Source organism: Tursiops truncatus, chromosome X, assembly GCF_011762595.2.
Source record: "Tursiops truncatus isolate mTurTru1 chromosome X, mTurTru1.mat.Y, whole genome shotgun sequence".
In the NCBI taxonomy this organism is placed as follows: Eukaryota; Metazoa; Chordata; class Mammalia; order Artiodactyla; family Delphinidae; genus Tursiops; species Tursiops truncatus.
The window spans coordinates 33,471,264-33,596,298 of NC_047055.1; the positions used below are offsets into that span (position 1 = coordinate 33,471,264).

The 125,035-nt window shown below is 42.0% G+C and overlaps 1 protein-coding gene across 3 annotated transcripts; it reads left to right on the plus strand.

The window, feature by feature from the left end:
* Positions 1–42,528: 42,528 nt before the first annotated feature.
* On the plus strand, positions 42,529–102,948 carry AMOT (angiomotin). 3 transcript variants are annotated; one of them, XM_019949585.3, is made up of 14 exons: positions 42,529–42,956; positions 51,065–51,142; positions 57,532–57,680; positions 59,555–60,488; positions 66,702–67,212; positions 72,018–72,162; positions 72,990–73,082; positions 75,609–75,754; positions 89,370–89,519; positions 90,252–90,442; positions 97,919–98,041; positions 99,042–99,274; positions 100,409–101,098; positions 101,448–102,948. In XM_019949585.3, the coding sequence occupies exons 4-14, from the start codon at positions 59,617–59,619 to the stop codon at positions 101,543–101,545; spliced, it is 3,252 nt and encodes a 1,083-aa protein (XP_019805144.1). In that variant the 5' UTR covers positions 42,529–42,956; positions 51,065–51,142; positions 57,532–57,680; positions 59,555–59,616; the 3' UTR covers positions 101,546–102,948. The 3 variants fall into 3 exon arrangements, with proteins under 3 accessions (XP_019805144.1, XP_033705400.1, XP_019805145.1); XM_019949586.3 differs by lacking the exon at positions 42,529–42,956 and adding an exon at positions 50,628–50,730; XM_033849509.2 differs by lacking the exon at positions 57,532–57,680.
* The last annotated feature ends 22,087 nt before the right edge of the window (positions 102,949–125,035 follow it).

The window sequence follows — 125,035 nt, forward strand, 5'->3', positions numbered from 1 at the left end:
GTGTTCTGGTTGCTAAATATTTTGAATATCTCTCCTAGCAACAGAATGTCATAGCATAGAGAATTATATATTTTTTACTTCAAACACGTTTTCATAGAGTGTTTAGGACACGGGCCCTTGCTTCTGAGTAACAGTGACTGGGTTTATCAGAGTTTGGAGGTGGTCAGGGATCAAGTAAAGAAATGAAACCATGAGGGAAAAAACAGGCAGGCAGTGGGGGTGAAATTATTGTATCATGCCTGGGTATTATAAATGGAGATTAGAAGGTAGAGTTATAGTTTTCCAGAGGTGAAAGTGTCAGGGGCACAGGAACTCAGAATTTGATTACTATTTATAGGACACGACCAAGGGAGGGCAGATATCGCTTCAAAATCTTGTTTTCATTTCCTTTGGGTATATACCCAGAAGTGGAATCCCTGAATCGTATGGTAGATCTATTTTTAATGTTCTGAGGAAGCTCCATATTGTTTTCCATGGTGGCGGGGCCAAGTTACATTCCCACCAACAGTGTAAAGGCTTCCCTCTTCTCCACAGCCTCACCTGCACCTGTTGTCTCCTGTCTTCTTGATGATAGCCATTCTAACAGGTGTGAGGTGATATCTCACTGTGGTTTTGAGTTGCATTTCCCTGATAATTAGTGGTATTGAGCATCTTTTCAAGAACCTGTTGGATATTTTGATGTCCTTTTTGGAAAAGCAACTACTTAGTTCTTCTTCCCATTTTTTAATCGGATTATTGTATGTCCATCAACAGATGAGTGCATGAAAAAGATGTAAATATATGCAGTAGAATATTATTAAGCCATGATAAAGGATATGCTGCCATCTGTGACAACACTGATGGACCTTGAGCACATTACGCTAAGTGAGATAAGTCATACAGAGAGAGACAAGTACCGTATAATATCACTTACATGTGAAATCTAAAAATTTAAACCCCTAAAAAACAGAGTATAATGGTGGTTACCAGGGGATGGGGGGTGGTGGGGGATAAGATTGATGTTGTTTAAGAATACATACTTGCAATGAGTAGTGAATAAGCCATAGAGATCTAAGGCACAGCATAATGAATACAGACAACAATACTGAACTATAATTATGTAATGTAATAAATATTGCTACAATGGCAATCATATTACAATATATAAATGTATCAAAGTAACCTGTTGTATGCTTTCAATTTACACAGTTATATGTCAAATTTATTCAATCAAAAAAGAACAAGGGAGGTCAGAAGTACAGGCTAAACCTGTCCCCAGTAGAAAGTTCAGCTTTCTACTGTCCCCAGTAGAAAGTTCAGCTTTCTACTGTCCCCAGTAGAAAGTTCAACTTGATGTATTGCCCCATCAGCCTACTTCTCTTCTTGAGCCTTACATCTCAAATCTAGACTGCCAGATAAATAGAAAGTTTCAGCTTGTACCCTTCAGAGGCTACTAAATTTCCTCTTCCAGGAAGCAAGTTGATGTTTCCTATGAGGTGTGTGTGTTGGGGGGGAAGGGAAGGCACTCTGGTTAGCATTGTCTCTTTGCACACTCAGTGAAGTCACGTGTGCCAAGATATTCTATTTTACGATGAAATAGAGCTTTAAAATGCTAGGCAGACTCATGCAGTGTCCTTGACCATTGGTAGATCGCAAACATATGCCATTTTAATACCTTTCATCTTACTAACTTCACCTGAGATCAGTATATTGTGTAAAATTCTCAAAGTACTAAGGAATCATATTTCCACCCTGAGTTCAGAAATGTACATATCAAAATCCTAATAAACAGCTCTCAGTGCTTACAACCCCAGTTGCACCATCTGATTCAATATTGCTTGATGATTTCTTAAATAATATTCTGTGGAATGACCTTGTATATGGAGGACATAGTGAAACTTTGGACTAGATTCAATTTGACATTTGTAATGGCCCAGAAAAAGCATCTAGACAGTGAAACAGCATTGCTAAATGTCTCCTAAATCAAAAAGGCAGTTACCAATATTAATCCTGCTCAAAATATGCAAACAGAGAGTTCTGACCAACTGAGTCAACATAACATAGGTGGCAGCTGTCCCCCAAAATCTACAAGTCATTTCAGATATGCTAACCTTCATTCTGGCTCTGGAGAATTATATTAACACTGTGCTTACTGACTCAAGGTTATAGAGTGCAGATTCTCAAAGAGGATGGACCATTCCTGGAGTTTGCCATTCAAAATCCATTTTTAAAATGTCTTAGCAGTATCACATAATCTCACATTCCCTTACTCCAGGTAAGCATTTATGCTTCAAGATGACAAAAGACAGAAGTTGGAGCATATTCAGAGAGTTCACAGCAAGACACCTCTGATTACTGCAATGCTTGCAGCGGACATGAGTGTAAGATGGCGTGCCTCTAACTTGTTAAGATACTTTCCACAGCTAGGTTTCAAATAACCAGTCTCCAAGGCTATTGACCCTTCAGGAGTAAAATAATAATAGAGTCAACGTGGCTGGAAGCTTCCCCAGATATATGTAGTGTGGCTCTTCCAGAGAGATGCTTGCACCTGTAACAGTAAGGGGGTGGTACAGAAACCTCTAGGAAGTGAGTAGGAAAACACTCATATCCTGAGAAGTGCTGGTTATAGGAGGTGATAACAAATTTCCTAAAGTGTCCTCCAGAAAACTGGGAGATTAAAGGAAGTCCATGCTATAGACACCGTTTGTATATATTTACTTATCACCCACCTCCTTCTGCCAAGGATGTGAAGTCATAAGCATGTATAAGAGAAGGAGAAAAAACACAAATAGTGTAAAGAAACAGGGAAAATGGAAAAATAATAAAAACCAAGGGGAAGATCAGCCACCAGAAAAGTATACCTACAGTCATATGTAGTTACTGAAAGTGAGCTTCAAATTTGGTTTTAAGCTACCTACTGGCTAAAGTGAAGAAGGAAACTTGGTCAGTTATAAAACTCACAGGATATAACTATCTGATTGCAGCCTTTGCATCTATGAGCTTGAAGGTTAAAATCGTATCTTTACACGAATAAAATGTGGTAGCATCTGAGCTTCAGGAATTCATACCCAAAGGGTTAAAATAATAATGTCCATCCTAAATGTACTGAACACAAAGGACAAATACATTAAAAAGAAATTCAAAATCCATGAAAAATAAGCTTGATAGTTGATGAATGAATTCTTAAAAATCAAAGCATCTTGCCTTAAAAAAGCAAAACACCTTGAAACTCTCAGCAATCGAAGTTCAGATTTTAAACCACACATTGAAGTTTTCAAAGAATTCCACTGCTGCCAAAGAACAGAAGGTAAGGGAAAAATCACGAGGAGCTGCAAGGGGAAAAAATGAGCTTTTGTTATAAACTGACCAATACAAAAGCTACACACCAACCCAGAATGGAAAGAGGAACCAACTATTAAATTTGATCCAGACCGAAAATGGCAGGATTCACAAAAATCGCTCCAAAGGAAAGAGAAGTAAAAGGAAAGAGGTCCTGAGGATGAACTATAGATGTTAAAAGCCATTGAACTCTCTATTACACTTCCTGAAAACCCTCCGAAGCCACAAAGAAAAGAAAGTCATATTTCTCATGTGGCTGCTACAGCTGCAGAAGTAGAAACAACTAGGAATTCTTGTAACAACCTCTTGTAATAAACATCCTCCTCCACCCTTGTACTCCTCCTCCCCATTCCACACTCATACCCCCTTGCTGTTGTCGGGTTGCATATTTTAGAAGCCTAGTATAATTTATTTGCATGATAGAGGAGATGGGGAATACATGATTGAGCGGTTCTTAGCTGTAGTAGGGTTCAATTACTGAAATCAGCTTAGCTATTATAAAAATCCCAAAACTCTAAGGAAAATGGACCAAATCAAGTTGAAATATCTGGCTCAGATTCAGTCCTGTTGCTCCTATGCAGGCATAGAGTAAACCCTTTTCTTCTGAAACAAACAAACAAAATGATGAGGCCAAAAAGTGAAAGCACAAAAACAAAACAAAACAAAAGTTACCAAAAAACTGTTTAACAAAAGGCTGATTACACTCAAACCCTGGAATCCGTAGGGCTACAAATGTGATATGACATTTGCAAGGTGTGTGGCTATGAAACAGTAATTTACACACTTGAATTATTTTCATGAAAACACTAAACCATCTCTCTGCTAGATTTAAAATGGTATCGTCTTCGTGTTTAGAAAGTACATGAAATAAAATTAATTACGCTCTGCCAAGGTGGCTATTGACAATAACAAAATTCTTAGAACCCGACATGATGGTACGCCATTTTTTTTTAAAGTGTTGCTTGGTTCTTAAAAGACTTATCTAAATTTCTTCAAGCTTTAGCATTAGTGACTTAAACTAAATTATTACGAGTGTACAAAATTTTTTAGGAAATAATGTCAGAACCCAAGGAATACATGAAACCCTTAACCAAAGGCTAAGGCCAATTGGCCTACTCCTTCACCCCATAGATGAGAGGTGGAATGTTCTGTAGAGTTGTTTTCAATCTTTCCTGTTCAAATCCCTAGGCCCACCCATCTTCTCCAACACCAAGGATACTTAAACCACCTGAAGTGATATCTCTTATGTTCCCTCTTTTCTATCTTCACATCTCACCTTTGCCACATTTTCCTAAATCACAGTATTTGTATATGGCAACCCATCCTCTCTTCCTCCCACTAGAGGATGAGGTGCCTCAAATGTACTCTCTTCTTTCATCTTATTTCTCCATCCATCCTTATTCCATCATTCATGCCTTCTCCTGGGGCCGATTCAATCTCTTTCTCTTTCATCTCTCCACCTAAAAACATGCCCCGTTCCCCCATCACCTCCACATTTTTTTAAAAGGCCCTTTGTTTACCCTGTGACTTCTTTCAGTTACCATCCTAATCTCCAACCTGTGTTATAACCATTTTCTCAATTGGCACCTCTCATCTTCTCATCATCCAATTTACTCTTTACCTTTTGCAACCTGATTTCTGTCATGAAAACTCCATGGCAATTCCTCCTTTGGATGTCCCTTTCACTGACTCATTTAACAAGTATACATTGACCACCTACCATGAGCCAGGCAGTATGCTGGGGAAATGAATGTAAACATCAATAAAACTCAGTACTTGCTATCAAAAAGCAATCTAACAAAAATGAATAGAATTCTCAACCTAATCATCCTTGATTTCTCTGCAGAAGTATTTGAAACTCTTGACTATCCTTCTAAAAAATATCTCTTCCCTTGAGTTTTGTGGAGGTATTCCAGCTGTACTTCTATTGGCTTTGCTAGCTCCTTCTCTGATTCCATAAATGTGAGTTTCTTCCAAGGTTGAGGCCTGAGGTCCTTTTCTCTTTCTACACTTTCCCCCAAGGTATTCTCTTTCCTCTTTTAGGTTCAGCTCTCACCTCTGTACAGCTTTTTCCTTAGTCTATTTCTCAACAATTCAATTACTACCCTAAGACACCATTGTATATTTAAAACAAATTGCTGGATGGCACTACAGAATATTTGACCAGCACATTAAACTCAGTCTGCCAAAAACAGACCCACATCTTTCCTGAAAAACCAGCAGGTCTTCTTTGAGACTTCCATCTATCTGCTGATAAAATCTTTAAGATAATAATAACGGAAAAATAATAACAGAAAACATTTATTGAGTGCTTTCTGTGTGCCAAGCACTATTACAAAATGATTTACATTTAACATCATAATACCTCATAATAACCCTACAGAATAGATACTGTTATCATAATTTTACAGAGAAGGAAACTGAGAGATTAGAGATTAAATAACTTGCACTAAGTTAATAGCAAATAACAGAGGTAGGCAGACTACAAGCTCAAACACAGGCTAAACTACTAAGGACCGGTAATCCAAGCAGCAGGAATTTGGATTTTTAAAAAAATTAATGCTCTGAAATAATTAATTTTCAAACAGTCCATTTTGTTGAATGCCAAGGACATCATGACCTAGCAGCTGGGGTTACAAGAAGTTGACTGGAGAAAGGAAGGTTATGATACTGTTTTCTTTCTTTAATGGGTACCAGTGAGGCATTCAAACATCTCCTTTATTGTACTATATAATTGCCTCTGAGTTCATCCGTTCATTCATTTATTTACTACACATTTGTTAAGTAGCTTCGTTGAGCCTAAATTAAACTAGAATTTGAAGTCAATTTGCAATTTTCCATGAAAACATGGAGAAACAAACAAATGAGGAGGTGGGAGACTCTTTTATGAACAGGGTGCTTTTGAATTTACATGACCAATAAATACTTTGGCATGGTAACTCAGTGACTCTGCTTGTACTCTTTGATCATAAGGGCATTAAAGACTCCCTTTTTATGTCAATACAAGTAGTGACATACGAGCCTAACAAGAAATGTCTTCATATTTTGCCCTTTTCATACAAGGAGGAGAAGAAATACATTGAGATTTATCAAATCTATGTATATATCCCACACCCATTCTGTACTTACAAAAGCCCCAAGGGAATGGATCAGAAAGAACAAACATATCTTGACTCAGCTAAGGTGCACAATGATGATAATAATTTATATTTACATTGACACTGCAAACTTCAAAGTATGCTCACAAAGGGACATCATCTCATTTTATATAAAAGGAAATCCAAAGTCTGCCTTCAGCAAAATAATAATCTCTAGTAAGTCTATCTTTTAGGCATCTGTCCAGGCCCCCCAAGTTACACCTTCAAACTCTACCCTCACACCCTTCAGTTATGTTCTTCTCATTCGACGTATGCTTTGGATTTTTTTTTCTGTCCCTATGGACAATCACCCAATTCAGAAGAATAGGTCTTTAAGAGAGAACCTGTTTCAATAATTCATTCATTCAACAAACATTTATCAAATTCCTATTTTGTGCCAGGCACTATGCTAGATGTTGGAAATAAAATTGTTTGCAGAAACATACAGTACTTTCCTTACTTGGCGCTTGCTCTACCACCAACACAGAACACTACAAATTGGCCAGTGAACTGGCTCCACTTTATTGGTTCTTATCAGATTTGTCCCTTCCAACTCTGGTTTCTGTTTGTTTTTGCTCAGACTTGGAGACAATTTCTTGACTTGGGTATCAGAGCTTGGCTCATCAGCAGCTCTACTTTTACACTACATCCAGTCTTGATATCCTGTATCCTGTCTATAATATTCATAGAATCTGCCAATCTGGCTTTGCTATTTCTACCTCAGCAGTAAAAGTTCAACTGCCCTGCAAACCCATTATTGAAACTAAGATAGGATCCCTGCCTCCTTTCTTTGAATTCCTCCTCTTACATCTCTCTTTTGCTTTATTATCCTCTCATCCATATTGGTCTCGTTTTCCCCTTCCATCCTTCTTGCCTCACCCTCTTTGTCCTCTGGCTTGAACCCTTTAAAACCCTGATAATCTCCCAAGTCACGCTATAAAAAGGCCTGAAAACCCATAACACATTTCTTAATGGACTGTGTATATTTTTCAGACTTCCTGGAACCCAAGGCTAACATAGCTATGATGGAATCCAGCTTGCCCAACCAAAGAAACCTAATTCAGTGAAGTCATCAGTCTCTCAAAGCCAACTGGTCTTCTCTGGAATGTAGGAATCTTCTTCTGTGATCAGCTTTCCTAAAAACATCATCATTTGGATCATTTGCTCTTCATGGTCACCATTGTAGTTGGGCAAATATCCAAGCTTCCTGAATTTGTAGAAGTAAGGCTTTGGATTCTGGCCCTCTCCAAGAGGTTTTGAAAACCTTCAAAATTTCATGGCATAGGAAGATGCCCTTATTGCCTCTCTGAAATGTTGGGGACCCTAGTGCTCAAACATCTCTTGGAAACAGTGTAATGTAGTAGAATGAATACAGATTGGATGGCAGAAAATCTGGGTTCTCCTCCTAGCTATGCCACTGATTTACTTAGAGACTTTGGACAAGTCCTTTGCTTCAGGCTTCTGGTAACTCACATGCAGAATGTAGAGGCCATTCGAGGTCATACTATGGTTGTTTCCAGCTCATCATGTCCACAAATCTATTTCTGCAGCCTCTGTAATCAATAAGAATTTCTGTAACCATTTTATTCCATTTGAAAAGCCACATGATGGTTATGTTTCCTAGACCGTTGCGGCTGTGCTGGGTAGAGATACATAAAAACAAACAGACAAAACAAAACAGGATAAAATGCTGGCTGCAGGTGCTTCTGTTTTTCACTCAGACACAACTGAATTCCAGAATAGCAGAGTTCCCAGTGGTCAGTGTCATGGAAACGGCCGCTTGGGAGTGTTAAAAGAATACCAGTAAACTGAAAGCACCGTTGCTGGTTGACGAGCTAGAAGTGGAAAGGCCTCTGCACAGATGAGTTTCTTCTTTTAACTGATCCACCCCTGTAGCAGGAACCAAACTGCAACTCCCTTAGACATTTAAATGATGTTCATATTTTAGCTCTTGAACATTAGCTCTGTGAATACCTAAAATGAGGCTAAGTGAAAACTGGATAAACATTTGCCCGACATTGTCATTGGCCTTTCTCTAATGTCAAAGATGGATTTGCATAATTATGCGGAAAGCTAAGAAACTGTACACATCAGGAGGTTTCCTGGCTAGTGTTAGGTTTTAGTCATGCTCCAGTGTGACGCTCAAGAGGAAGAAAATCTCCTTTCAGGAATGAATAGATAGGGACTTCCCTGGTGGTCCAGTGGTCAAGACTCTGTGCTCCCAATGCAGGAGGCCCAGGTTCAATCCCTGGTCAGGGAACTAGATCCCACGTGCCGCAACTAAGATCCAGTGCAGCCAAATAAATAAATAAATATTTTTTAAAAAGATAAATTTACTTAAAAAAAGAAATGAACAGAGTGCACACTTTCTAAGACAGCGTAGTAACAGCTTAACAATTTAACTTGCATACTGATTTCCAAGGTATAATTAAGATAGGCCCGATAAACAACTGATCGACCGAACAACCTTTTGCTTGGTATCAAAGGGGCTTCAGAGGGGAGAGTACAAGCAATGTTACATCGTAAACCTCTTCTCGATTAAAATTCTTTCAAGCTGGCCAGATGCCTGATAGAAGCAAACTTCTGAAGACTTCCATTGTAACAGGTGTGTGTAATTGTGCAATCCTGTCTTTCCAAGGTCACGGCAACCATAAAATGTCTCTTTTGCAAGTGTCTACAAGGGGAAAATGCCGAGGTAGGTGAGGCCTCTTTAGTTCCCAAATTTCACCCCTTCCCTGGGTGAAGTAACCTCAGGCTCTCTTTCCCCAAATGCTTTTTCATGATCCAACCCCCGCTCTCACAAAAGGATTTACAGCCTCGTAGTCTAGAGGATCACTCCTTTTATACTGTCAGGAGATCATTTTTTTTTAACTTTCAATTGTAAATAACAGTTCTGTTTTTTATAATCTTGAATAAGACACAAGTACTTGAAATACATTAATAAGGAAAATTTATTAGAAGAGTAAAATTCTTAAGGTCCTGGAAGGAAGCGCCAACTAAAAGGGAACAGGCAGATTTTTGGTCAACTAGTGGACAGACACATTTCTAAGGGCAGCAGACTCACTTGGCACCTGGGAAATCATAGCATCTGGGTAAGCAGTAAGATCAGCTTTCCAAAGGAATATTTTCATGCAGACCTAACAATATGTTGCACATTGAGATTTCACAGGTTACAAAGTCTTATGTGCTCTTTATGTAACACAATCTATATTTTTCATTATCCCATTGACTAACAGGATTTCTATGATACGTGGGTTTCACTATGGAATCGATAAATATCTAGGATTATTTCATGGGGAAAAGCAAAGGTGACAAGTAACCCTTTTTCATTCACTCGCACTACTTATTAGGTTCAAAATGTGATTGTTTCTTTGTTTGGTTATCCTGCTTATATGGCATATTGAGCAGAATCTTTATATGCAGTTCTGCCCTGACCACATTATCCCATCCTGTGCACAAAAAACTTTTACCAGACTTCAAATGCCGCAGAGCACACCTTCTAGCTTATTTCTGGTTTGAACTGGAGGTTGCAGCTTGTGCAATTTGCTAAACGGCAATTCACCTTGGAACAACTTCATAAACAGAGTAGGCAGATAGATTGATTCAGAATTTCTGATTTTTTAAAGGGCAAGAAGGCACATGTCTAGCTTCTCGAAGGCACAAAGGTAGCAGCAGAAACAAAAGCCACATCCATTTTTTAGCAGATTATTATAATTAAAACATTGCACTTTCACCACACTTTATGATTTACAGAGCCCTTTTATGACCATTCTCTCTTTTGATATTCACGCCAACCCTGTGGAACAGGTGTTCATTAATATAGCCTTTTGAAAGATGAAGAAATTCAGGCACAAAAGGGTTCAGTGACTTACCCAAGGTTGCACTGTGAGTTGGTATGCATAAGAATGAGTTGCCTTTTGTGCAAGGTAAATGAGGAATGGAGGTATCTGAAGAACTCATAATTCTATCTCCTAAGAGTCCTGATTGTGAAGAACATCTCACAGCAGTGTGTGCCATGCTCATCTTTATTTCGACTCGTGTTTTCAGTATGTTAAACATTGTGCAGAAGCAGCAGACAGGCAGGTCGCTCAGTGAAACTGGCATGATGCAGATGTGACAGCTCATGTTCAATAATGAGCTAGTGCTCAACATTATGTGTGAAATAATCCATGTGCAGTGTGACCTAAACACCACGAAACATCCTGATTAAGGTGTGACTTCGTTTGGACTTCATGATTGTTTATTTACCGAGAAACTTGGTAAATTAAAATCTACCCCTCAAGCATGTCAGGAAGTAATTTTCTTATGGCTTGATTTTTATTAACCATCAGCCAACCCACCTAACAAATGTCAAACATTAGCCTGTTGTTGAATACTCACTCTGAGAGACACATGTCAAAACCGAGATACTCTGTGAGATCTTTGGGGACTAATTTCCAACACCTAAAATAGCCATGTTCCCCAGGCTCTCTGGAGTCTCACAACAAATGCCAGTTAACGAAAATACAGGGATACCTCTTGCTCCTCTTCCTGATGAATTTTTTTCTAAAAAGGAAAAAAAATGAAATGGAGGTTCTAGCATATTCTACAAATGCAAGCTTTTAAAAATAAGAAATGGGAAGTTTGCAGCACTTGTAGCAAACTCCTCTTTCCTTAGAGATGTTTTGAAGGTAACGTGATATTCTGTATTTTAAAGGCTATTTCTACAAGAGAAAATGAGGTTTATTTACCAAATTTTATTGTTGAAAGTTACTAAACCTGCCAGCTGAAATGCGTTTATGTGAAAAGCTGCACTTTGAGGAAGGTAATTACTACTTGTATATGTTTCCATTGCCACTGCTCATTCTCATTTTCATAGATTAAAAAGAACGGATTTAGGGCTTCCCTGATGGCGCAGTGGTTGAGAATCTGCCTGCCAATGAAGGGGACACGGGTTTGAGACCTGGTCTGGGAGGATCCCACATGCCACGGGGCAACTGGGGCCGTGAGCCACAATTACTGAGCCTGCGCGTCTGGAGCCTGTGCTCTGCAACAGCAGAGGCCGTGACAGTGAGAGGCCCGTGCACCATGATGAAGAGTGGCCCCCGCTCGCCGCAACTAGAGAAAGCCCTTGCACAGAAACGAAGACCCAACACAGCCAAAAATAAATAAATTTATAAAAAAAAAAAGAACGGGTTTAAATAATGCAATGCTTATTAGTGTATGAATATGGACCTAAGTGCTCCTTTTTGACTCTCAGAAGTAATTGGTAATGTCTTCTATGCAAGTGGGTTAAGGAATGTGCTACATATGCAATTATAACTAAAAACTTTCATTTGGAAAACTGCAACCTTATCTTCATTGTCTTTTAGCAGCACAATAGCTGCCTGTCACTCTGCACTTTCCTTAGAAGATCTGTTATAAGAATATGTTCAGAACTGTAAAAACAAGTATACCCAGTATACTGAATTATAGCCGAGTCAAACAGTGCCCTGTAGCCCTGTAATCCCTCACATACTCAGGTTGCATCGAACAAAGCCAAAAGGATAGTTGAAACATAAAAGCAAAATGGTTATTTGGCATGAAGTAGACCTTGAGATAACCCCCAGTTTTGTTTCGTTTTGTTTCTTTTGGGTTCAGTTTCCTTTTCAACTGGACATACCGATTCAGGAAGTGGCATAGCCTGAATGTTCTAGAAGTTTCTCAGAAATCTTTTCAGTGACTTTTTCTAAGACTCAACGAAAAACGTTTCCGCCTAACACTGCAAATTTCTCTTTCCTACCAGCTTAGAAAATGCCTGTCACATTTCAAAACATGTGCTAGAAATTGATGAGATTTTAGTTAAATTTGCTTGAAGACTATAAACACTCATTTTAAAAACACTAAGCTCATTTTCTATATATGATTGCTCAACTTGTAAAAGTGAAAAAGTCTCAAATAAGCAGATTTCTTTTTGGTTGCATGTTGCCAAATATTAGTTAGGCTAATTGTGCTTGTTTGTTTGGTTGGTTGGATTTTTATCCAGAATGACTAATCACAAGTGCAATTTCATAGACCCCCATATACATGAATTTCAAAATAGCTTTGCTACGTATGCTTTATACTCCATGAAGCCAGTTTTCAGTATATTTGTTTTATGTTATACTGACATCTATGGACTCCATAAAAGAAATTCAGCTATTTAGAAAAATTATGTTGGCTACTTACAAGCAACTTAAAATGTGACTCAACTATGTAGAATAAGGGTCTCCACGTCCACTGTGAGTAAGCAACTGGTTGATCTTTGAACCTCATCACTTAGATCGAAATCTTTACAAATCTCTTCTACCTACCTGCACTACCTACCTACAATCAAAACTTAAGGGAGGGGCTTCCCTGGTGGCGCAGTGGTTGAGAATCTGCCTGCTAATGCAGGGGACAGGGGTTCGAGCCCTGGTCTGGGAAGATCCCACATGCCGCGGAGCAACTAGGCCCTTGAGCCACAACTACTGAGCCTGCGCGTCTCGAGCCTGTGCTCCGCAACAAGAAAGGCCGTGATAGTGAGAGGCCCACGCACCGTGATGCAACTAGAGAAAGCCCTTGCACAGAAATGAAGACCCAACACAGCAAAAATAAATAAATTAATTAATAAACTCCTACCCCCAACATCTTAAAAAAATAAATAAATAAAAAATGAAAACAGCACTAAATTAAACAAAAAACAACTTAAAGGAGAAGCACTGAGTCTCCATTAGTAAAGAATTAGCATCTCTTCTTTAATTAAGAGTGATCCTTATTAGTGAGACAATAAGGGGGATGCTGTCAGTGCATATAAATTTGTTTATTATATCCTTACAATAATATCCATTGCTGTACTTATTAACACTGCACTAAATACTAGGGATAAAATAATGACTAAACAGACACTGGCCCTGACATCAAGGAACTCACAGTCTTAATGGAGGAGACAGAGAAACAAAACAGGCAATTTATAATAGAATATGATAAGTACTATGATAGGATGAATTTGTCAGCATAGGCTAAATACTGTAACAAACCTCAAGGTATCAGTGGCTTAACTCAGTAAAGTACTTTTGTTCATTCAAGTCAAAGTCCAATGTGATCAGGAAGAAGCAGAGGGGCCTCTACTCCAACCAGTCATTCAGGGACCTAGATTCCTTCAATCTTATAACACCGTCATCTTCAACACATGGTCTCTAAGATCATCACGGAGGGAAAAGAGAGTGTGGAGAAAACACATCCACTCTTACCACTTCTGCCCAGAAAAAACATCACTTCTGCCCACACTGCATGGGGGAGAACCAGTCAGGTGTCTCCATTTAGACAAAGGAAGACTGGGAAAGATAGTTCAGCTGTGTCCCTAAGAAAAGTAAACAAGCTTGGTGAACAAATATTGATAAGTAAATGTAACTAGTGGCAACTTGGTAATGTTAGCTAGAGGTAACTAGAGATAACTAGATGAAAACAAGAAACTAAGAAAAAAAAGCCCTCTCAAATCTAATGTCTTATTTCTTACTAGAATAAGTGAGAACTATAGAAAACTAGAAAAAATAGAGGAGAAAATTAGCCAATAACTAGATAACCAGAATAACTGGAGTAAGCCAAGAGGCTCAGAATGATACATTTCTTGCTGGAATAACTATTGGTAACTAGAAGTAACTAGTGTTGATTAGCAATAACTAGAGTAACTAGAGTAAACCAAGAGGCTCAAAAACTCATTCCTCTCCAATCTACCTTTTTATTTCTTGTTAGAACAATGAGTGAGAACTTTAGAAAACTAGAGCCAAATAGAAACATTATATAATTAGTTAACTAGTAACAAGCTAACTAATAGCTACATACTACAGACAACCAGAATAACTAGAGTGAGCCAAAGGGATCAGAAATATACATTCCACTCAATTCTAATTTCTCATTTGAATAACTATGGGTTACTAGATACAACCAGAGTAATTAGGTAAATAGTTAACTAGAGATAGCTAGAATAACTAGAGGACACAAAAAAACCTGAAAATCACATTTCTCTCAACTTTAACTTCTTATCTTCGTGTTCTGAGTATTGCCCATGTCTGAATTTCCTCATTATCGTAATATGTTCTCTATTAGGATGCATCACTGTTTCATTGTAAACACTATTTGCTCCTACTTCACACTGCCCTGATGTTGAAGAGCAATTTCTTGACTAGATGGCTACTTCCAAAATGTCTGCTCGATTACCAGTGGAGTCTAATACTGCTGGATTGGTACTCAGTGGTAAAGTCGGGTATGGAGTGGGGTCCTGTTTACACAAAAGGAGAAGGAGTTGCGGGAACACAAAATATATCTGAGGTATGGAGAGAGCCAGGCAACCAGATAGACGATGGAAGTTATGAGAAAGTACATTTGCAAACGACATAAACCCAAATCAAAGTCACTTGAAGAGAAAAAGAAAATTATTGGCTCATATAACTGGGGAATCTTAGATAGATCTAGACTATCTGGACCAGACACTCAAATGATGCCATCAGGGATATCTCTGTCCATCTTTTGTCTTTGTTTCCATTTGTTTGTTGGCCTCATTCTCCTCTAATGAGGTAGGTTTTTCCTTATGGCAGGGATGATAACTGCTTGTAGCTCCTTTCTTCTTCTAGATTTATGACTTAAAAAGCGAGACCAGGGCTTCCCTGGTGGCGCAGTGGTTGACAGTCCGCCTGCCGATGCAGGGGACACGGGTTTGTGCCCCGGTCCGGGAGGATCCCACATGCCGCGGAGCGGCTGGGCCCGTGAGCCATGGCCGCTGAACCTGCGTGTCCGGAGCCTGTGCTCCACAACCGGAGAGGCCACAACAGTGAGAGGCCCACGTACAGCAAAAAAAAAAAAAAAAAAAAGCGAGACCATTTTTCTCTAGCTCAAAATTGAAAACCTCGAGGAAGGATTCGAAATGACTAAGCGTGGTCACATGCTCAACCCAGAACAATCGGTATGGTTAGAGGAATTGAGTTTTGTTTGGAAGGGCCTGGATCAGAAGCTAACCTTGGGGCCAGTGAGATAGGGCACTACGCTTAGCAGCTCCCTCACAAAAGTCACATGATTGGAGAGGAGGAGGAACAGTTCCTCAAAGGGACAGAAAAACCCAGATAAAACCACTACAGCGTCCAATCACTTAAAATCTAATTTTCTGAGCAAAAGAGTCCAGATTCAGACCTCTGTTCAGATGCTCTCCAGGAATTTGATACAGATTGGGACTGTTTGTCCTAGGATGTTGCTTGCTGAAGAATATTTGTGCTGTTACAATCTTTGTCAGTTAGTCATGTCTAATGAAGACAGCAGTGGGCATGGTTTGGAAGATACAAAGGTGAAAACCACATCTGGTATAGAATAGAGTATTCTTGATAGATACGTAATCTATGAAATATGTAATCTTTCGAGAAGTCCAGTGAAGGTAGTAAGGCAACCTTACTACCTAGTATATTTTGCTATGACAGGTATAGAAATGGAGTCATTGCTCAAAGATCTGGGGATAATGTACAGGAGAGAAGTGTAATGTAATCAGTAAGGTGTCAAAGATGAACCCTCCAGATCCAGGAGATGAATTCAGGTTGTAGTTGGAGTTTTAATAGTCAAGGAAAGACAGGGAGCAGGATATTTGCCTAAGGGTGCATGTATTTGTGGATATTTTTGAGAGAATCCAGTTTCAAAACAATGAATGGCATCACAGCTCCAAAGTTGTGATACATCCATGTTCAAACCCAGAATTATGAAGGACCATGAACAAAATGGTATTGGATATATTAATTTATACAACGCATATAAAGTGCTTAGTACAATGAGCCCATATTAAGTATTCAGTCAATGGTTCTATTATTATTATTACTATGTGCATGGCATTATGCCAGGTATTTTATATACATTATGTGGCAATAGCCCTATTGAGATAGGTATTGCTATTCTATTTTAAATAATTGGTTAAGATAACAGAAGTGTTCATTTTCAGAGTTGGTATTTAAATCTAGTTTATCCAACTCCAAGGTTTGCGTTCTTACCATTATGCCATAGATTTCCCATGGAATGCTGGTGATCTACCATGAAACCTGAAAAGAATAGGCAATTTATGGTATATTTTTGATACTTAGAGAATGATGTGGACCTTGGTAGGTAGTATCTTCATTCCTTATAGGATGAGAAACCTGATGCTTAGAGGGTTGAATTGACATTTCCGGAGTTTTTTAAGTAGAATTCATGCTGTCATTAAGTCTGTCCTGAATGAGGTATTCTAGTCACTCAAGCAAGGACATTAGGGTAGATCACATTTTTGCTAAAGTAGACTGATAATCCCATGCTGTTCTAGTCCATGACGAAATACAATGTTCATAAATTTCTGGGAGACTTCAGAACTGTTACACAGAGGAAAGTGAGCTGGTAGTCACATTGACTGTATTCAGTTGGAAGGTGGTTTTCTCTTCATCCTCCTTCCAAATTTGTATCAATTTGTATGCCTTTCAGAGACCTAGGTAAGAGAAAATGTAGCCTAGGAAGTCATGGATTATTGACAGTTACAGTTATGGAATTGGAGCGGGAAGTAGGAAGTGGTAGGCTGCCTCTGTGTAAGAGGTTTAAAGAACTTGAACTTACGGATTTGAAATTTAGTTAAACGTTTTGGAAGAAATCATCACCCTAGGCATTTTGGAGGTAGTCTAATCAAATTTGAAGTTTAGGACATCTCCTTGACTTTTTGCTTATTGAGCTCAGTTCTGAATCCTGTATATCTAGGATGCTGCCTCAGGGCAGCCTTTGTCAATTCCTGAATGGTTGATATAGCCTAGCTGAGATGCTACCTAATTACTGTGCTTCTGGGCTCCATAGAATACTAGTGTCACACCAAATGTATATTCATGTCGCTAAGGAGAAAAGAAAAAAAAAGTATGGTGGTCGAAATGTTTGGAAAATAGTGGTTTAAAAGTTTGACAGATCTATTATTTATTACAGGACTTCCCAGAGGTCTTAATAAGCTCATATGTGCTATCACTCTTTAGGAGAAGCATCTAGTATGAACTGTTTTCCAAATGTATTTGACTAGGGTTTTTTTTTTGTTTGTTTCTTTTTGATAACTATATATTAACATCTTAGAAAAACCAGTATGTTTCCATGAAATACACTTAAAAGAATGCTAGTCTAGGCTAGTGTAGCAATAGGTATGACATATATTAATTGATATCTATACTGGAGGACCAAGACACTGTCAGAAGCTTCTGGCAGCCAAGCTAAAAGTTCTTAAGTCAACCCAGAGAAAGCTTGATAAGAACATCAGCCCCACCAGGGAGCATGTCTGACAAGTCTTTCAAGCTCAGGAACCAGTGAGTCTGAGAAGGGTCCTGTGAACTCCAGGCCCACCTGGGCAAATAACCTCCTCCTGCCTTGCTCTGCCCCGTTCAGTGTTGAAGGCTGGGCTTCCTTGGCTCCCAGAGTATATTCTAGTGCTCTTACTGGCACAGAAGTTCTTCTCTACATTCTAGTCTTTATGGCACTAACACTGACTGCTTGTCTAGTTCCTGTCAGACCCCTCTCCCTAGGGACTGAAGATGATGAAATGATAAAGTACGATGAGTAAATGAAATCACATATGTCTTAAGAGGCAACTTAAATTACATACGTAAAGCATTCAACATAGTGTCACATGGCATACATTCGGCAAATGTTAGTTCCCAAATGGGCATGGAAAATCTCTTTAACAAAATCTACCAGCCATTCCATGCTTTTCCTTTTCATTTTGCACATTATGGTGTTATTTGGAATTTTTTTAAACACAAACATGCATTTCCCTTATTTTAAAATAACTAAATAAGCCAGTTAGGAAAGGACCAAGATTTTATGATTCCACTTATATGAGGTCCCTAGAGTAGTCAAATTCACAGACAGAAAGTAAAATGGTGGTTTCCAGGGGCTGGGGGGAGAAGGGGAATGGGGAGTTAGTGTTTAATGGGTAAGGAGTTTCAGTTTGAGAAGATAAAAGATTTCTGGAGATCAATGGTGTTGACAGTTGCACCACCACGGAAATGTACTTAATGTCACTGAACTGTATACTTAAAAATGGTTAAGATTTTGTATTACATGTATTTTACCACAATTTAAAATTTTTTTCATTAAAATTAAAAAAAATTAAAACAGCTAAATGAAAATGTTTCTCTCCCCTCCTCTTGTCCTTCTTAAAAGGCCTCTGTCTCCCTTTATCTCCCATTCAATCTATTTTCCATATTGTCACTAGAATGGTGAATCTGACCACAACACTCCCCATTAACCACTATAGGATAAAATGCAGTTTTCAGCCTGACATGTAAGGCTCTTCACCTGAAGCCCCTGCCTACTCCCATCTCCTAACGCTGCCCTATTTTGTATCTCTGGTCAAACCATACCAGGTTGCTCTTACTTTCCCAAACATGGGGAAAAGTCACATGACTTCTTGTCTCTGCTTAAAATGCCTTCTCAGAGTCCCTTACCTGCCTGATGAACACCTCATCCTTCAAGACTAGCCTTAGTGTTTGCCCTGTAGAGCTTTCTTTGAAAACCTTCCCCACTCCTCAGGCCAAGCAGAACACTGCCTCTTTTGTCCCACCACCCTACCTAGTATAGCCCTCTATCACTGCAGGTAGCACGCTGCATGGCAATGGTTTGTTTATTGGTCTGTGTCCCTTACTAGACTGGGGGAACCTCAAGGGCTCATTCATGTTTGTATCCCCAGGGTTTAGATTGAAGTGGAAAGCTACCTAGGAATTGATTAATGCATTGTTGAGTGAGTGAATGAATATAGAGAAGGGGAAGCACAGATCTGTTCATTTTTATCCCTGTTTCAACCACTACTATCAATAAAAGTCCTATATGTACATGTATAACTGATTCACTTTGCTATACACATAAAAAAAGTTTAATTAAAAAAATAAAAGTCCTAAAAAAAAATTCTTAAACAGACTGTGTTGTCAGGGCAGCAGGCAGTCCAATACCTGATGATGGAAAAGAAAGGGGGTAGTGAGCCTCAATTGCCTAAAAGTCTCTGCCTTCCTTTTTCTTTCCTGCCGCTAAGGAAATCATATCAGTCTTGGAGCCAAGGATGTTTCCCCTTCACTTGGCCTGACTGATAAAGGATTCAGAGTTGGGGTCGGAGGCAGCACTAGATGGGGGGGGGGGTGGTCACTGAAGAAAAGGTAAATTTATTCTGGTCTTCTCATGTTGGAACTGAACTTTTTTTTCCATAGAAATGTTATTATATATGATATACACACTACTTTACTTCAAGCACATTATGGGTTAAGTAGCTTCGGGTAGACTGGTTTGGGAATATGGCCATAATTTATAACGTTGTTCATATGGGAAAATTGTTTCTGAGTTCAAAAAAACAAACCTTTGGAACTTAACTTTGGGACTTCCTGAATTCTTTTTGGAAGTACAGTGAGTGTATCAATGGGAATCTAGAGATATATGAAAATGAAGAGTCTTAATCAGGGAGAAAATGATCATGGCCAAATTAAACTGTAACATTATAGGTATTGTGATTAGATTATACCAATCTTATTCTGTAGTTCTCAAATTACCCATTATTGCAACTAGTATTATATTCAATAACAAAGTAATTGAAATAAAGTTGAAAAATGCAAGTTTCCATTTTAACCCAGTCTCATAAAGGTCCTCCATCCAACATAGCCTATGTGTGTCATGCACAATGCCTACGACTTTGCTTCAGGACACAAGCAAGCCTGTAAAAGTGATGTACCCTCTCTCAAGCACTTTTACAGCAAAATGTCAGACCATGAGAATGACTCACTGACTTAAAGTTTGTCATCAGGTTAAATTATTCCCTGAAATAAAAGTCTTCTGTAGGGACCCTCTGTGTGTAAACAGATGCATTTGAAAACCCATATGACCTAAATGGTTATTTCTGGCCATTCCCCTGCCCACATCCAAATGTTTGTGATGTATTACTACGCAGTTGAAGGCTGCAAGGCAACATGCATGATTTGAGAGGAAACTGTTCATTTACTGACACTACACAGAAAAGTTGAGGCTTTCTTCTTTATACAAAAATAGAAGCAGGAATCTAAAACTGCTTTTAAAAATCACCATTTTCCTGTTAGAAAAAACAATCATGGATATCTGTCAAATACTAATGACAGTCTGTCAATCACACCCTAACCCTGCCCCTCCCTGTTTTCAAGAGCTTGTCTTCTTATTGTAAAACTAGCTTTTAACTCTTTCCAAAGCAACAGAATTATATTGCTGCTTATGTGTGACTGAAATGTGTGACAGGTTGTTTGGATTGTAATTCCAAGGCCCCAGTTATGACCCTACCAATGAGCACACTCTCCTCATTCAATAGAGCCTTGTGTCTACATAATGTCAAACAAATGGTAGGGCACTGAACAAATAATAAGCTGATTCAGTAACCTGGGGAGCGTCTCAGGTCATGCCTACACTGTAGGTTGGCAACTTGAAATTATTCTGAGAGGCACAGTCAAGCCTGCCCCACGGCAACACTGTGAAGTTGGGGAATTGTCTGGGCCACCCTCCCACGTTTCGTCTTGATAAACCATCCTGAACACGTAGAACACATTCATTCACTAAATACTTAAAATGAATGAACCTTAAGGAAAAACTCATGTCGTTCTGAAATGGACTAAAGTCACCCATGCAGTATTTTCTTAAATGTTCCCCCCGGGGACATCTTAGGCTAAGGCAAATTAAGGGGATTGCTCCAGTTGTCTAGTGACTCAGGGCACAGCTGGATTGAGAGGCAGTGATACATTAAGGGTGGGGTCTGTGGAGGGTAGAAGATGTAGGCAATGGGCTGAAGTGTTCAGGGAAGGCGACAGAGAAGATATGGGCCATGGACCCTGCTATTTAAGAGGTAAACTTCTCCTGTCTACCTCTACTTTAATTTATGAATTCATCTTTTCATCCTTCCTGCCAATCTCAAAACCACAGTGCACCAATCACTGTTCAAGCTCAGTCTTCCTGCCTTTCATGTGATCATTTCAAGCACTTATTGTCACATTTGGTATGGACAGCTCTACTGACTAATAGAGCCAGCACTGTGGCTTGTCTATACAACTGGATTATAATCTACCCGAAGAGAGGGACCTTGACTTCTACTTCTCGGGATAGCTATAGAATGCTGGGCATCTCTTCGCTCCCTGCTCCAGCTAGATGTTTTAACTTGCTCTTCTTCTCTTACTTACATGCACAGGACCTTCTGACTGTTAAAAACAACAATAGAGACATGATTCTGCCTTCCCTCAACTTTTATCACCAAACTGTTTTTCTTCTTACTCTATTATTTTCCCTAGGTGATACCATCACTCTCAGGATTTCAACGATCAACTATGAAGATGGTTTCTAAGTGGCGGTCTCCAGCTGTGATTTTGCCTCAGAATCCCAGTTCTACCTCTCAAAAGTGACTGATGACTTTGATAACTTACTGCCATCTCATACTTGGCCGAGGAACAAAATCCCCTCCTTCCTCCCAAGCTGACTTTTTCCTCCTTGATTTCTGCTAATGGAGCATGAGTCTCCAGACTACTCTATTAAGTTCATTTCAACAAATATTAATTGGATGCTTACCACGAAGAAGACACTGAGCCCAGAAATCGTGCTGGCACCTTTAAATCTTCCTTCTTTTTCTCTGTCTTCAGTCTATCCGGAAGCTAAGTAAGCTTTTCCTTTGAAATGTCGTCCATATCCAAACCTTCTCTTTTCTCTTTGTCACGCACTTTAGCAGCCCAGAACTCATGATCTTAAGCTTGCCTTATAATAGCCTTCTATCTGGTCTCCTTGCTCCTATCTCTCCTTCCTCCATTACAGTGTTCCCAAACTTTGCTGCATATTAGGAATACCTGGAGATCTATTTAAAAATCCTAAGGCCCAGGCTACATCCCATACCATTAAATCAGAATTTCGGGGTTAGGATTGAGGCATCAGTATTTTGTAAAGCCCCCAGTTAAGTTTACTGTACATCCAAGGTTGCGAACCAATGCTTATTCCATTCTACTCACTACTGCCAGGACTTATATAATGCAAGCACTGCTCTCATTATGTAATTTACTGGCTCAAAACCTTTAATAAGCCTCCAATCACCAACTTCAAGGCTCCTTAAAATCTGACCCAATTCTATCCCATGAAACCTAGGCCCTCCCACCTCCATGACCATATGCTGAAATGCCTTTCTTCTGCCTATCCAAATCTTACTCATCCTTCAAGCTCCAGTTCATCCAAGAAGCTTTCCCTAAGGAATTCAGACCATAGTGATTATCTACCCTTGGGGCACCTGTAGCACTTTTGGCCTATGTAGTCATTACCTAAGCATTGCCTTGTATTATAATAATTTCTGTTTCCATGTCTCATTTTCCTAATTAGTTTCTAAGTCCTGGGGACATAGTCTATATCTATCATACATTCCCCACTGTACTTAGTTCAGTGCTATGAATATTGTAGGCATTCAATAAATATGTTGATTGGTTTATGTCCATCCCATCATAAAGGATGTTTCAATCAACCTGTAACTAACTTTATATGTTTGTGCCATGTTGCAATATTAGAAAATTAATCAGTATGTTTAACCTCTATTCTTGTCAGTAGACTGACAGAAAACAGGACAGCATTACTTTCAGGTGGCAGTACTTGTCTTGAATACCTCCTGGGTATAGCTAAGGCATGTAGTTATAGATATACTATATATATAATAAACCCAAGGGAGGCTATTAACAATTCAACATTTCCTGTTCGTGTGGGAAGGCTAATTCCATTTATCAAACAAGGACAGAAACATTGTTCCTTTAGACTGATCCTCCCTTTCTGGCTCCTCAGGGCTCAAGGCTATAATCACTTGCAGCCAGAGAAGGGAGAAAACCCTCCCAATGACATTCTGACCACTGGGTCAGAAAGTCAGGCTGAAAATAGTTAAAGATGTCTATATTCAGAAATGTTGAAATCGGCCGTTTGTAATTGGAGGTAGTTGTAGCATAGTGTAAAAAGCACTAGACCTGGGGTCAGAGAAGCTGACTTCAAATCCCAGCTCTGTCACATAATTGTCCTGAACTTTAAGCAAATCACTGGGACTCTATTGATCTTAGTTTCTTCATCAGTAAAATGGGATTAGAAATAAATAGCATAGTGTATGGGGGAATCATTAAATAAGATAATATATGTAACTGTTCCTAGCACATAGTAGGCACTCAATAATGTTAGCATCTTTGAATTATAAACCTAAAATATGTTATTTGTTTATTTAGCATAAAATGCAAATATTTTAACAAAGGGGAGCCATCCAGTTCCCCATACATTATGTTCTATACATTAAAAAATAGCTTTTTATTTAGAAATAATTTCAAACTTAGAAAAGTTGCAAGAATAAAATGGCACAGGGAATTCCCTGGCGGTCCAGTTGTTAGGACACTGAACTTTCTCTGATGTGGCCGGGGTTCGATCCTTGGTCAGGGAACTAAGATCCTGCAAGCCACGCTGCACAGTCAAAAAAAAAAAAAAAGGCACAAAGAATATCCACATATCCTTCATCCAGATGCACCTATTGTTAGCATTTTACCGCATTTTATTTTATCTACCTATCTATCTAATGTAACTATATTCCTGAAACATTTGAGAGGAAGTTGCATGCATCGTGACCCTTTGCCCCTAAATGCTTTGGTGTATATTTCCTAGGTATAAGGATATTCTCTTACACACCATGGTACAGTTAACAACTTCAGTGATATTAACATTGGTACAATATTTTATCCAATCGACCATCTGTTTTCTAGTTTTGTCAATTGGCCCAATAATGTCCTCTGTAGCATACTGTCCCCCTCACATACAGGACCCAGTCTAGGTGCAGTATTTAAATTAGCTGTCATGTGTTTCTGGCCTCATTTAATCTGGACTATTTCCACAGCTGTTCTTTATCTTTTATGACACCGGATGCTCCATAAATCTTAAAATGTAAACAGGGTTCTTTCACAAAACATAGTAGTTAAAAACATAGGCTCTGAAGCCAGACTGGCTAAAATAGAGTCTGAGGTCTGCCAACAATTAACTGTGCAACCTTAAGCAAGTACTTAATGTCTCTGTGTCTCAGCTTCCTCATATGAAAAATAGGGTTGAGTATGGTACTTCATAAGGTTTTTGTGAGGATTAAATGAGTTGATACACATATAACACTTAGAATAGCACCTAATACATGGCACCTAGTACATGGTAAGTGCTCGATAATGTCAGGTACATCAATATTTCTATAACTCCAATGTCAAATCAAATGTACAAAAATTTACTGAGCATCTCTTACAAGTAAGGTCTTTTTCTAAGGCCAGGTAACATTTATCTCATCAGTTACAGAACAGCAGAATGTTGGGCTTCAAAAGGCTTTAAAGAGAATTGGTTCTTTTGTTTTAAATAAATTTCTTTATTTTATTTATTTATTTTTGGCTGCGTTGGGTCTTTGTCGCTGCGTGTGGGCGCGGGCTTTCTCTAGTTGCGGCGAGCGGGAGGTACTCTTGGCTACAGTGCGTGGGCTTCTCATTGCGATGGTTTCTCTTGTTGCAGAGCATGGGCTCTAGGCGCCTGGGCTTCAGTAGTTACGGCACATGGGCTCAGTAGTTGTGGCGCACGGACTTAGTTGCTCTGCAGCATGTGGGATCTTCCCAGACCAGGGCTCGAACACATGTCCCCTGCATTGGCAGGCAGGTTCTTAACCACTGCGCCACCAGGGAAGCCCAAAGATCACTGGTTCTTAAGGTTTCTCTGTATCACAGACACTTGAGAATCTGGTAAATTTTGTGGAACTGCCCCCCCAAACAACAACAACAACGCTGTAGTGGGTTGAATGGTGGCTCCCTAAAAGATATATTCATGTCCTAATCTCCAGAACCTGTGAATGTGACCTGATTTTGAAAAAGAGTCTTTGTAGATACAATTAAATTAAGGATTTTGAGATAAGGAATTTATCCTGGATTATACACGTGAGCCCTAAATCCATTGACAAGTATCCTTATAAGAAATGCACAGAGGAGACAGAAGAGGAGGAAGCAGTGTGAAGATGGAGGCAGAGATGTGGCCAGAATGGAAGCGGCAAGGAACAGAATCTCCCCTAGAGCCTTTGGAGGGAGCACGGCCCTGTTGACACCTTGATTTTGGATTTCTGGCCTCCAGAACTGTGAGAGAATAAACTTCTGTTATTTTAAGTCACCAAGTTTGTGGTAATTTGTTACATCAGCCACAGGAGACTAGTAGAAACGCATATATTCACTCACAGTCTTGTAGATTTTAGTTAGTCCGTGAACCCCCGATTGAGAAACCCTGCTCTTATCCTCCTTTCTCATTTACTGATCGGGAACCAGGGACTCGGGTAAGCCCCAAGCTAGGTATTCAACTAGGAGGAGGGAGGGCTGATTACAGCAACCCGAAGGCCCTGATATGAGATAGGATATGGAAGAATATATGGGACAGCCATGCTAACCAGGCCTGGCAAATCAAAGGGTAGGACAGGAACTTTTTCTGTGTATTTCATCAGCATCTCGATACTTCCTGCTTCCTCAAGAGCCCTCCTTTCCCCACCCCAATATTTGCAAACCAGAGAAAATAAACACATTGTCACACTGAAAGAATTTGAACAAAGAACACTTAAAAAAAAAAGTAAGCAAACCTAACACAATGGGGATGGACGTACCATTTGTCCAAGTGAATTAAGATATTAAAAATGTGGCCATTCAAAAAAGATTGTACCTATATTTTTCCCCTTAAAAAAATCTTTGGGAGAGGAAGTGAGAGCTTCACTGTAGTAGAGATCAAGCCTGAAGCTAGATTCAGAGAAAGATTGTGCTCTCCAAACTTAATAACCAGGAAATGCAATCAGGAACCTGGGTTCATTTGGGCCCTGTTGTGACATGAATTATGTTCCCAAAAAGATATGTTGAAATCCTGACCCCAAGTACTTGTGAATATGACCTTAGAAATAGGGTCTTTGCAGATATAATCAAGTTAAGATGAGGTCATTAGGGTGGGTCCTAATCCAACATGACTGGTATTTTTATAAGGAGAGGAGAAGAGACAGAGAGGAAAATACTGTGTAGAGACACAGTGACACACAGAAGGAAGATGGCCATGTGAACACAAAGGCAGAGATTGGAGTTGTGCTGCCAGACGTGAAAGAATGCCAGAAGCTAGAAGAGGCAAGAAAAGATCCTCCCCTAGAAGCTTCAGAGGGAGTATGGCCCTGTCAACACCTTGATTTTGGACTTCTGGTCTCCAGAACTGTGAGAAAATAAATTTCTGTTCTTTTAAGCCATTTAATTTGTGGCACTTTGCTTCAGTAGCCTTAGGAAACTAAAGCACACCCTTATTTGGGTATCCATGAGACATTTACTGAATTTACTCTGTGCCAGGCACTATGCTAGGAACCGGGGAAAGACAAAGATAAGACAGGTTCTATTCTTGCTTTAAAGCAGACTTGTCTTCTGTGATGGATTAGGACATTTCCAGGGCCCCACAGGTGTTTTCCCTACCCTGTGACCTGGCAAACACATATTTTTTTGTCTTATTTGCTCATATATAGAGGGTATATAGTTGCTCTAAAGACTAGATTTCTCCTGGCATTTCTGACGATTCCATTTATCCAATGACACATTCACATAGCTCTCTGTCCCTCTGAAGTGGCCATGGGAGGAAAGTAGGGAAGTGGAAAGGGGGAAGCTTCTAGGATAGCTTTACATTTGGTTTTCTGCCCATATCTTTCCCAATGAATCCATATTCCCAATGATCTATCTCCTGCTCTAAAATGAGGAACTTCTCACACATTTTATGAAACACTATGCAGGGACCACACTGTGGCACTGTTTCATTCCCAAAATTTAATAAAATACACAGTTCATTTAGTGCACACTATGAGGCCTTCACCTCAGGGTTTATGGTGCAAATCTAAGGCCAATTAAATGTCACCCTCAGTAATAGAGCCCAAGCCAGACCTTGCTGCCTCCATGGCAAGCCTTTGACAAACTGAAGAAATAGGCAGTATTTGTCTTTATTTCACTCCCATATACATAGTTAGGGACCCCCATTTTTTTATCATGCTCCACCTTCTCCCCTCTGCCTACCCCCAGGAAGGTGCCCTTACTTGTGTCCCTGTCATGTTCTTGCTTTGCCTGGCTTTGGTAATTTTGCCCACTAAGGTACTAACTGATAACAAGTGTCAGGTTGAGTTATGACCCCCTCAGAGAAGTATTTTATTTTTAAACAGGGCTATCTTAGAGATCAAAACGCACTCAAAACCAAAAGGAATATAGCTCTAATGATGCATTGACATGCGGTGGATGAATCCTTTGGGGCAGGGGTTCTGGAACCTCTCATATTCATGTATTCAGTTCCAACTGACATGTATTGAGCATGTGTTCTTTGCCTGATCGGACCAGGTATTTTCTTTCACTCACTCAGCTCACTGTATTCTTCACAACAACTTTGTGAAGTAGATACTGACATCTTAATTTTAAGGAAGAGGAAACTGCAGGACAGAGGATTGAAGTGACTTCTCATGGTCAGACAGCAGGAATGTATAAAAGTTAGAACTAGTTCCCAATGTCTCTCTGACTCCCAGTCCAATACTCTTTCTTCTATACCCCACTGCCTCATTAAACATGTTATAAATTGAAAGAATACCTCCTTATGTTCAAGACTCTGCCTCGAGCCTTATGGGATGAGGCAGAAACGAGTAGAGCATGTCTATGCCCTTCAAATCATATCATGTAGTCAGTGCCTCAAGGCCAGTCCTGGCATCCCTTGAATATCTCAAGGATTGTCTTACACAGGTCTAAGGAACTCTCATTCTAGAGAATCACTCAGGGGTGGGGGAGAAGGAGGAGGTCGTTGATGATGCATTCATTCAGATGCTTTCTTGTCACCAGAATCTGAAAGTCTTCTTCCTTCTATAGCCTCCTGCTAAATCTCCCAGGAAGTCAGCTGGCTCTCCTAACGAGGCTGCACTCTTTCTCTGCTGTAACAGAAATTCCTAGATTGCCAAGGCTTGCCCTCTCCAATGATGGGAAGTTTCTATGGACCGTTCAGTATGATTTTTTTCTCTGCTCATAGCATCCCCTAATACTCCACATACCAACATTCCCCCCATATTTTCAATCCTCTGTCACCATCATGATTTCCCTGCTCTACCTATCAAAACTGCTCTCCAGAGGGATCAGGTATTGAACCTTTACATATCACTGTGAATATGGTCAAATTCATTTATTCGTCCATTCCAATAATAAATACTTTGAAGGATGTACTATGTGAAGACATCATTGATAGAAAAAATTCATGGACATTTTCCTTCAAGAAACTCATTTTCTAGAGGGAAAGACAAACAGACCATTACAATAGAGTTGAATGTCATTATTTTATATTCAAACTATAATCAGAATACTGCAGAGGCCACAGAGGAACATCTAACACACACTAGGAGAATTGAGGGAGCGTTTCCCAGGGAGGCAATAATTTCTGGAGAGAGAGAGAATGAGAGAGAGAGAGAGAGAGAGAGAGAGAGAGAGAGAGAGAGAGAGAGAGATTTTTGTAGGTCTCCTATGATTCTGTCTTGGGTAATTAGGCAATAAGGTAGATGGTGGTGTCATTCAAGGAGATGGGTAATATAGGAAGAAGCAAATGAGAATTATGTGTAGGGATGGAGGCAGATGATATGTTTGGATTTACACATGTTAATTTTGAGATGCCTATGAGACATTCAGGGGATTTCAGCATGCAGTTTGATACCTGGGTCTTATAAGAGATATGACAGATGGTATTGATTCTGGAATCAGTCAACATGTCCCCTTGTTGTTCTGTGAGATCATAAAAAGTCTGACTTCTGAAGGCTCAGTAGCAGGTGGAAGAGACATTGTTAAGGGGGGAAAAACTTGCAGGTATCTTTGAAATACTTTTATGATCTTGGCCACCGGTTGGCCTTGTGCACCCTGCCCCACCGCCGGCCCAACTGAATCTGCTCTTGTCCCAGGACAGGTGGATAGGTGTGTGGACTTTGGTTGTGAAATGTGATGCACGCAGTAATTAATGTATTCTTCAAAGGGTGGTAAATGATCCAAGAAAATCAAACTTGGTACCTGTCAGTCTTGGTCCCTCACTAAATAGCATTTATGCATCAAGGAGAACTTGACAGAATGAATAAGAGGTTGTATACTCCTGCTTTTGGCCTTTATTGTTCTTAATGCTCTGTAAAGTCTTCCTGACCCCAGTTTACAGACCTTCTAAACCATTCTGTACCATAACCAGGTTACTCTTCATAAAATACCATTTTCATTAGTCTCCCAAACCTCCAAAAGAACAAGTTCCAATTGTTCTAGTTGTCATTCAAGTTCCTGAAAAATCTGGTCCAACCTTACACATCTGAACTGAAGTATTCCTAGCCTCTACACAAACTGACAACTCACTTGTACTGAAAACAAACCAGAGTTTTTCAAACTGTAAACTCTTCTAATGCAAGAGTTAAATAGTTATTCCATGAGCTTGAAATGCCCTCTACTAACTTCTCTACGTAGCTACAGTCATTCAAGGAATCTTCATTGAACACATACAATATACCTTCTTTGCCATTCAAAGTTCATACAGCTCTCTCCCTCCTCTTCCTTGCTATATTATATAGCAAGCATGGTTACAGCAACCACATATTCAGGATAAAATGACAGTTTGACAAATAAATTTGTGTTATAAGACAATCAGGTGAGATTATCTAAAATTGAGGATATTCATTCATCTGAATTATATCAGAGAACCCTTTACATATTTATCTTAGCATTTTATCTTTCTAGCTACACTGGAGTTTCTGGAGGCTGAGTCCAAGTTTAGACTTCTTTGTACGCCACATGGCACCAATCACATGCTAGGTATCTAATAGTTGTTCATTGTTCGGTAAGTATTTGTGTTTGGACTAAGTACTGATGTTCTTTGTTTGAGTCTGGCAACATTCTTTAGGTGTGGCCCACCCTCAATAACTAGGAAGGTAGTGCACAAGGAAAACCAATGAAAGGAAGATTAACTTCGGCAGAAAAATACATTTTAACAGAGGAGATTAGCCCTTCTGCTGAGTAAGCTGAGCCTTAGTAAACTGATCCTGTCTTCTTCCAAAGAGCAATGGAAATAAATCACCTTGTGGGTGAAACAGAGTTAGTCTCCATAGCAGGGGGATTTTAAGTGTCTCCATAGTTTAGTCCTCCACAGAAATCTCCCCATATTAACATCTGCTCCGTCTTCAAATTACCTTGGGCATTTTTCTAAGATTCTGTGCAAATGAGCAAAGAGCTCTCACTTTCCAAAATGTCCACCAAAGTCAAAGGAATATTAATTAGAGGCAGAAGGGGAGGGAGCAGGGAGCTGGCCTCACCAAAGGAAGTTCATTTATTCCCTGGGAAAGAAATGAAATGTGAGTTCAGGAGGTAGAAGAGAAACCTTTTAAACTCTTCATGGCCAGGCTAGAAATTGAATGGAAGAGAGAGATGAGATGGTTAAATGTGGCAATAAATAAGTCAGAAATTTCCTGTAGCCTTGGAAGAGAAGGTGATAGGGTCAAAACTGCTTCAAACTCTGTTTTTGGATATTGAGGAAAAGTCTAAGAGTCAGCAAACTTTTTTGTAAAGGGCCAGCTAGTAAATATTTTAGGCTTTGCAAGCTATAGACCTATAGTCTTGGTTGCAGTGCATTCTCCTTTGTTTCTTTTAACAACTCTTTAAAAATGCTTTTAAAAGAATTCTTAGCAGCAGTTTGTCCACCCTTGCTCTAGAAGGTGGTGTGTGTGTAAATTTCAATTCCATTTTAGCTTGAAGAATGCTTATGGTGAAGAGGATTCTGAATGAGGGAAAGACTAAACTCAAAGCTAACTACCCAGTGATCCTCAGACCCTAAATAGGGCAACACTCCCAGCACGAAGAACTAGCTGGAGGAGGGAACCAGATTTGAGTGAATCTAACGGTCTGTGCAAAAGCTGTTCAAAGTGGAAAAAAAATCGGTGAGTGTGATTTGAGCAGGACACTGAGCATCTGGCCAAATGAAAGCTGGGGAACTCCCCCAGGAGCTTTCAGAGCAGGCCCAAACGTAGTCTGGAAGCTGGGGTCAAGGAGAGGCAAACGCTCAGGGTGTTTTTTGACCACAAAGCAGGGGAAGTCCTGGGCTTTGTAATTACCAAGCAGCTGAGACTGCACTTTGGGAATAAGTAAAATCTCTGCAAAATGTAACTCACCTGCCTGGGATCAGTCTAAAATACCTTATGGGGTAGACCCTGATGGATATAAAGAAATTATGCCTGAAAAATTGGAGTCTGGGACCCTGGGAGTTCTGGTGCAGGAGAGGAAGAGGTTAGAAATGTTCCCTTCCCATTCCCCCACAGGAACCACTTTTCACTAGGGAGGACAAAGCAGGCCTGAAGGTAGAAAGTACAGAGTATCTAAGGAACACCTGACAAATATGCTTCTGAGAAACCAAGGGAGGGGCTCCCCCCAGATGCTGACTGAAAAGACCTGAGGGCAACAAGTCTTAAGCTGAGATCAACTTGTCAAGAAGATAGGAAGAACAATGCTTCCCCCACCCAGCTATAGCCTGGGGCTAGAGCATTTAAGACTAAATAAATGTTCGGTGCCTAATTGCCAGGAGGAAGGGTTAGTGTGGGTGGTAACCACAGTAACCACAGGTGTCCTGAAAATAACCATATATTTCAGTTTCCAAGGTGTTTTCCCCACCACTGTTTGATCTGAAGTTCACAACAAGCCAGTGTGGTCCTAAAACATGACAGAGATTATTCTCCCAAGTTTTACAGATGAGGAAATTGAGGCTCAAAAGGGTTGAGCTACTTGCCCAAGTTCTCACAGCTTGTAAATAGCAGTGCCACACTCAAATCTCTCAAGAGTTCATATCCAGTGCTACTTACACTACTGCCAGTGTTCTTAGTGACAAAACACCGAGGTGGGAAATGGCCGGCAAAGAAGTACATCCACGGGGAGAGGTGACCCACTTGGGAGCTGGAGAGGCTGGGGACAGAAATGAAGTTAGAAGGTCAGGATGGTAGGGATTTCCCTGGTGGTGCAGTGGCTAAGAATCCGCCTACCAATGCACGGTTCGAGCCCTGGTCTAGGAAGATCCCACATGCCGCGGAGCAACTAAGCCCAGGTGCCACGACTACGGAGCCCGCATGCCACAACTACTGAAGCCCACGTGCCTAGAACCTGTGCTCCGCAACAAGAGAAGCCACCGCAGTAAGAAGCCCGCACACCGCAACAAAGAGTAGCCCCCACTCGCCACAACTAGAGAAAGCCCACGTGCAGCAACGAAGACCTAACGCAGCCAAAAGTAAATAATTTATATATATATAAAAAAAAAGGTCAGGATGGTAGAGCTGTGAAAAAACTTCAGGCTTTCAGAAGGCTGGGAATTGAAAAAGTTTTTACTTTGAAATAGTTCTGAATCCAGATTCTGCATTCCAAGGAAACAGGGAGATGAGTTTTTAAAATATTGAGGGTATTCTGGGAAAGCCACCAAGATAGGGTTGGAACGGCTTCAGGGTTTTTTTTACCTGGGGCAGAGGGGTACACCGGAGCAATGACTTTGCCTGCTCGGTTCATCACAGATGCTGAGAAAAATAGCTTTGATTTTGGTTTTAAACACAAAGTGAGATGGGGAATTGGAAAGGATTATAAATGACTCATTTACACAAAAAACCTGTGTCATGAAATATGTTTCCTTGACCCGACAAATATTTCCTAGGTACCCACTATGGGCCAGATACAGCATGTGCTAGGTGTTGTGGATACAGCAGTGATTAAGACACTGTCCATGACCTTGGGGGAACCTAAAGTCTAGTTGGGAATCGAGAGAATAAATAGCTACAAGACAGTATGAAAAGTAATCTGATAGAGAGAGGAACTAGGAAGGGAACTGGAGCCTACGGAAAGAGGGAGGGAGCTAGGGACGAGGTGCCCTTAGCCCACAGCACACCCTGACTCAATGCCTGTCCCACTCCCGAGGGAGGGGAGTGGTAATTGAAACGTTGGAAACCCTATAGTACATGAAACATGACACCTTGTGAAATGAACTACATAAACTGTGAAACAAAAGTTGTGGTTCTATTGTTCTGCAATGAGGTAAAAATTGAAAAAAAAATTTTTTTATCCAACTAGAAACGAACCATGAAAAAGTATGAGCAGCCTTCCCTTCTTTCCCACCCCTCTGACACTATGCTTCTAGAAAGGGGGCTATGGGAGTAGAGGCATGGGACATCAAACTTCTGTAAAATGTTTGGTTGGTTAATGTCGCCTGGGGAGGAGCATGCCAGGAGTGGGTGGAGGGGGAATATCATGATCCCAGATTTATGCTCTTTGATCTGGAGATAACGAAGAGGAAAGTTTATCCAAATGGAGGTTAAACCTATGGCTTAGGGTCACCCTGGGTTAAATTTTGCCACAGAGGGAACTGCTACTAAATAGTAGGAAAAAATATTGCCACTTAGGATGGAAAAACTCATACAAGCCACCTGTTATTACTAATTACATGAATCTCAAGTACTTTGTTCAAGCCATCTATTATCTCTTACGTAGAAATTACCTGGATTCACCTGAGTTTATTTCCTTGTTTCTTTTTAACAACCCTTTGTATAGACATTTGAGTTTGTATAGAAATTACCTGGCTTCACAGATGTTGATTGCTTTACTAAAAATATAATAATAATAACTACTATTACAACTATTATTATTTATTGAGTACCTACCATGTTCCGGGACTGTGTGGACAACACTCTGAATCCTCACAGATCTTTAAATATCTACTCACCGTTCCCACATCCCTCCAAAATGTAAGCTCTTTAAGGGCAGGGATTTTGCCTGTTTTGTTCACCAATGCATTCCAAGTGGTTAGAACAGTGTTGAGCACATAGTGGATACGATACTCAATACATATTTGTCCAACCAACAAATTATAATTCAGACTTGAGAGGTCAAGTGATTTATCCAAGGTCATATAGCCACTTGAATGTGGGGATCTTAACCCAGTTTGGCCTGAATGAAAAACTGCTTTGTTTCCCCCACTATACTAGGCTGCCTTTTGGTAAAACTATTCCTGGTTTACGGTTCTGATGGGAATACAGGAAGCGACACCATCCATAAAGTCATCTGGAACAATCTTCTTGTCATCAAAGGCCTTCAGCCAGCCAGTCACACTCAAATGAATCTACTCCCTAGCGCTCATACTTACACTGTCTTCCCTCTGATCTCACAGCACTCATTTGCTAGCCACCAAATAAATATACTACCTTGTGCTTAAACAGTTCACACCCACATTTCCTTGCCATACTTCAAAACTCCCCGTTATACACCAAGATCAAGGAACTGGGAGGCAGGAGGATACGGATGACACTTCTGACATAGCTTCCCACTCCAGCATTCGGCCAACTTGTCAGCATCTGACAACTGTCAGCAGTCAAGAGTTGCAAGGAACCCTAAAGGTCATCTAGTTCAATGTGCCCACCTAGTACAGGAAGAACTCTAACAAATGACCAACTCAGGCCAGCCCATGTGTATCCCTAAGGAAGTAAGCAAGAGGGTGCCAGGCCATACACAAAGCTATAGGATATGCCTGAAGCTTCTTCCTGGACCAATGATTTTCCAGACTGGAAGACAAAATTAAATAATTTACCTATTGAATAATTTAAGTATTATTTGTATACTAAAACCACTTCTGATATAGTTTATCACATAGAATATGCAATTCACATGAATGTTTAAACAGGAGACTAGGGTAGAGGTTACTGCTTAGGGAATATTTCCCTGAAGAAGTGACATTTAAGTTGAGGCCTGAGAAATAAGATTGAGTCAGCGAGGTGAAGAATGGAGTGGAGAGAGGTATGTGTAGGGTCCTTGTCAGAAAGAATAGTATGGGCAAGTGTTCTAAGGCAGGGAAAAGTGTGAGATTCAAAGAGCTGGAGGCCTGAGTGTTTCAGGCCCACACTCCACAACAAGAATACTCTATTATCCCAGAATCTCCTGCAACACCTCCTAGGAATCCCTGTTTCGTTCATATCCTTCCAAAACACTGTGAAAATCTTGGGAGAGGGGAGAAGCTCCAATTGCCTGGAACTGAGATGTCTGTAACTGCTCCAGCGGCACCCCAAATTCCTTAGCCAAAACCAGGAAACCAGGAACACATCGCTGTTAATGCTTAAGGATTTTCAACACTCTTGCTAAAACCATTCACTAGTAACTGCTTGGTATAAAAGTAAACTCTAGTCAGCCATTGCACAAAATATTAGCTAATATTTGCATATGGCTGTCATTTTATCCTCATCGCTCCCCCAGTGAAATAGGTGCTGTTATTACTCTTTTACAAATGAGGAAACAGGCTCCAAATGGGCCCAAAGTCACATAGCTAGTGAGTGACAGAACAAAGACTGTGACACTAGGTCCATTTGGTGCTAAAACCCATATGCTTAGTACGACACTGCCCCACTGAGCAGGGTTAGTAGGGAAGAGTGATTACCAGAGCCTTAATCCCTGTAGGCCACTAAGCGAACCCATTGTCCTAACTCCTGGAATTCCCTAAGAAGATTGAACAGAGGGGCATAAAGAAACGGTGTTAAGTGACTACTAAAAGCCAGGAATCATGGTAAGGCCCCTAAATATGTTATTTCATTTAATCCTTACAGCAACCCCATCACGGTGGAGAAATTATTATCCCTACTTTACAGATGAGGGAGCCGCAGCCCAGCATGGTTAAGTAATTTACCTCATTGGTGAGTATTTGAGCTGTGACCGAAATCCAGGCTTGAGTGACTCCAAAAGCCTACACCTTTTCCATCAGAGCACACCAAAGATGGCTTAATATTTAACCCTTCCCAGGTTACATATTTGCACTTTAACAGGGGTTTTTCCTGTGCGAATCTCACGGGACCGTGGCGAACGTGAATAGAAGGCTAATTGGGGGCTGCAAGGTGAGCCTGCCTTAAATCACACCGGAATGGCATTGACCTACCCTCTCCGCGTAGTTACTGAAGTGGGGCAGCATGCCAGAGAAGATAAATCTCTACTCCAGTCACAGCCTTCTTCTCCAACTGGGATAACAACTCTCAGACACTCTGGCAACTACAGGAACAGAGAAAGCGCCGAATCAATCAAGAGTTTATTTGCAAAGTGTAATGTCAGAGGATGAACTTCCTTTAAATCCTGCTAACTTTGTACAGTTAAACAGCTTACTGGCTCAGGAATGTGATTTGCCTCTGACTTGCTTTCAGTGATTTATTCTTTATCATTGACTAAATCGTCTTCTTCCTCTCATCCCACCACCTTTTAGAGCGCAGACTTTGATGTGTGTTCCTCGGTCTCCCTACCTCCCTCTTGCACCAGCTAACCTAGGACTTTGCAAACAAACCCTACTGAGAAGTATGGACAGTCTGGGCCTTTCCAGAAACTCAAGCTGCTGAAGGAGATATGATATTTAGTTAAGCTGAAGTGAAGCCCTGCATAAATCATAAAGAGGCGAACCCAGGTTACTCAAACAGGACCCTAGGAGGTGCTTGGGGAATAGACTTGCAGGCAGCTTTATTTTTCTACAGCCGATTTACTTCCAAAATGCTGGGGCCCACAAGTACCCCAGGAGTAACTTGGCTCCCAAATGCTGGAGCAGGTCTTGGCCTTGGAGCACAGTTCTGGTGTTGTTTCCTGAATTCCCACATTGCTGTTTTCCACGCATGGATCAGGCTTCAAACTTCCTGTGTCTGGACTGTGTGTGTGCGCACGTTTGTGTGTGTGTTTATATGCTTGGGAAGGGTGGAAGGGGGGAGGAGGGGAACCCAAAAGGAAGAGAATTTAACTCAATGCTTGTATTGCATATGTATCCCTTTGATCCTTTCCTGTTCAGATAAAGCTGCTATTTTCTAATCAGCTGGCTTCTGTATGTGCAACGGCTAGTATCCTTGTGAATAAATAAGAGACTGACTTTAAGAGGTGTCCCGGAGAAGGCTGCTTTTCAGTGTTTGTCGAATATATTTGAAGGGTATTTTTTTTTCTGGAGTTGGGGGGAAGAGGGAGAGTTATGTGGACCCATAAATCCTTAGGATTTATTTTCCCTGGTGTATGTGCTTGCCTCTGCTTTTGTTTCTAAATACATTTAAATGATTGAGTTGTTCACCAGGCAATTAGAGGAAGATGTGCTCATTTCACACTCCCAGTTGACTTGGTGGGTGGGGAAGAATGTCATTCAATACAAAGCACTATGGTTTTGTGGTCTTTCCTTCTAGAAGAATCTAGCCAAGGATCAAGGAATCAACTATAAACCATGTTCTCCTTTGTACTTTTCCTGTACATTGGGGAAAATATTGCATGCAAAGGGCAGATTTTTTAATTAAAATATTTATTAGTTGCCGAAATAAAAAACCAGGAGGTTTTACACTAAAACATTTGACTTCTGGTTTCTCTTGAAAAATCAGAAGTCCTGGCTACATTGGGCCTGCATTTCCTGTGGTGTTGACCAAGCTGCCCCCTTTAGAGGGGTCCTGCCTTCTTAGCAGCCTCCATAATTGGCCTTGTCTCTTGACACTGAGCCTGAGGGTTGGTATCTTAAACTTTTTTTTATTTTGGTAAAATATACATAACAGAAAATTTACCATGTTAACCATTTGTAAGTATACAATTCAGTGGCATTAAATACATTCAAAATGTTGTACAACCGTCATCACTATCTTGTTCCAGAATTTTTTCATCATCACAAACAGAAACTGTGCTCATTATACAATAACTCCCCATTCGTCCCTCCCCTCAGGCCCTGATAACCACTGTGCTACTTTCTGTGTCTGTGAACGTGCCCATTCTAAGTAACTCAGATAAGTGGAATCACACAATATATTCTAAGTAACTCAGATAAGTGGAATCACACAATATTTTGTGTCTGGCTTCTTTCACTTAGCATAATATTTTTAAGGAAGACCTTGATTTTTTAATTGCCTTTTTTTAGCGCATAGACGTTGAATTTTATTGCATTTTTTGGCCACACCCCTCGGCTTGAGGGATCTTACTTCCCCAACCAGGGATTGAACCCAGGCCACGGCAGTGAAAGCACTGAGTCCTAACCACTCCTGCTTTTTATTGCATTTTAAAGGAGGAGTTGCATTTCACTGAAAAAAGAAAAAAGTCAAATAGGACAGATAGTTTGGGATGAAGATTCTTGACTTCTTTAAATGATCATTACATCCATTATCGATATGTGGAGGTTCTTAATGTACTTAGGTAACCCTGCATCTTTACACAGGTGTTTTACAGTTAGTGGTTAATTCTCCTGGTATCCCCCAGAGGCTTCTCTATATTTTACAGTCAGGATATGAAGACACAGGGATGCTCTGGGGATTAGTTAAATGTGTGTGGCATACTTCGCTGTATAAACTCACTCTCTGGAACTAGTTTTCGCTCCCTGCTCTCAACTTCCACAGCTTTTACTGTCAATCCCATTCATTTAGCACTTAGCATATGCTTGTTAGTTGTCTTTTTCTGTATATACCCTTGAAGGCAGGAGCCAAGTCTCATCGCTCTTTGTTTTTTCAGTCTTGTCCATAATAGCAGCTCCATCAATGTTTGCTGATGTTGGCCCCCCTCCCCCTTCCTTTTAAGTAGAGCTGGCAAAGCATAGCTTTACATTCAGACTCAGTTTAAACAAACTGAAGGGTTTTCAGGGGAAAAACAGAAGGAAGTCTTGCGTGGCAGGGGAGAAGGAACACCTAAGACGCTTAGAAGACCTGGGCAAAGACGAGGTATTAAAAAACCTGTTATTAGCCACAGGCTAAGAAAGTGACTCACACGGGGCCTGATCCACCATGAAATTCAGTGCTGTGCCCTGCTCTACCCCAACAAAATTCAAAATTGGAGGAGATCAATAATGCCCAAGGCAGGATTTGAGGAGGGGGGTATTAAAAGAATTAAGTGTTTTAGGGGTTTCCATTGTATGAAGGCCCCACTAGCTGTGGGGAAGGCAGGTTTGGAAAAGTCTTGGGAGGGCAACTTCAAGGCTGGGGACAGGCATTCTGCAAACAGGGCCACCAGACCTTTGCTACCAGGGTTTGTTTCCCAGCATCTTCTGTAATGGCCTGAATCACCTCTCAATAGGGGAATGAGTAAAAGAATTTTGGCACATGTATGCATTGGAACACAGAACTATCATGAAAAAGAATGAGGCAAAGGAAGTTATCCTGAGATGGAAGGATATTTAAGAGACATTGCTGAGTAAAGAAATGCAAAGTGTGTGCGTGTATGCAGATAATGTATTTTGAAGATTATACACATGCATGGAGAGAAAGGGACCATGAGAACAGAGTGGTGGAGAGGAACTCTTTATGGTCCTACTTTCAGTACTGTTTTCAGTTTACCATGTGCATATTTTTAGTTTTTAAATATTTATTTCTTTATATATTTTTGGCTGTGTTGGGTCTTTGCTGTGCGTGGGCTTTCTCTAGTTGCGGCAAGCGGGGGCTAGTCTTCATTGCGGTGTGCGGGCTTCTCATTGCGTGGCTTCTCTTGTTGAAGAGCACGGGCTCTAGGTGCGCGGGCTTCAGTAGTTGTGGCACGTGGGCTCAGTAGTTGTGGTTCACGGGCTCTAGAGTGCAGGCTCAGTAGTTACGGCGCACGGGCTTAGTTGCTCTGCAGCATGTGGGATCTTCCTGGACCAGGGATTGAACCTGTATCCCCTGCATTGGCAGGCAGATTCTTATCCACTGCACCACCAGGGAAGCCCACGTATTTTATTTTTCCCACTTTAATAGCAGTGTTAATTTTAGCAAGTATCCTATTGCCATTCTGATCAGTAGTCGTCTGCAGCATATACCCATCCTATCCAGCTCTGCTGTCCATCCCTCCAAACAAAGCTGGAATAATCTTCCTTTGTTTCACAGACTAGGTGTCTCCATGTCTTTAACACTCAAAATCTCACTTTCTCCAGGAAAAATCACCCAAATAACTTCATCTCACACATAAACTGAATCATATCAAGAATCCATTGTTGCCCATGCTCTGGCTTCTGAATTCTTGCAGCAGCTCTAGCAGAGCTCTCTGCACATTGAGGCTACCCCACTACTTTTCCTGTACCTGGTTTTATTCTGGGACCCTGTTCACAGTGAGATGGTATTTCCTCTGAGCACATTTCCTCTTGCATGCTTTGGTCCACAGCCCCTCAGAAGCTCCCGGTAGGCAGGCTTGAATTGGGTGTCATTTTCTCATTGGCATGAGTTCCTTATAATAGTTCTGCATTGTCAAGGCCTTACATACAGACCCGCTTCCTCCTTGTAGTGTTTTCTAGGAAATACGGATCTGTAGAGAATGGTGGTTTCCATGGTAAATGTTCCCTCATATTTGTTTTCTTAAGTTCTCTTCAGAGATACACAGTATGATTTCCTCTTTCAGTACCAGCACCACAATAGACTTAGGTCGTGGCACCACTGCAGAACAGTTTAAAGAAGAAATCTCACCTATCCTGGATAGAAAAGGAGTAATTTATTATTCTAACTTCAGGGAGCCACAAAGTGTAGGAAAAGAGTTGACTTTTAAAAATAAAGCCACAAAACCTACACACCTTGGCTATAAATGCTTAAAACAGATGAGCAGAATATTTGATTCCCAAACACATGTGAGAATCTCCACCATGTGACAGACACAAGTAGGAACACATACACGTGTGGAGTGCTTTGTGGTTTACAGAGTTTTCACACACAATTCATTTTATTTTCATATACCAGTGCCAGTAAGTTAATAGGATATGTTTTATAGCCTTTATTTACAGATAGGAAAATGAAGCCTCAGAGAAGTTAAGGGACTTAACGAAAATCGCACAACTAGCTGGTAAGTGCTTGAGTCTGAAACGAGTTCTTCCTTTAGTTCCAAATTCCATCTTATCCTGCTATTTCTTTGTGCTTTCGTTTCCCGGTTGTAAAATGGTTGATTTTCAGTGTCCCAGGAGGCTGCTCTCAACCCTCTGTGTTCTTCAAGCAATATCAATTTTTTCGCAGCCGGGAAATGTGAACACCACATTGACACTTCTCATACTTTCCCCCCCTCTTGGCCTAATGAATTAAGGGGGGAGAAAAGTTACCTGTTCCCAGAGGGCCGGGCAGTGCCATAAAGGTGTACTAGAGCCGGCCGACACACTGCCGCATTCTCTTAGGAGACTGAGAAACCAAGCGTCTCATCTTTCTTTTCTCAGCAGTAGCTGGGGGAGAACCGAGAGCTAGACAATGGCCTCTTGTTTAGTTTTATTAATTTTGAGGGCGGGTGGAACAAAAGAATCGGATCGACGACGCAAGTAACCAATCGCACAGGAACCCTAGGCCAGGATTCGCCAACCGATAGCTGCCAAAGAATGGTGGGCGGGATTTACTCCTTGGGCCGGCTCCGCCCAGGCCGGCCCTCAGTCCGCCCCAGAGGCGGAGGCTTGGCAGAGCTCCGCCCACGCCACCCCTGCCGCCAGCGCGGCCTGCCAACTGGAGGGGGGCCGGGACGCAGGGTGGCGCGGGGGAGGAAGGGGGTGGCTAGAGGGAGTGGAGGAAGAAAGGAGGGTGTCTCGCCGAGTTGCGACCTGGGTGGGGGCCTGCTGGTCATAGGAAGCAAGAGGGGAAGGAAAACCAAGGATCGCTGCTCCTTCCTGAATTATTTTAAGCAACCTTTGCAAGAAGCTGCTTTTCAGCATTTCTATTATTTGTTTTTCTTCCTCCCGCTGTGGGGCGGGGAGCTGCACTAGCTCTCCCACGCGACTCCGCTCCGCTGTTGCCGTACACTATTATTGGAGTCTTTGCAAAACCCTTTCGTTCCTCCCAGCCAGTCCTTGCTTAGACTCTCAGGGCTACTGTAACCGAGTCATGCCACTTTAGTGGGAGGACCAGAGTGAGGGCCCCCCACCCCAACTTTCGCCGGAGTGGCCGGACCCCGCCGATCAATTGTTTGAACTTCCCCGCCCCCTAGCCCCGCCTCTCTTCCGCCCCCCACCCCCCCACCCCGCCCCGAGGGTACAGGCCGACTCCCTCCCTTCTTTCCCCGCCCTCTACTCCGCCCCACTCCCTAATCCACCGCCCCCCGGCTCCTGGGCGGTCCTAGCCGCTCACCGCAAGAAGAAAAGCCACCCGTTCGTCCCCCTTCCCCTACCTCCAATCCTTTGCCCAGGAGCTGCCTTCATCGCAGTCACGCCCCTTCCTTCCGAGGAGCTTTCTGGCTGCCTAAGCTGGTAGACCCCCTGATTTATTCCTCCATCTCCGCTCCCTTTCGCCTCATCTTCTCTTAGTTCTCACAGCCCCCTCCACCCCCACCTCCAGTCTGTCTCGCCTCGGACCATCCGCTGCTCCACCCTCCGGCCCGGTATCCTGCCTGTGCACTGCCACCAAGGAGAGCCCGGACGGAGCAGCGAGGAGGGAAGCAGCCGGGAGTTGGGGCTTCCCTCCTGCCTATCCCTGGCCTCTGGCCCGGGACCGAAGCCACTTGAGCGAGCAGAGTCGTCACCTTGTCTTCGTTGCCTTCAGGGGTAGGAGACGCGTGGTTACTTTTCGCGGGGAACTGGGGCAGGAATCCATGGTGGCATGAACTTGATCGTAACCTCCGCGTGAGTGAGTCAATCTAGATGCGTGTGGGGATGCCTGTGTTCTACTTTGCTGGCCGAGAGTTTTCCGGGATGTGCAGCAAGTTAAATAGGTTAAAGAGTCTGCGCACTTTCCGCGTCCTACAGAGATGCTAATGGGTACCACTACTAGATGGTACTTTTACTTTCTTGCCTCCTGGGGTCCTTGTAGGTCTCTAGGTCATTAAGCACAAAAGGAATTAAAGACCAAAGGAAACTTGAGCTACGTTTAGCTCATCTGGAATGTACGCGCTTATCTCAGATTGTTAGATGCGTTACTCCTAATGCTTGGGGTTGGGGTGGGGGCTCACACTCCCCTCCGCCAGGGGCTGTGAATTCTTGAAGCCTTAGCCTGGAGTGATCTGCAGTGCGACACTCTTTTAGGTATATGTGTGTGTGTGGTCGTGAGGAGAGGGTTGCCCCTTATTTGCTTTATGGATGTTAGTAACTAGTTTTGCCTGATCATGCAGGTGTGTTGAGGGTCCCAAGCCTGGGTCACTGTACGTAGGTACTTCAACAGCAAGATGGACTTATCAGTATATGCAAATGAAGAGAAGGAAAAGTGAGAGGGAAAGTACAGTCTCTGTAGACTGAGCAATCCCTGGTAAATTGCCACTAATAATAATATAATATCAATAGTAATTTGCAGCAAGGGACTAAATACAATTAAATGAGAGAGGAAAGGGCAGTTTGTGAAAAACGGCATTTCCAATCTCTAGCATGTATTTTAGAATTTTCTGACACCTTGTGTATCAAGTATCTAATTTAGTTTTCCTTCATCCTCCCTGTCCTCCCCCATCCCCATGAAGAGTGGAAGTCGGGAGGCAGATTAAATCTTTTAAACATGTAACCCTCTTCTCCCATTCAGAGAGGAAGATAATTAGTCACCATAATCTTCAATAATGGAGGGCTAAGTGTATGTAAGTCTCCTTGAACTAGGCTTTGTGAAAAGTCCTTTCTTAGGACAGTCTTTGTGAAGCTTTCCCAGTTAGACCTTTCAGCACCCTCATTTACTAGCTAAGAACAGTTTGAAATACCATTTTGGCTGTGGGATAAATCTTCACCCATCTCCCACCTACCTCCAATTGAGCAAGTGTGGCAAACTTATAAGAATGGTGGTGTTCAAAAACCAGTTACAAAGATGTCCCCAACACATTGCTTATTTGGGAACAAATTATTTACTTATATTTTTACCTAAGTTCATTAGTTGGTTTTAATGGGGGAAGAGAAAGCAGGAAGGAGAGAAGGAACGCTACAGGGTGACAATTTTAAAGGCTATCATATTTCAGATCAGCTGGAAAGGAAAAGTTGGCCTGACCAAACTATATTTTATAACTGGCCTGGGACATTTTAATAGCCAGGTGGTTGTAGAGTAGTTGCATCTATTTACAGATGATAACTCAGGTTCCAGCTATTCTGTATGGGTTTATCCGGTGTCATTTACAGACACTTTCTGGCACTACATCATACTTCATTTTAAGATACTTCTTTCTTTGGAAAAGTCTATGGCTCCGTAAAATTGAAAGTGCTTTTTCTTACTTCATAGTCTAGATATGAAGTAAACCTCTGACCATGCTTATATGTAGAGTAACTTTTACGTGAAAGTTGTGGATCTGTTTACCTATTTAAAAGATTTTAGAAGGGAATTTAAAAATTCACATTCAATACTGTTTTGGATTTGGAAATTGAAATCTCATTTCTGGTTTATGAAGTAGGATTTATTAGACTAATGCATTAGTAAGGCGTTTTGTGGAGTTGCTTTTTCTGAAGTTTTGTAAAGAACGAATCAGTCTCTTTCTAGAATGCCTTAAGAACAGTTTATTCAAAAAGCAGAGGGATGGATGCTATGACCTTGAGGTCCCACTGAGTGCCAGAATTCTAAGTGGGTACATCTGCTTCTGTGCCTCTCCTAAGAGCCCTCTCCCAGGGCCTGTGCCTTCTTTAAAAGGGTGTCTTTGTAATTAAGCAGCCCTTCTCCCCCATCCCCCTTTCTTCCTCTGATCCAACTTTTTAAGGGCTTTTTTCCATTTGGAGACAAGAGGAGTTTCTCACATTCTTCTACTTTCCTCTTAAGGTTTCTTTTCCTTTCTCCCCCCAAAAGCGCCCCAAAGTTCTCAGGATGGTTAGAAATTTTGTTTTGTTGGGGTGAGGGGGTGTTACCAATGAGGAAGTGTTGAGGATATATTCCTTCTTGAGAAATGTTTGTGACCAGGTAGCCTCCTCCATGGAGACTGAGCATTTGGAATGCATGAGAACAGTCTATTCTTAGGGACTGTCTGGAAGAAATTGTCCTTTGCACCCATTAAGCCCAGCTTAAACCCACTGAAAGGAGTGGAGAGAGGTGTGTGTGGTCGTGGCTGAGCCTTTTAGGATGGTAAATGGGTAAATGTTCCCAAATCTCCTATTACATCACCTCTTTCCCCCATGGATTGAGTGGGTTTGGAGATCTGCTTGACAAGTTAATTAGCTTGGGACTAAACCAATTTGTTTAGAATTGTGCTCCATTGATTTCCTGTCCCCAGGAATTTTCGTTGGTGGTTTACTATGATGTGTTGTCTTTAGTCTTGCTTACTTCTTCGTTTCTTGCTGCCTTTTGTGGACTTTGGTCCAAAATCTAGGGTCCCACCCCCAAGTCAAAGGTTAGAATTTGGTCTCAGGAACTAAGGGGGCATTAAACAAGCTGCCCATACTGCTTTACTCTCCTCCGTGGTGGGCTTCTGACCCCTTTTAAAACAGAGAAAGGAGGGATGTCTCCCCTTCCACACACAACACACAAAATCTGAACTAGAAAAAAGGAAAAAGCAGGAAAATAGGAGGTCATTTGCTTTATAAAAGAATCCACTACAGTTTTCTTTGAAAGAAATAGCTTTCCTAGTTAGTGCCTTTGAACTAGTGCCTTGATATATAAAAATTCACTATAACTGAGACTGCTCAGAAACATATTTATTGCATAAAGGAAGGCATTAGAATTTTGTTGTAATGATTACTTCTTGAATTAAGTGAGGCCGTTATTTGGCCTTTGAAATCTTTTAGTTACATGGCATGGAGTTAATTGTCTAAATCATTCTGGCTTGTAATAATGCTGGCCACGTTTAGCCCCAGCCTACATCTACTTGTAGAAGAGAGCTAGTATGATTTTCTGGAAATATATCAGACTTCATGGATTTTGGTACGTCTAAGGATGGGACTCTATCCCATATAGGTAAAAGATTTAAATTCTAGTTGTTGTATTTGAATAACCCAAGGATCCAGAAAATTTTTTCTGGGATTCTGTTCATGTATCTAGCAAGGCTGTCGAAAATAATAGCAACGGATGCCATTTTTAATCAAAGAATCCACAATAAGCTTTCCTAGTGAGCCTATTGGTGAGAGGGGCTTGGCTCTGGGCCCAACTCTAAATCAGTTTACCACCCTTAGCAAGTTTCCTCCTCTGTAAATTGTGGGAGGTTGGACAGGGTGATTTTGAGAACCAGTTATCAAAAGCTTATGGTTCTCTTCTTAGGCCTCCATTTCTGGTGTGAATGTGAATGATTCCTACTAGAATGAGGTGTAACGGTTGTTAGAAGTGCAATCATGTAGTCACCTGGATGTAAAAAAAAACCCACAAAAAACAAAAAAAAACTCTAAGGAGATATCAATAATCAATATATCAATACAAATGCATTGTATTTTGTATTTTAACAACATATCAAATTAAAAAGCTAAGACCCTGCCCAAAACTTCATCAAGAATCCCATCATCCTAACAGATTACCTGTGTTCATTTTATCTAGTTCCTTTCAAGTCCTTGTTTCTGTACTTGTATGAATTTTACAGAGTGAAGGTCATAGAAATGTACAATGCTGCTTTTAAATTTTAAAAAGAGCTCACCTAAGACTTAGCTTTGTAAACCTATGTAGAGGAATGAAGTCAGAACCTGACTGAGTACATATGAGGAATCACACACGCTTGTTCCTCCAATGCCAGAAGAAACTAACAGATTTAGTAAGTAATCCCTAAACCATTTCTGTAATTTAGGGTGTTCATGTATGTAGCAAGGCTTTTAATGCTACTCCCTTGACCTCATTACCCTTCCTCCACTCTTTTTAAGCAGAAAGAGAACTAGGATTCACTGTTTACTTTGTCTAAATCATTAGCAATGATTCTTAAATCACTGTATCATGATATCCCATCAAGAGAGTACAAATTTGGGTAGACTATGAAATCTCCCGAATGAGAAAGGAAAAGCGGGAAAGCACAAAAATTTTTAATAGCTTTGAAAATAATATGTTTAAATTAGAATAAATAATAGTAAGGAAACTAAGGGCTTTAGATAATTAAATAAAAGACATGTAGGTGTAGCAGGATGACCCACACATAAGAGGTTCTTCGTTTGAGGCTTTACCATATAATGAAAGTTCAGTTACACGGTCCTTTAATTTTCCTTTGATAATGAAGGTATAGTATACATATGATCTCCAATTTTGGATGGACTCACTCCTGGAAACCAATGGCTCTTCATAAATTAGATTAAATTTCATTAGCCAGAATAGGAAAGTAAAGTATGGGTTTTAGTACTTAGAAAGTATCAAGTTAAGCACAGGAACATTTTTTATGATATGTGTACATGGGGAAAATGCAGATGGATATATTTGCTAACATCTCCTAAGGTGTTTTTTGAAAATCTACTTTTTTTAAACTGTATAGGCTGCCCTTGACATTTGTTAAGTCACTTTCACTATTGTCCCAACTCCATGAAATATCATTAGACTGCATGACTTGAAGCCAGGCTCTGGGTTTCTCTGCCCAACCCTTTCTGACTTGCCACGTGACCAAGGGTAAATGAATTAGATGCTCTGAGCTTCAGTTACCCTTCTGGGAAGCAAGGATATTAATATTTCACAGAGGTGTTTAGGCATGCTTCATATTAGGCACATGCTTTGAGGTCATTGGATGAAAGGTGTCTGCACGATGGCGGAGCAGGCTTATTATAGGGTTCTGAGCAGGTGTTCACTTTAATGAGCTTTGCTCTCTTATACAGTGCCCTTTGGTGCCTCAAATCCCTTACTGACTATAATTGATTGTCCCAACATTTGTATTATTGACCCTCTTGGCTTTTATAAAAAATTAAGCATTGTCATTCTGTGTGGTAAGTTGAAGTTCTAATAAGAGGACTCTAGCATCTGCTGGGGTGATGAAAAATAGCTTCAAAAAGAGACATTAGTTGGTATGTGCCATAGAGATCAGTGAGTTCTTCAAAGCTCTTCCAAAAGATTAAAAAGAGTAAAAAAAAAAAATTCTGCATGTATCTCTGTGTGTGTGTGTGTGTGTGTGTGTGTGTGTGTGTGTGTGTGGGTTTTAAGGGGGAAGGTTTTGAGTAACATTTGCTTGTGACACATACTGATGATAGCCAGTAACTGAAACCCAGCCATTGTAGTGTTTTATACACAGCTGGTTTTTATTAATGATGGAATATTTATGCTTGCTGTACAATTCGTGGCTCATTTCCATGTGTATGTCAGAACTTAAATACCCCCCAAAGCAACATTAAGATAACATTAAGTATAAATGTGGCCAAGCTAGAAAGGGTGGATTGGGGGAGTCCTCTTTATTCTTTTTGGTGTTGCTTCAGATCACAATAACTGCCCCCCAACTTTAGGCATTGATGCTGATCTTCTTTTTTTTCCTTTATATATCCCATAGCAAACTTCACATTTTGATCCTTTTGATATGGACAAATGATCCCCCCCCTTTCATAATGCAGATGAAACTGATGTATGTGTTTTTTAAGAGCATATTTTCCCTGCACATGCTTCTCATTATCCGAGAGGCCTGGACTCAATCAGTAAAGGAGCAGAGAAACCACATAATTGAAAGGAGAATGACGGTGGTGCATACTTGGAATATTTGTGGGAAGGAGATTGCTGACATCAGAAAATGTAGTGGCCTGAGTGTTAACAGCATTGAAGAGAAATAAGCTTTCCGTGTTTCTGTGCATTGAGAATTATTTTTAAGGGGATAAAAATATGGGCCAGGTTTGACATCCTTTTATGAAGTTGCCCTGGAAATTTTGATGAAGGTTGTTATAGAATGGTTCAATTAAAACCTTCCCCATTAGGAAGCTAATTAGTACATCACTTACTCATTTTGGTTGTTTTCAAGGGGCATGGATTTGCATTGAATTAACGACATTCTTTTCCATGTGATAGCAAACTAAGATAAAAATCACAGATGGGGAAAATTATTTAGATTGCCTATTTTGAAGAAATCTAATCTCCTCTTTATTACATTTAGGTTTTCAGTTCAGATTTTTCTTTCACTCTGTTTATATACAGTGATCACATTTTAGTTTAGTAGCTAGTTTTACTTTCTGGATCATGGGCTGTAAACCAAAGCTTGTTAATTTGAGTTTCCCATATGAATTGAAGAAATATGACAAATGACAATAAACCATTCTATTAAAATAACATTTGGGCTTTTTTTCCTCCAATTAGTTTCTCTTTGGGGTGTGTGTGTGTGTGTGTGTGTGTGTGTTTGGTGGAGGCAAATTGCTTTTCTAAAAAATAAATTTATTTATTATTAATTAATTAATTAATTAATTTTGGCTGCGTTGGGTCTTTGTTGCTGCTGGTGGGCTTCCTCTAGTTGCAGCGAGTGGGGGCTACTCTTCGTTGTGGTGCACAGGCTTCTCACTGCGGTGGCTTCTCTTGCTGCAGAGCATGGGCTCTAGGTGTGCGGGCTTCAGTAGTTGTGGCTCACGGGCTTTGTTGCTCCGTGGCATGTGGGATCTTCCGGGACCAGGGATCGAACCCTTGTCCCCTGCATGGGCAGGGGGATTCTTAACCACTGAGCCACCAGGGAAGCCCCTGCTTTCTTTTTAAAACAAAAATTTTTGGAGCTAAGAAAAATTTGATGACCACCCCCCCCCCCCTTTACCCCCTAGAACATTCTGTCTGCCTCGGGCTCTCAGTTAGGCTTCCATTAGGACAACGTGATGACTTTTCTGTCCTGGTACTTTTTGTGACTACACTGAGTAGTTCTCCCTTGGCAGCCTGAAGGAGAGTGGTTATGATGGGAACTGGAGTGCAGGATTTCTAGCATGTTCTTTCTACTGTACTCCATCTCATTTTAGGGAAATGAATACTTGCTCCTGAGGGTTCAAGGCCATTTGCAATAGAATAAGTGCTCTGTAGCTAAATATGTAATATGGGTCTGCTGTAGTCTTCCTTTCTCCCATGACTAGTAAGGGACAGTCATTCTGTACATATATTCCCTAATGTTATGCCTGCGGCATATGTCTGCACTAGGTCTGGAGAGTAAGTGGGGGTGTTGGCTGAGTTATCTAATTTGTAGTTTAACTGATTTCACCCTACCCCTTCCTGAGAAGTCAGGGTCTAGATTTAGTTTTGCAGTGGCAACTCAGTCAAGACAGGCTCCTGGGGCTTGCAAGTCAGAGGGAGGAGGGGCAGCTGCCTTTGGGGAGTGACTCAGGCCCTTTGGTATGAAGATATGAAATTCTGGCTTCTGTCCATGCACCTGCTGGATGCCACACCTGCAATCAGCACCTGAGCCCCACGCAGACACAAAAACCAGACTGAAGGCAGATGGAGCTCCCTTCAAAAGGGGTACAACAAAACGGGGAGCTCCCAATTATGTTAGTGGAGCACGACTGTGAACGATTACATCCAGCCGTTCTAGTGTTGGTATGGGGAAATGTCTTAGATATTTTCTTACAGGTGCAGTGCACTGGCTTGCTCGAGAGAGAGAGACTGTTGGAGTCCCTAGGGAATTTGCTTTCCTAATGAATATCTCCTGTGAACTGTCCTCTTAATAATTGGAGAGTCAGCTCTGTAGAAGTTTGTGTCTAGTAACCCAGCACAGGGCAGCAAGTCACAAGACCTGGGTTCTGATCCTGGCCTCACCAGTAAGCCACAGTGAAACCTTGGTCAAATTAATTATCATGAGCTATCTGTCCTGGACTTAAGCTTCTCCGGTTGTAAAATGGAATTAATCACATCGGCCTTTATTTCCTCACAGAGCTGCAGAGAAGGACAAATAAGATAACAGAAGTGAAAGAGCTCTTGTCTCCTTAGAAGAAAGGCTGAGAAACTTAAGGTAAGAGTATTATTGTTATTGCTATTCTGTGTCTTTCATTCCTTTTCTTCTCTTTCTGTTGCCTCTAGCAAAGTCTTTGGAAAGTTATAGGCAATTATTCAACATGCTTTATGTACCAGTTGATATTTTAGGTGTTGGGAATGATACAGAGGAAAATCATGCACCCAGTCCATGCCCTCTAAGATTGCAACTTCCATTTCTGGCTCAGCCTATTATAATGATTTCTACCTGGGTACTTAGAAGCATAAAAGACAAGAATTAACTTCATTTTTTCTCTCTGCATTGTAACTGGGGACTTCTGTCCCTGGAGCGGTGTACTACAAGGTCTAGATTGAAGGTATGTGGGGGAAAAACCGTGCAGTGTAAATAAAGGAATTTCTCTCTCACTCCCACATTAGCAAAGTACCTGACCCTTGAATGATCACTGTTTTTTCAGGCGTCTATCCTGAGCTTCATCCTTGGTTCTGTTCTGCTCCTACTCTATATGATCCAGCCCACTCTTTGACCTTAGCTGTTATCCATATGCTAATAACTCCCAAAGATGTATATCAACCTATCTTTGACTCCTCCCTTTTCAGCTTCCCCAACATTGGTTATCAGATTCTATGTCTCCTACTCAGTTCATGAGCTTTTTCCTCTAGGAAGTTTTGTTCAGGTGGCCCAGAGTTTTTTTGCAGGGTCCTCTGCATTGCCTGAGCTATCTGCTCGTACCTCTGGTTTCCCATTGGATTGTGACCCCTCTGCTTGACTGGGAGCTCCTTGAGGACAGGACCCTGTTTTATTTCTCTTTTTTATCCATCCTAGGGCCTATACAGTACTTGGCTATAGTAAGTGCTCAATAAAGTTTGTGGAAAATATGGTGATAAATGTTGTGATAGAGATGTGTGTCCAAAGTCCAGTAGGAAGACTGAGAAGAGAGAATTAAATTTCCATATTGAGCAGAGCTGGGGGCAGGGGGAAGATGGAGAAGGACTAGGGAAAAGTCTTCAAGGAGAAGGTGGAGAGCGGAACTGCCCTCTTCTGAGAGTTCTGACAAAGCAGCCCAGGAAAGAAATGCTTGTTGTGTCTGCTCTTGCTAAGCCAGGGGCATCTCTGGCCAGTTGCCTCCCCTGCCTTAGGACTGGATGACTTTTATGGTTGGATCTGCAAATAAACCTCTGTCTATAACACACTGACCATGTAAGACAGGTGCCACTTAGTCATATAATATTAAACAAGGCTGACCTTAAATGTGCCTCTTTAACCGTGGTTGAAAATAGAGGTACACACACAGGCTCATGGGTCATGTATGCTTAGTTCTATACAGCAAAATACCCTTTAAAATATATTGAAGATTGGTTCTGAAAATTAACAGATTGAAGTCTCAGAATGTAGCACATTGGGTCACTAGAACTGAATGTCTTTGAGCTGACTGTCAGATCTTTCCAAGGGCAAAAATGAAACATGATATCAGCCATTACAGGCCATGAACCTGTTCTCACCCACCTGATGCTTCTACTAATTAGCTTCTTGGCTGGGTGGCAATTTGGGGCAAGTGCATGCAAGCTGGATTCACAGGGGAGCCCACATTCCACTCTGCCATTTCGCAAGCCACTGGGATACTACACTGCTCCTCTTGGCTTCTTTCCCTCCCAGGAGTCCTGCTCTGCCCTGGTGGAAAAATGGGAGCAGGAGAACTTTTCATTAAGTGGAGAGATTTCATGGGGCTCTGGCGTTTTGTTAGTTTTATTTATTTATTTTTTTAGTGGGTTGTCTGAAAACATTCATGTTACTTGACCCATTAATTTCACTTCCGGGATACTATCATTAGGAAACAATCCAAAATATTGAAAAAAAGGCTAAATCACAAAGATGTTTTTGTAACATGATTTAGACTAGCAGAAAATGAAAAGCAATTTAAATCTCTTAATAATTGGAGAATGGGTCGGTGAATCTTGATACACTGGTTTAATGGACTGTTACACACAATGTCTGTTAAGAAGTCTATGCCACAGCATGGAGAAAGTGCTGATGACTAAGTGAAATGTAGGACCCAAAATGATATGTACATTAATATTCCACTGCTTTGTAAAAATACAAAAACACATAGGAAAAAACTAAAGGAAATATTCTACAATGCTTGGGTTGAGGTGCTGGGATTATGAGTGGGTTTTTTTCTCTTTGTTCTCAATATTTGCATGTTGTGCTTATATTACTTGTAGAATAAAGTAAAAATAAAAGTGGGTAGTATGCCAGTGAAGACAGGAGATTGGTAAAGCAGGCAGCTCGTAGATATATTCTTAAACTTTTCTGGGTTTATGCTCAATCTGATTTCATGGACTGTTTATACTTTTTCTGAGGCAAGAAGAAATAGGACATTATGGTGTGATCTGTTCCTCCCTTGGAATGGGTGTGCGTGGAGGGAGGTGGAGGGGTGGTGGCAACAGGATTCTCCTTGTTACTCAGTGTTTCACTGCTCCTGTACACTTTAGGGTTAATCACCTTTGTTGCCTATTACCATGTTCAAGCTAATTGTTTTAGAGTTCAGAAGAGTAAAACTACCAAATTGACCACGCCTTGAGTTATCATCTGTGAAACAGATAACTGACACTGGTCCAAGATTTGGAAATGCCAAGGACTTACTGTGGTTCTTAAAATAATTTTCCAACCTAATCTAGATAGAAGTAGAGGTAGGAGCAAAGAGGTGGGGCCAACTCAAAGCCTGTTCTTAAGCTAGCGCTGAACTTAAATAACAACAAGTGCCAAGTTGGTATGATGTTGACAAGACCTAGAACAGGGTCCTGGAAACATTGATCAGTGGAGATTCCTTTTGCTTTCCAACCTACCTGCATATCGTAGCCTAGAGAGGAGAGATTTTGCAGGGTCCTTCTGCCATACTTCTGGCTAAACGCCTTCCTCTTACATTTTGAATTTTCCCTCCTGCCTTTAACATTTTACTTACAGTGGAATTGGAAAATTGAAGGTAGCATTAAGCCAGGTTTATAATCTGTTAAAACCAGAGTCAATTCAATTTAATTAATATTTATTAAGCATCTTCTATGTACGAGCTAATATGCTAGATAATATATTGTAGTGGAAGTGCTATTACCCTAGAAGTAATAAAACCTGCACTCTGGTCCTGGCTCTGACCACTTTTAAGCTCTAGCAGCTTCATCTATAGAAAGAGAGGGTTGAAGCACTAGATGGTCTCCCGAGAGTCTTTCTACTTCTAGCCTTCACTTATCTAAGGACACCTGCACAAAAGACTGAGCTGCAAATAAAGGGTTTAAAAGAAAAAACCCTTACTTCATAAAATTGCTGTACCCTTCTAGAAAAAGACCCCTTTGAAAAAATAATATTCATAGATAATATTTATTGAGCCTTTACTATGTACCAGGCTCTGAGCTTAGCACTTTACATAGATTACTTCCCTTAATCTTTATAACAACCCTTTGAGGTATGAGCACCGTTAGCCCTATTTTGCAGATGATGAAATTGAGACTTAGGGAGATCAAGAGACATGTATGAAGTCAGTTAGTAAGTCATAGATACAGGATTCGGTCTTGGGCAGTGTGACTCTAGACCCAGGCTTTTAACCATGGTATTTATACTGCCTGCCCATTACCCAGTGAAAGTTTAGGGATAACCTGCAAAGGGACCATTGTTTCTTACCTCCCAAAGGAAGCAATTAGTATCTTGCATTGCAAGACTCTTGGGAAAGCAGTTCTCTAGGACACTTCAGGCCACAATATGGACCAACATGAGAGGACATGAGAGAATTCAGTGGGCTGTTTTGCATCTTTGTGTGGGAGGTTGTATGTGAGTGTGGGTGTGTGTGGGTGTGTGTGGGTGTGTGTGGGTGGGTAGAGGCTGTGTGTGTGTTTTATGCACAAATACGTGCACGTAGGTATAGGGAAAACTTTGAACTGGCTTCTTTCCATTTAGCTGGAAGTAAAATGGTATGAAACAAGTTGACCAAGATTTAGCAGAGAAACAGGTTTCCTAGACTTAGATTCTTTATCCTGGTTGGTGGAGTGAGGGGTGGGGGCAGAATAGGAGGAGGAGGTAGAAGGGATAGAAAGAAGATCTTATAGGCAGATTTCAAAATTAATTGAAGGGTAGGAATTCGGTCTGCCCTGCCCACCTTGTAATGTTGATTTTCTGGGTCTTGGCTTGGGAAATATCTGGGCTCTCGCTAATGTGTTTCATTTTGGCTCGGCCCCTCAGGTATACTGGGAGTGGCCGATGACTGCAAATGGAGTAAGAATTTAGCTTGGCCTCGCTGCCCTGTTGTTGTTACAAAAGAGTTGAATATATAGATTCCAATTGCATTTTTAAAGAGAGAACCATGGATATCCTTTTTTCCCCTATCAAGTATCCTCAGGGACAGTCTGTTTGTCCAGGGGAAACAAGGTTATTTTATTGATTGAAGATGATGTCAGACCCCTGGCAGTGGCATGATTAAAGCTGTGGGCAGATTAAAGGTTGCAGAGTTCATAACTATTTTAATTCTTGCGCATGAGACAAGGAATCTTTTCCTTTCCTTTCTCTAATAAATAAATGGAGTAGTGTTCCCCTTCTTATGTGACTCTTCTCATGTAGATGAACATAAGTTCTTTAAGGAAAAAAAATCAGTAAACTGGGGAGGAATCAGCAAAGCTTTTTTCTTAGACGGATTTCTTTTCCTCTTTTAAACAGAAACAAAAAAGGCCAGGGGGCGGGGTGGTGGGGAGGGACAATCTGTGTCCGGTTGACATAAAGTGGTTTGGGTTTTGAAAAGGATATGGAGGAGAGGGGACAAAATTAAAGGAAGAGAGTAAGATTTGGGATATGTAAAGTTTTCTTGGTGAGGAGCTGGGTGCCAGGAGCAAGCCAGTCAAAATCAGCATGAAGAATCTAAATAGTACTGGAAAAGAATTGTAGTGGTTTCTCACCAGGGGCTCAAGTTTAAAAGCCTTGGGCTGTTTTCTGCGTGTTTCAGTTGAAGAAAAAAAAAAGACAACTGTTTTGTTCAAAATTGGACAATAGAAGCACAGCGGTTATTTACCATAGCTCTGTTAATAGCCCAGCTTTGATTCCAATTAGAAGTTGTTCCTCTGTTTTGAAATTAGGGGAGACACCCAAAAATAATTACCTTGCATATTGGAGGTGATTTTGCTTTTGCTTGTGATTATACGTTGGACCGAAACAAGATGAAAAGACAAATTTCCATGTTTGTTCACTGTATATCTGTTCATTTTATTTTTGGCAACATTGCAAGGAAATAATGTTAAATTAATCACTGTGTTGTTTTGTGGATTTTTTTTTTAAACTTGGATGTTTTGGACATGCTCCCAAAATACAGGGATGCTTGTGTGCTTCCTTTGCATTGCTTTGCTCCTCAAATGGTGTCCCTGGTGTGGATTAAAGGCTTTCCTTTAAGTGATATGAGTGAGTCATGGCTAGGCCAGGGAAGAAAATAGGAATGTAGAACATGTGCCTCTCACCTAAACACAAACCCTTCAGTTTCATAACCATTTTGGTTGGACCTGCAGGGCTTTTCTGAGGGTCAAAGGAGTAATTCGAAATGAGGACTATGTCAGATCCATATCTGGTGGGCGTTTGCATCTAGTCTCTATAATGTGAGTCCAGTAGTTTCCTTTTGTGGAGATACTGGGGCAGTGGAAGTGCTGAGAAAGCAAGTTGAGGCATCTTCTTGGAGAAGAGTTGCTGCTATGTGTGGAGAAGGGCAATCACTTTTGCTACTCCAGTAAGAATGGATGGGCCATTGATCAGATTGTAAGCTCTGTGAGGGCAGGAACTATGTGTTGTGCGTCCTTTGTAACCCTCATTGTGTTTAGCACAAGGCTGGAAAATGTGTGGAATAGCCAGGATGCAAGAAGTACTTAATGACTTGGTTGAAAAGAAGCTTGTGTTTTCTTCTGCCCCCCTGAGGCTGTAGCAGTTAAATCAGGAGCTTCGCCGAGTGTTCTTTTTTTGTCTCAAATCTACCTTTTGATGACTGCCTTCCCTTCTGGGATGTGGGCCAGTGAGTCTCACTTACCTTTCCTGCTACTGATAGCAGTTTAAATGTTGCACCCAAAAGGTGACAGTGGTTATAGCTTTTGTCGTCACCTACCATTCCAAGTCAGAATGGAAGCAGCTGCTCCTGGGGGCTGTGAGGCTAGAGCAGAGCAATCCTGAACATTTCCATCCCCTGGAGACTGGACGAACCCCTGAACACAGCCGCTGGAGAGTGAGGTTTCTTTTTGTCCCTGTGGAAATGGACTCTGCCACTCACATAAAAGGCAAGCACACGGCGGGTAAAGTCATCCCCTTGGAAGGACTGGTTTGGTTAACTGTTGGCCATTGGTGGCAAAATAGAAACGACGTTTTTATTTCTCCCTCCCTCCCCTTCCTGACCATTTCAGAGTGACCAGTGGTTGGACTCTTGGCGGCGCTTACCCTGAACCTGAGTGTTAGGGGAGAGGGAATCTGCCGTTGCGGTTTCTGGAGCTGCTCATAAGCAAGAATTCCCTATCCTGAGCAAGGCTTTAAGCCTAAAAGAAAGCAGAAATAGGTATGGACCATCGGTGTGAGTGGGTGCCGGTGTGTGAGTGCGAGCCCGGGTGTGTGCAGGGCGGGGCGGGTGTGGGGTGGGAGGGGGTGGTGCGCTCTTCAGAGTCTGCATTTCCCTGCCTTTCAGGAAGGGTTTCTAAGTGATTTTGTTTGAACCATACATGCTCCCATTTCTATTTTTTGGAGAGAAGAGAAGTAGTTTTCTAGTCATCTTTCCAGTTTCAGGCACCAGCAGAAATTTATATGTTATACCTGTCAGCCTAATAGAAAATCGCAATCTGACAGTTTAAGTACAGGAGTCCCAGAGGGTCACTGCGAGAGAGGGAAAGTGGACTTAAGGGCAGGTTGCTCAGCCCCTTGGTGCGGACTTCCCCCCAAAATATGATGAATGGGATTTAAAAGGGGCCTTTGGAAGGTTAACTGTGGGGTGAAACTGCTCAATAGAACAATTAGAAACCAGGTAGCAGTAATCATGCAAGAAGTGCAAAAGGAGGGGGGATGACCTTTTTCCATCTACCACACGCATCTTCTGGGTCACTCCCTGCAAGACTAAAGGAAAAGGGGTCATGTTTCCAGAGAGACTGGAGACTATTTCAAATCATAGAAGTCAGGGCCTGGGAGCCAGGACTCCAAAGTTCTCATCTAGGAACCCGAGGCTGGTTAGGTTGACCTCATTGTGACTTTTTGTGTGACATCATGTCCATTCTCCAACACTACTTAAGATCCTTGAAGTGAAAGTTGCACTACTGAATATTAGTATTGAATTGCAGGACTTAACATGACAGATTCTGTCCAAAGATTTTATGAGCCTCTAATGAATTTGCATAGACTGTGCCGTGCAGAGAGAAAGAGAAGAGAGAGGTTACCTACTACCACTTTTCAGGTGGGAAAACAGAAGCCAAGAAAAGAGGAATCAATTGCTTAGGTTAACCTGTAAACCCATAGCATGATTAGAATTTGAGTTTTAAGTTGTCTTTACTACTGATATCCATTTCACTCAACCCATATTATCTCCCTAAGAAGAATTGGGGTGGGGGAAGGGATATGGTAATCATATCCTTTCCAGAAGGATGACCTTTTAGTTTTTCAATTTCTAAATGCTGTCAGTGGCACACTTCAAATAAAGAGGGCTTCCCCTTTAAGCTCCTCCTACCCAACAACAACAACAAATTCTCAATGACTATTTCTGGATGGCTGAAAGAGAAACGTTGTCAATAACAATTCTCCCAAGTCCTTCTCTTACTAAGCTAAGGAGTATCCAAAATGGACAATACAAAAAGGATTTTTTAAAAAAAGATATGTTTCAGAGTTTTATGAGATCAGAGAAAAAGATTTGCATCAAGCAGAGATCATTTCTATCTGGTGCAAGCCAAGCTCTCTTCACTTTGTATTTATTTGAGTTATTATTTGGCATTTTGTAGCTCCCTCCACATGCCGAATAGCTTTACAGATCCTGCCTATGGGGTAATTTCCCTCATGGTCCTTCCCCCGCTGCCACAACCGTAAGAGTTGGATTTTTCATTTCAGTAGAATGCAGAGAGATGAACTTTGTAAGGACCTAGGAAAATTGCCCTCTCTGATCACCCTACTTGGCTGCTTCACGTTTCCCCAGTGCTTTTAGGAGTTAAGTCAAGATTGAATACTTAACCCAGGCTAAAAGTAAAAGAGGAAACAGAGGGCTCTTATGCCTCCAAGTTCCTCATCATGTCAATGTTAGAGCCAGAAGCCACCAACGATTAACTGATTAATTCTAGATTCAGTTCTCTACTTTGTCTCTGCAGTGGAATCCTCACCCCCAAATACCCATTTTCTTCCCCTTTAGAGGACTGATTTATCCATCACCTGGATGTTAAGCTTCCTGTTTCCCCTTCCCAGGTCAAGGGCAGCCCAGGTGCCCAATTTCTCTCTCTCTTCACAAGGCACCACCAGCAATAGAGATGAGAAATTCTGAAGAACAGCCAAGTGGAGGAACCACGGTATTGCAGCGTCTGCTACAAGAGCAGCTCCGCTATGGCAATCCTAATGAGAATCGCAACCTGCTTGCCATACACCAGCAAGCCACAGGGAACGGCCCTCCTTTCCCCAGTGGCAGTGGGAACCCAGGCCCTCAGAATGATGTGTTGAGTCCCCAAGACCACCACCAACAGCTTGTGGCTCATGCTGCTCGACAAGAACCCCAGGGGCAGGAAATCCAGTCAGAAAACATCATCATGGAGAAGCAGCTTTCCCCTCGAATGCAGAATAATGAAGAACTCCCGACCTATGAGGAAGCCAAGGTCCAGTCCCAGTACTTTCGGGGCCAACAGCATGCCAGTGTCGGAGCTGCCTTCTATGTCACTGGAGTGACCAACCAGAAGATGAGGACTGAGGGACGCCCGTCAGTTCAGCGGCTCAATCCTGGAAAGATGCATCAGGATGAAGGACTCAGAGACCTTAAGCAAGGACATGTTCGCTCCTTGAGTGAACGACTAATGCAGATGTCACTGGCCACCAGTGGAGTTAAGGCTCATCCGCCTGTTACCAGCGCTCCCCTCTCCCCACCACAACCCAATGACCTCTACAAGAATCCCACAAGTTCCAGTGAATTCTACAAGGCCCAAGGGCCACCTCCCAGCCAGCATAGCCTGAAGGGCATGGAACACCGAGGCCCCCCACCAGAGTATCCCTTCAAGGGCATGCCACCCCAATCTGTAGTGTGCAAGCCCCAAGAGGCAGGGCACTTCTATAGTGAGCATCGTCTGAACCAGCCAGGGAGAACAGAGGGGCAACTGATGAGGTATCAGCATCCCCCTGAGTATGGAGCAGCCAGGTAAGAGAGTTCCCTTTCTGTCATTCCCTGACCTCATCCCCAACCAGCTTCTGCTGTGTGTTGGGAATCTTAAGGGAAGGAATGGGCAGGTGTTTGGCATAACGAACTCTGCAGTGCATGGCTGGCCCCTGGCTTAGCAAATTTCCTGCCAACCTGAATTTCTAGCCTCTTCAGCAGTCACTAGCCCTGTATTAACATACCCTTGACTTTATAGGTTGAGCATGGCCCCAGCTGCCTAGTGGCTGAACAGGAGCACAAGTCTTGATTTCAGCAGCTTTTCGCTGTCCGGTCTCCTCAGATATTGAAGGAAGAGTCAGTGTTCCTCTTCTTGTGAGTTATTAAGCCCTTCTTTGAGGGGAAGTAAATTATCTTGCGCTTGAGTCTGGAATATCCTATCACTTTCATTTATTCTCCTCCACAAAGCTCTCTTCACTAATTTTTGCAAACAGATCTTTCTGCAGAATTTGTATGATTTTCTCAGACACTAAACAAACATCCAGATATTGTTGGGAGAACTATATATGTGCAGGTTCAGAATGTGACTTGCCGTGTACTTCCTTGCAGTTCCTGAAGTCTGGACTGCTTCATCTTTCTTCTGTAGAGAGTTTGTTAGCTGCCGGTGACGTTTTTAAACATCTAAGTCAAATTCACCTCATATCATATAGATGCTAAAATGCAGAAGGAAAAATATTCCCATGGCTTCTGTACAACTTGCCATTAGTTCAGGAGGACTGTTTTGTATATTCATTAATTCCTAAATGTACTTCTGAATTATTCAGGGACCGATTGACTCATTGCTGTATCAACCAGACCTTAGGATTCTATGATTCTGTTCATTGTTCCTGTTGGGGCCATGTCTCCAGTCAGGAGTATTTCAGCATATGGGACAGAGGGAAGGTTTCAACCTTGGGCAAAAATGATGGCAGTTATGTGTGGTATTCCTGCCTTGTTACCATGGGTAGTTATGGGTGGCTTTTTTCCATAGGCAGCCCCTAGACGAGGCCTGTGATCTCTTTGATGCCTAACTTTTTGCCTCCTGTCCCCTCGTACTCATTTGGGAAAGAGTCTCTTGGCTTGAAGTATAGTGGGTGACTCAAGAAAGAAGGCAGTCAGTGGGTGGAGTAGGGTGAAGGTAAGAGAATGCACCTGGCATTTCCTGGTATTTCATTTTTTTCACCTCTAGGCCCTGTTTTTTAGCCAGAGGCAATTCACTTTGGGCTCCACCCCTAACTTTGCCAGTTTAGGATTTTTTTAATTCCTTAACCCAGGCTGATTTCCTAACCCTTTTCAACCTCCTCTGTGCAGCATTCAAAGGGCAGGAGCCTAATGTCTGATAAGTGGCTTGAAACAGGAAATGGGGTAATGGACGGGGCCCTTCCGGTTTAAATGAGCAAGAACCCAATTCCCATCTGCCCAACGAAATGGAAGACCCAGGGAGGGGTTGGTCCATTGGACTGCTTAGCTTAATGGAAACCCATCCAAACCAGCAACATGGCAGTGAAGCTGGGGGGGTTTATTTTGCTCTCTTCAGCAACATGGAAGAGTGTGTGGGACTCCCTCCTGTATGTGAGTGGGCTGTAAGTGTATTGCCTTGTGGGAGGGGATTGTGTTGGCTGGGGTGTGGAGCAGAATCCAAGCCCCGCTCAACACATGGCCCGCCTTCCCAGGAAAGCTATTTTCAGAACTCATTCACTAGCATTGTTTGTGATCTGAAATGACTCCCACAGTGTTTGAAGCTAGATAGAAAAGCCCTTTGATCTGCCTAAAAAAATATTAAGGAGCCCAAAGAGAGATTTTTTTTCCTCCCCATACTGATTAAACCACCAGAGAAACTTAGCTGCATATATTTAACTGGAAGGTATTTGTATTTTCTCCTCCCTCCTATGTTATCTGTGGCTCTCTCGCTCTGTTCCCCAAAGCAGTAGATTCCACGCTGATTACCCTCTCTTGAGCGGTATTTTAATACACAGGGTTGCTGGAACAGGTTTTTTTTTTTTTCCTCTATGGGAGAGGAATAGGGTGCTTGATAGGCTCAAAGAGTAATCAAGCCTAAGACAATCCTAACCAGAAGATGCTCTTTGTGAGCTTTGGGTCTGCAGCAGACAAACTCTGGCAATAAAATTTTTGCAGAGCCTGGGGTGAGGGTGTGGCACCTGTTGACAAATTACTGGCAATGGGAGGTCCTTGAATTGCTTTCCGTAAGTAATACCACTTTTAGGTGGTGGTACATTTTTCCTCCTTTATTTCCTTGAACCAACTAGCAGGACAGTTTGTGAGTACCTTTCCAAGTAACTGCCGCTAGCACCAAACGATTAGAAGACAAAATCCTTAGTTCTTAATCCACAAATTACAGATCAAGATTCAGAGTAAGCTCTTTGAACAAATTGTTCAAAAAACCTTTGTTGGCCTTTAGAGGTGCAGTGAAATGCTAGAGATTTACTGTTAAAATGAACAAAACGTTATAAACAGTCTTTTTTATTACTTCATCTTCCCTATGCCCTCCTCCCCACTTAAAAAATAAATATCCTGAATGCCCAGAACTCCAGATGGGAAACAAGGCCAAGCCATCTGAAGAATTAAAACTTTTCTGAATCTTTGTCTTTCTAAGTGCTGAGCCTTTTCTGCATCCGGGGTTTATACATTTATCAACTGTTTTTAAAAATTAAATCCTTTCTGTTTGTAAAGCAGCCACCTCCTTTCAATTGTTGAAATCATGCCCAGATCTGAGGTTTCTTGAAATCCTTTTTTAGTGGAATCTAAGGGTGACCTAACTCTGTAGTTCAGAGCGGAGCTGGTTGTGCAAGAGAAACAATCAGGAATTTGCAGCCCTCTCCAGGATTCAGAGAGTAACCATCACAGAGCCTGGGAAAGGCACAGTTTCTGTGGGGAGAATAAATTGGGTTCCAGGCTGTTGGCACCTGCTCTGGTGAGAGTGTGCATGTGCGGGCTTGCACACGTGTAGGCCAGGAGTGTATAGTGTGCTTTGGGGGTGTGTGTGTGGGGGGGCTGTGTGTCTGGGAAGGGCAGGGGCTCCAGTCAGAGAGGTGGCAGGGTGGAAGTTGCTGTGTCAGCTCACTGGATCTGCTTTTGCTTTCCCTTTGGGTCCTCACAAGCTGTCTCTGGGAGGGATTTCCCCCGGCTTTGAGGAGATGCTGATTTTGGTCACTGGCCTCTCTCCTGCGTATATGTCAGGTCTCCTTTTCCGCAGAGCACCTGGGGCCCAGGTTGTCTTAGGAAGGAGGAGGATGAAGGGAGGGAAGGGGCAGGGAGGCAGGTCAGGGCGTCCATGGGATCATGTGATTGTGTGGTCTACAAGCGGCTTGTTGTTCCTGGTTAATGTGTCAGTGGGGAGAGATTCCTGCTGCTGTGCAGTGGAAGGACCTGGGGAGTGTGCCGCTCACCCAGCTGCCACCTTTATTATTACTATTACTCTGATTATTTTTTAATCTTGAGTGTAGTTTTGCTTCCTCTGACATTCCCCCAGCTCGCTCCCACTCCCATCATTCCTCAGTCCCCTTCTCTCAGGGGGAAATTCACAGGAGTGTTAATACTGTCCTACTTTTTCATGGTGGGCGGATGCCGGAGTCCAGATGGAGTTCGTTGGCTGGAGGGCTTTCTCTCCTTTTGCGACTGCCCAAATCTTGCTTCGTGTTTGCAAACCTGCCAGGGACGGACTGCATTGGTTTTCCCAACATCACGGTGCACTGAAATCTGCTCCCTTTTCCAGCCTGGGGAACCCAAGGGGCAGCTGCCTTTTCTCCACTTATCTTTAGGCAGAGCCCAGAGTCGTGGCTGGGGCCACTGCCATCCTGGGCTTATCCTACCCTGGAGACCTCCTCCCAGAGACCTTGTGGTCTCTCCTTTCCCGAGGCCCCTGGGAGGCCATGTTCTGTCCAGGGCATGGAGGGGCCTTTCAGGAGGGAGGCCAGGGCAGGAGGGAGGCCAGTGGCTGGTCTGTTTCAGAGAGAGGTCTGGGTTGCTGATGGGACCCAGGGGAGCTGTGGGAAGGAGGCCCAGTTCACAACTGGGCATTCAGTCTTTAAAAGAGAACACCTCCCGGGCCTTGGGTTTCCAAACCGTGGCACTGAGGATGAAGGTTAATATGGTCATTTACCCCTTAAAATTTGAAATCTGGATTGAAGAACATGAAATTTAAGCCCCTCTTTTCTGCACAAGATATACAAAAGCCCCAGCAAATCCCAGGACATCATGCTTTAACTCTAGGGATATATATAAATTATAATAGCTCTTACTAGAAGTGGAAGGAGAGCACATAGTCCATTTTACCTCTGAGGAAACTGAAGATCCACAGCATGAAAAATGCAGAAAGACTCTCCCCCAAATAAGTTTATAAACAGCTCCCAGGCTTTTGATTGAATGAGTGCTTTGAGCTCTTCGACATAACGGTTATGTATGGTAGCAACTTTCCAGTTGTAATCATAAAAACCATGTAAATTCTTCTGTCTACAAAAACTTTTCCCTCTTCAATATTCAACAATTATTTATAGTGACAGATGTGTGAAATTGGAAGAATGTGGGTACACCAGACACATTGATGGGGCTGAGAGACAGCCTTCGGCTTGAGCAGGTTCGAGGGCTCTGGCGAACATCTGGGTTATTGGATATCTGTGAGCAAGTGTTTGGAATGGTTTTGTAGCTGTAAAAATCCCTCATAGTGAGGATCTCTTGTAGAGAGAGATAAATGAACAGTAATGACAACTGGAGTGTGTGTGGGAGGGGTGTGCTTTAGCATCTGGAATGCCTGTTAAAAGTTAATTGCTCCTGGTGATGCGTCCCAGTTTCACCACAAATTTTATGCAATTTAGTGCAAAGATTAAGTGGATATCCCATAAGTAAAATCACTAACAGGGTCAACCATTCTCATTGGGAGGTAGATATGAGACTCTGTAATTCCTATGGAGCTCAAAACTGAGAAGAGTCCAGTATTTTTGTAATTCATTTGTGACCTCGGGAACAAAATAGGTTCATGCAGATGAAGTAACTTGAGCAAGGTTACACAGCTAGTAAGCAGTAGGAAAGGTCTCCAAACTCTGTTGGGATCCAAATCCTGTGCTCTTAGCCATCTGTCTTCCCCGGATTGAGAAATATCAACTGTAGGACAGGCATCCACAGGATGTGGGAGTATATGAGGGTAGCTGGGCATGGGCTAGGGGGTGAACAAGTTTTTTTGTTTTCAGTGTATACCGACATATTCTTCCTGGTCGTGGTGATGGTAGAAGCGATCCATCTGCATACTCTGATTGTTTCCCTTAATGGCTGATAGTCCAGTATTAGGTACAAAAATGGAAGAGTCACATTAAACCACGTACCAAAGTTCTCTTTCTAGAACTTTCTATAAGCAATAGGCTGGGAATCTGAACATCAGTGGAAATCATTGCATTATAGTAGTGGAAAGAACCAGAAAATGGGACTTAGGTTCTACCCTGGAACTGCCACTAACTCACCCTGTAATATTTGGCAGATCACTTCCCCTCTCTGTACCTCAGTTTCCCCCTCTGTCCAATGACAGAGTTGAACTAAAGGATTTCTTTAAGGCCTTTCCAGTCCTTACATTTTGTGATTTTGTGAAAATTTTGTGAAAATAGTACGGTAGCGTTGCCTGTAACCCCCTCCAAATCTTGGGATTATTGCTGCTAAAGGCATCATTCAATTATTAACTGTAATCAACAATAATTATTTGGTGTCTCTAATGTAATAAGTACCTATATATCCTCAAGTAATTTTTTGTGACTATATGAATTATCCGAGAAAGTTGCAGATAACACGAAGAAGGGTTGTTTTGATGACGGTTTGCCGTTTCCTTCTGCGCAAGTGGGACGAACTTTCTAACTGTGACTCTTTCTGTGTGCTGGGCCACATATAGAATGCCAGCAAAGGGTTAGTTTAAAATCCTGAGGTGACAGTTACCTAGTTGAAGACGAATTTGAAATGCTTCCCCTTGAATAACCAGTGTACAAGGATGCATCGCTTAGATTTTCATAAAGCAACCTTGGAGATCTTCTGGTTCCATCCTGCATGGGATCACACCTCTGTCGGTCAGGTATTCACAGGACCCCGTAGTCTAACCCTTCCTGCTCCTCATTTCTCAGCTGCCTGGGGGCCCTGGGAGCCTCGTCTTCTCCCTTTCTTGTGCCCCTCTCCCCAGTGCCTTTAGAGGGAGCTTAACCTGAGCACACCCTCCATGTTTTCCAGGCCAGCGCAGGACATCTCATTGCCGTTGTCAGCCCGGAACTCTCAGCCTCACAGCCCTACTTCTTCCCTCACATCTGGGGGTTCCTTACCCTTGCTGCAGTCTCCACCGTCCACTAGATTATCTCCTGCCCAACACCCCTTGGTCCCAAACCAAGGAGACCACTCAGCTCACCTGCCTAGGCCGCAGCAGCATTTCCTTGCTAACCAGGCTCACCAGGGGGATCATTACCGTCTCCCCCAGCCTGGCCTGAGTCAGCAGCAGCCGCAGCCACCGCCGCCGCCACACCATCACCACCATCACCAGCAGCAGCAGCAGCAGCAGCAGCCAGGAGAAGCCTATTCAGCTATGCCTCGGGCTCAGCAGTCGTCTGCTTCGTATCAGCCAATGCCAGCCGACCCTTTTGCCATTGTTTCCAGAGCCCAGCAGATGGTTGAGATTCTCTCAGATGAGAACCGGAACTTGCGGCAGGAGTTGGAAGGATGCTATGAGAAGGTGGCGAGACTGCAGAAGGTGAGGCCCCCCTATGGGGATATTTGAGTCTTTTTGAAATCTTATTGGTTTAATATCGATGTAAAAGTCTCCACTTGTGGGTCCCTGCATGACTTATGGGCGCATCTTCAGGATTCTTATATTTCAAGGTTATAGATGGAGCAAACTTTGGAAAAGCCTTCTGCCTGTCTTTCTAGCAGAAGTAACATTTCGCAGACACCACAGCCTTCAAGAAAGCTTAATTGAGTGTTTGAGAAATACGAAAGGCAGAGAAACTGCTTCAGAAAGTCAAGAACACTGGAGAGGTCTGTGTAGGTGAAGGACCTGCCAGCATAAAGACTTTTCCTTTTGATTATATTTTCCCAAATACTGATTTTGAATGTTAAATATAAACCCATAGTTCCCAGAAAAATCTCACCACTGAAGTTAGATCCTGCCCTGCCTTGTTCTGGAAAGGGCTTAGAGTACTTTTCCGAGTGGCAGTTCTCACAGTAACCCTTTTTCAACACCCTTTCCTTTTCCCTCTTCTTGCTTTGGTCCTTCCCTGCAGATCAAATTCAACATCTGCTCTCTTTCTCTGGTGTGTGTGGGGGGCAGGAGGGGCTTAGCACCACAGCTGGGTGACAGGTGACAGCCCTAGGCTGAGGAAGTAGCAAAAGGAGTGTATGTCCCAAGTTCACATTCTTTCCTGGGCCCCTCCTGAGTCTACTGCGGCTGGGACTTTAGCTCTTGAGTGCCCTAAGCTAGGAACCTTACCTCTTGGCTTCCAGTGGCTGTTGGTGAATGGGGTTATGCCTTTGGCAGCCTCTTTACAGCTTTTGTCATTGTGGAGCTCCTGTGGTTTGATCTCCTGACAATGCAGACTGTTCGGGGAGGTGAGGGTGAAGGTGGAGGAGGGAAGGAATGTTGCCTGGTATTGTTCAGCGACTCTGTCCTTAGAAGACACCCAGGAGTGGAAATTTCAGGGGCCTGAATGAAGCTGACAATATGTAAACACCAGATCTGGGTCCTAATGAAGAGGAGGGCTTACTATCAGCTAAGTATTTTTATGTAGCAAAAAATGCTTACCACCTACCCAGTGTTCCCAAGTCTGGATGGGGGTTGTTGGGTAAGAAATGTTTCTTCCCAGCTTTGCCCATAATTTAACATTTTCTCCCTCCTCTCATACCTGCCCCCCCCATCACATTGGTACAATAAATTAATCATACTCACACACTAGAAGCAGACTGGCCTATTGGCTGATTAGGTTTAACAGTTGATACTGCTCCCTAAACTCTCTATTCATGGTGGCCCTGACCCCATCTTTGATGCAGTAAACAGATGATGGACCCAGATCTTCTGCAGGCTCTCTTTGCCAGAGGATGGTGAATTTTTTTTTGAGGGGGAGGGTGGGTGGCAGGAAAGCGGAGCAGAATAGGATTTGGGTTGTTGTTTTGTTCCCCAGTATGGGGAAAAATGCCTCAACCAAGCGTAATCGGGACAGCTTGAGTGTTGGGAGAAGTGAAGGCCGACCCAGTGCTGCAGTGCATTAGAGGCACAGGTTGGGGAGAAGAGGACAAAGAAAGTGGGGAGAATAAGGTAGATATCAGCTGGTGCTAGAAAAAAGAAGGCCCGAGGCTCATGAGGGGAATAAGTAGACAGAATAAGTCTGGAAACCCACCACCATCCTCCCTCTCCCCTGCCCGCAGACCAAACCAATGGATACGCCCTTCTGTGACTTCTTTTCCTGGAAGGTCCTGTTGACAGATGTACAACTTGCCCTTTTGGAGGGAACAGTATCTACAAAGAGGGTAGGGAAAGGATCGGTACAACATCTTGAAAGAGTCCTCTGAACAGCTTGAGTAAAGGGACAGCCTTCCACGAGGATGAGGAGAAAAGGGAACCCTTGTACACTATTGGTGGGAATGTAAATTAGTGTCGCTACTGTGGAAAACAGTATGGAGGTTTCTCAAAAAACTAAAACTAGAACTACCATGTGACCCAGCAACTTCGCTCCTGGGTATATATCCGCAAGAAACAAAAACACGAATTCAAAAAGATACATGCATCCCAATGTTCATAGCAAAATTGTTTACAATGGCCAAGATATGGAGGCCACCTAACTGTCCATCAACAGATGAATGGATAAAGAAGATGTGGTATGTATACACATACACACACACACACACACACACACACACACACACACACACACACACACTGGAATACTACTCAGCCATAAAAAAGAATGAAACTTTGCCATTTGCAGCAACATGGATGGACTTGGAGGGCATTATGCTTAGTGAAATCAGTCAGACAGAGAAAGACAAATACTGTACATTATCACTTATATGTGGAATCTAAAAAACAAAACAAACTAGTGAATATAACAAAAAAGAAGCAGACTCAAAGATATAGAGAACAAACTAGGGTTAAGAGTGGGGAGAGGGGAAGGGGGAGCAGAGAGATAGAGATAGGGGATTAGGAAGTACAAACTATTGTGTGTAAAATAAGGTACAGGGCTTCCCTGGTGGCGCAGCGGTTAAGAATCGCCTGCCACCGCAGGGGACACGGGTTTGAGCCCTGATCCGGGAAGATCCCACATGCCACGGAGCAACTAAGCCCACACACCACAACTACTGAGCCTGTGCTCTAGAGCCCACAAGCCACAGCTACTGAACCTGCGTGCCTAGAGCCCATGCTCTGCAACAAGAGAAGCCACCGCAGTGAGAAGCCCACACACTGCAAAGAAGAGTAGCCCCTGCTTGCCACAACTAGAGAAGGCCGCGCATAGCAACGAAGACCCAAAGCAGCCAAAAATAAATTAAATAAATAATATTTTTTAAAAGCTACAAGGATATATTGTACACCACAGGGAATATAGCCAATATTTTATAGTAACTATAAATGGAGTATAACCTTTAAAAATTGGGAATCACTATATTGTACACCTGTAACATAATATTGTACATCAAATATAATTCAATAAAAAACCATAAACAAACAAACAAAAAATGGGGACTGCCTTCCAGGTGTGGCATTCTGTGGGGCACTGGAAACCCTTGTACCCTAAAGGCTGCCCAGAGCAGACCAATACCAAGCCTGCTCTTTCAAATGGAAATGTGTATTTTCTCTACTGAGCACTTGAATTTCATGCAAAAGCTTTATCAGGCTCAGGCCTTGCAGATCTTGTCTCTAAATGCCATTCACCAGTTTTCACCTTCTGTGCTGCTATCTTGGTGCCATCTGCAAGGAGAAAAACACTCTCAAGTCTGCTCTTTTCTGTGGTGTAATCCTCATTCGTTTGCAGGCAGTCCTGCCTCAGGCATCATTTTGGAGCTGGGACAGGTGGAATCTAAGTTGTTTGGTAACCCCACCTTTCTCCGAGTCTCCCACGGGGGGCCTGATATTTCTCCCCATAAAGTAGCCTGAGCTTTGTTAAGGAGGATAGTGGAAAGCTGAGAAGGAATGCAGAATGGTTGCAGGAGTCAAATTTTATTTGAAAATTGCTTAATAGGCCATGAGGTTTACTTATCTTATACAAATCATATGCAAATATCTCTGTGGTTGTGATATGTGCAATGAAACTCTACTGGTTCCAGAAAGACTCTGGAGTCTAATTTCTTATTTTCTTCCAGATTTGGGCTGATTCAGGGCAGGACCCTTTCTCTTTGAGGTTGTGTGTGTGTGTGTGTGTGTGTGTGTGTGTGTGTGTGTTTCCCTTTTACAAGATTTGCTGGGGTGTCATAAAACACAACTCTGATCATGAGTTTCTGTTAACAACTCTGATCGTGAGTTTCTGTTAAAAAATCTGTTCTGGTTTCCCACTGACTACGGGATAAAGTCCAAATGCCTGGCATTAAAGCCCTTTTATGATCTGACTCCAATCTGTCTTTGCAGCCAGATCTCACCAGCTTCCCCCTGTGTACCCCACAGTGTCCAGCCAAACGAGACTACTGGTCATTCTGGGAATGCATTCGCTCACTCAGAATAGAATACCCTTCCCCTCACCTCTGCTCATTGAAATCTGACCCAGCTTTCAGGATCCGACTCTAAATGCCACCTCCTCCCTGAAATTCTTCTCCTCTCACTTCACCCCCAAGCAGGAATAACCTCTTCCTCCCCTACACTTTATAACTTTACTCCTACTTTTCTTAATAATGTATCTTTCCCTATATTCTTTTACTTGATTAGACTGAAAGCTTCTTGAGGGCAGTTATAATGTCCTCATTCATATCTACACACCCTACAGTGCTTTAAAGAGTTCTTGTAATACTTGGCCCCTGGTAAATGTTTGTTAAATTGAACTGAACTAACTACATGAGGCTGAGGCTTCGGGGTTTTAGGGTTCACCTCTGCCACTGACTTGCTCTAGAAAAGGCCGTTGAAGTCTTCTCTCTGCTAAAATGGGGAGAGGTACCCTTGTGTAGGCCAATATCATCCCGGATTGAAATAAACATATGAAAGCCCTTTGAACGCTCTGCAATAACTATATACATTATTATTAATATTTTCAAAATTAAGAAATTCTTATTTGGAAAGGAAAATCATTTATAACTATACTTATGAAATTTATCCTCTCCTACCACCTTCTCTGAAGGCAGAAACATGTATTTGTTTTTAACCTGAGGAAATCTCGTGACCTGGTGAGTTAATTACTGAGCTCAAAGTTGAACTTAGAAATTCTTCCAGGAAACTTTTCTCATCTGACTGTGTTATGCTTGCCTCCTGGCCATCTGTAAAGCCCTGGGAGAAGTTGTCATTAAGGATTTACATATATGTTTTCAGATCGTCTTCCCCATCAACTTCCTGTCATCATCACTATCTTTCATTTTGTTGTTGTTCAGGTGGAGACAGAAATCCAGCGTGTCTCAGAGGCATATGAGAACCTTGTGAAGTCATCCTCCAAAAGAGAGGCCCTGGAGAAAGCCATGAGAAACAAGCTTGAGGGCGAGATTCGAAGGATGCATGACTTCAACAGGGATCTGAGAGGTGAGGGAATCACTTCTGAAGCATCAGTCAAGATGGTGAAGGGAACAATAAGGTCCTACTGTAAACAACGAGGTCCTACTGTATAGCATAGAGAAGTATATTCAGTATCCTGTGATAAACCATAATGGAAAAGAATATAAAAAAAGAATGTATATATAAATATGTATAACTGAATCACTTTGCTGTGCAGCAGAAATTAACACAACATTGTAAATCAACTATACTTCAATTTAAAAAAAAGGATGGTGAAGGGAAGGGCTAAGCTAAGGAGCACATGGCGAGGCTTCTAGGTCTTGTCCAGCCCACTAGGATAGTCAGCAAATTGCAGAGCATAGACCAGGCTAGGTTTTTGTGACTACAGTAGTGTCTGGTCCTAAGCTTTCTTAATCAAAGTGGGATGCACTGATGTGTGAATCAGACAGTATCCCTCCTGGGTCTCCTGGACCCACTTGGCCTGTGCCCATAGTCTGTGTTACCTCTCTTCCTTTCCAGGTTTAAAGATTTTGTAATAACTTTGATGATTTTTTTTCCTGGTGAATGAAATCTATCATATATTCAGGGATGGATTCCTTGGTTGGAATTTAGAAATCTGCACTAAGGTTTTGTCAGTGAGGAGTGAAAGTATTAAAGTACTCACCTCCTCCTTCCCCGTCATGGTCTAGTATGGTTTTTGGGATCCACATTTGCAAACCTATATCTGTGTCACCCCTTCTTGTGTAACAAGAAGAGACAGGCTTGTTTTGCCCAAGATCACTGTTTAGAGGGCAAATAGCATGTGCTTGGAAGTTTGTCCTTAGGGCCCTGTTGATTGTCTCCAAATTCCACAGAGCGTCTAGAGACGGCCAACAAGCAGCTTGCAGAGAAGGAATATGAGGGGTCAGAAGATACCAGAAAAACCATCTCTCAGCTCTTTGCAAAAAGTAAGTCTGAAAGCTTCAGCTGCAGGTATTAATATGTGGGTGGGAGTGAGGTGTATGAAAAGGTTACACAGTTCTATTTAGCCTTCTAGAACAGCCAGGGCAGAGTGAATGTCATCTAAGGATTCTTTTTCCTGTTCAAGCATGAAGTTGGGAGATTGTGTTCTTTTCCTTCCGGCCAAGAAGGCTGCTTGCTGCAACATCTAGTCACATCAACATAACTCCTTCTGTATTGAAACAGAGAAGCCCCTTGGAATCCCTGCTTTTTGTCATGCTAGCTGAAAAGGACCTTGATAAACTTGGGGTCCCTTAATATTGAAGGGATTTATCATTGAAGGCTGCATGTGTTGGCTCTGGAAGAGATGGGATTAACATGCAGGATTAATGATTAGTGCTTAGAATACCCAACTTGTACCTGGGGCTCCCTTAAACACCCTGTATTGTATCATATCATTCCATGTTGGGGGATTGCAAGGGTAGCTGGAGGGAGACCACTGCTAAGGCCTCAACTAGTGACTCTGGTGTGGAGTTGGAGGGTGTGGGGGAGGGCAGAGCTATGTCTTCCTCCTAATAGTGTTTCCTTTGTCTGGAAATACTCCTAGGACCCTGACAATGAATTAATCTTCTTCTTTATCGGGTCCCTAATGGACTCCACCCAGCTAGACAATGCCTCATTCTTTCCAATTGCCACAGTAAAACCAGCAATAAAAACTACACAGTGGATTGAGTCCATAGGGAGAGTGAATTTCGGGGAAAACAGATGATCTACCCTGACTCCGGCAGATGCCCATAGTTGGTATCCCCTACCCCTAGCCTCCACCAGTGTGGTTCCCAGCTGGAGGGCGCTTGGTGGGGACTTGTCAGGCCCCATCTTTGCTGGGCCTCCACATGACCCTTTCAAGTCATTCCATGCGGCTTCCAGTCAGCTTTTACAAGTTGTTTGATCTTCACTTAACAATATCTCCCTCCCTTCCTGGGTTGTTCTCTTGTGCTTTGGCTTTAGAACTAGGGCTTTTTTTTTTCTTCCTCATTTCTCTGAGCCTCCTGTTCCTCTGTCAGTATGTCTTAGAGAAAGGAATGTAGTTTTTCTGGTGTCATCAGTGTTTAGTGTAAATTGTTGTGAAGTTGCTTTTGCAGTGTCACAGTTACCTTGGAAGCTACTTCACTGGTGGAGAGGGTGGCAGCCTCCCAGCATAAAACAAAACAGAAAATGTATGGATTCTTGGCCCTGGATCTGCTACTTCACACTTCTCCCTGCATGGAGATGGTATTTCAGGTGTCCTAGGAGTTCTGCTGCTGGTTTATAAAATGTGGTAATTTAGTAGGTCAAATTGTATTCACAGCAGGGTGAAAGACTGTCAAATGGTTCTAGAAGGGAAAAGTGGACTCTACCTAGTAGGCAGGGAAGAGGACATGACTTTAATTTCTTTTGCCTTTGGGCGTCAACAGGGCGCCACAGGGTTGGAAGTATGTCAGGAGCCAAGAAAGCCCTCTTGAAAAGGCCCCCTAAAGAGGCCAGACCAATGCAATCCTAAGAGAAGGCCGTGTGGTACAGTACAAAAAGCTTAGAACAACCTGGCCTTAAGTGTGGGCTCCACTACTTTCTCTCCAACTGTGGGACCTGGTACAAGTTACTCAAGCCCTCAGAGGCTCTGTTTTCTCATATGCACGATGGAGAAGAGAATAATACAACACCTGCCGTGTATGGTTGTTCTGAGGATTAATTTATTACAATACTCGGTATGCAATAAGTATTCAACAAATGTTTATTTCTTCCCAAGGTACATCTGAATAGATATGTAAAGTCAGAGTGGGAAGGAAGGTGAGGCTGTCCTATTAAAGTCTTTCCTACAAACTTATATATCAGTGTCTTGAGAGGAAGGGCACTCTACCTCCCAATGAGAATCAAAACCTCTCATTTGAGTTTCTGGTATGAGATCTGTCCTAGTTAAAAGGGGAGGGACCTAGAAAGGCATGAGGCATAACTACATGTGTCATGGTCATCTGTAGCTACAATGTGATCATGGATTGACCTCAGTTAGAAAATCATGTTAGTGAGTAAAGGGTGGGATTTGCGGTTTTATGCATTTTATGAAATACCATTTTTATATCAATTTAATATACTGTCATGAGGAAACAATGGGGGAAATTTATGGAGGCTCAATTGCTCATTGGCCAAGACAAGACTGAGAAATAAAATTGAGGAGACAAGCCTACCTGTTCTTCTGACATATGTGTGTGTGTATGTGTATGTGTGTATATTCTTCTTTGTATAATACCTTCCACAACACGTTTTACATCTACTTTCTCACTGCTTCTGCACAACCACCATTGTTAAGTGACTTCTGAATTTATACAGCAAGTTAGTGGTAGAGCCAGTGATAAGAGTCCAGATCTTGGTGTCCTGCTTCTTGTGGCTGTGTGTGAGAACACTAGAGCGTCTAGTAATGGGGATTATTGTCAGTTTTGCTCAGGTAAGGTTTTGAGCTAGCTCTGGAATGGCAGTATTGATATTTCATGTCCTGATAGATAAGGAGAGCCAACGGGAGAAGGAGAAACTGGAAGCGGAGCTGGCCACTGCCCGTTCTACCAACGAGGACCAAAGGCGACACATTGAAATCCGAGACCAGGCCCTGAGCAACGCCCAGGCCAAGGTGGTAAAGCTGGAGGAAGAGGTATGTGTAGTTTCCTCGGGTAGCATATGAGCCTGAGGGTAGAAGAGCTGGGGAACCAAGGGCACTGGGGGCCCCCCACTTTGGCAAACTGGCAGCTGCATCATCCCCCAACAGGAAGGTACCATCTGCTACTTCTAGTTATAACTGTGCTGATGTGAGTAGACCTTGATTTGTTTTTTCTTCTCTTCAAGTTCCTTCTTTTTGCTCCAGATTAGAAAGTCACCAAGGTCAAGGATAAATTTTCATTTGCTCATTCATATAATAAGCTAACCACCCGCCTTCCCTAAGTTCTGACTGTGTACCTAGCCCTGCCTTAAATTAAGCCTATGACAGATTTTATATATATATATATATTATATATATATACACTTACAGATGTATATGTACACGTGTGTGTATGTATACACACACACACACACACACACACACACACACACACATATATATATATATTCCAGATATTTTAAGGTACTCCAAGGATGTTGAAATCAGAATGGTCCTTGTCTCCCCATGCTCAGTGGGAAGTTGGTCCTCTCAGGCAAAAAAAATGAATCTTGAGGGCTATGCCTCTTGTTGGATTTATTTTGCAGATTGATTTTTGAATAGAAGCAATCTTGGGGTGCCTGGCACAGGATGGGATCCAAGGACCATTTACAGTTTATGGTAGGCCAAGAGCTCTGCCCTGGCTCTTACTGGCTAGGTTCTGGAATGTAGGTATGTGGTAGGGTGAAGTTCTCAGTTATTTGTGTGCAAGGATAGAGCCTTTCCTTGACAAATGCAAGGGCCCCCAAACTACTAAGCATCTGATTAATATGTATCTGATTACTCTCAACGTAGATGTTACTCAATTGCAACACTAAGCTGTGTTTATATGAAATAGAGGGAACTTTGCTGCTGGCCTGTTATTCATTAATCTTGGATGTCAGTTGTCATTGTATTGGAGTACTACTAGGTCTTAGATGTTTTGCACTTCAGGGAATGGGTATATTCCAGCAAAAAAATGACGCTAAAATGTAACTTGGTAAAGAAAATTTCACATCTCACTGACTTGTCTATTCTAAAATTGGAATTGTTTTAAAAGAAAAAAATAGCCTCCATTATAAGAAGCTGAACTCTTTATAAACTTGAGATTACAAAAAAGTGTTTAGTGACCAAACCTTGAGCATTCTGGCTATTGCAGGTGAGGTATCTTTCCTACTTTCATTCATTGCCTGCTTCCTCTCCCTTAGTAAGAATGTCTAGTTCTTAAAGATCTCCCGACTTACAGATATCCTTTGATTTCTTTTGTGGGTGTTAACACACTTGTTGGAGCTATATTGTGGGCTCATGCTTTTCTAGTAGGTGATGCCATCTAACCTATGATGTCCTTTAACCTGAATTGCTTAATTGTTAAACTTCAGGTTGTATAAAGTCAGGCTGATGTCTGCTTCATCAGTTGTCTAGATCAGAAATACTGCCAAGTTGCTTTATTGAAAATGAGGGATACTTGTACACGCTTGGTGTCCAGGTCTTAAGAGCTTAGCACACCCTTTAGCCAGCCCTTCGCCATACCTCATATATTCCCTTCTTTTCCCTTTTTGCAAGGAAATGACAGAGTAAATTACAGGACAGGGATAAGACTGTATTCTTTTAGAGAAGGGAAAACTGAGAGACCCGCTGAGTAGTTTGCTGGTGGTCACATGGCAAGTCTTGGGCAGAGCCAGGAATAAAACTGGAATCTCATGACTCTTCATTCCCTAGACCCTGCTGCCTGTCTCCCCGTCTGAATCATCCTTTGGTTCCACTCCCAAAAAGAAAATGTGGGCGCCTGTTCAGATTTAGTAACCTCTGCATCTCTTAATTTGAAAAGAAATTGCTTTACCCATTGGACCCCTGTTTTTCAACAGACTATGAGAAGCTTGTCTGGACTGCTTTGAGATTGGGGTATATAAACAGCCCCACTGCCCCTCCTGGAAGGGTGCCCCTCCAGTTGGAGATAAATGGAAACAAAGATTCTGCAACCATCTTGGTTTGCAGTGTCTGAGGGCTCAGTGGTAACTGGTTGTTAATCATGGAAATAGTATACTTGTATGGAGAGGATCTTAATCTGTAGTTCCCACCGGGCAGCCCTCACTGAAACAGTTGCCTGACATATATTTCTGACTTCAGACTTCTGAGGCTTTTCTGGGAATTTGTTCCAGAGATTTTTAGTTATTTTCCAAGGCCCTGCTCCAAAATATGTAGATTTACAATTTAAAGAAGAAGCTCTAAATATTGGGCTAGGATTGAATGATGGCATCTAGTGGTCAGAGATATCTCACATGAACTCCTCAATTATTGTTAATTTTTTAGTCCTCATCCAACCTGTTCTTTTGCATGGAGTCTAGTCGTTGGGAAATTCTGAGTTGCCGTTGCTAAAGGAGGCGGAACCTTTGATGGGGAGAGCAAGCTTCTACCCAGTGGAATCAGAGGCAGAGGCCATGTAATGCCTTCCAGACTCTCAAGCCAGATCACCTCTAGCACATATAGGGGCTTTAAACCACATCTCAGGGAAAATCCACAGATTCCTATTTTCCTTTTCATTTTAGTAGCCTATCAGAGCTGAGTCTGCTCCTGGGTGGTATTTGTCCTATCTCCTCCATAATATTCAAAGGAAAACATTCCTTTCCCTTATCTTCAAAGACAGGAATTGATAACTGAAGTTTTGCTTTTTTGCTGTGACTCAACCCCCACTAGGTCTCATTTTTCCTGGGGTAAAATTTTTAAGTACAGAACGTTTAGGAGGTATTTAAGGTGAGTAGGTAGCCCTGGAACTAATCTAGTAAGGTTTCTTCATTGTGATTCCTTCACAAAATTAGTGAGCATTTCTAAATCAATAAGAGTATTCACAAATAGAAAATATATCCCTCTATCTGTTGGAGATGGCTCAAGTCAGGTCATGTTGGAAGGCAGAGGGATATGTCAGATGCCTGCCTATGTCTCATAGAAACAGATAATTTAGTTATGGCTTACAAATGGCACCATGCATTTTCCTTAGAAGTTCTTCTAGGGAAAACCTCTCTAGTCTACTTAGCAAATGAGAATTAGGGGAACTTTTCCAAATTAAGCCTTTATTCTAGGGAGTATATTCTTAGCCTACTAAGTGCAAGGCCACTCAGGTTTAACTATTTTGCGTTGCATCGAGATGGTCAGGTTGACACATATATTGACTCATTATGTTGTACACCCGAAACTCATGTAATGTTACAAGTCATTTATATCTCAATAAACAAAAAAAGATGGTTAGGGAACGGTTATGACTACTTTAATGGTCTGAAGACTCTTGCATATATTTATGTCTTTCTCTTTACAACGTCCTCATTTAGATACTTTTCCTAAAATCCATTCCATCTTTCTAATCCTATTAAGTCTTTTGCCCATGACACTCAACATTCACTGTGCTCTAAGCTCTATACAGAAATGGTGCCTCAGGCTTACAGAGAACTTTCTCCTGCAATCACAACTTCCTTCCTCTTCCAAGTTCAGCACAGATTCTCTCACAGACCCTGCTCTGCTGACCTCGAGGGATACGGTATCTTGCTGAGAAGGGGATAGCACTCTAAAGAGCAGATCTGTTTTTTGGTGATTCACTATAATCCAGGTCTTGCCACCAATCTACAGCTTATGCAGCAGGAAGCTGGCTGGCGTAAATGGTGCCTTTCCATCCCTGCCCTTATCTTTCGGGACACGTAGGTCCTGTTGAAGTGGAGGTTCATTAAACTCCAAGTCAAAAGAATTCTGTGTCCTACAGCAACCATGGTATTCTCCCATTCAAAGAGACCTCCCTCTGCCCCCCACTAATTTGACCTCACTGGAGAGTTTTGACAGATGCCTGGCATATCCACTCACAAGGCTCAAGGCAGCCCAGGCTTCTGGCTGGCTGCTGTCTTATGATGATCCAGAGCCGAGCCACTGCTTGGGTAATTGTTTCAGGGGTGGTGGGAAAAAGGCCCTGGCAAGATCAAAGAGGGAAGATGCTGCGGGTGGGCTGCTTACTGAGCAGAGTGCATAGGAAGGGATAGAGCGGAATGTGGGAGGGCTGGCAGAAAGAGCCAGTGAGCCTTGTTCTTTGGCTTTAGGCTAGATTGACAGCCACAGAGATTCAGGGGAAAAAAGGACCCAAGTGTTAACCTTTTCTCAACTGCAACGTCTGGTGCAGACATTTAGACATTGCAGTGAAATCTCTTAGTGGCGGTGCATTTTCCAGAGTCATTTTGCCACTCCTCTCAATTCTCCAAAACTAAATTCATATTGTTTCACCTCATTTCCACCATTATTCTTCATGGTTCATATTTTCTCTTATTTCTAGATCTCTTGCCATTTATTTGATTTGTCTCTTTGGTTTTAGAGATACATCATTTTCTGTTATCACACCTATCCACACAGCACAATAACTAGTCTCCTTCTTTGCCAATATTAGAGGAAGATGTCCTAGGCATAGACATTTATATGTCTAATCCAAAATAATCCTCAAACAGTAGGATTTTGTTGGTATAGGTAAAACTCATACAATTGTTATAATGGATTATAAATGTGACAGAAGATCTGAGGGTATGAATTATGTGTGCATTGAGAGTATTGATAGGAATTCAGATAAAATACATATCTACCCAGGAATCTTCCAGAGTGTTCTGTTGACTTATTTGAAGGGCATTTCATCTAAGGATGGCTTTTCCCATATTTATGGCAGCATATTTTCTTTGAAGTAGGTATTGCTCCACTCAGTATAAGAAATTATGTTCCCCACCCCCAATAGAGGTGGAGCTACTTCTCAAAGCTTGATTTTCTCAGTTTTTCCTATGATTTTGGCTTTTGAAATTCCCAAATTGAAAGTCTCGTGTATTTTTCTTTAGCCTCCTTAAGAGAATGAACTCCATTCCCTTGGTAGCAAGTTTCTAGGCGTGGTTTTTTTTTTTACTCTTCAATTCTTTTAATATCTACCAGTGGACCACAGCTTCTTGGCAGTGGACACAGGCAACTTGCTAATACCAGGGTAGTGTTACCAAATTGCTTCAGAGGGAACTCTTACTTGGAGCCGTGGGCTCCTGGGCAAGGCTAAATAAGATCAAATGGAAATCACTGAAGGCTCATGGAGTAACATATAACTTAGTTGTATGAAGGAGAGGAGCAAAGAAAGTACACTTCAGTTGTGACATTTGTGACACCATAAGTGTTTGGAGTTCTGGGTGATAGAAGGGAAGATGAAAATCAGACATAATGAAGGATGGCCTCTGTGACACTGGACTTAGTTCTGTATTATTCGTCTCAATGTCCTTTAGTCATCAGAGTGTGTGTATATGTTGGTGTTCATCTACCTAATAATAGTAGCCCACCCCCTCTATCCATATTATATATTTTTATTATTTATTAAGACTTTACTTTTTTAGGGCAGTTTTATGTTCACAGCAAAACTGAGGGACAGGTACAGAGACTTCCCCATATACTCATTGCTGCCACATATGCACAGCCTCCCCTGTTATCACCTGCCCCCACCAGAGGGGTACATTTGTTACAGCTGATGAACCTACATTGACACATAATCACCCGAAGTCCATAGTGTACATTAGGGTTCACTCTTGGTAGTATACATTCTGTGGGTTTGGTAAATGTATGTAATTATATGTATACATCATTATGGTATCATACAGAATATTTTCACTGTGCTAAAAATCCTCTGTGTTCTGCCGATTCATTCCTACCATGTATTTTTAACCTTTCAAAAATATTTCCAAATACTTACTACATCCCCACTATGAAGCTTGGAAGTTTCAGTAGAGTAGGAAATTAAAGTGCAGACAGTTTATACAGTTAGTAATACATCTAGAAGAAAACCCAGATCTCTTAATTCCAAAATATCCCATACTATGCTTTGTCCACCAGTGAATAAATGGAGAAGGTTGATGATTAAATCACTTCCTTACAAATGGCTGAGACAAATGGGTAGCTTTAGGGGCCCTAGAGGTAATTTTGTGTATAGCCATCCTTGAAAAAATAAATTTGAAAGACATCTGCAGTTGTTGGAAGGAGGGAAGAGATGCCATCACGTGGTATTCATTTGCAGGGATCAGATTTTCCTGAGTCAGAAGGGGGTTAAGAGATCTGCCAAATGCTTGGGAATGGGTTCAAATTATTGCAGAAGTGCAATGGAAAAACATGATTGATTGAGCTCAAGAGTATTTGCTCTATTCTTCAATAGGTTGCCTTCCTGCTGTTCTTCCTCCCAATTTTATGACTCCCCTTTAAAAACTTATCTCTTAATAGGAATGATCTGAAACCCTTATCTTGACTTTCCAAGCAAAGTGAATACATTTATGAATGTGTGTGTTTATTATTTTTATATTTTCACGGTTACAGCTAAGCTATGCTCATTCTTGTTTTTGTATTTGACAGTTATTTAATATTAACTGGTCACCAAGAGTGTAGTGAAAAATGAACTAGATCTATAACCTAAGAGAGATATGAAGGAAAATAGAGGGCCCTATCCTTAAGTGGCTTATGGGATACTGCCCTTCAATGGGGCACAGACTTTGTCTTGCCTCCCATTGCATCACTACTGCTCTCAGTTGTAGAATAGGGCCTGATGTGTGATAAACATTTAGTAAATATCTGTTGAATGAATGAATCCACACTTGAACAAAATCTTATAAAATGACTGCTAATAGAGTGCACGTTATAAGAGGCTCTAGGGAAAAGCAGCGATCAGGCTCAGGTAAGATTATTCAGGAAGAGCTCCTTGAGAGTTTACTGATATGGTGAGGAAGGATGAAGAAATGATCAGACTAATACAAAGGTTGATCATTTGCATAGTAGGCCTGGTAGAATTGTAAGGCAGTAGGAGCCTAGAACATTGACAAAGGCATTTCTAAGAGGCATATCTAGGATGGACAGGGGACAATGAGACAGTAGATCGGGGGGTGAATTGAAAAATACCAAGTGGTTTAAAATATGGATGAGAAAGAATAGCTGTGGTCTAAAGAAGTGAGAGAGGAGGTGTAAAGTTGCCTTCGATATATAGTAGGTACCTAATCAATAGTAGTTCAGTGGATGTGCTAGCAGTAGATTGCTTTTGTTCTTAAATAAGGCAGTGCCATAATGTTCTACTCGAGCAAGTCTGTTATAGCAATTGTATGTCAGATGGACTGATTGTGCGTGTGTGTATGTGTGTGTATTCATCTGTGCATAGGTGCTTGTGTGTAGATGGGAGAGGGCAACAAAGTAAGAAGATCTATTAGGTTATTATTCTAATCATTTAGTTGTGAAATAAGGACTTAAACTATGTAGGCTATGAAAATGTAAGGAAATGAAAGAATATGAGAGATGTTATTTAAAATTAAGATATAGTGACAGATTGGATATGGTGGTCAAAGGAAAGAGGGAAGAAAGGACAATAATTCCAAGATTTGGAGACTGGAAAAACAGGATAAATGATTATAATGGCTGAACTATTGAAGGGATAGCAGTTTGGATAAAGATGAAAGCACATTGGGGCACATTGTTTCAGAGTGAGAAATCTTGCCCCCAGCTAGGGGTCTGTGACTAAAGAGAGTAATAATAACATTAAAATATGAATATAAGCAGTTGTGAGAATTGTGGCATGAAGGAAATCTCCAGTAGTGCTGAAGTGGAGAGCAGGGTTTCTCAACCTCAGCATTATTGACATTTGGGGCCAGATAATTCTTTGGTGATAGTGATGGAGGAGGCTGTCCTGTGCATGGTGGGGTGTTGAGCAGTATCCTTGGCTTCCAGTCACAAGATACCAATAGCAACCTACCCCCAGATGTAACAACCAAAAATGTCTCCACACATTGCTAAATGTTCCCTGGGGATAAAATCACCCCCAGTTAAGAACCGTCAGTATAGAGGTAAAAGAGTAAACTACCATAGATTGGACCTTTGGGGTATAGCAGGAGATGGGGATGAAATTGGAAGGGAAGGTGGGTCTAAAAGATCAAGACAGAAAGTAAGAATGATTTAAGGAACCATGTTAGGAGAACACAGGTTTAGGGAAGCTAGGGAAGGGGGGTTTTGACAGGTTTTTGAAAATTGGCATTTGGTAAGAAAATTTAAATGGATGGAATGAGTTCCCCCATTCACTGAGTATCTAGAGGGAACTCGGTTCTGGCTTCTTCTAGAGATCTGTGGGTACTTGTCTCTACACCAGAACCACTACCTTGGCTTTAGAAACTTTTCAAGTGAACTTTCACTTCCTTGAACACTAAAGGCATAGAAAAATAAATCATCTAGGATCCTATAGAGAGTACACACCTTATGTGATCTGTCTCTTACATGTACATACACACAAACGAAGGCAGGACTTTTATGGGGTTTTTTTTACCTCCAAGAATATACCTATATAGATTTCTAGGATCCCATTTTGTCCAGTCCCCTTAGTTACTGGTCAGTGGTGAAGATGAAAAGGGGAAGCTTAGATTCATAAAATATTTGTGAATTGAAAGACTATTAGATAGACATCTGTCTATCCTACTGTTGCTGGTTTTTTGTTGCTTTTTTTAAACTTCTTAAAACCTAGTGGGCAAGGCGTTCCTAAGAGAGAGAATGCCATATCCAAAGGCAATGAGGGCTAAAATACGAGGGGGTCCTCGGGAACCTAAAGTTATTTAACCATGCTGAAGTGTCAAGTGTGAAAAGATGATGGAGTGAGGTAAGATGGGAAGCCCATTCTTTAGGGAAAAAAGACAAAGCACAAGAACATATATACAGTAGACCCTTGAACAACACTGGTTTGAACTGTGTGAATCCACTTAAATGCAGACATTTTCAGTAGTAAATACTATGGTGCTACACGATCTGCCACTGGTTGAATCCCTGGATATGGAACTGTGGATATGGAGGAACCACATATATGGAGGGCTGCCTATAAAGTTATACATGGATTTTCGACTGCAGGGAGGGTCAGCACCCCTAACCCCCATGCTGTTCAAGGGTCAACTGGATATTCATATGTATCTTCAAAGATGTAACAGTCTTTTTCTTGAAATTTTTATGTAGAACCCTCATTGTAAAACACATAAAAGTGGAGCCACTTGATACAACTCACCCATTGTAGTGGCTTCTGAAGCACTCCTTAGAACAGTAGGACTGTGGAACACAGTTTGAAAATCACTCCAAGGGCTGGCACCTTATCTATAAAGGAGCAGATAGTACATATTTTCAGTTTTGTGGACCATAGAGTTTCTTTTGCAACTGCAACTCTCAACTCTGCCATTATGGCAGGGAGGCAGCCCTAACCAATAGGTAAATGAATGGGCATGGCTGGATTTGGCCCACTGCTGACCATTTTGGTTTGCTGACCCCCCAAAACCCCCGTCATTTTTTTTTAACAAATGGGGACTCTGAGGCTGAGAACAGGGAAGCAAATTGCTATTAAAAACAGAGCTAAGACAAGAACCCAAGTCTCCTGATTGCCACCTTGTTCCTTTACCTTTCAATTTGCTGTCAAATAGAAATTCCTGGGTGTGTGTGTGTGTGTGTGTGTGTGTGTGTGTGTGTGCGCGCGCGCGCATGCGCGTGTGGCAGGGAATGAGCTCTGCCTAAGTGTCTTTAGTTAAACAGTACCTTTGACTATAGTTAAAGTATCTCTCACAAAGTGGAGGTGCTCTCTAAATCGTGTCATTTTGAGAGAATATGGTGTCCTTGCAGCTACTCAGTACTCTCTTCTAATTGTATCTCCAGTGAAAGGCCTTGCCCTATAAAGATATCTGAAGCTCTGTTGCTTGAAGGGTTTGAGGCCTAGTGTTATATGTCTTCCTGGGGAAAAATAGCTGTGTTTTTAATGTCTTAATTGATGTGTTTATTAGAGTTATTGAGATAATGAGAACCATGTCAAGGCTATCTGGAATGAATGTTCAATGTTGAGAGGACTAGAGTATGTGTGACTTGGGATTAACTTTTTCTTTAAAAAAGAAAACTCTGTGCACTTTTTGTGCCGGACACTCTACTAAGCACTTCATTTGTTATCTCATTTGCTCCTTTTAGAGGTATATCAAATGATCATCATCTCTATGTTATGTATGAATGAGTAAAGGGAAGTTCAGGGAGATTAAGTAGCTTTCCTCAGGTTGCATACCTAGTAAGTGGGGAGCCAACATTTGGACTGGGGTAGCCTGAGGCCAGAGCTCATGACCTTAACGATTTTACTGTATGGCCTCTCTCTTTACCTAGAAGGAACCATTGACATTTCTGATGGCACTGAAAGGTGAAGTTGGGGATCTAGGATGTCTTAATTACTGAGCTAACATTTGAGGAACTTAGCACAGGAGATAAGTTTATAGAAGAGAGGCAGAAAAGGGGATTTACCATAATGAAGGAAAAAGTGAAGCATATAAAGTTCAGGATAGTACAGGTGTTAATAAGCCGCATAGACCTTTGTTCCTTTCTATGTATAGATGAGATCTAGAAAACATAGAATATGTAACTTAGAAGATAGCCTGCTTTGTGGATTGCATCTTTAGAGGGTCTTGCACTGGTAGCTTCCAACAGTTGTCCTTTTGTACCCTAAATTACCTAGGTATTAAGCATTTACTAGGTGATCTTGGTGTTTATAGCTGAGCTGCACTTTTTCTTCGTCCTGTATATGGGTATTGTGATTCATAATTGGACATAAAGTTAAGAGATTCGTTAGGGAAGATGTAAAAGTTTCCCTCAGAGAAAACTATGATAGGCAAAGCGTTTGGGGAATTTTTAAATTATCTGGAAAAATTCCTGGGGATTTGGATATTATGTTGTAAAATCTTCTCTCTTATTAAAATAGTTATTTTGGGGACTTTAATGTCCGTGACTCTTGGTTTTAATATCTGCAAATGTCCTTGATTTTCCATACTACTCGATGGTTATTTGGATCTGCTGACATAATAGATTGGCACTTTGCACAATAAAAAAAAAGATATGCAAAAGAAAAGGAAGTAGAAGAATTATGCCAACAATAGAGGTCCTGGTACCTTGTGGAAAATCATCCCAGTGGCAAAGCACGATGGGATTTTCCTTGGCCTGGTTTGTGGAAGTTGTCTGACTTGTGTGACTATCTTCAGCCAACTCAGAAAACTCTCTGGGCCTTTATTGCTTTTCCCTTCCAGACAGTTGGCTCAGTGACTTCCACTGCTGGGGATTCCTTAGCTAAGACATTGAGGATTCCTTTCTCAAGAAAGGCAGGGCATAGAGAAATACACCTAGTCCTGACTGCTTATTTTTCAGTTCTCTGAGCTTACGTTGCAGTACTTTACCGTCAAGGCAAGAACTGCATACTATCTAACTTTAATTGCCTTTAACTATAACTCCCGTAAGCCTCAGTAATTATAGTTAACACTGTCTGCATTAACATTGCACTGCTCCCCTAGGGTTTTCAGAGCGATTCACAAATAAGTGCATTCAACTTTAAATAGCTCATCAGGATTATAGAACCCAAAAGGCAAAGGATGGAGGATATTTCCTGCTCTCCAATTATTCAAAGCTTAGCAAATAGGAAGGCAGAGGCATCCATGGCCTAAAGGTCTTGATTGCCCTAGTCAGTGTTATTACAAATAGTCGCATATCCCAGGAAAGAAAGGTTTAAGCTTATTGAGAGGATGAGAATGGCGATTTTTGTTTCTTTTATTAACTAGGGAAAGGTCTAATGGATAAAAACATTTAGACTTATAACTCACCTCAACTGGTTTACAAGGCTAGATTGAACTAGGCCTTGGAATGAAAGGAAATGTCAAGAAGTGTAGCACGAATTTTTAAAGTTTTCCCAGTCACCTAGGCAAGGCATAATGCAAGTCTGGTAGGAAAATATAAGTTTTCTTCCACCTAGAGAAAGTTCAGGAATTCTAATTTGGAGAGAGAGCAGTTATAAGACAAGGAGAGTTTCCCCATTAGCACATGCCATTGCTGTCTGAGTGGACATTCTAGAGAGCAGTGATTTGGACACATTACCACGAAGGTCTTACCTGGTTTCTGCAATGAGGGTATCAGGTTGGTTCTGCTGGTCTGGCCCCAGCTAAATGGATGTGGGCAGTGCTGGTAAAATGGGTAACCTCTTACATTGCAACTGTCTATCTAGGTATCTCAAGGGCTTGAGAATTTGTTGGAAAGTTAGAGTTGAGCTGAATTCTTGAATTTCCTTTGGACCATGTTATCAATAATATTTTCACATTTAAATCTTAATAATGAGAGTATCCCTAACCGCAGGTTTCACGAAAATAATAATAACAGATGTGACCAGCTTGGAAGAATTTCTACTTTAGAAAGAGTCCATGCGTTGATTTTATTAGCAAGAGAGGCACCCGCACAAGTATTATAGGTATGAAGAAGCACCATCTGCTCATTCCTAACAATTTGGGAAGGCTGCACTTTCCCCTATCTTCTTAGGTGTTGAGGGTATGTATGCCTTCTTTAAAAAGCTCTGAAATTCTCTTCATTCCTTCATTTCAACAGAGTCGGGGATTTACCATGATGGGATTTGCCTTGGAAGTTACAAGGGTACAAAGAACTCAAACTCTTAGTCCCAACCTGCTTCTACCTTTGTTTTTGGTTATGGTTCATAAGCTTGCAAAGAGGCAGAATCATATTTGATCTCATTTAGTCTTAGATTTGATTCATTACTTTGCATCTTTAGATATCTTTAAAGGTCCCAGAGTGATAGTTGAGAGATTACGGTCCAATGTTATCAACTCAGGCTCATGAGTGAGGCAGAAATCGCAAGTGACCTGTGTTCTTTTAATAAGAACTGGGGGAGGGGGCAGTGCTGGTCAATAAAGAGACTAAAGATGAACCATTGCATGGCAGCTTCACTTTTTTTTTTTTTTTTGGCTACACCGCGTCTTAGTTGCAGCATGCGGGATCTTCATTGCGGCACGCGGGATCATTAGTTGCGGCGTGAGGGATCTAGTTCCCTGACCGGGTATCGAACCCGTGCCCCCCGCATTGGGAGCGCAGAGTCTTAACCACTGGACAACCAGGGAAGTCCCAGCAGCTTCACTTTTGAGGAGCAGAAACATTCCAGGAGAGCAGTGATGATTACATCGAGTAATTACCAGGACTGTAGAGTTCAGAAAGACAATTCTGGCCTCCCTCTACGTGCAGCAGTTGACCACCCTTTTTCTCTCACTTGGAGAGGAGACAGCTATATAAAGTGGGTAGGCTTCCTTTCCATTCCGAATTAAACTCTTCTCCCTGGAGAGCCCCCCTTTTATTTTTTTAGCATTCCCCTACTATAATGACCAAAGTAAGATATACCCTCTCCCAGAATATTACAGTTTATAGAGTGAAGAAGAGCAGAGGTGAGGACATCCATAAATGGGAATCTTAAGAGCTTGCCATCTAAGACAGACTCTACTGATAGAAATAGACTTGGGGAAAACATAGAGATGGGGAAGGAGGGAGAGATGAAAAAGGAGCTCGTAATTCCTATCCCTTGAGACATTATCTGTATGGTAAATACAAGGCAGCCCGATACTCATGAAGGACCTTCTTGCCATTCATGCTTTTCTGGAGCTGGACAGGAAGAGATCTAAACACAAGGCTGGATTTGGGGGCTGTATAACTGACCCTGTTGTTCTCTTTCCTTCTATCTTGTAATTCTCCCAACCTGGATTTTCAGCTGAAAAAGAAGCAAGTGTACGTAGATAAGGTGGAAAAGATGCAGCAAGCTCTCGTACAGCTCCAGGCAGCGTGTGAAAAACGAGAGCAGCTGGAGCACCGTCTCCGGACACGACTGGAGAGAGAACTGGAATCCCTCCGAATCCAGCAGGTATAGACAACGTCAAGAAAATGAGTTGCTCCTGATTGCTTATTTGTCAGATAGTGTCTGACATGAGAATCCAAAAACACACTCTTACTCATCTTCAGGTTTTTTGCCCCAACTGATCTTACTCCAGGGCGCCTCCCAATTGTAAAGATGAAGTTGGCTTCCTTAGCTTCCTATCGCAGCAAAATCCTTAATGCCTATTATCTTGCACTTTTTGTTTTCATATGAACCCCAGAAACGGTAGGCCCTATAAGAAGTGAAGATACTATACAGATAGACTCCTGGACATTTTAGGATTGGAAATGGTCTTTAGAATCATTTGGCCATATATCTCCTCATTTTTAGATGAGAGAAAATCAAGACCCAGGAAAGGTGGCATGACTCCCTTAAGGTCATACAACAAGTTTAGGGGCAAGGCAGAGACCAAATCCTAGATTTTTAATTTCCGTTTCTATGGAGAACCATGCTGGCCGGCAGGGCTAGTGATTTTTAAACCATTGATCCACTTTCTGAGCAGCACGACCATTTGACACGGCAGGCTCCTTTCGTGATCGAGAGTCTCGTACTCAAGCCCGAGGTAGAAAGTCCTATGAATTCCCCTTGCTTCTGAATCGGAATCCAAACTGAAGTGGCTTGGGCAGTAATCCTTTCCAAAGATGAGGGCTCTTCAAATGGGACTCAGCCACTGTGGTCCTAACTCATTAACATCCGGGGTCTCGGCATCTCCTCCAACAGCGCCAGGGCAACTCTCAGCCCACCAATGTTTCAGAATACAATGCCGCTGCACTGATGGAGCTCCTTCGTGAGAAGGAGGAGAGGATCCTGGCCCTGGAAGCTGACATGACTAAGTGGGAGCAGAAGTATTTAGAGGAGAATGTGATGAGACATTTTGCTCTGGATGCTGCAGCCACCGTAGCTGCTCAGAGGTAAGTAGCTGGCTGGTAGAGTCCCTGAATGAAGGGCAGGGGTGGTGTGGAGAACAGAAAAGTGACTGATGAATAGACTTTCCATGTTTTTTTGCCCATAATGTTGTTTCTTTTTTCTCAGTTTCTGCTTAAGTGTGTGGTTTTTGTTTTTTTTCAATCTGGTTATGCAGAGACTGAACAACTGTGGGGCAGAGGGTCTGGGATTTGTAAATTAAAGTTACTGACGAACTTACTGGAATCATAGTTCAGCTTTCTTCAGGAGCCAGAACACTTGCAGATGGGATCAACTGAACGTCCGCACACCTCCTTCCCCAAAGCCTCAGGTTCTTTCAGCCACATGTGTCGGTTTCTTTGTTTAGCCGCAGGACTGGAATGGAAGTTTCTCCAGAGAAATGCCACTCAGAAACTAAATGTCACTCAGGAGTGGCTACTGACATTTGATAGCTCTGGCTTGTCCAAGGTATGCCAAAGACTGTGCTGAACATGAATCTATCCCTGCCCTTTGAGAAGGTCTATATTTGAAGCCCACATTCTCTGTGCCTCCAAGTTCATCACATGTAAGCAGTCACATTCCACTTGGTAAGGGAGAGAAAGTGGCAGGAGGCGTTTTCATTTTTTGCCCTTTATGTGTTCCCCTTTTCTCATTATAAACATTTATTATTGCTCTTTGGAGGACACAGTGCTCTTATCCAGTTTGTCTCGCTGCTGTTTGTAATCATCAGTTGGGAAAGAAACAAACGCTAAATTCAAATCAGGAGATGATGTGGATTGTTGGCGATACAGACAGGGCCATGGTCTGGAGTTGGGTCTCTAAAGCAGGCTATAGCATATTGCACCCAGATAGGTCTCTATCCAGAAAGTTATTAAAAACCATGGCGTTGTTTTTAGCATTCTCCTAAATGCGGTGAGCCGGCAGAGCCTGGCAGCACTTGCCAGACTTTGGGTTGGAATATGTGTGTGGAGGAGGCAGTGGATACATTTATTTTCGAGTCCTTCTCATCCCAAATCAGAGGAAGGTCAATGCTTAAAAGCTGGACTGGTGGTTTGTAAACCTATTCCCAATTCTTCAGGAAGACATCTTACGTTTCTCTAACATGCTCTGTCTGTCTCCAGATACCCCCTAGAAACCTTAAACAGATTGCAATTGCCTGTGCCTTGATTTTGAGGTCCTCATGGGCTTAAGCTTACCTGTCTTTTTTTTTTTTTTTTTCTGAGAACGGTGTGCTCAGTCCATGCCAGTGTAGTAATAGAGTGCAGAGAAGCCCCAGCTGGGCTGGAAGATGGTTGATAAGTTTGTAGGCAGCTTAGAAGCAGAATGAAGTGTAATGTTAGCTGTTGGTTCCCAAGAAAACACCTGTGCCCAGTGCTTGTTCAGAGGTTATTCAGGAAACCCTAACACTGACAAAGAGGTGCAGGGCATTTTGGTCATCTTTGAGCAGAAACTTAGAAAGATACAGCTCATGAAAGTGTGCGGTGTGAGAAAATGTTGGAAAGCCAGGGTTCTTGGTGCTGGGAAGTTCACTGTTGAAACTGACTTCAGAATAGACTCCAAGTCAAAATGCAGGAAAGCTAGGAGGTTGTCATTTGGGGGCCTTGTATAAAGAAACTACCCCTTTCCTTCCTCCCTGGAAAGTTTTGAATATTGGGAGAATCCCCTTTCAGATGGATTTCTTTCCAGAATCTGTTGGCTCCCATAAAATAGATTTAATTTAAATTGAATTCCTTTAAATCACCAGGTAGAAAGTTTCCATGCAATCACTGTTTTCAGTAAATGCTTATCATTTAATATGGTAAAAAGCAGTCAGTTCCCACCTAATAGGAACACTTTGTAATAGTTTCCCGGACAAACATTCCATATCTGGACTGTGTACCTTTTGATGCCTATTAATACAACCCACAGAAAAGACTGAGAGATTGTATTTGAATTCCTGTAAAATGAGAGAATTGGACTAGGTGATTGTTCCAGACCCTTCTATTGCTAAGATTATACTATTTTTCCAAAGATTTGCTTCTTATGCTCTGCCACGGAGATTAGTTTCCTTCTCCTCCTTTCTTTCTTTCTTTATGAGATTTCAAATTTGGAAAGTAACATTCAGAAAACTTTGTTTCAGAACCTGTGGGCTCTTCTGCCTTCCCTTCCAACATCTCTTCTTGCCATTTCTTTTCTGTCCAGTGATTTCACTTTCCCTCCTCCCAACCCTAAATGTACTGACCAAGGTTCTGTTCTTCACCCCTTTCTGTAGTAAAGGCTTTATATTCTATTTTCTTCCAAAATAATTTTTAAGTGCCTAGGATATTGGCTGCAGATGGAAAGTGCTCAACATATGTTTGAGTAATGAAGGAAGGAAAAAAAGGAGAAAAAAGAAAGAGGGCAAAAGGAAGAAGTAACAGAAGAAAGGAAATGCTTTCTAACTCTATACAACTTAAATCCTTACATCTAGTGCCACATTGTACCAGCCTGCTCAGTTTCTGTGTATTCTGCTTATTATTCTGAGATATTAAGTATCTCAAACTTAATATACTTGTAAAATAATAGCTCATACATAAATAATAAGTTGTGCAATTAGGAAATGTTGCTGGGGTCATACAGTGGTAGTTGTAGAAATTTTTCAATTGAAGTACTATTCACATATTTAAAAACCATGTGAATTTAAGTGTCTGGTTTGGTGAATGTTGGTAATTATATATAATAATGTAGCCACCACTACCGTCAAGATAGAGGACACATTCTAAAGTGCCCTTATGCCCCTTTAACTTGATCCCCTCCTCCCATGCCTGACCCCAGACAACATCTGTTGTCATTGTAATTTTGCCTTTTCTAGAACGTCATATAAAAAGAGCCATATAATATGTACTTTTTCTGTTTGATTTCTTTCACTCAGCATGATTACTTTGAGCTTGCTCTAAGCTAATGCGTATATCAATAGTTTATTCCTTTTTATGGCTGAGTAGTGCTCCATAGCATGGATGTACCACAGTTTATGCATTCACTTGATGATGGATATTCGGATTGTTTCCAGTGTTTGGCCACTGTGAATAATAAAATATAGATTTTTAATATAGGAATAGACATCTGTCTTTTCTCAGGTGAGAAGACATATTGGGTTATCTGTTTTATACCCATTCCGGCATTTTGATTCTGTGAAGCATCTCTTGTCAAAGGGAAAGCTGTCAATGCAAGAAATCACACGTAGTGTTTACTATATAAGATATGCTTCTAAGCGCTTTACAGTTATTGCTTATCTTCACAATAATTCTTTGAGAGAAGTACTGGTATCCATTCTACAGATGAGGAAACTGAGGCACAGACAAATTAAAGAATTCCCCTAAGATCACACAGCTACTAAGAGGCAGAAGAACCAGGACTTAAATCTACACTTTTGACACCTTGAGTGCTATATATACTCTGCTGCCTCCCAGATAGGATGATTTCAAAGATGGTGAAATAGGGAGTATTACCTGTTCAAGAGTTACTATTTGAGGCTTATTATTTAGTTTCTTAGACTATTATAAATAATCACAAAACATGGCCTATATTATAACTTCATATTATTGTGTTCCTAGAGTATTCCTCTCCAGATGCTTAATGTAGATGAGGGAAATTACTACCAAGTAGGAGTTCATCTCAGAAGAACTGATTTGGCAGTGCAGATCTTTAGTTTCAGCTCACAAATGGTGATTTATTTCCGCATAGCAGCAAAAAGATAAAAAGATAACACACCCCATCAACCAGTAATTTATTTCTTTGCATTTACTGAATCAGGTTGTTACCTTTCTCTGAATGTGCAGTGTTTCACTTTTATTTGGGACAAAGTAAATCTGGGAAAGAAGGAAGTAAAGAAAGGGAAAGCAGAAGGTAGAAACTGGTCACACACGTGACGCATGTCTACCTAGTCTTGCGTTGTGGAGGCCTTTCTCAGGTTCCGTCCCCTGCTTTCTTCTCATTCTACCTTCTGTCTTAGTTATCTTGTTCTCTACTATAGCTTCAAATAGTAACTCTGACATCTCTGAGATTAAAGTTAGAATTTTCAACAACTTGTTGGATGGATATTGTCATATGGCTATCCATAAGACACTTTAAGTCCACTGTAACTAAAATCAAAACCCATTATAGGGCTTCCCTGGTGGCGCAGTGGTTGAGAGTCCGCCTGCCGATGCAGGGGACACAGGTTCGTGCCCCGGTCCGGGAAGATCCCACATGCCGTAGAGCGGCTGGGCCCGTGAGCCATGGCCGCTGAGCCTGCGTGTCCGGAGCCTGTGCTCCACAGTGGGAGAGGCCACAACAGTGAGAGGCCCGCGTACCGCAAAAAAAAAAAAAAAAAAAAAAAAAAAAAAAAAAAAAACAACCATTATAGGCATTTTCCAAAAAGAAAGAAAGTTCTCCTTGGTTTCCTATCACAGAAAACGAGCAGTATGCCATCTTTTCTGGTCATTTGAATTAGAAACAACAAAGTCCTCATTCATTCTTCCCTCTCCCTAACACCCACATTTAAATAGTCTCCAAGTTCTAGCAGTTCTGCGTCCTGTAGCCTGTTTCCATTTCCCTTGCCACTTCGCCGGGTCCTGTTTTCAATATCTCTTGCTGGGATTATAACCTTTCTGACTGGTCTGCCTGATTCCAGTATTATGGCCCCTCTAATCCCTCCATTACATTTCAGCAGAGATAATGCTGTCTTCCTGAACCACAGCTTGGATCATTTCATTCCCTTTGAAAAGCTCTAATAAGCTTCACCGCCTATTGGAATAAAGTCCAAACTCATTTCTGTAATAGTTGATTATTTACTTTTTTCCCCTCCCCTTGCAAGTTCCCTACAGTCGGGGACTAGTCTTATCCATGTCCATCCACTCTCCAGCCTCCCAGGAACTTCAAACACACTGCTCCACTCATGGTTGAGTTCCCATTTTAAATAAACAAAAGGGTGCTACCGATAGGAAAAAGATGGACTTGAAGTTTAAAAGGCCGCTAGATGTTTTAATTAGGAGGTCATGGGTGACATTCTAGAAAGCAGTGTAAGTAATGTGACAGGGATAACTTCATCAGAGGAAGGAGAAAGAAGATGACTGGAGGAATAGTTGCCAGAAACCATTTACTTAAGAATTTGAGGTGCAGGATAGTAATTCAGGGATAATGCGGTTTGGGGTCTGTAGGTTGTCATTTCAAGCCCAGCATCTCTCTACTGATGTGCTTAAGGGTAGGCTCAGAGTACTGGAAGTTAGCAGGCCAAGTTGCTCCCTCAAATGCTGTGCCTGCTTGCTTTTGCTTAAGCCATTGCTCAGTAGCCCCAGTCTTCTAGAAGGAAGATTGATGTTGAAGGCCGTCCTGGCAGCTCTGTAGGAATTCACTAAGTGCCCCACATTTTCAGGCTCCATTCCTGAGGAGTTCACAGTGTCCATATCAATTAGCTGGCAGGGCTCTGTGTCCCCAGAATGGTCTTTTATGCAATGAAAGTGGCTCCCCCAGGGACAAACCGTACGCTCAAGTCCCCAGTGTCCGTAGACACTATGCACTTTTAAAAGAGGCCTGCCTCTGAAGCCTCTGCCATCACATTGGAACTCTGCACTGCGGGGATCGCCTCCAGGATCATACCAAGAGCTGGAATTCATTCAACTCATACTCTCTTGTATGTTATTCTCTTTCTACCTACACTTTTCTCCCTTAATAATAACTTGTTGAGTGTTTTTACTGTGCCTGGCACTGCATGTTTTACATGCAAACTTTCATTTCATCCCCCCCAAAATCCCATGAGATATAAGTATAATTATTATCTCAATTTTGCAAACAAGGAGCCTGAGGCTTAGAGCAGTTAACCCAATTCCTGAGCTCATAGAGTTTGTTAGTGGCAGAGGACTAGGGAAAGTGGGACTTGACCCTGGCATGGCCTATAGTCAGGGCCTGTGCTCTCAACACTACACAATGCTGCTTCCTCTTGGGTACTTTGGAACACAGGGGCCATTCCCAGTAGGACTACAAGCCAGTGAACTGCACTAGAGCAAGTGTAGAATTCCGAGATACTAAAATATTTTGAATTTAGCAAATGATGAAAGCCACTGGGGTCCTTTCCCTTCTTGTTCTCCAGTTATTTCACCATTCAAATGAATTGTTTCCACCTTGCATATAAGGTGAAGCATTTTGGGGAACAGTAGTTTTGCAGAAGCTCACCAAAATTCCCCAACTTTAATACCAACTTTCTGCCTCTTCATTTCCCTGCTCCTTCACAGCCATCTGCACTGGTCACAATCTCTATGCTAACAGGACGTAACCAGCTGCCAGCAGAAGAGATGCCTGGAGTTCTCCCACAGATCCTCATTCTCAGAGGAAGTATAATGCAGCAGTGCCAGTTCATTGTTTCCTCAGCCTATAGTCTGGTTTTCTTTAAGACCAATATAATTACATCAGCATTCTTCCTAAACTCGTTTTCTTTCCCTCCAAGTTACTCAAATGCGATCCAGTTTTCTTTCTTCCCTTCCCTCTTTACTCTACCACTAGTTCTAAATGAACTAAAGAAAGATGCATGACGTCACTTATCAGGAGGGTATAGGATTCCCATTATGTGTTTGACTTGTGCTGTTTAAACATCAGCCTTGCCCATGGGTTACATCCTTTCCCCTCCTCTCCTCTCCTCTCCTTTCCTCACTTCTCTTCTCTTCTCTCTCTCTCTCTCTCTCTCTCTCTCACACACACACACACACACACACACACACACACACACACACACACACACTCTCTCTCTTCTCCTTATTAATTACCCCTTGAGTTAATGGCCTGAGACACTTTCAGATGGAACATGATGGTCCCTCATGCAGTTGGGACCCTGGCAAGAGATTAGTCACTTAGTTGGGGGAGACTCATTGATTTGGCACTTGAATGTTTCAGATATAGCTTAGATAGGAATCAAGGGGCACGGACTCAAAGGCCCTGCTTCTCACTCAGCTCCCATGCCCTACCTGAACTTGGCTATTGACATGTCTAGAGTTCATTTCTAGCAAACACTCAGGTGGAGTTACTGCTGTTGAATGTAGCAATAGCTCTTTGGTACTTTCTCTGACTTCCTTCAAAGTCTAGCCTTTTCCCCTTCATGACTGTCATGAGAATAAAGTGGGCATATCTCATATGTAATATAAATAATCATATAAAGTGGAAATATGAATATCTTCCTATTGCCTGGTCATGATCTACAAACTTGAAGGGACTTTCTGCCAGAGGTTTTGGGAGGGTGTCTCTCTAGTTCTGAAGGCAAGCCTGTGCACTTCTCATAGAATTCATCACTGACTTTTGCACTTATGTCTGTCAATAACCTCTTCTAGCTCTGAAAGCTGAACCTTCCCATCTTGGAGATTCTTATCAGTAAGTCACCCGGAAACCGACCTTTCCTAATAAGTTTGATTTCAGTGTAGGGCCTTCCAGCCTAAGGCTTTTGACTTAGGACAGAGATTTTGTTGCCCTCCCGTCATTATCACTGCCATTTTCCTTCCCAGGGACACAACAGTCATCAGCCACTCTCCTAACACCAGCTATGACACAGCTCTAGAAGCTCGCATCCAGAAGGAGGAAGAAGAAATCTTGATGGCCAACAAGCGTTGCCTTGACATGGAGGGCAGGTAAAATGTTGATCTGGACTCTGGTGGATCTGAGAAGTTGATATGGAGACCAGATAGGTCAGTAGGGAAGGGCAAGCATCTTCATTCACAACAGGGGGACCTGATAATGCAGCCTCTCCCAACCCCTGCACCCCTGCCAGCCTGTTATTTAGGATTTGAGATGCAATGACCTTTACCTTGATCATTCCCACTAACTCTGGAATTCCAAGTAACACTGCTTTTCCCATTGTCCTTGGTAAATTGCTTCCATATGCCCTCTGCCAGGACTGAATTGTTGGTATTTGCACTCTGAGGTATTCTTTCTAGCATTGCACCTCAACTCTGTGGTACAGCAGAGTGCTCGGTAAAAGAACATCCACTCAGGGCTTCCCTGGTGGCGCAGTGGATGGGAGTCCGCCTGCCGATGCAGGGGACACGGGTTCGTGCCCCGGGTCCGGGAAGATCCCACATGCCGCGGAGCGGCTGGGCCCGTGAGCCATGGCCGCTGAGCCTGCGCGTCCGGAGCCTGTGCTCCGCAACGGGAGAGGCCACATCAGTGAGAGGCCCGCGTACCACACACACAAAAAAAAGAACATCCACTCAAACTCGGAGATAGGGCATCTGATGTCTCTTACAAGCGCGTGATCATTTACTTATTAGCCGAAGTAGCCCATTCTTAGAAGTTCTCATCTTCTCACTGACTGACTCATCATTTCCATTGACTCAGATTCTTCACTAGGGTACCCACTACATCAGTTTACTCTCTCATATACAGCCCTTCTTTTCACAGATACTTTTCTTTGGCTTCCTAAGGTTTAACTGACAACTCCTGGATGTTCCTCTGTGCCCATATGGGTGTGCATTAAAAATTGTTGCACACTGTCTCTTGTCTTACAACTCAGAAATAAGTAGACCACCCCCTAATCAAAAATATAACGGAAGCTCAAGTCCATGCAGGAAGTGAGACCAGAACCTGGAGGTGGCAACAGTGTTTTATATGTTCTTTGTCTTTGGCTCCTAGGATTAAGACCCTCCATGCCCAGATTATTGAGAAGGATGCCATGATCAAGGTACTCCAGCAGCGTTCCCGGAAGGAGCCAAGTAAGACAGAGCAGCTGTCATCCATGCGGCCAGCAAAGTCTCTGATGTCCATTTCCAATGCTGGATCAGGCTTGCTCTCCCATTCTTCCACCCTGACTGGCACCCCCATCATGGAAGAGAAGCGGGATGACAAGAGCTGGAAGGGGAGCCTAGGTAATGACAGTAAATAAGGAAGATTAAAGTGACACGTTTAAAGAGAGCCCTGACTTGGATATGTGCCCACGTGGCAATGAGAAGGAGTAATAGTCCCACTTCTAGAGAGGAAGATATACCTGGTTGGGTTTTGTCCTCCTAAGAGGCTGACTGCATATTTAGGAGACACCATGAAGTCTCACTGAGAGAACACTGGTTGAAGCCACAGCCCTAGACGATAAGAATCCTGAGTTCTGTTTGGGTGGGAAAGAAGATAACTTCAATTTCCTCTTAAAACTTCTCAGCTTTGGCCTTGGCCATGCGGAACCTTTTGTCTTTGTCCAAAGGCCATGTGGCTTTCGTGTCACTGAAAATTTCAAAATTCCAGCTTTTTCTGTGTTCTTTCCTCCCATATAATAGGAGGACGCAGAGTTCTAGTTAAGCTAAATGGAGCTGGGTGGCAGGTTTTTGTTACCAGAATATTCTGAGATGAGAACAGAATGTACTTTTTCATTCCATTCCTGTCCATTCCTTCCCCTCTAATCAAAACCCCAGAAGTATTGTGGATACCACGAGGCACATTTTTGGAGGCTGAGGAAACAAGCTATGTATATTTTAATTTGAGCTCTCTTTGTTGCTTCTAATACCTTTCTTGGTCCTCTGACACTTGCAGTGTCCTTTGCTTAGAGTAGGTATTTGGGGGACCATGGTCATGGTTAGAACCTTAGATCACACAATTACTATCACACTCCTCTGCGACCACAGACTTCTTTCCCTGATCCTTTCCAGCTGTTTGGTAATGGCTGGTGTTGGTTATAAGTGGAACCAAGTAGAAGCATTCTGACAGCTCGTTGGAAATCAATCACCATTGGAAAAATAAATCAGAACAGATACCCAGGACACTTAAAGGTTTAATACGTTTCGCTGGGGGATTAAAGAATGAGAACCAGAAGGGATCTGCCAAGTCTGAAAGAAGCTTTTAGCCACGGTGGGAGGTGCCTGACAAACTGATTCCTGGGTTCACTGGAGGCAAAAGTAGAGAATTTGGGACCATTCCTATTCCTCCTGAACCTCCTGCAAGGAAGAAGAGGTAATCGGATGTCTATATTGGAATAGCCTGTAGTTTTCTAAGCTCTTTCCCTCTTTCCTTTGTAGGTATCCTCCTGGGTGGAGACTACCGTGCCGAGTCTGTCCCTTCCACCCCCTCGCCTGTGCCGCCCTCGACTCCCCTACTGTCAGCTCACTCCAAGACAGGCAGCCGGGACTGCAGCACGCAAACAGAACGGGGAACGGAACCCAACAAAACCGCAGCTGTCGCTCCCATCTCTGTTCCTGCTCCAGTTGCTGCTGCCGCCACTGCTGCCGCCATCACTGCCACCGCTGCCACCAACACCACCACCATGGTAGCTGCTGCTCCAGTGGCTGTCGCTGCTGCCGCTCCAGCCGCCGCCGCCACCGCCGCCGCCCCGTCTCCAGCAACTGCTGCTGCTGCTCTCGCTGCTGCTGTTTCTCCAGCTGCTGCTGCTGCTCAGATTCCAGCTGCTGCCTCTGCTGTTGCTGCTGCTGTTGTTGCTCCTGCTGCTGCTGCTGCTGTTCAGCTTGCTCCAGCTGCTCCGGCTCCGGTTCCAGCTCCGGCTCCAACTCCAGTTCCGGCTTCAGCAGCGGCTCAGGCTTCTGCTCCAGCTCAGACTCAGGCACCAACTCCAGCTCCGGCTGCAGCTGCTCCTCCAGCTCCAGCTCCAGCTCCAGCTTTGGCTCAGGCTGAGGCTCCTGCAAGTCCAGCTGCCGGTTCTGGACCACGTCGTTTGTCTATACCAAGTTTGAGCTGCAATCCAGATAAGACAGGTAGTAATTCTCTGGATCAGGTAGCCCTGGGTTCCGCCCTCAGTGACAGATCGGGTGGTTGGCCCGCTGTTCAGGCACAGCCGGTCATATGGGCAGGGCTTTTCAAGTTCTAAAGCGGATTAATCAGAGGAGATAGGGGCAGAGAGTCTGTAAATGACTTCTCCAGGATAGAACGGGGATGAGTCAAGGTCATTTTCCCAGTAAAAGTAAATGCTCAGGTGAACAACAGGGGGAGTGTAGTGGGCCAATGTCACTTTGCCTGAGGCTTAATGGGGGCTCTAAAGCCACTTCTAAAATTTGAGTTTTCACCTTGTCCCTAAGTGTTTTCTAACCCCTTATTTCCATTTAGATGGCCCTGTTTTCCACTCCAATACTCTGGAAAGAAAAGCTCCCATTCAGATCCTGGGACAAGAGCCTGATGCAGAGATGGTGGAATATCTCATCTAAATGGCCTAATCAAGAGCTGCAGTTTATCAGCAAGAATGCTTTTAATCATTTTTCCCTTTTGTTTGTTCTTATTTTGAGGGTGAGGACAAGGGTTGGGTGGGGGGATGTTTTTTAAAGGGACTTTTTATTGAAACAACATAGTACTTAGGTAATACCATATGAACTCCAGTCTGTTCTGGTACACTTAGAGAGTACCTCTAAAGACAGATCAATGAGAATGTGCTCTAAAGTTTATTGTTGGGATTTATACAAATTCTGGGACTGTTAATAGCTGGATATACATCAGTGTTTTCAATGTGCTGAAATTTGTTTAGCATTTCCATATTCTGGATCATTCTTTAATCGAAGAGCACAGTATGTTTGGAAGACAGTGTGTAACATGTAGTTCAGAAGTCGAAGCCAGAGAGGATTTGGGTGTGTGCTGTTTTGTATAGTTTCCATCTAGGCAGCATCCAGAAAGAGCTCTCGCCTCGGGCACATGAAAGGGAATAGTTTTAAGAGCTATGTAAACTGGAGAAAAGGTAGGGAGTATTGGGGTGTGGAAGGGTGCTGGAGCTAATTTTCCCTCCCAATTTCCCAGCTACCCTGGGCCAGGAGATTGTGTTTATCTTTATTTCAGTGGTGCTTTGGAAGTGGATTCTTTTGGTTCCCTCGTGGAGGTTCATACATTCATATATATACTGTGGAGTAATTTATGCATTTGGATAATTAATATATTGCTTTCAGATGCTAGGAGAGTAAATTAGCTGAGTGATGTACAACTTCTTCTCTCTTAGGGAGTTAGACCATCCGAGGCCTTGATGGAGAGTTAGTTGCATGAGGCGCTGTATGCAGACTTGTGGTCTGTGTGTAGCCAGGAACATAGCTCGCTTGCCTTTCCCGAGACCAACCTGCTTAGTGTTTATTTCTTCTCCAGCACAAATTCACTGGCTGTGTCACCAGTCTCAAATTGCCAATCATTTGCAAAATGAGGAAGCGTTTTCGTTGACAGGTTGAATGCTTTGAATTTCTGGTGACTACTTTGAAATAACTCGTGTTGTTTTCCCAAATTCTTAGCATACGTCTTAAAAGGCATATATGACTATCACCTCCAAGGGAATAGCATCAGAAGCCCAAAGTACTATGCTGCAGTCAGGGGAGAGGGAGGCTGCAGCAGTATCCTCAGCTACCTCTTCTCACTGCCAGTGACTCCATCTTGGAATACCTTTGGAGAGCAGCAGGAAACGCACATGTGGGCAGGGACCAAAGAGGCCGTGGCTCCAAGCTTTGCCTTAGGTCTGCCTCCAGGGACACAGAAGGGCTGCCTGTTGCCACAGGTCTCTGCCCTGTGTCGCCTCTCTGCCCTTCATTAAGGTGATAAATCCATAGACAATGTCATTAAGATCAGTTTTCAGGGGTATTGGGGGGGGTGAGGGGAGTGGGGGTATTAGGTAAGGGTGGGGGGGTAGAGGTTTGGGGATATGTTAGTTAGAAACCAAATTCATAGAAGAGTAGGCCTGATATATTACATTGTGAGGCATAGTGGCTGGAAGGAACTTTAGCAATATAGCCATACCCCCTCATTTTAGTAATGAGGAATCTGAGACCTGGAGAGGTTAAGTGACTTTTTCAAGATCACACAACACAGCTTTCCACTCTGCCGATTACCATGCTTAATTTGGGAAACGCTTATATACAAAAAGCCCCACTTTAAGAAAAGACACTGACACGGTCCAGGGCACATGCATTTTGGAAAATGTCCCTGGCTTGAGTAATTTGTCCAAGGTTTTGAATTCCTATCTTGCCTCTCCTGCAGTGCCTTTTGCAAGGTTTTCCCTTTCCTGATCCTTATTTCAACACTGAGCCACATGAAACATCCCCCTAAGAAATCAACCTCACTTTTCTTGCTATGGGATTGGCTATCTCGGATCATCTTACAGGGTTCCTCTGCGAGTATAGGAATGGTATATTTAACAATGTTTTTCTGGTCATTCCTAAAGGGAATTATTTTGTATGTGGTGAGGGAGAGACAGGAGGGAAGGTGATGTGATTTTTCAGCCAGTCTTGACATTTTCAAAGATGAAGTGATCATCCTACACGAGTCCTCAGTCATCAAGTGAATCCCAAATAGAAATTAAAAGTGCAGTTGTGTTAATACTCATACTACCCTATAGTCACAGGGGAAAAAAATCCTTCAAATAGTAGAAGCAACAAGTAGCAAACTTCAGGACTGCTACTTTCTATTCAAATAAATAAAAAATAAATAAAAAGAAACCTTTCATCTACTCCTTTCATGGTTATGACACATTGCCAGAATTTTTGCTAGCTCTGGGAGCCGTCATTTTAATCACATTCTGTAAGGTGACAAATGTCATACATTCCACACTGTGGGGCAGCCATCTCTTTAGACTCATATATTTTGGGGAAAGGAGGAACTTCTTGGCCAACTACTATTTTGAACTTTCCACAACTTCTCTGCCCCCTCACACCAGAGGCAGTTCCTTTTGGCTCAATTTTTTATCACAGGTAATTTGCTAAAATAATATGGAACATCTAAGAGGTGGAAGAAGTCCATGTCAGTGTATTATGTTTACGAGGAAGATAGATCCAGCCTTTTCAGAAAATCTCTAATAGGTGTCATTTAAAAACTTCAGGTTTATGGGAGAAATCTCAAGTTAGCCACCTTTTCATGATTGTGTGGATGTAATAACATTTGGGGGATCTTTCTGGACTCCCATCTATCTATGCATTTTACTGGCACCTCAGGACAGGAGGGTGACCTTGTTGTCTTAACTTGTACTGCCTGGTGGTCTCTGGGGACCTTCTAAGTCAGTTGTACACCAATGTCCCATGTACAGAAAAACTTCATTAGAACAAACTTTACTTGATATAAAATTCCTATTAACAATTTTTTTATTAAATAAAACTAGCTTGAGCTGTCTTTTAAGATCATGTATCTTGATTGCTGTTTTAATGAAGGATTTATTCTCAGTGCTGCTTTTGAGCGTCAGGATGACAGGATAGCAGGAACCTGAAATATCTACCGTCATCTGCCATAGGAAACACACCGAGAGCCCCGTCGTGCATTCTTTTTCTTGTCACACAGTTGGGTTGGGGACACCAATTGGAAAATGGAACAAACTGATTGTGCAGACTACTTTTTTTTTTTTTTTTTTTTTTTTTTTGCGGTACGCGGGCCTCTCACTGTTACGGCCTCTCCCGTTGCGGAGCACAGGCTCCGGACGCGCAGGCTCAGCGGCCATGGCTCACGGGCCCAGCCGCTCCGCGGCATGTGGGATCTTCCCGGACCGGGGCACGAACCCGCGTCCCCTGCATTCGCAGGCGGACTGTCAACCACTGCGCCACCAGGGAAGCCCCAGACTACTTTTTATGAAGAGCCTAAACATAATGCGGCAGCTTCAAGTGTATACATATGCACTAACCTTTATGAATGATATTCTCATGTCTGTTAGCCATACCATCTCCTGTTATCTCAATTGCTCATTCACATATGGAATGTGTTACTTAAAATGTGTGCATTCTTACTGAACATGTTTTCAAAGGAAGGCATCAGCTATGGGCTAATTGCCACCAATTTTAGCCCGCCATGATCCTTGGAAATATAGCGTCCAAGTACCATCCATCATCAGTTGGACAAGTGTTGGGAGTTTGTTTATTTTTTTCCGGTAGCAACGATGGAGCCATCAAACCTCCTTCTGGCCTCCCTTGTGATTGATGGCATGTGTTTGTAAAATGGATAGCTGGGGTTGGCAGATGGCTAGACAGGGATCACCTTTGGTTTAAAATGTATGTGGCCCCATAATGATTGAGACCCCATTCTGTAATTGACTGAGCTAGTTCCAATAAAGTGAAGCAGGTTTGAATCCACTTTGTGCCTATCTTTTCACTGACAATAAACTTAGCTATTTTAAAATGCAATCCTGTGTGGAAAATGCTTTGGTGTTTACCCAACAGAGGCTTTATTTACGCTGTGTCAGTGATTACTTTCAATTCAGTATGCAGTGAAATGGCCTTTCAAGGGCAGCATGTGGCAGAATTTGCATTTGCTTAAAGTATGGAATGTGATTATAAAGTATTAAGACAACACCACCACGGGCCACATGGTCTAATCAGTTCCTTTATATACTCGCGAAGCATATATTAAAAGCTTTGCATCTTTTTATCTCCTGGTTCCAAGGGATAAAATGATGGCCACCCAAAGCAGAGAATTCATCCTTTGGTTAGCATTTTGGAAGGCCCCTTGATGTTCCTTTTGTACCCTTGTTCTTATGCCAATTCATCAGTTTTGGTTGAGGGAGCTTGTTATTAAAAGCAAATCAAAACCACAAACAAGTTGGCTCTTTTCACTGAAAATGTTAAAGCTGCCTTTACACTGCCCTCTCTGTGCCTCCTGTTTACCACTGAGTCCCAGCCTGACCCGGGAAGATAAGATCCCCACAGGCTTTGAAATGACACTTTTCACAGTGAAATTGGGCTTGATGGGTGTTGCAGAATGGATAGGGAGAGGGTATAGAATTCATTCCGTTCTAAATTTGATTTTTTTTACTAAATTGGGCTAAATTCCCTCCATATTTATGATGAGTGCTTTGAAAACTGTACGTGTGAAAGCCCACTCCTGTTTTTCAGGACAAAGAAGACAGCATTAAGTTAACCACACCTTCTTACAAAGCTTTGTGAAGCATTTCTTTCAGAAATATATTGTACCTAGTTCTTAATGAGCAGTCACTTGTGGAGAGAAAAAGCAAGTATTCCTTCAAAAGTGACAAAGATCACATTGTAGGAACATTTCTATATATTATCCAGTGTTATAACCAATCTTCTTATCTCTGTGGTACTGCACCTCCCATCCTGTGGGCCTCCCCTGCCATAAGTGATCTGCTCAGTGTAAGTCATTTGGTCTTAGAATAGTTTCCACATTGATTGGCAATCACTGTGGTATTTGAGTGAAGACACCTGAATGACAGGACTTCGTTTCCAAAAAGAGAAATGGGGCTTCCCTGGTGGCGCAGTGGTTGAGAGTCCACCTGCTGATGCAGGGGAGAGACATGGGTTTGTGCCCCGGTCTGGGAGGATCCCACATGCCGCGGAGTGGCTGGGCCCGTGAGCCATGGCCGCTGAGCCTGCGCGTCTGGAGCCTGTGCTCCGCAATTGGAGAGGCCACAACAGTGAGAGGCCCGTGTACCAAAAAAAAAAAAAAAGAGAGAGAGAGAAATGTTCTCCACAGCACCAAAATTTCATACCACATCCAAGTACTCATTCCTCAGATACACAAACTGGCCAAGTCCAGGGTATTTATTTTGTCTCCCATGTTTTTTCATTAGCCTATTGCCTCTATCAATGGTTTTAGTTGGTGGGAGTTGTTGAATAACTCCATATTAGATGTTGCCATTATGTACGAGGCAAAGGAGGGAATGATTGTTGGAATGAAACAGAGACTGTATGTGTGTGGGAAAAACGAAACTGAGCTTTGAAAGATGCACAGGTGTTAACCTGGTGAACTAGGGGGTGGGAACAAACATTCCATGCAAAAGAAAGAGCATGTGCAAAGGCAATCTCACTTTGTCAGACCCGCAACCAAATGAAGACTGTTTCCAAGATCAAAGTCCCTAGATAACTACTCTAAATTTTAACGACCTCTTAATGGGAACTTAAAAACTCACTCAAGTAGGTGGTAGAACATACTGGTCCAGAAGTCAAAAGAACATGGAGTTCTGGTCCTAAATCTGCCGCTTAGCAGATGTTTACCTTTGGACAAATCCCTTAACAGGATCTGAGAAGTTTATCAGTAAAATGGGGATAAATAGTTATCCCTGTGAACCTCATAGAGAGGGGATAAGAGAGCTTCACAAAGTGAGAATATAAAAAATGCAAGTCAAAATGATAGGGTGGATCTATAAAGATGAAGTGGTTTATTTAACGTTTATCAAAGAAAAATTCAAACTTGCACAAAACAGAACAGTGCAAGGCACTTCCATGTCACCATTACTGGGCTTCAGCAATTCTCAACACATGCCAAATCTTGCTTCATTTTTAGCTCCCACCCATCCATCCTATATTACGTTGAAGCACATCCCAGACATCATAGCATTTCCTCCAAAAATATTTTTGTATGCGTAAAGATGAAATTTTTAATAGTGAAAAATTTAAAGTGCTACACCTGGAACCAAAACGTACAACTCACCAACCAAACAGAATGATATCACATTTGGGCTTCGTTTTGCTTGCAAAACTTGTTTGTTTGATACCACAACTCCTGCCTTAAACTGCAACTTCAAGTCTCAAAACTGGAGGAGTTCATTTTCCCACAATTCACATATCAAAGGGGGAGATATTTTCTTTAAAGGCTCCCCAGTGCAGGTTCTAAGCTGTTATTTCTCTGCCACTCGTATAAAAAGCTCCGGCTCCTTTAAAGTCCCTGTCATCCAGCTAGTCTTTGTTTACTCTCATCTAACAATTTGGTCACTATCCTAAGTGCGATGATGATTTTGGCCCCCAATCACAGTTGTCCTCTCCAGGCTCAAAGGCCCAGTTAGCATCCTGGCCTGTTAGCTCGTTGCCCTCTCCAGCTCCACAGACCCCCACATCCATTCCACTTGAGTCCTCTGTGCCCATGGCGGACACAGACCTTGGCATCACACAGAACCGCTCCACCGTAGAAATCACATACACCAGGACCCCACTCTCTGGCCACAGTCTCCCATCCTCCCAGTTCTCCTACTTCTACTCTATCTGCCCTTTGACTTCTGAGAGACTTCAAAGTCATCCGACGTCCCCATTTCCTCGTAGGCTTTTAGCCTTGACCTACCTGATCTGAACCTCATGCTCAATCACCTGAACCCTCAAATCATTCATACCCCTTAAAATGTCAATCATTCATCACAAGCCAGGAACTCATGAGTCATCCTTGACACCTCCCTCTCCTTCATAGCTGACATACGATCCATCACTGATCCTAACAAAATAAATAACAAAACCCATTCACTACTCTCCAACTCTACTGTCAGCAACATATTGTAAGCTATCATTATCTTTCCCTAGACTATTTCAATAGCATATTAACTGATCTGCCATGCCTGCTCTTGTTCTACTCTCTTATCTGTTTAGCACAAATATTTATATTTATATTTTTTCAGCAACAAATATAATTCATGTCACTCCCCTGCTTAAAATCTTTCAAAAGCTTCCATTGCAAAGTGAATAAAATGAGACCGTGCGAGTCAAACAACTAACCCCAAATTTTACAGTTGATGGTTGTGAAACTAAAATGCAGATATCTTGGACTCTTATTCCAGTAGAATGATTATCGTGCTTTATTCTGAGTACCTTCTTTTTCTTACGCTTATAGGACACTACTGCTATGGCATCCTTATTTTCTCTGATACTAATCTAGAAGAGTACTTCTTGAAGTCCTCTCCAAACAATCTGTATCAGAATCACCTCAGGCAGGCGTTTATTCAATGCACACTCCCTGGCTTTTCCCCCAGAGAACTTACCCTGTAGTTCTAGCATAAGACCCAGGAATTTGCAATTTAACAAGCTTCCCAGGAGACTTTGATGTAGTTTGTCCTGAGACTACAGAACTTTGAGAAACACTGGCTGAAGATTTCCTGGCATTTATCTTACTTCCCTTCCCCTCTTCAGTTCCTCAAAGTCCAGTTTGAACATTAGCTATCACACACACCCTTACTTCAGTAGGCAGCCCTTTTATTTTCTTCATTCACCCTTAGTACCTATGGTGATATAGCTGCCTATTCTCCCCAGATATAACTCTTAAGTGGTTGGATTCACTGCTCTGATCAAACAAGACATGTTGGTTGCTTTTGTTATTGGTTTACATGGTTTATAGTCCTTGAGACAACCACCAACATATTTATGATCTTGGTTAGCTCATTTATCTCCAATGACTGTTCTATAATATGAAGTCACTGGATTACGATCTCTAATGTCCCTTTTGCTTCTTCTGTTCCTTGATTCCGTAAGACTAAATACTACCTCCCAGGTTATAAATTCTTTCACATGTATCCAAAATTGGCTATGTGGCACAGATAAAAGACTTTAAATTCTAAATATATTGAAAATATTCTACAGGCCTAAAATCTATTAATCAAACTTCAATTTTTTTTCCCACTGGTTCTGCCCACACTTGACATTTTATTCCCCCATCTTGGCTATACCTACTTCATTCTCCTACTATACATGTCATTTTCCAAAGAAGACACATCCACAAAAATAAATTTCCCAGAAAAATCTGAGAAGATCAAAACAGAGGGAAGGAAGGATAGTTTACATTTCTTTCAAGCCATGAGTCTACGGTAATTCACATTTATCCAGTTGTAGGGGGCTGAGTCACACAAACAAAAGAGGGTAAAGGGGGAAGTAATCAAGGCGTGTGTCATGTTGCAGTAGATGGCCAAGAGAAGGATGGCATTTGCTGAGCCACCATGATACCCATGGAACTAACTAGAGCTAGGAAAAGGGGAAAGGGAAATAAAATTTTTGTAAACTGCTAGGTGTTAAAAACTAATTCTGTGACAAAAAATGTAACATATGTATTCTTCCCAACAAGCAAAGTTAAAAGATCCAAAAAGCAAAAACAAATGTATCTTTTAAAACTCTTTTCTTTCTCTCACACCCAGGGGCTAATCCACATCTTGTGAATTGTGAAACTTAGACAGCTTGGAGGCCCTCTTTATGAAAGAGAATTTTTTTAAATTATAAATACACAACCAGATATTAAAGTACTTATTTAGAATGAGAAATCACAACTAACTACAAAATTTTAAAAGCTGACAAATACCACATACATAACAATAAAAAAGAAAACCGACGCGGTATTTTTTTTTTTATGAATTAACTGCCCGACACACCTCTATAATACATTTTTCCTACACTCTTGGCTTTATACTTTTGTTGGCTTCTTCATATAACAGTGGTTTTGTAATATCGTTTCCTATCTAGAGAATAGGAAGATAATTTACTCTTTCCACTAGCATAGTTGATCAAAATGTATTGTTATTATTGATAGCTGGAAAGCTGAAGAATGCAACTTCACACACTTGAAGTAGAACGGATACTTGTAGAACTGATTCAGGTTTGTGCTCTATACACAGAAGAATTCTGATAAATTATATTTTATGCAGCTCCCATCGCAGAATAAATAAAAGTACTGTGCCTAGTTGTATACATTGTATTATCGAGTACATTTCTGACAGAAGAAAACTTCCTCTGTTTTCAGGCATTAGTGAGAACCAAATACTCTGCATACCATTTTGCACACCAGGGGATTGAAGAAATTTTCCTCAGATTAGCTTCTGAATCCATACATTTCAAACCTTATTTCAGTACCCACACACTTTCAGTGCCAAGGACCGTAAGATGCATTCATACAGTGGTAAGACCTCTGGCTTCGCACCTTTGTATTACCATGCCGGATAAGTCAGCAGAGTGAGCAGTGGAGGTATTTCTGGAAGCCATTCCTTTACCAGGATAGTTTAGCAATGATTTATCTATACACAGGACTGACTGCAAACCACATAAATATGTCACTGAACACAAACTAAATATATCTTCCACTGAACTTCCCCTTTGCTGGATCTCAAACATGAGAGAAAGTGTAAGGGAGGGAAATGAGAGTGGAATGAGATAGCAGTTATATGAGTCAGGGTTCTCCAAAAAAGCAAAATATAAGGGAGGGGAGAGGAGGGAGGGAGGGAGACAGAGAGAGAGAGAAAGAGAAAGAGAAAGACTGAGAAGTTATCAAGTCTGAAATATTGAGGCAGAGCTGCTTTTACTCTGGGAAACGTCAGTCTTTGCTCTTAAGGCCTTCAACTGATCGGTGGGAACTACCCATATAATGAAGGGTAATCTGCTTTACACAGTCTACTGATTTCAGTGTTAATAACATCTAAAAAAATATCTTCATAGCAACATCTAGACTGGTGTTTGACCAAACAACTGGCCACCATAGCCAAGTTAGCACATAAAATTGACAATCAGAGCAGTCTTAACCAATTTTAACCAAAAGGTTAAGCTCTCCTATGTTTGTAAATATTATAGAAACACACTACCATGTGAACCCATTGCTAGGAACTCTCCTAGGGCATTGGAATTCATATCCCACATCCAAGCCATCAGTAAATCCCATCAGTTCCATCTTCAAAATACACCCAGAATCTGATCACTTCCCTTGAGTTCTGCTAGTTTCACCTTCTGTTACATCACTATCTCTTCCAGAATTTGTTCATCTCTGTTTTGTGTTCTTCATTCAGAGAGTTGGTTACCTCATTGTTTTTTAAATATATGGAGGAATTTTTGGAAACAATTTTCATCTACTCAGTGGCAAAATTGTTTATGGTGTTTTGTTTTTGTTACACATTTCCACCTTTTAAAAGATAATATACTTTTTAAAAAAATAAATTTATTTATTTTTGGCTGCATTGGGTCTTCATCGCTGCACGCAGGCTTTAGTTGAGTCAAGTGGGGGATACTCTTCATTGCGGTGCGTGGCCTTCTCATTGTGGTGGCTTCTCTTGTTGTGGAGCATGGTCTCTAGGCATGCAGGTTTCAGTAGTTGTGGCACGCGGGCTCAGTAGTTGTGACACACAGGCTTAGTCGCTCTGCGGCATGTGGGATCTTCCCAGACCAGGGCTTGAACCCATGTCCCCTGCATTGGCAGGCGGATTCTTAACCACTGTGCCACCAGGGAAGCCCAGATAATATACTTTTATCAATACTATGTCAGTTCCCTTTTTATTATCCATCCTTGAATGATTTGGATTATCCTGTCTCAGCTATTTGCAGGACATTCCAGGGATGGAAAATGGGCCAGAGTAGCCTTCCACGTTTCACTACCCCAAAGCTCTATCCCCTGCAGGCAAAGATATCTTACAGCAAATATGGCTCCTCTGTGAGGTTCTTTCTCTAGTCTCATTTGTCAGCTTCTCTGAGTCAAACCTAGTCTAGGAGGATATCTGCCCCTGCTGTACTCATCCTAGTCCTTGGACCTGTTGTTGCCAACTAGAGAATTAGCTTTCATACCTCAGGATGTACCGGTCACCTTCAGGAAGTATACTTTTGTTGAAGCTTCCTAAGATCTTCTGTGTTCTTTCTACACTCTCAGTGCTTCTTCACTTCCCATGCCTTCTTCCCATTCCTCCCCTATCTCAAATACTTTCTCGGCAGCTGCAGTTTGGAGTCTGGAGATTATATCTGTCTTGGTAGATAAGTGGAGCTTGGAGAGTTTTTTTTCCCATTCTCCTTGTTGTTCTTGCATAGTTTTCAGGAAGTGAAAGGGAAAATGCTGACCTATGCAGACATATTGATACTGTAAATGACCCTATTTTTGTTCATTATTATACCCTCAGAGCCTAGAATACTGCCTGATATAAAGTAGGTGCTCACTAAATTATATTTTGATAAATGAATGAATGAATTAAACTGCATTCTCCATTCCTGTATCTGAGCTGTTGTGGTTGCTGAAGAAGGATAATGAAATTGGTGCCACTACACAGCCAGAGGCTCGAATTCCAGCTGAGAACTTCTGTTTTTGCCCTCGGCCAGTTTCCTGTTCCCCTCAGGAAGTATTCCACACATAGCACTCTTCTCCCTGAAGCCTGCAATTACACGCCTGCCTCCCTCCCTCACTGATAGCCTCAACTCCCACTTCAGTGTGAAAGCAGAGTTTTCATTTGGGAACCCAAGGTTATTATTAAAAATATATAACAATAGGTATAGGGATGTATTGTGCAACATGATAAAGATAATGAACACTGCTGTGTGTTATATATGAAAGTTGTTAGGAGAGGAAATCCAAAGAGTTCTCATCACAAGGAAAACAATTTTTTCTATTTCTTTAATGTTGTATCTATATGAAAAGATGGATGTTCACTAAACCTATTGCGGTAATCGTTTCATGATGTATGTAAGTGAAATCATTACGTTGCATGCCTTAAACTTACACAGTGCTGTATGTCAATTATATCTCACTGAATCTGGAAGAAAATATTTAACAATAGGTAAAGGACTATCCCTGCCCATTCAGAAAGCACTTCAGCCTTAACAGGTGATGTCACCATGTTGGTGTTAACCAGGTCAAAATCAGCCTCAGGAACAATTTCAACTCCCAGCCCTCTCCAACAGCAAACTTATCGACAGCTCCCGCTCAGCTCACCATTTTCCTTCAGTCTCTGTGGATAAGGCATCCTTCTTCCCGATCAAGGTCAATCCCATCATCTCCACCTTTGCTCTGGACTTCATCCTTATCTCCTCAAGCACTTTGGTCCACCCACGAAATTCCCTTTCCCTTATCAGTTCCTCCTCCTCTTTAATTAAAGTGCTCAAGCTGCAGGTTCATCTCTTGCTTTACAAACTAGGGCACAGGTGGGGAAGAAGCTGGGATTCAGAAACTAACAGAACAAGGAGAGTGCCCTAATGCAGAGCCTCAGTGATTGGAAGTTGGAATGGAGGAGGCTCAGGCTGGCCACTTGAGTGCTTCTGACCTCAAGCATCTGTCGCTCTGGAAACTGGGGAAGGGCTGAACTGAGTCCTTGGGGGTAAAACAGTGGGCCCAGCTGTCGGAGAGCCAGGGCAGGCAGAGCCAGAGACAGGGAAGCTTAGGACGGGGTGACTGATGATACCAGTTGCCTTCAAATATTTGGAAGTTTGTCAAGTGAAAAGGAAAATTTATATTGTGTGGCCCCAGGACTAAGTCTAAGAGCAAAGGGGTGGAAGCAAAGGAGATACAACGTAAGGAAGAGCTTTGTACCAGAACTATCTGGAAAATAAAATAAGCTACTTAGAAAATAATTAGATCCTCATCATTAGAGCAGTACAGTTCAGAAGCCAAATGATCACTACCAGGCATTCATCAAACGGCATTATTTATTTATTCAGGAAACTCCTTCAGGGTGGGGACACATGATTTATTTTTGTATTCTCAGCATTAGGCCCAGTGCCTGGTTCAACGCCTGTTACACAGTAAGTGCTCAATCAGTGTTAGTTATTCATGATAAAAATAACGGTAAGTTCTCAGTGAATATTTCATAAAATGAATGCATTAAAATAAGCATCATGAGAATGAGAAGACAAAATGACTTTTCCTAAAGTGATATTCTGGAGGTTGTCATAAAGACGAAATAAACTAGTATATGTGAGAGCACTTTGCAAACTGTAAAGTGCCATACCAACAGTTAGGTATTTTCAATGATTTCATTCTCTTGGCCCAGCCCTATGCTAAGCCTTATGGGCAATTCGATAATATACAAACCTAGGTCTCTGATTTTGAGAAACTCACAATTCAAGGAGACCAAGTAAATGTATATGAAAGAATAGGAAAGAAATTCAGTGCTAAATTGTGTGGTGCTGTCCTCATAACAGCACTTCTGGTGTCCAGGGGGTCAGTGTGGCCCTGTTAACTTATCAACGACTGCTTACATTCTTTAAGAGTGCAGTATTGGTTTCAACACTAACTTGGTCTATGACCTTGGGCACTGTCATAGGTCATTTGTACTTGTTTCCTCATCTGTCAAATGGGACTAATAACTCCTGACTTACTTTGATCAAATAGGTAATGTACCAGAATGTACTTAGTCAAAGTAAACCACACTCTACAAATGCAATTATGATTATCATTATGCAAGGCTTTCATGTCTCTGCTCTTGTGAAACCTAGTTAGTATTCATTTTTCTTACTTATCATGCTGGTAATTGGTACCCAATATATCCAACTTCCCCTTCTCCTTAGAGGGAGAATAATTGAGCCTTAGAGAGTATAAATGCTCTGGCCGGGGTCCCTGTTGAAATGGGGGTTAAAGCCATACGCCTTGCCTTGGCAGTGTGTACACATCTGGCCGTCGGGGATGGCCACAGGTGTGGGCGGGGGAGGGTGGGAGTTGGGGAGCGCAGACTGACTGGCTCGGTGTCAGTTGAGTTTGGGCTCCTTCCCTCATCTGATATGTGCTTTTCTTTCTCGGTTGAGCCTTTCCAGAAGGTGCTTGCAGGCCAGTCTAGGTGTCTCTTTGCAGTTTTCCTACACTGCCTTCTTGCTATGGACTGAATTGTGTCCCCTGCCATCCGCAAATTCATATGTTAAAACCCTAACCCCGGGCTTCCCTGGTGGCGCAGTGGTTGAGTCCGCCTGCCGATGCAGGGGACACGGGTTCGTGCCCTGGTCCGGGAAGATCCCACATGCCGCGGAGCGGCTGGGCCCATGAGCCATGGCCACTGAGCCTGTGCATCTGGAGCCTGTGCTCCGCATCGGGAGAGGCCACAACAGTGAGAGGCCCGCGTACCGGAAACAACAAACAAACAAACAAAAAAAACCCTAACCCCCAATATTTGACTATAGGACTTTTAGGAAGCAATTCAAGTTGAATGAGGTCATAAGAATGGGATTCTAATGTGATAAAATTTGTGGCTTTACAAAAAGAGGAAGAGAGAGAAATGTCTCTTCCCATGGGCAAACACTGAGGAGAGGCCATGTGAGCACACAGTGAGAAGGGGGCTGTCCGCAAGCTAGGAAGAGAGCTCTCACCAGAAACTAAACCCTGCTGAACCTTGCTCTTGGACTCCCCAGGCTCCAGAACTGTGAGAAAATAAATGTCTGCTGTTGAAGCCACCCAGTCTATGGTATTTGTTATGGTATTTGGTAGTCCGTGCTGACTAAGATACTTGCCAACACACTTCAGGCACATGCAGACGTACACACAGCGGCCATGGAGGAAAGGGCTACAAATCAAGAGGAAACTCCACCCTGATCTGAGGCCCCTAAACATGGGAAGCAGTGGTGTGTGGTGTGTGAATGAGTGGTGCCTGCCTTCCCAGACAAGGAGCATCACAACTGTTTTCCAGCAGGGGGTCGTTTGTGTTTTAAACTAAAGCCACATTTCTGAGCAAATCCCTGAATCCTTTTGTGGTACGATTGTCTCGATTGAACCATGAGACGCTGAGTTGTTGAAGCAAGGAACAGTCTGTTTCTTTTTTTAGTGGTCAAGTTCTGTAGAGGCCTTCTGTAGCAGATGGGATTATTTCTGCACCTCCTTTTGCTGTGCTTTCCCCCCCGCCTTGTTTCTTTAGAACTAGAAATATTAAAAATTGAAGTCGATTTACAAATTAAACTTTTTCTTTTTCTTTCATTTTTAAAGAAAACAAAATTGCTGCTTCTGATTCTGTGCTCCATTTAATAGATCTATTTATTTCCAGGCACCCAAAGGAACAGTGGCTCCTTCAGACTATATCACTTTAGCAGTCAATGCATCAAGATGGAATGAAAAACCACAGGCTTGGGGACTGCTTCCTGCACAGGCTTCACCAAGCTTGCTCTACCAAGCTGCCCAGGAAAACATTTGGTTTCCAGATGCTATGTATGACAGGGCTCTTGTTCTCTCTCATGGTCCATGTGACCTGAGCTATGGATGCCTCTGGGATATGGTCAGAGCTACTTGCTGTAGACAGTATTCCAAGTAAGTATGGAAAGGTTAAGACAACAGGACAGGTAGGTGATAGAGCCTAGGAAGGATTCAGTGACAGCTACTGGTCAATCTTGACTACCCTTAAGGCACTGCTTTAGAGTAAGGGCAGATTTTTAAAAGTCAAGGCCCTGGACCTGTGTTCCCGGAGGATATGATTGAGTAGTTCTGTTAGAGGACCTGGGTATCTGCATATTTAATAAACTCCCAAGTTACTCTGATGCACAGTCAGGCTTGAAAACCCTTGCCTTAGAGGGCCTCCAAAATTAACAGGTGGACATATCCACAAAAGCCAACCTCAGCTTTCCTTAGCTAGATCAGTTGCAGACCCTCAGGCTGCCATGATTCGAAAAAAGGAAGCTTTTTCGTTCTGATGCTTTATATGTAAGGCAAAATGAATGATCTGTCATGTTTTCTTTCAAATGAAGGACTATGAGGCAGCATACTGAGCTAAATGAAATGGAATATGCCATTTGCATATTGCTATTTAAGTGCCATTTATTAAATATTTATTAAGTCCCCAGAGTGGGCAGGAAGAAATTTTCCATTCTACTGTTTGGTCAGAAAAATTGGTCCAACCTGCTGATATTATATCAGCCCCAGAACTTCAACCCAATTTTTCATTCTTCTATTTGTTTATTTATTCATGTTTTTCTTCAGACCCATTCATTCATTTATTCATTGACTCATCAGACCATGCTCCAGAGAGCTATGCTGGCTTTGGGGATATGCTGGCTTTCGGGATATACTGAAAAAGTAAATTCTCTGCCTTTAAGGACACTAATGATTTTTTAACATCTTTATTGGAGTATAATTGCTTTACATTGCTGTGTTAGTTGCTGCTGTATAACAAAGTGAATCAGCTATACATATACATATATCCCCATATCCCCTCCCTCTGCATCTCCCTCCCACCCTCCCTATCCCACCCCTCTAGGTGGTCACAAAGCACGAGCTGGTCTCCCTGTGCTATGCGGCTGCTTCCCACTAGCTATCTATTTTACATCTGGTAGTGTATATAGGTCCATGCCACTCTCTCACTTCGTCCCAGCTTACCCTTCCCCCTCCCCGTGTCCTCAAGTCCATTCTCTATGAAGGACACTAGTGATTTAAAAAAAAAACAGTAGCCATCTGGCACAAATGTTACCAAAGCAAAGATGCATATAGGGTGGTCCATACACAGAGGCAGAAGAGGCAAGGGCCTCAAGGGAATATATTTGTTATCATAACCCAACAGTTATGTAGGCACTGTTCTAAAAGTTTTACATCTATTAACTCATTTCATCCTCAAAATAATTTTAAGAAATAGATACTATTATTATCCCATTTAATAGATGAAGAAACTGAGACACAGAAAGATTACATAATTTGCCTAAGATCACTCAGTTATCAAGAGGCAGAGCTAGAAGTCAGTCCTTTTCTTAACCACTTTTCTATATTCCCTTCCCTTTGATATCTGAAATCACCATTAGAGTCATTGTTTTTATTCACTATAACAATCAACAATGGTAGTATTTATTAAAGACTTAATATATATCAAGTTCTGTTCTACGCATTCCCAAATACTGCTTATCTCATTTAACGTTTACAATAGCTATCCTTATTTTACAGAGAGGAAGCTGAGAATCAGAGAGATTAATTCACTTGTTCAAGGTCAAATGGCTAGTAAGTGGCAGAGCTTCGATTTGAAACAAGTTCTGGCTGAAGAGCCCATACTGCCTTCCCCAAAGTGGTGACAGAATTATGGAAATGTGACACCAAGAGAGCTGTGGTCAAGAGCACACACTCTGGAGCCAGAATGCCTGAGTTTGAATCTCTACCACCCACGAGCTGTTGTGACTGTGATTTAGACCCATGGTATTTTCATCTAGAACATGAAGATTATTGTAGTACCTATCTCATAGAGCCGTCATGAAGATTACCTGTGTTACTATAAGAAAACACTTAGAAGAATGCCTGTCACATGGTAAGCACTATATAAGTATTGTCTATTACTAGTATTATTTTTTGACAAGAAGTAGCCACCAGCCATCTCAGTATGAATGTCTATCAGATGTTAGCTAGCTTGTCACCTAGCAAAGCTCTGACAAGCTGTGCTACAAGATTTGTTGTGGGCAGGGTAGTATGGGGAAGGGCATTCTAGGCAAAGGCACGAAGGTCAGAAATAGCTTGATGTGTTTGGAGTTGAGCAATGCAAGGTGCTCAAGACAACTAGGGCAGGATGTATTTGAAGAAGAGTGTGCAAACAGAAGTTACATCATACGGAGTCTTACATGCCACACACAGGGATTTAGACTTGACTTTCTGCAGTTATAGGTTTTAAAGCAGGAAAGGGACACAACCTGCTCTGCAATTTAGAAAAATCACTCTAGCAGTCTGGTGGATGGATTGAAAGGGGTAGACTTGAAGCAGATTGTTCCCATAGTTGCTTTTTTTCTTTTTCGATGAGTAATAATGAGTGCCTAAACCAGGGCAAATAGTAGAAATAAGAATGGAGAGGAGGGGTGGATTTCAGAGATAATTAGGAAGTGACATTCATAGGACAGAGTGAGTGATTGAATGTGGTGAGGGAGGTATAGTGGGAGGAATCTAAGATGACTCCCAGGTTTCTGACCTGGGTGTCTTGGGGAATAGAAGTGCCATGCAGTAAGAGTACATAGGGAGAGAAGAAGGTTTGAAGGGAGGGAGTAGGGATAATTGATTTATTTTGGGACCTGTTGATTTGAGGTGCCTTTGGGGTAGCCAAGCTAAGATGGTAAGCAGGCAGATGAATATATGGGTCTGAAGCTCAGGAGAGAAATCTAGACTAGAGATAAAGATTTTTTGATTCACCAAGAAGAGTGTGTACAGTGTGAAGAGAAAAGGAACAAAGAAAAAATCTGGGGTCACAGCAGCATGTAAAGGGTTGACACAAGAAGAAGGGTTAGTAATGGAGCCTGGGATAGAACAGACTGAGAGGAAAAAAGAGAACCAAGAGAAAAGGTTTCTGTTGGGAACTGGGGTGAAATTTTGCTTGCATTTAGGTGATATTTGTCTGTAGTACATGGAAATGTTGAAATTTTTTGCTGCCAATCAGCCCTTTCCCCTCATGAGATTCCCAAGGGAAAGATTTGCAAAGAACAGTAGCCAAATGGAGGACAAAACATCACTTTAATAGAAAAGCTGAAAATTCAATACATGGTTCTCTAGGAAAGTTGGGTTGGAGTACATAGCTTAGGTCAGAGGCTTAAGTAGGGCTTCCAACTCCTTCTAGAACCTATCCCTCTCTGGGTAGAATCTGAAGGATGCTGCGAGAACAACAGAGCCAAGGGTAAATTCAGTGACCCCTTTATCTACCCAGGCGCCTGAAAGAGTGGCAACAGGAGAGAGAACCCCGGGTTAATGGGAGAGAGCTAATGGATGAGAGCACAAGAGGAGCCACAGAAAGAAATAGGAAAACAGGCCAGAGATGGAGGAGAAAGTGTGGAGAGCTCCAAGAATAGAGTGGTCACCGGTGTGTAAGGCCACAAGAGAAGTCACATAGATAAGGCAGCAGAGGGACATTCTAGACTTCTCTCCTCATTTTCATTTCCAGTCCTCACCCCCAAACCCTGCAGCATCTGTGGTGGAGCCAGATATCTTTTTTTTTTTTTTTTTTTTTTTGGCCATGGGGTGGCACGTGGGATATTAGTTTCCCAACCAGGGATCAAACCAGTGCCCCCTGCAGTGGAAGCACAGAGTCAACCGCTGGACCACCAGGGAAGTCCCAAGAATCAGTGTGTTTCACATGGTAGGTGGCATGTAGATGAGAGGCCTCCTTTCCCCAGTTAGAACATGTAATCATGCATATCAGCTGGAAAAATATGGTCATGGCTATAAGAAAGGCAAGGATGGCTTGGGAACATAATTTTGGATGGATAGAGGTGGGATACTACTCAGACCTGGCTTTATAAACAGCCTCCACTCTCTATGAAGTCCCAAAGGTAAGGCAAGAATAAAGAACCCAGAAAAAGATATCCATCTGAAACCAATCGGGCAGAAGAAAGGTGGTGCCAGACAATGACCCAAATAAAGCAGACTCTCTTGTTAACTTCTTTGGCTTTCCTCCTTCTGATAAATGGCATGACTCTTCCCCAGATCTCAGGGAACTTCAAGTGGGCCAACATCCGAGAGAGTGAGAGTGAGAGAGAGAGACCAGACAACTCTTATGAAAAACATACTAAGAATGAAAAGCTGTTAAAATGATTAAGTAGTCAACCTAACTAATTTGAACTAGAATGAGCCCAAAGGGTATGTATGTGTGGAGCCAGGGATGGGGAGAAGAAGGCTTTCTGAGGAAGGCATGATTCAACCTGGGCTGGAGTTTATAAAATGGGTACATGACAGAACATACCTTATGGCTAGCAATGCATCCTAGCGACCCTGTGAGAATTCACTAGGGTACCAGGTGGAGGAAAATATGAGCAAGTACCAAAAGATGTCCCCTCACTTCCATGTGGAGATGAAAATGAGAATCCTTCCTGATTTAGAGTGAATGTGTGTGTCCCCCCAAAATTCATATGTTGAAATCCTAACCCCCCAATGTGATGGTATTAGGAAGTGAAGCCCTTGGGAAGTGATAAGGTCATGAGGGTGGAGCACTCATGAATAGGATTAGTGCCTTATAAAAGTGGCCTCATCCCTTCCACCATGTGGAGGAAGACACAGAGAGAAGGCACTGTCTATTGAACTTGAAAGTAGACCCTCACCAGACACTGAATCTGCCAGCCCCTTAATCTTGTACTACCCAGCCCCCAGAACTGTGAGAAATACATTTCTGTTGTTTAAAAGCTACCCAGTCTATGGTATTTTGTTATAGCAGCCCAAATAGACTAAGATAGTTTCCTTCTAGCTAACTTAAAAAAAATCTTGGTTCTAATTATCAAAACAATACAAGCTCACTGTAGAAATATAACAAGCATGGTACAGAAAAGTGTTATAAAACAGATGAAAAACATTCCTGATTATTCCTCCGCCTGGATGCAGCCACTGCTCATGCTTTAGTCAAGTTTTATTACAGTGCCTTTAAAACACCTCTAAATAATTGAGAATTGTATATATAATTTCTACCTTGCTTTTTTTCCCCACTTGATCTTAAAATTTTCTCTATATCATTTTGCAAACAAGCATTTTGCAAACCAGCAGGGTTGAGCATTTAGACATTCTCAAAGGTTTTACTATCATGAATACTATTCCAACTGATATTTTTATTCATAAATATATACATTTAAAATTCTTTCCTTAGGAAAAATATAACCAGGAGGTGCACTACAGGGTCGAATGGTTATGCTATTTTTAAGGTCTTGCTACATATTTTTGTCTGATTTTTAAGATCTATATGAGGACCTTCATAAGGGTTTTCATTATCTTTATTATTTTTACTCATTTAACAAACATCTACTAGCACTATATGTCAAAGCTCTGAGGTGGATAACAAAGAACTTAAAGAGACAAACTCTGTTCTTTGGAGCTTGCAACTTATGTAAAAAGACAAGATCCAAACACATAAAAGTTTACCAAATTCTATTGGTAAGGATATCCCCTACAGCAGATAGAATGCAAAAGTTCACCAAAAAGTATAAAGAAGGATTTTCCCTGCAACTTTGTAATAGCAAAAAAAATTAAAATAAATAAACCTGAAATACCCACACAAAACTAATCAAAACCAAAACCCAAAACCTGGATATTACCAAAATGTCAACCAGTAGGGGACTTGATAAGTAAATATTAATGCAACCATACATTGGAATATTGGGGGAGAGCGAAAAGAAAAAGTTAGATCTGTATCGGCTGACGTTAAAAATTCCCTAATATAAGTTATTCAGGAGAAAGGGAAGCAAGAGCAGAACAGTATGTATATAGTGCCCTCTGTGTGTGTGTGGTGTGTGTGTGTGTGTGTGTGTGTGTGTGTGTGTGTGTGTGTGTGTGTGTGAGAGAGAGAGAGAGAGAGAGAGAGAGAGAGAGAGAGAGAATATGAATACAAAGACAATCCCTTATCTGCTCTTCCTTAAGCCTAAAACCTCTGAAAACAGAACACTTTTTTTTTCCCCAAAACTTGGCACAAATTCGTTTGGGGAAAAACCTGATATTAGCTGACATGTGGCTATTTGTAATCTTCATTTATCTCAAAATAGTGTGACAAATTTTAATGTGTTTGATTAATATTGAACATGTCTAATCTGTCTTTGCTCTCCCAAACCCCACTGTGGGAATGACATGCTAAGGGTCACAAGCACTATCTCACCATGTTAAAATCTTAAAAATTTTGAATTCCAACATACTTCTGGCCTCAAGGGTTTAGGATAAAGGATTATGCTCTGTAATATAGATATACATATGTATGCTGGTATATGTTGCTTTCTTTCTTTTATGGACAATACCATATGTAATATTTTATAGTTAACTTGGGGAAAGAGACTAGGGATGGTTGGGAAAGAATTTTGCTTTTCATTTGGTACCTTTCCATAGTTTGAATTTTCTAACCTTTATATGGGTATTACTTTTACAAAAAAACGTCAACAGTGTTAGAAAGGGGAAGATTATGGTTCATTCTTGTTTTCTTCTTTGCATCTCTCCATACTTAAAATCAATATGAAAGTAATGAAATTTTAAAAAGGAAGCGTATTTAAAACTATAAAAATAAGGGTAGCTAAAATGAGAGAGCAGTCTATGATAAGATTTAGGAGGTGACATCCCAAGAGCCATACACATTCCGAAGCGTGAGTGATCTCTATAGCCTAAGAGACCTATGGAGAGCCTTCATGGAGGTGATGGAGCTTAAGTTAAACTTTGCATATAGGTAGGATTTGGTTGGCAGAGATTATATGGAGTTCAGATGGGGAAAGCGGACCACATAAAGACAAGAAAGTGGGACTGAGTTCCTGTAATCTAGAAATTTGGGAGATTGAGTAAAGTGAGGTACAAAGGACAGAGGAGTGAAAGGGTGACTCCATTTCCCACTTGTATTTGACTCTGAGTGTTCTCCCACCAAACTGGGAGGTAGAAAGTTACAATCTGTCTCCTACTCTCAGCCATCTCCAACCCACCATTTACTTCCTTTCTCCCACTCCTTTCACAGGCCTCTCATTAAATAGCCTCTTTAAAAAATTCTCAGGATGCCAGCTGATGCTCTATAAACAGTTACCACTGACATTTCTGTGCATATTAAAGATATGCACGGAATCATTTTGGGAAGAGAAAAGCCTCTGGAAATCAGCTAGCCCATGCCCCACCCCCCATACTAGGAAGGGACTATGCGGTCATGAGAGGTGAAGCATCTTGCTAAGTTACATAGCCCAGTAATGCAGTTTCACATAAAACCCAGTCTTCCACCTTACAGACCAGTTTTAGCCTACTCTTTTCCCCTTTGTGTTTATTGGTGGTACAATTGTTGCTCAGACTAGCCTGTGATCTGCTAAGGCTCCAGCATGTTATGTATGTCCAGAAAAGGTGAAACAAACATAAAAGCTAGGGAACCGGTGGTCACTAAAGAAGCATCATGCTTGTGTAGATGGGAGTCTGAGTACTAGCGAGTTACCATAGCAACATCTGGGCATGCATTTCAGGCTCAAGGGAGAAGATAGAATTCTCACATACTGCCTGGTCTCTCATTCTTGTCAAGATGGGATTCGACACTCCAAGAGAATGGGCCTCCAACTGTCAAGTGTTAGGGGTGGGGGAGGGCAGGGTGGGGTGATAAGAAGGTGGACACTCTCTTTTCTTCCTGTTTGCAATGTCCTCATTTTTGAAGGTGAAGGAAGGGAAGGAAGGAAGAAAAGAAGGAAGAAAGGGAGGGAGGAGAAAAGAAGGAAGAAAGGGAGGGAGGGAGGCAGGGAGAGAGGGAGAGGAGAAGCTTTTCTTTTCATTGGTATTTTGCTTGCAATATAAAATACTGTGCTGCATTAACCCTTCCTGGCCTGGAAAAAACCTGTTCTGGCTGTAGCTGCTTCCTTAGAAATCCAACCCTCCTTACTCCTTTCTCCTGATTCCACCAACAGTCTGACATGGCT

Excerpts from the sequence above, each read along its gene's own strand:
- AMOT (XM_019949585.3), top strand. The coding sequence starts at position 59,617 with ATGAGAAATTCTGAAGAACAGCCAAGTGGAGGAACCACGGTATTGCAG. Across the intron at positions 89,520-90,251 it reads AATCCCTCCGAATCCAGCAG|CGCCAGGGCAACTCTCAGCC; the intron begins GTATAGACAACG and ends CTCCTCCAACAG. Across the intron at positions 90,443-97,918 it reads GCCACCGTAGCTGCTCAGAG|GGACACAACAGTCATCAGCC; the intron begins GTAAGTAGCTGG and ends TTTCCTTCCCAG.